General features: G+C 47.3%; 1 protein-coding gene across 1 annotated transcript; it reads right to left on the bottom strand.

The window, feature by feature from the left end:
• Positions 1-35,338: 35,338 nt before the first annotated feature.
• On the bottom strand, positions 35,339-140,917 carry LOC142772007 (uncharacterized). Its single transcript, XM_075874075.1, has 5 exons — positions 140,753-140,917; positions 102,191-102,327; positions 102,063-102,130; positions 67,459-67,542; positions 35,339-35,575 (listed from the first exon to the last, which is right to left on the bottom strand). The coding sequence occupies exons 1-5, from the start codon at positions 140,834-140,836 to the stop codon at positions 35,418-35,420; spliced, it is 531 nt and encodes a 176-aa protein (XP_075730190.1). The 5' UTR covers positions 140,837-140,917; the 3' UTR covers positions 35,339-35,417.
• Positions 140,918-144,179: the final 3,262 nt, after the last annotated feature.

Genomic DNA, 144,179 nt, shown 5'->3' with positions numbered 1-144,179 from the left:
ACTTCATACAAGCCCAAGTCACCGAAAAAAAACAGTAAAAAATGTCCGGCGACCTCTCCTCCATCGGCCGCGGCGTCTAGTTTCTCGGCGGAGGAGGAGAAGCGAGACGCCGACGACCTGGTGATGGTGACCGATGCTGGCGGGAGGAGGCTGGTGGCATCACACTCCGCACAGAAGCCGGCGAATCGCTGCGGAAGGTCTGTTGGAAGTCGGTTCGGTAGTAGCCGTTAGGTGGCCAGCGATAGTCTTTCCGAGTACTTGCGCGCCGTGGGGATGTGGGGATGTTGGGGGTCGTTGATGCTGTGGCAGAGGTGACCGATGCCACTCTTATCAGAAGCGGGCTATATGTACACAAACGCCGCAGTAAAAGCTCACAGGTGATACATGCCCCACTTGCTGCTGATAATGGGCAGCGGGATAATCTGGCTACGCTGCGCTATCGGGGGGGGCGTGACTTTCGCACAGAATTATTTCGTGGATCAGACATATAGGCATGACGGCGCATATGTACCGGCGTCCTTGAGTCGACGAAGCCCGCAGCATTGATGGACGCAGGCGGGGGGCCGCATGGCGCATAAGAACCGTGGCCATGTGCTATCGATGGCGCAGCAGCGTCCCGCCGATCCAGTTCTTTGCGCACTATTTCTCCTATTGTTGACGCCAGATCGCTGGGTGGAGAGACTACGTCGATGATTGTGATCGTTGTGACGTTGGAGAGTCTACCAAGTTCTGCCGCAATGCGCCGAACATTAAGAGCCTCAAATGTTCGGCAATGTCGGATGACGTCAGCGGCCGACTGCAAGTCATCCTTTCCTATAAGGTAGTAATGGATATCTTCTGCAGTGCCCTTAAAGAGATGCCCAAACTTATCTTCGTCAGTCATTAGTGGGTCCACACTCTTGGAAAGTTCGAGAACTTCTGCAATATACACTGTACATGTCTCCCCAGGGACTTGAACACGTTGGCTCAGAATCTGCTCAGCCCGCTTCTTTATATTGGTCGGATCTGCAAAACACTTCTTGATTTCATCCCCGAAATTCACCCACGTAGTCAAATTCTCCTCATGATTCTCGTAGCACATCAATGCGGTTCCCTCAATACAAAATGGTACGTAGTTGCGCTAGTTTGTAGCGTCCCAGTGGTTATACAGACTCACCCGCTGATAGCGCTTGAGCCATTCATCGACATCCTTTCACGGTTTTCCAGAGAACGGGCGCGGTTCTCTCTAATTGTGTCCACAGGTGTTAGGTGCATGTGGCTGGGTTTTGCCGTCAGAGTTCGTGATGACTGGTAGTGGCGGAAGTCCTGCGTGTCTTTGGCTCCGGCAAAGCTCCAAGGGTAAGTCTTCTGCCGTACTTGTCCGGTGCTCCAAGGCGTTACCCAGCACTCTCCACTAATTATGTTACGGGTGAGATGTTTATCGCAGGATGATAGATGGTTGCGGAAGTCAGGCTTGGCACAGAACACACTCAATTCCTTTTTCTCTACCCCATTTCAAAGAAAGTTCCGTATTATTATATCATCATCATCATCAGCCTGACTACGTCCACTGCAGGACAAAGGCCTCTCTCATGTTCCGCCAGTTAACCCGGTCCTGTGCTTGCTGCTGCCAATTTATACCCGCAAACTTCTTAATCTCATCTGCCCACCTAACCTTCTGCCTCCCCTTAACCCGCTTCCCTTCTCTGGGAATCTAGTTAGTTACCCTTATTGACCAGCAGTTATCCTGTCTACGCGCTACATGCCCGGCCCATGTCCATTTCCTCTTCTTTATTTCAACTATGATATCCTTAACCCCCGTTTGTCCCCAAATCCACTCTGCACTCTTCTTGTCTCTTAAGGTTACACCTACCAATTTTCTTTCCATTGCTCGCTGCGTCGTCCTCAATTTAGGCTGAACCCTCTTTGTAAGTCTCCAGATTTCTGCTCCGTAGCTAAGTACCGGCAAGATACAGCTGTTATATACCTTCCTCTTGAGGGATAGTGGCAATCTACCTGTCATAATTTGAGAGTGCTTGCCGAATGTGCTCCACCCCATTCTTATTTTTCTAGTTACTTCAATCTCGTGGTTCGGCTCTGCGGTTATTACCTGCCCTAAGTAGACATATTCTTTTACAATTTTAAGTGCACTATTACCTATCTCGAAGCGCTGCTCCTTTCCGAGGTTGTTGTACATTACTTTCGTTTTCTGCAGATTAATTTTAAGACCCACCTTTCTGCTCTCCTTGTCTAACTCCGTAATCATGAGTTGCAAATCGTCCGCTGAGTTACTCAGCAATCCAATGTCATCGGCGAAGCGCAGGTTACTAAGGTATTCTCCATTAACCCTTATCCCTAACTGTTCCAATTCTAGGCTTCTGAAAACCTCCTGTAAGCACGCAGTAAATAGCATTGGGGAGATTGTGTCCCCCTGCCTCACACCCTTCTTGATTGGTATTCTGTTGCTTTCTTTATGAAGCACTACGGTAGCAGTTGACCCTCTGTAGATTTCTTCCAGAATGTTTATATATACATCATCTACGCCCTGATTCCGCAGTGTCTGCATGACGGCTGATCTTTCTACTGAATCAAACGCCTTCTCGTAATCTATGAAGGCTATGTATACTTGTTGGTTATACTCTGAGCATATCTCTATTACCTGATTGATAGTATGAATGTGGTCAGTTGTTGAGTAGCCTGTTCTAAATCCTGCTTGTTCCTTTGGTTGATTGAATTCTAATGTTTTCTTTACTCTGTTAGCAATTACCTTTGTAAATAGCTTGTATACTACAGAGAGCAAGCTGATGGGCCTGTAATTCTTCAAGTCCTTGTCATCTCCTTTCTTATGTATTAAAATGATGTTAGCGTTCTTCCAAGACTCTGGTACTCTTCCCGTCAGAAGACACCTCGTAAACAGGGTAGCTAGTTTATCTAACACAATCTGTCCTCCATCTTTCAGCAGATCTGATGTTACCTGATCATCACCAGCAGCTTTGCCTCTTTGCATGCTCTCCAAAGCTTTTCTGACTTCTTCTATCATTACTGGTGGGGTGTCATCTGGGTTACTGCTAGTTCTTATATTATTAAGGTCTGTGTTGTCTCCGCTACTGTACAGATCTCTGTAAAACTCCTCCGCTATTTTAACTATCCTATCCATATTGGTAGTTATTTTGCCTTCTTTGTCCCTTAGTGCATACATCCGACTTTTGCCTATCCCAAGTTTTCTCTTCACTGCTTTGACGCTTCCTCCGTTTTTCAGAGCGTGTTCAATTCTCTCCATGTTATACCTTCTTACATCGCATACCTTACGTCTATTAATCAACTTCGAAAGCTCTGCCAGTTCTATTTTGTCTGTTGTACTTGACACTTTCATGACTTGACACTTTTTAATTAGGTTCTTCGTTTCCTGGGAAAGCTCGCCAGTGTCCTGTCTAGCTACCCTACCTCCAACTTCCACTGCACACTCCGTAATGATACTCGTGAGATTATCATTCATTGTATCTACGCTAAGGTTGGTTTCCTCACTAAGAGCTGAGTACCTGTTCTGCAGCGACACTATGAATTCCTGTACTTACCCTCTCAGTGCTAGCTAATTGATTGACTTCTTGCGTATCAGTTTCTGTCGTTCCTTCTTCAAGTCTAGGCGAATTTGAGACCGTACCATTCTATGGTCACTGCATCGTACCTTGCCAACCACTTCTACATCCTGCACGATTCCTGGGCGTGCACTCATTATAAAGTCTATTTCGTTCTTATATTTCCCATTTGGTCTCCTCCATGTCCACTTGCGGTTTTCTCGTTTTCAGTAGAAGGTATTCAAAATCCGTAAATTATTCCGCTCTGCGAATTCTACCAGTAGCTCTCCTCTGGCGTTTCTAGTACTGATGCCATAATCTCCTACTGCCTGGTCTCAAGCCTGCTTCTTTCCTACCTTTGCATTAAAATCTCCCATCACTATAGTATACTGTGTTTTTACCTTACTCATTGCCGATTCCACGTCTTCATAGAAGCTTTCAACTGAAGCGTCATCATGGCTGGATGTAGGCGCGCAAGCCTGTACTACCTTCATCTTGTATCTTTTATGCAGTTTAATTACGATACCTACCACCCTTTCATTATTGCTATAGTATTTCTCTATGTTGCCAGCTATGTTTCTGTGAATTAGGAGCTCCACTCTCAGTTCTCTTCTGTCTGCCAGGCCCTGATAACAAAGGACGTGCCCATTCTGTAGCACCGTATAGGCCTCATCTGTCCTCCTAACCTCACTGAGCCCTATTATATCCCATTTAACACCTTCTAGCTCCTCGAATAGTACAGCTAGACTTCCCTCACTAGATAAGGTTCTAGCGTTAAACGTTGCCAAGTTCAGGTTCCAATGGCGGCCCGTCCGAATCCAGAGATTCTTAGCACCCTCTGCTGCGTTACAGATCTGGCTGCCACCGTGGTGAGTTGCTTCGCAGCTGCTGGGGACTGAGGGCCGCGAGTTATTTGACGTATGCATGTGGGAGGTAGTGGCCAGATACTGCACCAAGGGTGGCCAATCCTTCTCTGGTGAGGGAGTGCGTTCCCGGCGGTGGTTACCGGTGAGGCCGCACCCCAGGCGTTTTAATGCAGTTAAATCAACAAGCGGATTTTTTAAAAATCTGGTTGGGAACTGCGCGGCACCGGGATTTGAACCATGGACCTCTTGCATGCGAGGCGGATGCTCTAACCACTACGCCATCTCCGCTTAAGGTAAAAGTGGTTCATTTCAATTGCATAATTGTAATTCAATAGCACAGTATAATTACTCCTCTTTGGATTCTTTTCAAAACATTTCATCAGAAACCCACACTCATCTTTTGTTGTATGCAAGTGTAGCAAACAAATGTGCAATATCAAGCACTATTTCACGCTTTCGAGTCTAACAGAAGACTCGAAATTATATATATATACATATATATATACCAGGTTCTTTGAACGTCATTCACGCTGGACCCGACGTATTGTAGGCAAAAAAGGGGCGACGAAACTTTCGTGGAAGCGTCTTTACTAAACGTTTTCAGCTGGTGGACCAGCCTTCGTCAGAGTAATGTGACAACAGTTCATACGTGGCTTTAAAAGCTCCTTTCAGTAACAGGTCAGCGCCATCTGCTCTGGTTAGCATTACAATGCGCATCATAAAATGTCAAGTACTTCAGAAAAAAAGAAAAAAAAAGAAAAAAAAGACAAAAATACGAAAACCAGAAGGGTACATACATACTAAAGACATAGTTAAAGATTTCCTTACATGTAGAATGACGTGATACCGTGCTTATACGTAGTTAAGAGATGTGTAATGACATTGCTTGGCAGCATAAGAACAATCTTAGTGATATGTCAACGTATAATAGAAGCCACTGTGAAATGATTGAAGATAATAAAAAATAAAAATAAAAAGGGCAGACATAGAAGGCATGATTTAGGTGGTACAATTTGAAACCAGTGCATCATCGCTCTTAATCTATGGAAAGACAGGTCAGTTTTCCTTTGTTTTCGTTGATTCCAGCTGAAACAGTGTTAAATTTATGAATGAGATATGATTCGCGCAGTTCACGATCATGGCTGGTGCGGAATCCCGATTCTAGTATCGTGACTTTGAGGTTACTAAATGAGTGGCCGGGCATGTTCACATGCTTTGATAATGGAAGGTTTGGTTGGGTTTTAGCATGCGATCTGTGATTGTTGAAACGTATTCTGAATGGGGTTTCAGTGTGGCCTATGTATTGCATATGGCAGGTGCCACACTCAAGTAAATACACTACATTGGATGAATCACAATTAAAGCTTCCCCTAATTGTGAAAATGAATTGGTTAGATGTGCTGGTGGCTGTTAATGACGGTTCTATATGAGGACAAACTTTACAACGGGGTTTGTTGCAGCGGCTACAACCAGTACGGTTAGTAGTAGCAATTTTAGATGACGTCAGGATGTCACCTATGTTTTTTGAGCGCCTATACACTACTCGAGGGGGTTCAGGAAAGACCGCTTTTAGTCTGTCGCTTTGGGTGAGGATGTTGTAATGGTTACGCAGTATACCTTGAACTTTGGGGATGGACGCTGAGTGTGTTAGTACTAAATTGGCTGACTGAAGCCCGTTGCTTTTTATGCTACCTTTTAAACAGTCCATTCGATCGCGTCCTCTGGCTCGGTGTATCGCGTCGTCAATAATTTTTTCTGGATATTTTCGCTTAAGAAGCTTCTTTTTCAGATCATGGCAGCAAGAATTGAAATCTTGATCTTCAGAGCATATGCGCCTAAAGCGCTGTGCCTGGCTATATGGAATTCCAGTCTTCCAATGGCGCACGTGGCTACTTTCAAAATGAAGAAACTGCTGATTATCGGTTGGCTTTTTAAAAAGCTTCGTAATTAGGCGTCCATGGGAAATGGTAATCCTGACGTCGAGAAAGGCTACAGACAAGGGTGAGTAAGTATGGGAGAATGTTATAGCGGGGTGTACCTGGTTGAATTTCGCTATAAAGTTTAGAAGTTCTGTTTCACCATGTGTCCAAATAAAAAATATGTCATCGATGTAGCGTTTGAAATGCTCAGGCTTTAGTGGCACACTCTTAAAAAACGAGTCTTCGAGCACTCCCATGAAGATGTTTGCGTATGTAGGGCCTATCTTTGTACCCATCGATGTTCCACTGATCTGTACGTAATGAGAGCCATTGAATTCGAAGTTATTCAACTCGAGAATGAGCTTCAGCAGTGTTTCGAGAGTTGACGTGTCAATTAGCTTGTCAAATTTCGAGTGGTCATATGAATCTAAAACAGCCTGTATACCGTCCTTGTGGGGTATGTTAGTGTAGAGGGAGGTGACGTCCATCGTCACCAGAAGCGAACCATCACGCACTGTTAGGTGTGATATACCATTAAGAAAATCGTTGGTATCCTTAACAAAGGAAGCGAATGTGGGCGGAAGAAATTTTATCAAACTCTCAGTGTAACGAGATATGTTTTCTGTTACTGTTCGAATGCCCGAAACAATGGGACGGCCTGGATTTCCTGACTTGTGTATCTTTGGGAGCAGGTAAAATCTTCCGGCAACAGGGCTAAGCGGAATGAGGCTGCGTGCTGTCTTATCGTCAACCCTTTTCTTTTTAACTAATGCCTTAATGGTGTCTTTTATGATGACAAGAAAGTCAATGTCCTCATATATGAGGCAGTTTGTCCTCATATAGAACCGTCATTAACAGCCACCAGCACATCTAACCAATTCATTTTCACAATTAGGGGAAGCTTTAATTGTGATTCATCCAATGTAGTGTATTTACTTGAGTGTGGCACCTGCCATATGCAATACATAGGCCACACTGAAACCCCATTCAGAATACGTTTCAACAATCACAGATCGCATGCTAAAACCCAACCAAACCTTCCATTATCAAAGCATGTGAACATGCCCGGCCACTCATTTAGTAACCTCAAAGTCACGATACTAGAATCGGGATTCCGCACCAGCCATGATCGTGAACTGCGCGAATCATATCTCATTCATAAATTTAACACTGTTTCAGCTGGAATCAACGAAAACAAAGGAAAACTGACCTGTCTTTCCATAGATTAAGAGCGATGATGCACTGGTTTCAAATTGTACCACCTAAATCATGCCTTCTATGTCTGCCCTTTTTATTTTTATTTTTTATTATCTTCAATCATTTCACAGTGGCTTCTAATTTACGTTGACATATCACTAAGATTGTTCTTATGCTGCCAAGCAATGTCATTACACATCTCTTAACTACGTATAAGCATGGTATCACGTCATTCTACATGTAAGGGAATCTTTAACTATGTCTTTAGTATGTATGTACCCTTCTGGTTTTCGTATTTTTGTCTTTTTTTTCTTTTTTTTTCTTTTTTTCTGAAGTACTTGACATTTTATGATGCGCATTGTAATGCTAACCAGAGCAGATGGCGCTGACCTGTTACTGAAAGGAGCTTTTAAAGCCACGTATGAACTGTTGTCACATTACTCTGACGAAGGCTGGTCCACCAGCTGAAAACGTTTAGTAAAGACGCTTCCACAAAAGTTTCGTCGCCCCTTTTTTGCCTACATATATATATATATATATATATATATATATATATATATATATATATATATATATATATATATATATATATATATTGACGCGTGTGTACTGGTGGACCAAAACGACGATAAGGGGATTTGGCGGACACCAGGTAGTGGAGCTCTGGCTGATTGATGATAAAGAAGGCGATCTTGCTGTTTGGCTGCTGAGAGTCCCTGTGTCAACGTTTATCTGCCTTTGGTTCACGTTGTACCATGACACTGGTGGAAGTGCTGGGACGCAACCCTACCTAATGCTCCATACTCCCACTGGGAGCCGTTCATCTAGCTCGGACGCATTGTCACCCATTGCAACTCCCGTGCACCGGTTCAGTCGGCGGCAGGTAGGCCTCGCTCCAGAGTTCACGCCTTCCACGGAACCTCGCAAGTGCCGATTACCTCTCCAAATGGCCAACGCCAGTCCGCAACCGGCGCCCCAAGGCCCCCCGCCAACACAGCCTTCACAGGTAACCATCTTTCAACCGCTGGTGCCCTATCACTTTAGTGGCGGCGCCCATGAAGACGTGGACGACTGGCTTGAGCACTATGAGCGTGTCGCCAAAATTAATCTGTGGCCTGAACAAGAAAAGCTCTCACGCACCTATTTCTACCTTGACGGCGGTGCGAAAATTTGGTATGAGAACAGAGAAGCCAGTCTGTTAACTTGAGGTGACTTCCGACAACAGCTTGTCGATACGTTCATCAATGTCGATCGACGCGACCGTGCGCAGCAGCTGTTGGAGCTACGGGTTCAAAAACCCAATGAAAGTGTTACTATGTTTGCTGAAGATATGAGTCGTCTTTTTCGTCGAGCTGACCCGAACATGAGTGAAAATAGGAAGTTGACCTACCTCATGCGTGGCGTTAAGGAGCAACTTTTCGCCGGGCTACTGCGCCACCCTCCAAGTACCGTAGTTGACTTCATCAAGGAGGCTACGGCTATGGAGCGGGCGCTCCATCAACGATGCAGGCAGTATCATCGAATGTCTAGCAGCGCCCCAATCAATGCTGCCGCCATACCTGAGGATCAAAGCTCCCTGCGAGACCTCATTAGGGAGATAGTTCGCGAAGAACTGCAAAAGTTCCGAAATCCAGTTGCTCAAACACCCGTTGCGTCCGTCGCTGAACTGGTACGTGACGAAACCCGCCACGCATTTTCTACCGCTGGCATGTTGCACATAGCTCATGGGACGGTGACGAGCACCGTCCCATGAGCTATGCCGATGCTCTGCGACGTTCACCATCTGATACATCGCCGCCATATCACCCAGTGCCGACGGCCCCTACGTCACCACGGCAAGAGCAGACCCTGAGCCGACCGCCAAGCCAACCGACGTACCACCAGGCGTCCACAGCAGCACCATGGACATCGTCGCAAGAAGGGAGGTTGAGACGTCCACCCCTCCGAAGAACAGACGCATGGCGCACAATCGATCGACGTCCACTATGCTTTAACTGCGGAGGTGCAGGTCATATTGCCCGTCATTGCTGGCACCGCAGTGATCCGTTCCGCCCTCTTCGAACTTGGTCTGACGATCGACGTGCGAACGAAGAATACATACCACGCCGGGAGGACACCTCTTTCCATGGAGCCCGTTCTCACTTTTACGAATACCGTACTTCTGACGAGGAGGCAATACCTACCCGCCAGCCAGGTTTGGGACGTCAATCCCGCTCTCCTTCTCCTGCTCATTCACCTTCGTCACACCGACGTACCTCCGCGGACCTTAACGCAAGAAGGTCGCCCAGCCCGCGACGGGGAAACTTAGGGCGGCGACCTCCGGGGGTAAGGTTGCAGGCCATGAAGTAGACGACGAAAAGCCCCCATTACACGACTCTGTGAATTCGACAAGACGTGAGAGCGACGACATTGTGACCGCTGACCTGAGTGTTTTTCTTGACGGCCAGAAAGTAACAGTCTTAGTCGACACCGGTGCCGACTTTTCTATCATCAGTCAGGACTTCGCCATCCGCCTCAAGAAAGTGAAGACGCCGTGGACAGGCCCTCAAATAAGGACGGCAGGTGGTCAGTTATTGATGCCCTCTGGAAGATGTACAGCGAGAATTGATATAGGAGGTTCTTCTTTCGTTGCGTCGTTCGTCGTTCTCGCCGCATGCTGCAAGGATCTAATTGTTGGTATGGACTTCTTACGAGAGTATGGCGCCGTTATCAATATCCCAGACAGTTTGATTACATTCCGCAACATTTCGGGCGCACCTGATTGTACACAGGCGCGACCAAACCAATTGCGTCTAACTGATGACGATGTGGTTCTCCCTCCTCGGTCATGCACGCTTGTTTCTGTGGCAGCCGCTGTCCAGTTTGACGGCGAAGGAGTAGCAGACCGAATAACCTCGCTCCTTTTCACACACGGCATTTCCATCGCAAGAGGTATCGTCAGTGTCGCCGCTGGACGCACGGACTTGCTTCTGACAAATTTTAGTGATGAGCGCCGGCACCTTCCAAAAGGCATGGCCGTCGCTTACTTCGACGATATCACAGACGCAGAAGGCTGCTTGGCAGTAGTCGACGAGGCGCCAAAACTTGATTCGACACCAGTCCTTGACGTTAGCACTGCTTTGCCTAAGAACGAGCGAAAGAGGCTTCTTGAGCTACTGGCCGAATTCAAAGACTGCTTTTCGACAACATCAAGAGTTGGCCGCACGCCTCTCACCAAGCATCGAATAATTACCGAGAACATGGCGAGACCATTTCACCAAAACCCCTATCGCGTGGCTGCGAAGGAACGCGAAGTGATACAAGAGCAAGTCGACAAAAGGCTAGAAGATGACGTCATTCAGCCCTCAAAAAGCCCCTGGGCATCACCTGTAGTCCTCGTTAAAAAAAAGATGGCAGCCTGCGCTTCTGTGTAGATTACCGAAAACTCAATCAGGTGACAAAGAGAAATGTGTATCCACTTCCTCGTATAGATGACTCTCTCGACAGACTTCGACATGCTCGTTACTTCTCATCGATGGACTTAAGGAGTGGGTATTGGCAAATCGAGGTTGACCCAAGAGACCGCGAGAAGACTGCTTTGTGACACCAGATGGCTTATATAAGTTTAAAGTCTTGCCCTTTGGTTTATGTTCAGCGCCTGCTACCTTTCAAAGACCTATGGATACCGTACTTTCTGGTTTGAAGTGGAAAACCTGCTTGGTCTACCTTGATGATGTCGTAGTTTTCGCCGCAACGTTTGACCAACACCTTAAAAGACTTGAGGCAGTTTTACAAGCCATACGGTCTGCGGGCTTGACGTTGAAGCCTGAAAAGTGCCACTTTTGCTTTGAAGAGCTGCAATTTCTTGACCACGTTGTCAGTCACGCAGGCGTTCGTCCTGATCCTGAAAAGATCGCAGCTGTTGCACAGTTTCCGGTGCCGACTGATAAGAAGGCTGTTCGACAATTCCTCGGACTATGTGCGTATTATAGACGATTCATCGCAGACTTCGCACGCATCGCATCACCGTTGACCCGCCTCACGAGAGAAGACGTTGCTTTCCAATGGAGCAAAGAAGAGGAAGCTGCTTTTAAGAACCTCCGCCAGCTACTACAGACGCCTCCAGTGCTTGCCCACTTTGATGAGAAAGCCCCAACGATGCTACACACTGATGCCAGCAATATTGGTTTGGGAGCTCTGCTTGTGCAGCTGCAAGAGGGCACAGAAAGAGTAATCGCCTATGCAAGCCGAACATTAACATGCACCGAGACCAATTACTCCACGACTGAGAAGGAATGCCTCGCCGTGGTATGGGCGGTCACAAAATTTCGTCCGTATTTATACGGCCGCCCTTTCAAAGTCATCAGCGACCACCACTTACTGTGTTGGTTCACAAATCTTAAAGATCCTACCGGGAGATTAGCGCATTGGAGTCTCAGGCTGCAGGAGTACGACATGACTGTCGTACACAAGTCAGGAAAGCGCCACATGGACGCCGACTGTCTACCCCGCTCACCCATTGAATCGGCAACTCTATCTGATGAGGAGGAAACAGCATTTCTCAGCGTTCTTGACTCAACCGCTATTGCACAGCAACAACGTGGCGACCCTGAGTTACTTGCCCTAATTAATTACCTGAAGGGAAGATCTCAGAAGGCACCAACTGTTTTCGTAAGAGTGCTGTCATCATTTTGCTTACGGAGCGGAGTACTATACAAAAGAAACTTCTCTTCGACAGGATCTGCGTATTTGCTCGTCATCCCAGCAGCCCTTCGCTCCGAATTACTTGAAGCATGCCACAACGAGGTGACTTCAGGCCACTTAGGTTACACAAGAACGTTGGCCAGAGTACGGCAGCGCTACTTCTGGCCAAGACTGACCATAGCCATAAAACACCATGTTCGTACTCGCCTCGACTGCCAGCGACGGAAGTCACCGCCGACTAAACCAGCTGGCCTCCTGGAGCCCGTGCAGGTCCCAAGAACACCATTCGACCAGATTGGCATGGATAATTTGGGCCCACTTCCTACTTCTACTGCTGGGAACCGCTGGGTTATTGTCGCGACTGATTACCTTACCCGTTATGCTGAAACAAAGGCTATCCAGAGAGGTACAGCAGCGGAGGTGGCACAATTTTTCATCGAGAACATTGTCCTGCGGCATGGTGCACCAAGCGTCGTAATCACAGACAGAGGAACCGCATTTACGGCAGCTCTTTTGGAACAAGTCCTCATGCTGAGTGGAACAACCCTTCGTAAGACCACCGCCTACCACCCGCAAACGAACGGGCTTACAGAGCGTCTGAACAAAACAATTGAAGACATGCTTTCTATGTACGTAGACGTCGAACACAAAAATTGGGACGAAATTTGGCCATATATCACGTTTGCATACAACACTGCCAAGCAAGAAACAACCCAGATGACCCCGTTCAGGCTAATTCACGGAAGGGAAGTACGAACCATGTTAGATGCGATGCTAGCGCGCGAATGCGACGACATCGAATCGGACGCCAAGATGTTTACAGAACGAGCGGAAGAAGCAAGGCAACTAGCACGCCTGCGAATCCAGCAACAACAAGAGTACGACGCGAGCCGCTAAAATTCTCGCCGCAGAATAGTCGTTTACCAGACCGGCGACAGAGTATGGGTTTGGACGCCCATACGGAAACGAGGACTCTCTGAAAAGCTCCTAAGGAGATACTTTGGGCCATATTTAGTACTGCGACGACTGAATGATGTTACCTGCGACGTCGTCCCCGACAGTTCACATAGTACGAGGCTTCGCCAGCACCGTCCTGAATTAGTTCACGTTGTGCGCATGAAGCCTTATGAAAGGTAGTGACTGTGCAAGACACTTCTTAAAGAACAGAAAAAAACTGCACTACTGCTTTAGCATCGGGGCGATGCTCATTAAAAGGGGGGGGGGGGCAAATGACGCGTGTGTACTGGTGGACCAAAACGACGATAAGGGGATTTGGCGGACACCAGGTAGTGGAGCTCTGGCTGATTGAAGATAAAGAAGGCGATCTTGCTGTTTGGCTGCTGAGAGTCCCTGTGTCAACGTTTATCTGCCTTCGGTTCACGCTGTACCGTGACAATATATATATATATATATATATATATATATATATATATATATATATATATATATATATATATATATATATATATATATATATATATATATTGTAATGGCGTTTATTAGCAGGCACACAGCGAGTGTACACAATGGCGTTAGTAACCGCCAAGCACGGACTCTCAGCGCGAGCGGCGTCCTTTTTTGGGTAGACCCACTAGAAAACACTTGAGAGTTTGACCCACTTCAGTGTTCGGCGGCTTCTCTACAATTACGCCGGGGTCGAAGAGGGAGCCGCCGGGCGACCTAACAGCTTGTCACTACGAGCGGGTCATAGTAAGTCTTCAGGCGCTCCACGTTGACTATGTCGCGCCCGCGACGGCGCATGTCCGAAGATTGTTCAATTGGCTCGACAAGATAGTTGGCTGGAGATGTGCGCTCGATCACACGGTAGGGACCTTCATATTTCGGGAGAAGTTTGGAAGAAGGCCAGCTACAGAGGTCGGGATTGAGAGCCATACAAGGGAACCAGGAAGGAATGTGGGTTCAGAAGTGGCGGAGCCATCACGAATACTCTTCTGCTGCTCTTGCTCATGCGTCGAAATGTCTTGGCCAGCTCGCGACACTCTCCAGCAAGCCTGGCTGTCTCGGAAATAGGTGCACACTCAGATGTGTCCGGTGTGTACGGGAGTATCGTGTCAATGGTGTGTCACGGGTGCCTTCCGTACAGCAAGAAGAAGGGTGAAAAACCGGTCGTGCTCTGAGGGGCGGTTTTGTAGGCGTAGGTGACGAAGGGAAGTATAGTATCCCAATTCGTATGGTTGGTGGCGACGTACATCGAAAGCATGTCGCCGAGGGTGCGGTGAAAGCATTCGGTCAGACCATTCGTCTGCGGGTGGTAAGCAGTTGTTTTGCGGTGGACAGAATGGCACTCCGTGAGAATGGCTTCGACGACTTCTGACAAGAAGACACGGCCTCGATCGCTGAGAAGCTCCTGAGGTGTACCGTGGTGCAGTATAAATCGATGCAGTAGGAAGGACGAAACATCACGCGCAGTAGCCGCAGGGATAGCGGCGGTTTCGGCGTATCGCGGTAAATGATCTACGGCGACGATAGCCCAGCGGTTACCAGCCGACGTCAGAGGAAGTGGTCCATACAAATCGATACCTATGCGCCCAAACGGACGCTCAGGGCAAGGTAACGGTTGCAGACTGGCTGGCGACTTGTGTGCTGACGGTTTGCGGCGTTGGCAAGCGAGGCAGAAGCGAACGAACTGCTGCACGTAGTGGTACATCCTGCGCCAGAACTAGCGTTGTCGAATGCGACGGTAGGTTTTGAATACCCCAGAGTGGCGCATTGCGAATCAGAATCGAAGGATTCACATATCTCTGACCGCAGACTGCGGGGTATCACGAGTAACCACTGCCGGCCATCGGCGTCGTAATTGCGTCGGTGTAGAAGGCCGTCACGGATGGCGAAATGGCGAGCTTGACGACGCCAGGCACGCGTGGATGGCGTTGCGGATGGATCAGAGAGAAAGTCGATGAGCGGGCCGATCGAATTATCTTTTCGCTGTTCGGTAGCGATGATGTCAACATCAATGGCAGAAACAGCAGCTGAGGATACTGAGCAGAGCATATCACCTTCAGGTAGAGGGGAGCGCGAGAGGGCGTCGGCGTCAGCATGCTGGCGTTCGTTGCGGTACAGCACGCGGATGTCGTAGTCTTGTAAGCGAAGAGCCCAACGGGCGAGACGGCCTGAGGGATCCTTCAATGATGAAAGCCAGCACAGTGCATGATGGTCGGTGACGACACCGAATGGGCGACCATACAAATAAGGTCGAAACTTTGTAAGGGCCCAGACGATCGCCAGGCACTCTTTCTCCGTGACTGTGTAGTTTGTCTCGGCTCTCGTGAGCGTACGGCTTGCATATGCTACGACATATTCGGGAAATCCGGGTTCGCGCTGCGCCAGGACAGCGCCGAGGCCTACACCACTGGCATCTGTGTGCACCTTCGTCGGGGCCGTAGGGTCGTAGTGGCGTAGAATGGGAGGAGACGTCAGCAAATGGCGGAGCTTCGCGAACGCGTCGTCGCGCTCAGACGACCACGAATTGAGGGGCCCGTTACTTCCAAGGAGCTTCGTCAGCGGTGATATAATTGTAGCAATGTTTCGTATGAAGCGTCGGAGGTAAGAGCACAGGCCCACGAAACTACGCAGTTCTTTGACGGACGCAGGTTTGGGGAATTCAGCCACGGCCCGAAGCTTGGCTGGGTCAGGAAAAATGCCATTCTTAGACACGACGTACCCTAGGATGGTGGGTTGCCATGCTGCAAAGCGGCACTTCTTCAGATTTAGTTGCAAGCCGGCATTGCTCACACGTGCGAAAACTTCTTTCAGACGTTGGAGATGCGTGGAGAAATCTGAGGCGAACACAACAACGTCATCGAGGTAACACTAGCACGTGTGCCATTCCAACTTGCGCAGAACGGTGTCCATCATGCGCTCAAAGGTCCCAGGTGCATTACATAGACCAAACGGCATGACGTTGAATTCGTACAAGCCGTCGGGTGTGATGAACGCAGTCTTCGGTCGAGCGTCATCAGCCTTGGGTACTTGCCAGTACCCCGAGCGCAGATCGAGCGAAGAAAAAAATTCGGCTCCGTGAAGGCTGTCAATTGCGTCATCGATGCACGGCAGTGGGTAAACATCCTTGCGAGTGATCTTAATGAGCCGTCTGTAGTCCACACAGAACCGCACATAACCATCCTTCTTCACGACAAGAACAACAGGAGACGCCCATGGACTGTCCAAGGGCCGAATAACGTCGCGTCTGAGCATATCATCAACCTGCTCGTTAATTTCCCGACGTTCAGCAGGCGACACGCGGTAGGCACGTTGCCGTAATGGTGGATGGGCACCAGTGTCGATACGATGTGTAACAGCGGACGCGCGACCGAGAGAACTTCGCCCGACATCAAAAGAAGAATGGTATTCTCGCAGCAGGTCCAGAAGCTGGGAACGCTGTACTGACGTAAGATTGTCATCAATGTAGGGGCCAAATACATCAGGAGGTGATGAATCATAAGTGAAAACAGCGCTGACGGTACACGAACAGGGAGAACGCGAATCATCAGGTACGTACAGGACTTGTGCGTTATCCAATGGTTTCACTCTGCCGAGACATTCCCCTCGAACCAAGGTAACAGTGTACGGGTATGGGTTGGTCACAAAAATAGCGGCGTTGCTCGTGGTGATTTGCATGGTCGCGAAAGGTACTAGCAACCCTTTCCTTCAGCAAGCACGGTCGGATGGGGAAACGAGTGCTATTGTGTCGGAGAGTCCAGCGCAGTAGACAGATACACCCATCGCCCAGCTTGGAGGCACTATGCTTTCGTCTTTTACGAGAATCTTACTCAGTTTCGAGAGGTTGTCTTCCGGCGTCAAATGCGAGAAGGGTGAGAGTTCAATTTCGGCAGCGACACAATGGAAGACGGCGTCGTTGCGGGAGAGAAAATCCCACCCCAGGATGACGTCATGAGAGCATGCAGGAATGATGATGAATTGGCCCTCATGCAGAACGTCCTGAACGACAACGCGAGCTGTGCACTCTGCTGAAGGATGAATACGATGTAAACCGACAGTACGAAGGGACAACCCAGAAATCGGCGCTGTCACTTTTCGAAGCAAGCGGCAAAAGTTTTCGTCCATAACGGATACTGCAGCTCCAGTGTCAATAAGAGCAGATGCATGAACACCGTCTACAAGCACGTCTATGACATTAGATGGGCGGCTCTGAGGGCTTTCACATCGCAATAGCATCGCAGTCCTTACCTCGGGGACTGCGACCACTAGTTTTCCTGCTCATGAGTAGCCAAACTTGGCCTCATAGGGGACAGGGAACGACGTCGTGGAGACGGCGACCTTCGAGGAGATGGACCTGGGCGAGACGGCGGTGGCATAGACGGTGGTTCGTCGTGATAGGGACGGCTGAGGTGGCCAGCAATAGGCGAAGAAATTGGAGCTGGCTGTACACAATGGCAATAACGGGCTACGTGACCGGCGTAACCGCAGGCAAAGCAGATGGGCCGGTTGTCGGGTGTGCGCCATCGGTTCGCTGGGGTAGCTCTTGTCCATGACGCAAGAGCCGATGGACGGAACGGTGGCTGGAAAGGCTGCAGGGGGTGCTGGAGCTGAGTCTGAGAGGTCACGTCAACATACGTAGCCGGCATAGCCGCTGCAATGGATGGAGGTCGTGCAACAGCTTCAGCGTAAGTCAGTGGGGCGGGTGGTTGAAGGACTGGAGGCGGCATGGCGACCACTTGGGCGTGACATGGGGGCGCAGGGGCCGGAAGCTGTTGTGGTTGGTACGCAGGCTTGACCTCCGCTATTTCCTGCCCAATCGCTCAGCGGATGGGTGGAAGAATGGTAGTGGCCGATTGTTGAGCAGCCGTTGGGCGGGCAAAGGACAGGAGAGAGAACTGCCGCGCGATTTCCTCACGTATGAAGGACTTGAGGTCTGCCAGCAGTGCCACCTGATCAATGCTCGCCTACAAGCCTGCAAGCCCTGCATCTCGTGGTGTGGAGCGACGGGTCATCGAACGCTGCCCGCGGAGCTCCTCGTAGCTCTGGCACAGCGTGATGACCTCAGCTACTGTGCCTGGGTTTTTGGCAAGCAGCATCGTGAAGGCATCATTGTCAATGCCCTTCATGACGTTCCAGATTTTCTCTGATTTGGACATGCTGTCGTTGGATTTCTTGCAGAGCTCCAGGACATCTTCTATGTAACTGGTGAATGATTCACCGGCCTGCTGATCGCGTTCGCGTAAGCGCTGCTCGGCTTGCAGCTTACGAACGGCAGGGCGGCCAAAAACGTTGGTGATAGCGGTCTTGAATTTGGACCAGGTTTCGGAATTGGACGCGTGGTTGTTGTACCACAAGCTTGCAACGCCCGTAAGGTAGAACACCAAGTTTGTCAACTTGCCGTCCTCGTCCCATTTGTTGTGGACGCTCACGAGCTCGTAAATAGCGAGCCAGTCCTCCACGTCAGTGCCATCGGTGCCCGTGAAAATGGGTGGATCTCGGATCCTGGGGACACCGGGACAAGGGGGTGGCATGGGAGGAGGCGTTTGCTGAGAGGCGTCGTGGGAAATGGTAGATTGCAGGGTACGTGAGCGCAGTTCCCAGGGCATCAAGGGAATCGTAGCACTCTCCACCAATTTGTTATGGCGTTTATTAGCAGGCAGACAGCGAGTATACACAATGGCGACAGTACCGGCCAAGCACGGACTCTCAGCGCGAGCGGCGTCCTTTTTTCGGTAGACCCAGTAGAGAACACTTGAGAGTTTGACCCACTTCAGTGTTCGGCGGCTTTTCTACAATACACACACATATATATATATATATTATAAGAATTTATTGAACTTCATCTTCCTCATCTGTCAATAACCATAATCAGCTTTCGCTGGGGCCCTCTTCAACATCAGCGCCATCTTGCTGTTGCTTGAATAAATCGTCAGCTGAACAGTGGTATTTCAAGGGGTGGAGGTGCTTTCTGATCTCTTCGACCTCTCTCCATCCAAGGCCAGCTCCTGGAGCTACGTTCGGGACGTCGCTTACGCCAGAAGAGCACCATGGTGCAAGAACAAGCCGAACCGAAGCACCCACCGGCGCAACCACGCGCCGCCAACCCCAGCCCAGTCAACAATCCCCCTAGGGAGCCTCCAATCTTCTCCGGTCTGCCTGGCCAAGATGTTGAAGACTGGCTCGACAACTATGACCGCGTAGGTGTCTACAACAACTGGAACGAGGCATCTAAATTAGCACGCGGCCAGTTTTTCGTCCCTCAGGTTGCCAAGACGTGGTTTTTAAATCATGAGAGCGACTTGCGCGATTGGTCTTCCTTCAAAGACCAGCTCCGACGCATTTTCGGCACACCGACCATTCGTTCAGAAGTTGCTTAGAAGAAACTGGAAAAACGCGTTCAACATTGCGATGAGTCCTACACTTCATATATTGAGGATGTGCTTGCACTTTGCCACCGTATCGATGACATCATGCCAGAAGCAGATCGTGTCCGACACCTTCTGAAGGGTATTGGACCTACCGCTTTCAACGCCCTCGCCGCACACAACCCTTCAACGGTTTCCGACGTCGTCTCTGTATGCCAGTGGCTTGATACTTGCAGTCAATCCGGCAGCGACCTCACTTCTCTGAGAAACCCCTCGCAAACAATATGGAGCTCCGATCCATCATTCGAGCCAAAATTTGGAAGGAATTACAAGCCTACTGTGTACCTCCTTCTAACAAGGTTCCCGCTCAACCTGTATCTAGCGATCTGTGAGGCATAATTAGGGAAGAAATATCAGCATTTCAAAGCACCTATCATGCTCCACCTTGCTCCTAACCCACTTCCTACGCACATATCGCTTAAATGCAACCCTCGCCATCTCAAAGCAACACCACCTATGCCTCATCATGACCATCTCGCTCTCTAGTCACCCGCGCACCGAACCCTACCTACCATTCTTCCTGGCAGGCCCCACGGCCTATTTGCTAATACTGTGGAATTCGAGGACACATTTCGCGGTTCTGCCGACGTCGGCAGCTAGGTGAACATCGTAGTTAGGCCGATTTTGAACGTGACGACACATGTGCTTGAGGTTACTACCGTTATGCCGACAGTCCTCCTAACCACTGATCCCCGTCTCCTGTGCACATTTCGAACACGACCAACAATGCAGATGCCTCCCGACCACGTTTTCCTTCGCCACTCCAACGCTCTGTTTCACCACTTCGGCCTGTCTCTCAACTGTCTGCCCACCGATTTGAAAACTAAACAGTGCAGTTTTTGGAGAAAAACTGCATCGCGGCGACATGACATGGACCAAGTCCTCCTGAACGACCGTCAAACTTGTTATTGGTTACTGTGCAAAGTGTGCGGGTGTTGGTTTTGTTGGACACGGGAGCATCAACTTCAGTTATGCGTGCCGGCTTGTGTTCTCGATTGCGGAAAGTGAAGATGCCCTACCTTGAACCATCTTTGATTGGGGCCAATGGAGCAATAATTAGACCATCGGCCCAATGTACAGCGCGTGTCTTCATTGATGGTATTCGTCATCGCATCACCTTCGCCGTCCTAATTTCGTGTGCTCATGAACTAACTTTAGGTTGAGATTTTCTCTAGTCAGCATCTGCATTAATTTCTTGCCGTCAACGTGTAGTTCAGATGACAGAGACTGATCACTGCAGCGAGCGCGTCGACGAGGAACTACTACGCTTTGTAACAGCTTCCGATTCCATACTGCTCCCGGGTCAGGAGCAACACATCACCATCACTTCTTCGAATAATGCCAATGAAGATATGCTTATCACCTCCTCCAGCCACCGTCTAGCTCGCGACGCCGTACTCCCTCTAGCTAGGTGCGGTTCAAAGACAGTGCTGCGATAATACTTGGCCAGAACCCTACCTCGGAGCCTGTCCTCATACCCCAAGGTACTGCAGTGTTGTGTTATGTGGATACCCAACCAGTGTCTTTGGTCTCTCTTGACGCCTTTCCAGCTCATCCACAACAGGGCCAGCCTGTTACTTCCGCCTCCTTTGCTTTCGGGATAAATCCTGACCTTTCTGCTTCTCATCGTGAGGCGTTGCTGAATTTGTTAACAAAACACCGGGCCTCCTTCGACGCCATTGCTTCTGCACTAGGTCAGACCACAGTTGCGCATGGTGACATCGACACTAAAGTTCAGACTGTTGTACGCCGTCGTCCCTACCGAGTCTCCATGGCCGAGTACAAAATAGTCGAGGAGAACGTGACCGATATGCTAAAAAGAAACATCGTATGACCCTGTGCCAGATCTTGGTATTCACCAGTTGTGTTGGTACAAAAGAAGGATGGATTGGTACGATTTTGTATTGATTACCGCGCGCTCAGCAATATTACCCGAAAAGATGAATATCTGATGCCCCGTATAGATGATGCACTTGACTCATTGCAAGGCACCCAATACTTCTCCACCCTGGACCTTTGGTTCAGATATTGGCAACTTCCTATAGACGAAGCAGACAAAGAAAAGACCGCTTTTTCTACGCCGGACGGTCTTTACGAGTTCAACGTATGCCATTCGCCTTATGTAATGCTCCCGCCACATTTGAAAGGATGATCGACACTTCTTGTGGCCTCAAGTAGAAAACTTGTCTATGTTACCTTGATGATATAGTCGTGTTTTCTTCCAATTTTGCTGACCATCTGCAACACCTAGATTAAGTGCTCACATGTTTTTCCAATGCTGGACTTCAACTGATCTCAAAAAAGTGCCATTTCGGCAACACAGCTATACAAGTTCTAGGACATCTCGTTAGTAAAGATGGCATCCAGCCCGATCTGGACAAAATATTCGCTGTCTCCAACTTTCCGCGCCCCTTTCGTTCAAAAGAACTACGCAGTTTCCTTGGACTCGCATCGTACTTTCGCCGATTCTTTCGCAACTTTGCCACTATCGCCGCTCCTCTCCACAGGCTCCTTGCTAGTACCGGTTTCTTCAATTGGAATGATCGATGCAAAGCCTCATTTCAAGACCTCAAGCACACACTGTCATCCCCACCAGAGCTTTGTTATTTTCATGACAAGGCACCTACGTTATTACACACTGACGCTAGTGGACAAGAATTTCGCACCGTATTCCTCCAGCGCGACCATGCCTTTCGTGAGAAAGTTGTGGCGTATGCAAGCCGCACTCTGACCTCTGCAGAGAAGAGTTACTCGATAACCGAACAAGAGTGCTTGGCTGTTGTCTGGTCCATCCTAAAATTTTGTTCATATATACATGGCCGACATTTCACTGTTGTCACAGACCACCATGCTCTTTGCTGGTGGTCCACAATCAAAAACTTGTCGGGGTGACTTGGCCACTGAATTTTCTGGTTACAATCATATGACTTTGACGTCATCTACAAGACCGGAAGACAACACTAAGATGCCGACGCTTTGTCACAATGCCCTTTGCCGCAGTCTTCAGCGCACGTCACATCCCATTGTAAAATTGGCTATGCCGAGGACGCCTCGTCGGTATCATTAATTTTTCCGTACCTTCATCCACCCGCCCGTCAGTACTTACAACTCTTCAGCGAGCCGATTTTTATTGCACTGACCTCATCGGTCGGCTTACCGGTGCTTCATCCTCCTCAAACGCCAGGCTCCGGAAACAACTCCGGCTATTCAAGTTGGAGGACGATGTGCTCTATCGATACTTTTTCCACCCCGAAGGCCATCGATGGGTTCCCGTCGTACCACGTGCACTACGCCATGAAGTTCGCCGCGCTTCACACGACGACCCGACGTCAGGCCACTTGGGTTACTACAAAACCTACGAGCGCATCCGAAGTCGATTCTTCTGGCCAGGTCTTTCCACGATGGTAGCTAAGTATATTGCCTCGTGCGCACTTTGCCAACACCGCAAGCGGCCTACTACAGCTCCAGTCGGGACCCTACAACCACTTCCTTGCCCAGCAGAGCCGTTCTCTGTCGTCGGAATTGACCTCTTCGGGCCCCTCCCAACTGCTTCAGACAGCAAGAGATGGATCGTCACTGCGGTTGATCACTTGATCCGGTACGCTAAGAAGGCATTGTTCCCTTCCGGAACTGCTTCCGAAGTAGCAACTTTCTTCTTGAATGATATTTACCCACGTCACGGAGCCCCTCGTGTTGTTTTGAGCGACCGGGGCAAGGCATTTCTTTCAAGCACGCTCAGTGAAGTTATTTAAGCATCAAAAATGGTTCATAAAACAACATCTTGCTATCGCGCACAAACCAATGGCTTAACGGAAAGATTTCATCGCACGCTGTGCGACTTGCTGTCCATGTATATTCGACCGGACCATCGCAACTGGGATGCCATTCTTTTCTTTGTCACGTATGCATATAATACGTCAGTTCAACGAACCACAGACTATTCTCCATTTTTACTAGTATACGGACGCCAACCGAAATCACTACTCGACGTTTCCTTCTTTTCTGGCCTCGTCAACGCTTCAGCACTTGTTTGCGACAAGTTTCTGTACCGTGTTGCTCAATGCCGTCGTCTTGCCCGTGTAAACACGGAAGCCAGCCAAGAAGATCGCAAACATCGTTACGATGCCACTCATTGCGTCTTTCTCTACCGCCCTGGCAACGATGTACTTCTGTGAACTACTGCACGAACGCCTGGCTTATGCGATAAGCTTGAGTCGCGCTATCTTCACCCCCAAAAAGTTGTAGAACAGACCTCACTGGTGAGCTACTGTATAATACCTGTTTATGCCCCCACTGACCAACGCTTCCGCTGGACAGAGATTTTGCACGTTTTGCGTCTCAAGCCCCATCGTATGCGTTCCACAGCGTGCTTCGCGGCCAGGCTGGCCGCTTCCGTCAACGGGGGAAATTAGTGTCAGAATTCATTGGACTTCATCTTCCTCATCTGTCAATAACCATCATCAGCCTTCTCTTGGGACCTCTTCATCACCGGCGCCATCTTGCTGTTGCTTCAATAAAGCGTCAGCTTAAAAGTTGTATTTCAATATATATATATATATATATATATAATATATATATATATATATATATATATATATATATATATATATATATATATATATATATATATATATATATATATATATGCGCACGCACGCTTTTGAAACCCTGTCAGAAGAAGTTGATGTGTAAGAACTTCCATGCCCTGACATCCTAATTTCATTTCGCTGAGCACCCTTCGCCTAGGGCACTCGTGTTGCCATGGGGTCGTAATGTGGACGAAGGCAAAAGACTGAAGGCCGAATATAAACTGTTTATTTTGGCCAAACTTTGGACAACTAATAACGAAGTCAGATTACAGCAAGACACTTAATATGACAGTGGTGAGCTGAGCTTGAGCCACCAATACACTGACAAGCGGCAAAGCGTGTAGGCATTCATGAACTTTCCATTGAAAATTGTAGCGTTATCGCTATCAGCGACGTACGTTGCTCAAAAATCTGTAATGTTCATGAAGTGAGCGTAATCTTAGCAAAGTGATATACTGCAGTCCTGAAGCTTGTAGGCGTGGTTCGCGCTGCGAATACGAAAGACAAGCTAAATTTTGCAAAGCGCCGTTCGCCGCCCTTACGTTGATGGGTTGATGGGGCAAATCTCGGGCCGCTTGCACGGTCCGCACTTGCTTGGTTTTCTCATTGCGCGTACGGAAGCCGTGTTGCGCAGGGCTGTTATGTCGCAGTTTGCACGCAACGTCACTGCTCTGTCGTCATCCTGGAAAGCAGGCACGCACTCTTGCTGCACTGTCAGACGTTCCAAAAGTTTAATCGTGTCTGAGAGGTGAAAACGACAAATGAAGTTCTACCGTGTTCTATGCAATTATTTCGAGAAGCAAAGGCGTCATGAGTGAATTATGGCAGTTCGTCGATACATGCGCGGTCTTGTCACTTTCGATAATCTTTGGCTATGTACAGTACTACTATCTGTAAACGGGGAGAAACTTGATGGCTAGACACACAAGAAGAGGAAGGGTGTTTGTAAACTGAAGCTATAGTAAATAGACAAGTGCTGTGCACTTTGAGATCGCGCACCACATTGCCACGTTTCTTTGTCTTGTTTTCTTACCACCCCGTTACGCGGTACGCGATTCACAGCGCAAACTATGCCTACAGTGTTCGAGAAGCTTCAGGACTGCCGTAGATCGTTTGCTTGAGATTACGCCCATGTCGTAAGCCTTTGAGATTATTTTGGGATTTACGTAACCGCTAGTGATATGAGTAGTATATGATACGCTGAATGTTCGATGGCGAGTGTATAAAGTGCGACCCGCTTCGCCACTTCCCTGTTGACCGACGGCCGAAAATCTGCTCGCTGCTATCAGTGCCAGTGTCTTGGGTTAAGCTGTTTTTCTTTTTACGTAGCCACAAAATGGGCTTGAATAAACAATTTAAATATTATTCCATCAGCTGTCTGTGCCCTTCGCCCACGTCACGACCCCGTGACGTCTGTTGGAGGTGCTTACCGTCTGCGCCCCCTCCAGTTGAGAGGAAATCTCCAACCGTGAAGGGCACGTCCCCACCAACCTCGACCTGCGAGCACGCCGCCGACAACATGGGATACCTCCGGAGTACGAGGTCTACTCGGTAATACTCGCAAGCCGAAGGCCGCCACCACTACAGCGACCACTATGACGGCCCCTGAACTGATGCCGGCCATGGTCGTAATGCAGCGACCAAAGAACCCACCACTTTTCCACAGATCCTTTTTGAAGAACCAGATACCTGGCTGGAAATGTACGACCGAGTGGCCGCCTTGAACCTGTGGCACTCCGAAGAAAAGTTCCGCCGCGTCTATTTCTATAATGAAGACGTGGCGAGGACCTGGTATGAATATCGGGCGAATGCATTGCGGTATTGGAATATGTTTCGCGGCGCTTTCCTGGAAACGTTTTTGAGCGTCACTCACAAAGAAAGAGCCGCTGCTCTGCTTAAGACTCGGGTGCAGCTACCGAACGAAAATGTCACCGTCTTCACAGAACAGATGACCAAACTGTTTCAACACGGCGATGCGACGATGGCTGAATTCGAAAAGCTACACTTCCTCGTGCGGAGCATGAAGCAGGAGTTGTTTGCGGGACTCGTTGACAACCCACTCAAGACAGTTGAATTCCTCACCGAAGCCTCTACAATTGAGACGGCAATTGAAATGCGCACAAGGCAGTATGACCGTCGCTCTTCAACCGCCAACTACGCCGAAGCTCACGCCCTCAGCACGGACAATCTCCTTGAGACCATCCGACAGTTCATGCGGGAGAAACCACAGAACCTGTTTCCTTCGTCACAGCCCCAAGTGGAGTCGACTGCCGACACCATCCGTGAAGGAGTTCAGCAATCGCTTGGAATGTCAGAAGCTCCGCAGCCACGGCCGCAAGCGACGAGCTACGCTGCAGCAACCCGACGCTACGCTCCCCATTCATGTCCTTCTCAGGAGGCCGCATCGTCGCTCTTTCGCCGCCAGCCACTGCCACCGCCAAAGCCATACCGTCAATTCCCCGGTCAGCGCATCGCTCTGAAGAAAACCGACGTGTAGCGTGCCCCTGACCACCGACCTGTCTACTACCACTGCGGAGAAGCTGGGCATAGCTACTGCCACTGTCAGTACCGTCAGATTAGTCTGCGTGATTTTGCCGTAGGTGCGCCACGTCCACAGCGGTTGGAAAGACCCCAATACATCGCCGACTACCTTGCAGCAGCGAAGTGAACACCCCGACAATTTTCTCGTTCGCCGTCACCTGATCACTACAAGTCGCCTTACCGCCAGCCGTACACTGGCTTAATCCGGGGCTGGTCTCCTAGCCCTTATCTGGTAAACCGAAAGGCAGCAAGCGCTGGAATGCCACTGCTGTACGATTAACTGCTTACGATTCTCCGCCAACGACGACGACCCCGCGACCAAACCTCAAGGACCCGTCGAAACATGAACGTTGCCTTGTCATGAAAACCCCCGGGTCAGGACACGACTGGATGACGGGATGACGCTTAATAAAAATAGAAGTGGCGCTCGGTGTGTGGGCACCCTCTCTCAGTTGTCGTCATCGTGCCTTACGCTTCAAATAGATTTAGGTTCACGTATAAAAAAGCTTTTATGGCCGAAATTATTATGGGTTCTCACAGGAGGTCGTGCCTCCTAATGATATTATGGTTTTTAATGTATTTGCTACAAATATTTTTTCCTGCTCTGATACTAATACCCATTTCTTGTCTACGCGTAACAAATACACCGATGTCATCACTTCTTCAATTGTCTTCGAAATTGGTTTTTATGTAGGCGTGTGGGGTCAGTTTATGTTGGCTCCTATAGATGCATTACATCCAAAGCCAAAATTTCTCTGCTTTTCCCTGCTCTGACACTAATACCTATTTCTTGTCTACGCGTAACAAATACACCGATGTCATCACTGCTTCAATTGTCTTCAAAATTGGTTTTTATGTAGGCGTGTGGGGTCAGTTTATGCTGGCTCCTATAGATGCATTACAACCAAAGCCAAAATTTCAAGACGCTTGAGCATCGCCATCAAGAGTACATCGCGATAGACTTCGAAAATTTTCATGCATCTTTGGTTTAGGGACCTGTGAGGTGAAGAATTCCGAGTCACTGTCGGCAGCGCTACCGAAGGGCGAAGTATCACCATGTAGCTAAATAACATGAACTCTGGAGCCAGAATTGAACCCAGGCTTTCTTAATTAATAGTCAATTATTGTACCACAGAAAAATGGATGAATAAACCACTTTATCAATGGTGCTGAGCAGCATGATCAACACGAAGAAAGCTGCTGCCCTGTTCTGACAGTCATACCAAGGAGGACTACCAAAGGGTACGGCAGTGCTACAAGCACCTTCGGGAAAACGAAAATATGCAAGAATTATGTGACGACCCCTCGTACTGTGGTTGAAGAGTGTGCGCTTTGATGTTATTGATGTATCATTACGAATGCTTCAGCCAAATGTTGCTGGAATACACCTACCACCGCTTCTTCTCATATGTAAATGCATATGAGAAGCAGCTGTCGTATATTTCTTAGCCTCTGCATCTTCAAGAAAAGGTACATACATATATAACATAACGCATATACTTACTTGTGTCGAGCTTCTGTTACTACGCTGGCAGCATTTTTTAATGACCAACAGCTGGCAATGTTTGTAACTTTTCTCGCTCGAACCTGTAAAACTTTCCTGGTGTCTTTTAGAAGTCCTCCCAGATGGTACAGTAAATAAGCTGCTCGGCTACCAGCCTGAAAGTCGTGGGTCGCATACTTGTGCAATTGTCAACGAAAAGGCGATAATTCAGCATACCTGATGCACTATAACAACACTCGTATATTTTATATGTGTGTCTTTATACTAGGGGAGGCATACATGAGTAATTCTAAGCACCGTAGTGTTTATCACGCTGTGCCGACAATGCAACGCCATGACCAAAAAGGCTTGTGTTTCCAACGCTTTTCTAAGACGACATGGTAGTGGCACCTGCCCGTCGCTTTGCATTATACACCTTATTGCCATCGAGAAAGACGCACGCGCCTTCTTTCGTTTTTTGAAGACAGCTGCCAGGTTGAGCTTGTGTCTAACGTGCCTCAAAGCTCTCGTGCGTTTGGCTGCACGGATCAAGACACTCTAACGCAGCACCTCCAAAGTACAGTTCACCAACTTTCTTGCGCAAACCACGACAAAAGTTTTGGCCGATCCCACGTACCTGACAATGGACGATATGCAAAGCATGCAGAGAGAAGGTGACCGTGTTGCATTTTTTGTTGAGCGACACGTCAGGAAATTACGCTAAATAAACGTACACATGTTGCACGCGCAGACATTTGTTGAAGAGCTGCAGATGTTTATATAACAAGTTGTTTGCACTTGCGCAAATATCCCAACGAGAACATGCGTTTTAGCAACACCAGAAGCTGGTAAGAAACGATGATGCTCGCGAAGACGTTGGCCCTGGAACTGCTACTTAAAGCAACTTCAGCGCACGACAACCAACCTCAGTAGACGGTAACTCGACGTGACGGCTGTATCAAAGGAGTACATACATAATATTTATTAATTGGGGTAGGCAGCACTGCAACCCCTACTGACGTTTCACGAGGGTTTGCATCTGTTTGAAAAATAGTTCTGTGACCTGGCGTTGAGCTGTGGTAGAATGCTTGACTGCCACGCAGAATGCTTTGGTTCAATTCCAGCTGAGACCCTGACGCTTATTCTTGCATTCCTTGGGTCAACGCTACTGATGTCGGGTATTTGGTACGCTTGCGCGTTAGAATTGCCCATGTGTGATCTCGTCATTCCTGGGTAGATACTTAGTGTCAATCACCTGCGACACACACCCACATACCAGCAGCACGTACCCACCCATAGGTATGTGCCACTGTCTGGCGGGAAGCGTTTGACGACGTACATGACAGGATTGTGACATTATTCTTGCCTTGAACAGCGTCTCATACTCGTCAAACCATCTTACCTTTCCATGCTGATTTTGGTTGATGTCAAGTTAAGGGGGTGACCACGAGAGCACCCAAACGTAAGCGGCTAGGGATATAGATATACAGATACGCTCAAAGTCACCTAAATTTGTTGAGAATTGCTTCGCTTTTCATAAAAGTTAAGTTTACTTTCTGCAGACGCAACACTATTGTCTTTCGATGATATTTGCAGTGAAATAATCAGATAGAGACCAATACTTCGCCCTTTAGTTTACATACCTCAGACGCCGACACCCCCATGCACATCAACACCACTGCGAGAGGTAAGTATCAGTTATAAATGGTGTGTTTTAAACAATTTGACCATGCCGCGTGCTAGTGTGCCTACACTGCGACGACATCAAATCCGATGCAGTCGTGAGGCAGCAAGTGTGACTCGTAAAATTAATCAGTTGATTTTTTTGCGCTTCAGATGCAGCTACTTTCTTGTGCCTCTCTGCTAACGTGGTGACCCCGAACCATAATATAATGCTCCTTAAGATACAATTGGATACTTCCTTCGAGCCAACCAACCTCTGGCCTGCTTATGACCATAGCGTGGCCACCAGATGAAACCGCGGTGCCCTGTAGACTCTTTCCGCTGAAGTTGCCAGAATTTTGTCGAAGAAGCCCAGTCATCTAGCTCCTCAAGATCAGATGGGTTGCTACACTCGCAGCACTCTCTCGCCGCAGGAGAGGTACGCCATCATGGTAGTCAAGCTTTCTCCTGCTCTGCGATGCGTCGTGCCTCTCTTAGGCCCCAGGCATACGACCGAATTCGAGGTTTCGGGCTAGCTCTACCATCACCAGGTGTGCCACACTACTTACTCTTTGCCGAGCTAAACGCTAGCTTGGAGCCACGGGCTGTCACAACTTCACTGCACATACAAGCCACCTTAATGTCTTCGATTCCACCAGGTATTGGTCTTATGATATCAGCCAATTCACAGGCTGCCACATCATCATTGCACTACATGGTTTTCGACGACGCACCCAAGACGAAAGTCTGTAGGTCACGTGCCACGAATGAGTGTCGCCTCAACTACCATTACTTACGACAGTGTTCCTCTACTGGCGCACCTCAGTCGACTTGCCTCGACATCACCATCTCGTGTGCGTATGCTAACAGCCGTTCAAGAACTCGCAGAAGGTTATGATATGTACTAAAAAATGTCAACAGCTCTGTTCTCATGCGCCGTTGCTACTTATGTCTTCTCGACACTCCTAGCACGCGCATTCTTGTCGAAGGGTGACAGCTACTAAAACACGCGTGCAGTGCTCCCATTATGCGCCCCCGTCACCGAACCAACGCTACGGACCACCAAAAATCATGTTCAGACGAAGTCAAGTGAGATTACTTTTTATACGCATCTCTGGCCCAGCGGTCCAGGCTCTACTTGTAAGGGGCATGCCATACAAACGCAAACGCAAACGCTGTGTACCTTTCATCAGACTCCAAATTTCTTGAGATTACCGCGTTGCCATCTTTACTGGGGATTCTAAAGAAAAAATCACACTGCGAACTTCTCCACATGCACAAAGAGCATATGAAAGAACAGGCGACAGCTATCTTCCCGTTTGGTGAACGCAACAGCTCACACAATAAACTGAAGATCTCTACCTGTCCTCTGCTCAACTTTTAGCCCCGACCCCCTAAACAAATTCAGCCCCCATCGGTCGCTCCGCATTTCTCGACTATGACTGTCGAGTGTCTAAAGTTTCACAATAACTCATTCAATACGAAGCTTTGTGGCGTGCTGGTGTGCCGAAGCAACTATACGGCAACGAAGTTCATGATGGTGCACGGCGGCCAACGCGAGCCGGTAAATAAGTCAGTTATTTAATATGCGAAGCCAGCGTTTACAGCATTTACGCCTCTATCAAAAATGCAGCCGATGCCGCCGGAATTAGATCCCACGACCTGCGGATCACCAGCCGAATACCTTAGCCACTAGACCACCACGACGAAACAATGCGTGTCACATAACAACATGACTACATGCCGCGCTTACGATGTGCTTGCGGCTGTTTCGCTACCATAACCAAATTTGGTATTACAAGACGTGAATGAATGACGAAGGTATGTGACTGGTGCAAACACAATAATCGTGAGATGCGTGTCAAGTAACAACATGGCTACATGGCATGTTCATGATGTGCTCATGGCTGTTTTGATATCTTCACATATACCAATTTTGGTGTTACGTGACATCAATGAATGACAAGGGTTGTGATGTCTCGAAATGGCGAGTGAGCGCCACGCTCTTGTAGTGAACGGACACAGCAGACGCGGTTGGACCAAACCAAGAAAACACAAATTTATTTACCTACTTTTGAACGACGATATTGTTAGCCGAATTGTTGTAACATCAATTGTGATCAACACGCTAGAATATCCTTACACAGTGCTAAGCAACACTCAACAACATTGCAAACAAGGCGGTGTCGCTAACGCCTCACTCATCACGTGGGCCCACCGCGGACCACCCGCGGTGCCGTCCATGGCAGACCCACCGCTGGAGGCGACCGTCCGCGCATACCCCACACCAGAAGAGACTCGCTCAACTCTCTCGCCTACCACCAAGGCTTGCCTTCCGCCAGGGGTCACCACCGCCATTAGCGCTGTACCAACCATGATGATGATAGTTGTGATCACCGCTCGGGAACACAATGCAACCTATCGCTCAATAGTTTTCACCACCGAATCACGGCTTCTGTGCAGAACGTTTGTGCGACACGGCGCAAACAACTTGACAGGGGGTTTCAGCACCTCCACGAAGTTTATGACACGTCCAAGCATGATAATTGTGGCATGTGTGTAATTGAAAATCATGACTACAAGCTACGCTCATGATGTGCTCACAGCTGTTTTGCTAGCTCCTTATTTACCTTCAAATTTGGTATAACATGACGTGCTTGAACGATGACAGGTAAATGACAGGTCTAAACATGACAATCTTGATATGCGTGACATGAGAAACATGTTTACATGCTACGCTGATACCGTGCTAGTGGCCGTTTCACTAGCTCCACATAATCTATACTTGGTATCATGTGACGTTGAAAGACAACGAAGGTAATTGACACGTGTAAAGAAGATAATCATGATATACGTGCCATGTAGAACACGGCTAGGTGCTACACGCATAGCGTGTTCGGGGCATTTCACCAGCTCCACTTATAAAAAATTTTCTATCACAAGACGTGAATTGACAAAGAAGGTAAATGACGCGTCTAAATATGACAATCATGATATGCGTGCCATGTGAAACAAGACTACATGCAACGCTCATAGCTTGCTCGGGGCCGTTTCGCTAGGTACACTTATGCAAAATTTTGTGTCACGTCATGTGAATAGACGAGGACATAAATGACATATCTAAACATGATAATCATGATATGCATGCCATGTGAATCCAGACTACATGCTATGTTCATAGCTTGCTCGCGGCTGTTGCACTGGCTCCAGGTATACAAAATTTATTGTCACGTGATGTGAATAGACGACGAAGGTAAATGACACGTTACAACCGATTAATCATGACGTGGCAGTTATGTATGGCGTAATTTACGTCCGCCTCGTAACTTGTGATGATATTAAAGTAACATATTGTTACGGATGTGATGGGTTTATTTACACTAAAAAATGTCAGCGCTGAAAATGTTACACTGAAAATATTCATCATTCATGCTTCGCATATATTTGATTCCCACTGTACTTGGGACCTGCCTATAATTTGTCATTTGATGTAGCAGCATACTTCCTCTGCCTCTCTCCTACAGCGCCGTACATAGCGTTACCACCGTACATAGCGTTACCACCTTATTAGAACCAAATGGGCGTGGGTTCGAGTACTTTTGGTGGAGCATTTTTCTAGGATATCTGATTGTGCAGTCGTTTGCGATGCAAGCTTTGTGCCGCTAATATGTCAACAAAACCTCGATGGAAACCGCCGTGAAGCAATTTAGTGCTAAAGGTGATCCAGAACTGCCTACTCACTACTACTCGACCTAGACTGCTCTCCACCAATGTGTAGACATGCAGGATTCTGGCGGTAATATGCTTCTACATGCAGTCCTCGTGTAAGTTGTTTACCAAAATTTGGAGTACTTGCGCGAGAAGTTAAGCACGCATGTACTTGTGTGAAAATAGCGAAAGCTTGATCTTGCTTTGACTGGTGTTGACGATGCTGTCTTTTTTTTTATCCGTCATTCCCAGTTGCATTACTTCGAAAATAAAGTCAGTGTATATTACCTAATACATGCATAATCGAGAATAGTGTAAACGTTCAAGGCAACGTTGTGATTGCGAGTGTAATCATGTGGCACCAAAAAATGAGATTGGGTGTATCTAATTATTCAATATATTGGGCTTATGAAACAGTTTTTTACGCTATTCTAAGGTGTACATCTGATCTTACTTATGGATGCAATGGTACTACGACATCGTTTATTTGGTGGCGGTTTTCTGAGGAAAATTGCTCTAAACGACTTTCCGGTGAATTCAGGCTCAAGAAAAAATCACCGAAGCAAAATTTTGCTGCAGAGGTCTCGCTAGCGTGTACTCATAAAGGGAGAGATGAAGTACCACAAGAGTATTTTCCCAAAGAGAACAGTTCTGTATACTGATGAGACCATAAAGCGCTTGGCTACTAGGAGTGGGCGCCAGGGAAGAGCAATGACGCCACCGCTCATTGATTGGTCTACAGGGACCAATAATGTGACTGTATTCTAGAATACGAAGTTCACACTGCAACCTATGTCGATGCAATTTACAATGGCTTCCTTCTGACTCTGCCTTGACTAGGCTAGAAATGTCACTTGTCGGTGCGCAATTCCACACAAGACAAAAGCCAAAGGTGAATAGCAAGTAAGAAATAACAGATGCTTTTAAACACTACAGGCACTGTAGAGTTAGGGCATGTAAAAAGAAGGTAGAGACCTGTTTCTTTGAATTTTATTGCTGGTTGAAGGAAGACTTTGCTTTCGTCGAAACAGAATGTGCCCTTCATGAGGGTTACTTGAAACGCCTAAAAATCACGAACAGAAATTGTTAAGTGACTTGGGAACCACTACTTTCAGACGCGACAGTAAATAGGATAACATAAATGAGGAAACCAACAACCACCGCAGAAATCTTGGTATTACCCAGCGTCATCAGAACAGATAGTTCCACGATAGCACGCTTCGGTTGGGTAAACATGTATGTCGTGACTTTCGGGGTTAAAAAGCCATTTTACATCACACGACAAGATCCCTGGCTGCTGCTAGATTGACTTTTCACCGGATACGATACGAGCAGGATGTGCTACGTAATCTGACCATAATCTCTTCAGCAACGTGGAAAGAGTTTATGTGATTATGCGTAAAATGTTCGTCACTTTTGACGGTGTTACTGACAGTGTGCGTTGTATTCGCACAATCTGATAAACACTGCCATGAACTGATGAGCAACTTATGTACAGATAATGCGCACGAAAATGGTGTACTTATGTGTACTTTCTAGCCAAGAGGTGCAGCTTCACTTGAGAAAAGCCTACCTAATTATTATCAACGCAACCGTACCTATTCTATGATCTTGTGCTAATACAATTGGCATGGCTTATATTCGCTAATGTGCCAATGAAGCGAAGTTTCTTAATGAAACTTTGCTATAGCGCGCATATTTTGAATTTTCACAAGGAAACGCATTGGAACAACGCAAGAAACTCCACAACATTACGGGGACGACAAATGTCAGCGTGCTTTATTTTAGGTGAAAAAACAATAAAACACTCAGGTAAAAAGTTCAATACTCCTACTTTCCTTCCCTAAGCAGCTCCTGACAATGGCGACCGTACACGGTGATAGGGCGTTGCTGTCGAACGAAACGGCGAAAGTATGCTTTACAGGCTGGATGGGTTCTTGCATGAATAGAAGAATTTCTCACACGGAGGTCAAAGTAGACATTGTCCCCTAGAAAGAAAAAGGAAGAGTCACTTACAAAATAGAATGAACAGCAATTTTCAATTTCATTTATATATATATATATATATATATATATATATATAAACTGCAACGACATCTTGCCTGCATTCAACGCGTCCATCACCACATGCACAGGGGGGCACACGCGTGCCATCTTGTGTTGCGCAGAGACAATGATGGCACGAGGAGCACCCAGCTGGACCCGGCTGATGTGCGCCACGCGCTCGGGACTTCTCTTAAGAAGGAAGAAGAAGGCGGGCATCTTTGGTGTTCGACTGACCCGTTCTACGACCATAGTCACTTTGAGTTTTGGGCTTAGGTTCACCCTTCAATATATACGTTTTATACACCCCGAGTCCTTCATCATCGCTACATTTCTGGTGGACGTGCTGGGTAACAAATCAAAGCCCTACGAACGCAAGACAGCACAGCCCCGACCACTAGCGAGTTGATCCTGTGAAGCTGACACCTGTCAGCTTCACAGGATCATCAGATGATGCATCAGATGAACATTCGCCGTCTTCGAAGCGATTCACCAGGATTCAGTCCACTCCACTTCACTCTCAAGGGAACTCAGTCAATGGACGCCACCGCCATGACAATCCAGGTAACACCGGCACACGTGGTGATCAATCAGCCTCACCAGACACCAGTATTTCATGGCGACACGTATGAAGATGTAAAAAATTGGCTGAACCTCTTTGAGAGAGTGGCGAATTCGAACGGTTGGAACGAGAAAACAAACTCCACCGCGTATATTTTGCTTTGGAGGACTTTGAAAAGGCGTGGTATGAGAACCATGAAACCTCCTATACAACCTGGGATGAATTTTGGCGACAAGCTCGGGCTACTTATGCCAACATGGATCGCAAGAAAAAGGCGCAGGTTGTGCTTGAAACCACAAACCAACTCACCTATGAAAGTGCCGCAATGTACATCGAGGACTTGATCCACCTGTTCAAGTGCGCAGATTCACATATGACTGAAGATAAGAAGCTGCGCCACCTCGCGCATGGGGTGAAGCAAGAGCTATTCGCTGTTGTCGTCCGCAACCCACCACGAACAGTTGCGGAGTTACATACGGAAGCGACAGCCATCGAGAAAACGCTAGAACAGTGGGCTCGAGAGTACAATCGGGACATAAACTACGCACCTGCCAATGTCTTCTCTGGAGACCAGCGAAGTGACATGGACGCCCTGCGAGAACTCATCAGGTCGGTGATCAGAGTAGAGCTCAGCAAGTTGCAAGCACCTCACACTACAGCAACACTGTCTGTTGTCGACGTAGTACGAGATGAACTGAGTCAGATAATACGCGAGCTGGAGCCTGATCCAAAGGCAATCTGATGCATCCCAACGTACTCTGAACTACTCAGACAACCCGCGGCGTACAGCAATGCAGCAGTTGCGATTGCCGCTGCTTAACCACAGACGGTACGCAGTGCACCTCGTCCACTGGAACCGACGGCAATCTACCTGCCACGAGCCCGTAGTGTAGCTCGCTGCGTGGATCAAATGCCCCGGAAAAAGTGACATCTGGCGTGGCCATAAGCGAAGGCCTTTGTGTTTCTATTGCGGAAAGCAGGTCACCTGTATGGGTTCTGCCCTTACCGACAGGCAGGATTAAGGGGCTTTCCGTCGTACGCACCATGTCCTCGAAACGATGAACGGCCAGCGGAGATCGAAGAGTACCTGTCCACGCGTCAGAGCCCGCTCACTTCACGCCAACATCAGCCAAGATCACCGTCCCTCAGGCGTTACCGATCACCCAGCCCACGCGCTTATTCCGCGTGGCCTGGGCACCGTCCTGCAAGCCCACACCCGGAAAACTTAAGCGAGCGACCTATGGAGGTGAGGCTGCTGATAGCTACAGTTGCGAAGATCCTCTATCATGGTTTCTGGGTGATGATGCTATGTTTACAGAGGATAAGCACACTAGTGTGAAGATTACTTCAGATTTGCGGTTAAAAATAGACGGATACGAGCTGAATGCTTTAGTTGACACCGGAGCTGATTATTCGTTAATGAGTCACAAATTGGCAAAGAAACTGAAAAAGGTTGTGAACAAATGGAGTGGGGCACAGATACACACGGCAGGTGCCCACACTATTACGCCGCTTGGCAGATGCACCTTAAGGCTCGAAAAGAGGGGCTTTACTTACGTTGCTGACTTCATCTTACTGCCGGAGTGTTCAAGGGAGCTTATGCTAGAAATGAATTTTCAGCAATCCAATGGAGCCGGAAATATTCTCCGCAGATTCAGTGTAACGTTTTCGACCGAACAAGCAATGTCGGTGGAGGAATCGGAAAAGCGACGTCTTACTGCCAAGCGCGTTGTTGATGATGACGTAACAGAAGCCGCGACGCTGTAGTGTATTAGTGCTTGTCAAAAATAAGGCATTTTGTGACCACGAAGGAATAGCGGATGGAAATGTAGGGCTGTTTTTGAACAAAGAAATTTGCGTGGCGAGGGGCCTTTTTCACTGAAGGAACGGCCGCTCAGTTGTCCTTCTTACGAATTTTGGGAATGAATGTCAGCACATCGTACAAGGTAAGGCTATCGCCTATTTCAACGAGTTCTGCATGGTGACCGAACTATGCAGTTTAGCAACAGCGTCAACCACTCCACAAGAGACCTGCAACGTCGACGCATCAGTTAACATCAACCATGGGCTCCCAGAATGTCAAAAGAAACAATTGTTTGCCCTTATAAAAATTTTTGGACTGCTTTTGAACGTCCTCTAAGGTGCGACGCACGGCTATTGCAACACACATGATTATAACAGAAGAAGGCACGAGAACGATTTGCCAGCACCCATATTGAGTATCGCAAAAGGAAAGAGTCGTCATCAAGAAACAAGTGGAGGAGATGCTTACAGATGACGTGATCCAGCCTTCCAGCAGTTCATGGGCGTCTTGTAGTGCTTGTTAAAAAGAAAATAACAGCCTTCGATTCTGCGTTGACTATCGGAAACTGTATAGCGTAACGAAACGGGATATATACCCTCTGCCACGTATCGATGATACACTCGATCGACTACGGAGTGCAAAATACTTCTCGTCCCTAGATCTCAAGAGCGGACTTTGGCGAATCGAGGTGGATGAGCGTGACCATGAAAGACAGCATTCATAACCTCAGGCGGGCTCTACGAATTTAAAGCGCTTCCATTCGGCCTGTTCACAGCGCCGGCGACGTTTTAGAGAATAATTGACGCTTTCTTCGCGGGACTGAAATGGCAGTCCTGCTTGGTGTACTTGGATGACTGTCGTATTTTACGCTACATTTGACCAACATCTAGAGCGACTCCACACAGCATTAGAAGCCATTCGTTCAGCAGACTTGAACATCAAGCCAGAAAAATGTCACTTCGGTTTTGAAGCGCTTCAATTCCTCGGACCCGTCGTCAGCTCCGAAGGCGTTCGTCCAGATTCCTGAAAGACAGCTGCTATCGTGAAGTTCCCGACACCCAAAGACAAGAAGTCAGTACGTCGCTTCCTGGGTTTATGCGCGTACTATCGGCGATTTGTGGAAAATTTTTCGAACATTCCTGAACCACTTACTAGTCTAAAAAAAGACGACGTGCCCTTTATGTGGGAAAGTGAACATCAGGAAGAATTTGATGAGTTAAGAACACGTCTGCAAGCATCTGCAATCCTCGCCCACTTCGATGAAGCTACCGAAACTAATGTTCACACCGATGCGAGTAACGTCAGCCTCGGAGCCATTCTAGTCTAGCGGCAAAACGGTCAAGAAAACGTTCTAGCGTATGCCAGCCGCAAGCTTTCGAAAGCTGAGACAAATTACTCTGCAACCGAAAGAGAGTGTCTCGTGGCCATGTGGGGCATAATTAAATTTTGACCACACCTCTGCGGTAGACCATTTCAAGCAGTCAGTGACCACCATTTCCTGTGTTGGCTGGCGAATCTTAAGGATCCCTCGGGCCGACAAGCAAGAAGGAGCCTTAGGCTACAATAGTACGATAATACTGTGGCATACAAAGCTGGAAAAAAGCACAGTGATGCGGACTGTCTGTCACGTGCACCAGTGGAGAGAAGTGAGCCGAAGGAAGAAGACTTCCCGTTTCTAGGTGTCGTCCAGGCACACAGAAATTGCTCAACAGCAACAAAATGGCCCCAATTGCCTGCCGCTTATACAGTGGCCTTAAGGATCAATGTTAAAGTCCCGTGCACTTTATCCAGAGAACTCCCTTCGTTTTATCTTCGAGAAAGGGTGCTTTACAAGAGGAACTTCAAGCCCCTTGGTAACAAGTTTTGCTCGTTGTACCTGCACCTTTAGGAAACGAGATTCTACACGCACGTCATGATCAGCCAACACCTCGACATATGGGTGTGAGCCGTCCATTCGCCAGAATTCACCTAATATACTACTGGCCAAAACAGTTACCATCAGTTCAGCACTTTGTGAAAACTTGCCGAGAGTGTCAAAGACGCAAACTCCATCCGTGAAACCTGCAGGCCTCCTCCAGCGAATAGAAACGCCGGATGCCCCATTCCAACAAGTGGGCATGGATCTCCTAGGCCCGTTTCCGAAATCGACTGCACGGAAGAAGTGCATAGTCGTAGCCACGGACTATCTCACTCGTTACGCAGAGACTGACTCGCTGTACAGTGCAACAGCTCTTGAAGTTGTCAAGTTATTCATGAAAAACCTAGTCCTCAGACATGGTGCATCCAGCGTCGTATTTACAGATTGTGGCATTAATTTTACTGCAGACCTAAAGAAATGTCTGATGCGAATGACCGATATAGACCAGAGAAGAACTATGGCATGCCATCCTCAAATGACCTAACGCAGCGCCTTAACAGAACTCTGACTGATATGCTTTCAATGTATGTCGATGTCGAACGAAAACTGTGGCAGAAAACATTGCCCTACATCCCGTTCGCATATAATACAGCCGTTCTAAAAACAATGCGAGTGACACCTTTTGAACTTGAATTCGACCGAACAGTCACAATTCCACTGGATGCCATGTTACCCCTGAATGATGAAAGCAGCAATCCACCTGACCTAGACGACTTCTTGCAGAGAACCGAGGAAGCACTTCAGATGGCGAGATACAGAATATGCCGCCGGCAGCGTATTGACTCCTACCGGTACAATCAGCGTCGTACCGAAGCGCATTATCAGCCCGGTGACAAAGTATGGATATGGACCCCAGCGCATCGCCACGGACTTTTTGAAAAACTTCTTAGCCGACACTTCGGGCCTTACGAAGTACTCCATTGTGTAAGTGATGTTACGTACCAAGTCAGATCCGCTATACACTGGAGCTCAAAACGCCGCAACCCTACAGAGGTTGTACACGTAGTCCGGATGAAGCCTTACTATGGAAGATCATCGGAAAACCAGTGACGCCTACCAGGAATTTATTCATTGCCTGACGCATCGGGACGATGCGTATGATGAGGGGATTATGCCGCGACATCTTGCCTGCATTCAAACAACACGCCCATCACCACGCGCACAGGCACACAAGTGCGCCATCTTGTGTTGCGCAGAGATGACGATGATGGCACGAGCATCCAGCTGGACCCGGCTGATGTGCGCCACACGCTCGAACGTCTCTTGAAAATGAAGAAGAAGGCAGACATTTTTGGTGTTCGACTGACACGTTCTACAGCAATAGTCAATTTGAGTTGTTGGCACAGGTTCGCCCTTTAATAAATAAGTTTTATTACATTCCCGAGTCCTTCAACATCGCTAATATATATATATATATATATATATATTTATATATATATATATATATATATATATATATATATTTCAATGGTCCAGTTAGTCTTCGTGAAGGTATGGGATATGGCACAACAGAAGCATTGTCAACAAGGATAAATATACTTATTTCCCAACAGTTTCGGGAGGGTCCTGCCTTCATCAGGGGATGAGTTATACTGGTAGGCGTCATAACTCATCCCTTGATGAAGGGAGGACCCCTCCCGAAACTGTTGGGAAATAAATATATTTATCCTTGTTGACAACGCTCCCGTTGTGCCATAACCCATATATATATATATATATATATATATATATATATATATATATATATATATATATATATATATATATATATATGTGTGTATATATATATATATAGTGAGCGTTATACGTGTACTTCAGCTTTTCATCTGTAAATACCCGTCACATTCGCTTAGGCCTTAGGAGCGGGGCTCTTGTTTCGGTGAGAATCAAAAAGTCTGGCGGTGTCGACGTCCTATCACGAATGGTAGATTGAGCTGACCGGTCGCACAGTCCTGTGGCTTTCGTCGTTCTTTCACGTCTGTAATGAAAAATTATTCTTTATCGTGGCCAAGTTTCGTCAACGCTTGTTTTGCGTGTCGTGCGAGGAGAAACGGACTTTGAGACGACCCGGTAACAACACACCCAACTTCTATGACAGAGCACGAAAGATCAAAATAGAACATAGAACCAAAAAAACTGTGAAGCCGAAAAAGTAACAAAACTGTCTCATCGAATGATAACAGAAATGAACGCGAGTTCAAGGCGCAGAGTTCCAAAACCTCACAATCAGATGCGGGCCCCGACTAACGCTGAGAAGCAGGGCAGGAGGCGGCGATAGGCGATCCGAAGCGGGGTGCGTCTCGACGTGTGACGCTATGGTGACGATGACGCTTGGCGGAGTGAAAGCGTGGATACGACTACGAAGCAGTCAACCCGCATCGGAGACGCGATGCTCCATGCGGGGAATGGCCAGCTCGTCCAGCGAACAGCTTGCATCGAGACGCGATGCTCGGCGCAACCGTGACCATTAGCCAGGCCACGTTCATCGCTGTGCCGAACGGCTGACTGTGGAGACGCCTCGCAGAGATCCGCGATGCCCTCGGCAAGGAAGAGAACAGCAGGCCAGGCCGCGCCCCGAGATGCAGTACTCGTGCCGGCAATGCCGCCCCAGCTGGTGGTTGGACGGCAGCAGCGTGGACGGCCGCGTTCCCTGGCCGGAACCAGGATCGCCTGTGTGCGACGCTTCGGCCCGCTGTCTTCCATTTGCCGTTGCTCCGGCTCGTCCCCAGCCACAAAGATTACCGCCACGTAATGATCACACGTGTCCCAATCGTGGCACGCCACTTCTATGGGCCACCGCTAGTCATCAGCTGATTGGCGCACAGTTGCCTCGTAATCGCACGTGCCTTATCCCGCACCTTCGTCGTAGTCGTTTTTCTTGAATCCTCACAAAAACCCCCCACACAAGAAAGTTGTTTCCACAAAACAACTTTTCTCACACAACAATGAACAGACGTCGCTCCTCGAGCAGGAGCCTTTCAGCTTCCATACGAGCTATTTCACGCTCATGCTCCGCCTGTGCTGCTAGACGTGCCTCCTCTCGATCTTTCGCTCTCTGGTCCCTCATTTCTTTTTCCTCAGCGCTCACCCATGCCAGCAAAGCCTCTCCACTCAGCCCCATTTCCTTCCCTAGCACAACTAGCTTTCTCTTGTCGTCCATTTTCGTCTTCCACACACAAACAAGCTGAGGCTCTCAGATGTAATGCGAGAGCTTAGTCCTGTCGTTGACGCCAGAAATTGTGATGGTTAAGGACGTTCGTCACTATGTTTGTCGATAGCGGACGAGAAAGGATTAACATGAACAATTTATTTGATGGCACGGGTGGAACGGCTGACGGCGCACGGATACGCTACCGTGTGCAGCGCCCTTGAGTCGGACGTCGCGGCCAACACAGCAGTCAGGGTCGCAACTCCGGATGTCCAGGATCAGGCCATGTCTCACGAGGACCACACCCTGTAGGTCTCGCCCACGAACCTGCTCCCGGCCACTGCACCCAGGGAGGAGCCGTTCTGCAGGCCCCGTCCTTGGACCTTGTACAGGCCGACGGACTCGACCTCGAACGGACACACCGGAGCTCGACCTGACCGACACGTACAAGTCCCACGTCCGGCTCAGGAACGCTGGCAGGAACTCGTCCTCTCGAGCGGCGCACCGCTTCGTCTGCCTTCGTGGCCTCAACCCTCGAGCTCTTTTTCCCACGTTCCTTCTTCTTGGCCAGGGCACCGCCAGGTACCCTCGGGTGCACACTGCAGCTCATGAGCTCGCGGCCCACGTCCGAGTCTTGCGCGTCGCTCGGTACGGATCGGCACCGCTCGGCGATCTTCGATTCAGCCAGAACTCCCCTGGCACCTGGATCTTCGGCCACCCTGAACCTCGCCTGGCTCCGTGGTTCTCCGAACACACGCCCGCATCTCGCCCGGCAGAACGTCTCGCTCGTCCCTTGCCGATGTGCGACGCTCTGGTGACACCAGCACTTTATGGCATGGGTGCGGCTACGGAGCAGTCAACCCGCATCGGAGACGCGATGCTCCATGCGGGGAATGGCCAGCCCGTCCAGCGAACAGCTTGCGTCGGGACGCGATGCTCGGCGCAACCATGACGATTAGCCAGGCCACGTTCATCGCTGTGCCGAACGGCTGACCGTGGAGACGCCTCGCCGAGATCTACGATGCCCTCAGCAAGAAAAAAAACAGCAGGCCAGGCCGCGCCCCGAGATGCAGTACTCGTGCCGGCAATGCCGCCCCAGCTGGTGGTTGCACGGTAGCAGCGTGGACGGCCGCGTTCCCTGGCCGGAACCTGGATCGCCTGCGTCTGACGCTTCGGCCCGCTGTGTTCCGTCTGTCATTGCTCCGGCTCATCCCCAGCCACAAAACTTACTGCCACGTAATGGTCACACGTAGCCCAATCGTGGCACGCCACCTCTATGGGCCAGCACAGGTCATCAGCTGATTCGCTGACACTCACGCGCACATTACACGCGCCTTGCCCCGCACTTCCGTCGTTGTCGTTTTCTTCACTCATTACAACGTCTTCTACTCCAATACACCCCTAGAGCTTCCTAGCGGTCGCCGTTCAGCTTAAATGCACTAAGAAATACCTCAAGGTGAGCCCTCTACTGCTAAAGCTGGCCTATCTTCGACATCTGTCCTTACAGAAGCCACTTGCTGCTTGGTCACCCCAAAGAAGATGTCCTCACCCTATCTCGCTGTGTGAACAGCTCGAGGGCGAAGGCTGACTGGTTGTGCCTTTGGTCAAAGGCATGGGTGTGATTACTATAAATGATCTTGCGGTGCAGATCGCCACTACACTATTCGGATTCATGTCTGTGTGTCAGCGCCTTCGTGAGCTACAAACGCTCTGTTTTCATCCTAACACATTCCATCTAGCGAAGCCACAGACCGCGATCTGCGCGCGTTCATTTTTCATTATAGGAGAGGAACTACAAGTGCAAGCAGTGTCTTGCTCACTTGAGCTCCGGACGACGTCTCCTGCCAGCAGTCTCCGCGATATAATCAGAGAACTTCCTGAATAAGGTGTTCTCCTGCGCTTGTTCCTGCGCCTGTTCTCATGTGCTTGTTCTCCTCCTGGGATTGTTCCAGACAATATCTTCACCTAACTTCAGCGTGTCGGCCACTTTGAACAACTTGCGAGGCTGCTCCTCGCTCTGATCGGGCTTCCTTGTAACAAACTCTGCCTCGCTGAGCGCGAGATGGTTGTCGATGCAAGTGGCCAATCAAAGCGCTTGAAGTCGCTTATGTTACTCCGACGACTCTGGGAAGAACTTGCTGATAGTGAAGGACTTGTTCATCTTTTTGAACTGATAACACGCTAAATGCGCGAGATGTGATGGGCTATGTATGCCTTAACGAGAAGATGATATTGTAGTCGGCGTAATAAAGTGCCATTGACGGAATGTTGGCTTGGTTTTTAGGAGTGGCTATCTCGCGCGCTCGCCCAATGGTTGTTGTATAGTCTCTAGGAAAGAAGTTCGGGAGGGAGGCCTGATACGGAATTCAAGATATAAGCCACAAATCCCACCTTATAGCCTGTTCTGGGCTTCCCACGTCGCGTTTCACCAAGACGTCATTAGGGGAGTTGCAAAACACAGCTGCGCTATCGTAATAATTCGCTGTGGATGCCTTGTCTAAGTGGCACTCTTCACGAGATCCGTCATTGCTAGGGGTCAATGGTGCTGATGTAGATTAGTCGGGTACCAACAAACAACATGAAAGCTCAAGCGGGAAACTGCAGCGCCCAAATGCAGCCTCTGGCTCGTAGTCTTTCCAACTTGGTCATCGGTGGCGGCAGGTTGGTGTGCGTGGCGGCAGAGAAGTGGGAGGGAGTCTGACGAAATAAACCATAGACAATCTTCCGCAAAGTAACCCTGAAGCGATGCTTAGCAGCAGCGGCGCACAAGGCATTGACCCGGTTAAAACGGACGTTGACGCGAGGGCTGCAAGAACGATTTGAAGCGAAAGTCGGTGTAGTGTTTACTCAAGTAAACGCTTTTTTAAAATTCAAAAACACCGCAGGTGGGACGCGTAGAAGACGCTTGCGCTTGCCTTCCTTGGCTCGCGTCCTATCCGTGTTACCCACGCGCCGCCTATATTTTCGAACTAGATTGCTATTTTTGGCTCGCACCTTGACGTTGTCGCTGGTCTGCCACTGCCGACGCTTGCGTTCGGCTTCCCGTGCTCGTTCATTCCCAGTGTTGACGTCACCATGCTGCGGGAGGGGGGGTTAATGATGCAAGTGGCATCATTAACCCCCCACCACCCTCAACGTCGGCAACAGCCGAGAAAGGTGCGCAAACCCAAGCGGGAAGCATGCCGAGATGGCATTCAACCATCGGCGCAATCACGCAAGAAGCAGCGCCACGCTGTCCACGTGGAGAGTTTTAGATCGGCGGCTTTACGAGCGAGCGAGCGAGCGGAGAGGGCAGCGGAGGGCGACCCGGTAAGAGATTATTGGGTCGCGCTCCACTGCCCTCTCCACTCGCCCGCTCGCCCGTACACCCACCCAGCTAAAACTCATTCTCTCATCGGGTCGCGCCCGCTATCCTCTCCACTCACCCGCTTGCTCGTAAACCGCTCAGCTAAAACTCTATTGTCGGCGCCGAGAGATTGTTGAGGCGCACACAGTGCACGCACCTTCCGTCTTGTGGCTGTTTCTCGCCGACAGAAGGAGAGATGTGACCCGGTTGAGACGATGCCTACGTGAGGAGTGGGCTCGAGGGCGGCGAATGGTGGAGAGGGTGAAGAGCGGGAAAGCTGACTGGCGGTGAGCATGAGGCAGGTGCGGGAAAGAGATGTCCCCGCACACTGCTAGGAGGGCGTGAGCTACTTGGCACCGCACCAACATCTGCGGCGAAGAGAGTGGTGCGGATGGCGGTACTGCATTGCACAGACCAGTCAAAGAGCTGCTTCGCATCTAAAACAGCAATAAGCTTTCAGCTTCAATCCGTCCTGTGCTCCTGCCGAAGGTCTCATACTGATGTCATGCCAGGGCACCATATCGAAGACGGTCTGTGGTGAGTGATCAATTCTTCCTGGCCGTCCGGGCCTCGCCAGCTTCATGAGCGTTCACGGTCGCCATCAAGTCGTCAGCGTCGACGTCCAAACCGCAGAACTCCCGGGAGTTCACAGACAGCATGCAAAGATGGGGTGGCTGACAAACACGAAGTCAGATAAAGAACAGCCGGCATAGAGTATGGCCGTAGTCCCTTGTCTCGCTCACGAAAATGGGGCTACGAACGTCAACTGAACAATCAAGCGAAATCGTCTTGTCTACGTGGGTCGTCGACGATTGGCATTTTTTCACCGACAGATTGCTGCTCATTCAGCATCCTTCGGGATGGGGTCATCAACTCGACAACAATACCGTGTTTCCATCAAACCATCAATAGACGACGTTCATGCCTCCCTTGTAATTCTAGGGCATGACCATCGGCCACCATCGACCACCATGCAACCACTTACCAGTAAGGCACACCAGCTCCTGACCTTTAGGAAAGTCGTTCACGCCTCACATGTTCTTCATTCTGTTTTCAACAATCTGCCAACACATGAGTCGCCAAGAAACGCCATCCTAGGTTCCTTCCTCGTGGGTCTCCACTGAATGAGTGATGCTCTGAGGCTGTGATTCCTGGTTTTCAGGCTTCGCACCCGACCGCGCCGAGGACCTGCAGCTTAGGAACACGCAACTCTCCGGTGAGATTAATGAACTGACAATGATGATAATCGAGCAAGTTTCTACCATCTCCAGCATTGCACGCCATCAAGGCCAAGTCAGATCCAGCTGCCTCACACACCCTCAAGTCCAGCTCACTAGACTAACGGAAGCAGTTCTGGTATACCCTCATGCAACTTTCACACCAGCTCTATAGGTTCGTGTTGGCGATCTCTGCATTTTCACCTCTCGTTTTTAGTCCCCATACTAAGTCGAACTATGCCCACTGCAGGCCAAAGTCCTTTTCTTTGGGGACTCGTTCGCTGGATTTAGGGCTGAACAGTGGGGCTCTTCGATTTTTGGATTGCTGGGTTGGTTCTGGAGACCCGCGGGCTGCCCACGAGCTCGCCGAAAGCTACCGCTGCATCCGGTTCTAATAGGAAATGACGTAAGCTGGCTGCGCACCCACCCGGCGACAGCCCGAAAGTCGCAAAATTGAACGCAGGACAGCCAGCGTAACCGTAAACTCTACCGTCATGGCAGCAAACAAAACAATGCGCCTCGTGTATATTGTTCTTTCTGCATTGTCCGCTTGGAAATACGTAGCTAAGCTCGCCAAAAACTGAAATAATATCCTCGAGCGTACGCATTTGGGGTATGACTTCGTACGCTCACATAATCACTCGCCGCGTCCGCGAATTAAACAGCCAGCTGGCGCACGCTGCCTTGAGAACGATGCGAGGTGAGCTGCCGCGACGGTGACGGCTTGACAAGCTCACGTCGTTTTTAGTACATGTATCAGTCACTGCACAACACGATGCGAAGTCACACGAAAGTGATCGTGTCCCCAAAGAGTTTGAAGATATATACCTGCTCAGCTATCGCGTATCATACGTCGCAAACACACGTTGACTAACTTACGTTTTTGTCTAAAGTTTATGATATGCGCAGGTATCGGTACCGTGAGTGCGCGTCGTATATAAAATAAACAATTGCATAACACGTTCTCGACCCATTTTTAGAACTTGCCTTGGCCTGTTTTTTAGTCCTAAGTGGCACGAATGTAGTGTATAGCAGCTTTGATTCGACCTACTAGGTCATCGTTCGTACTGCGCGGCATTATTAAGAAGAGGTGAAAACAGACAAAGCCGACGATGAAATGCGCCACGAAAGGATGTATACATTTCTGATTTCATTCTCCGTTTTTTTTTCTCGCGCCGTACGGTATATTCTCATACCACATATGCTGGGTCATCGATGGAAATGGGTTCGCACGCCGTTCGCAACCAGCGAGCATCACCCAACAGTCCCGATCTAGGGCCTTCTATCACCATCGAAGATCAATCGTGTAGTCAGGACAGAGGTTCTAAGAGGTTCATGTGCCCCGCCGCGGTGGTCTAGTGGCTAAGGCACTCGGCTGCTGACCCGCAGGGCGCGGGTTCAAATCCCGGCTGCGGCGGCTGCATTTCCGATGAAGGCGGAAATGTTGTAGGCCCGTGTGCTCAGATTTGGGTGCACGTTAAAGAACCCCAGGTGGTCTAAATTTCCGGAGCCCTCCACTACGGCGTCTCTCATAATCATATAGTGGTTTTGGGACGTTAAACCCCACATATCAATCAAGAGGTTCATGTACGCAAACATACGATGGAGCGAGCTAGTTCCATCACAATCGTCTTCGCTAAGTGCACAGAAAGCAGGCACAGCTTCACAACGACTACTGCGAAAAAACAAACTCCGAAGTTGTCTCCATGCGTGCGTATGAATGTGTACTACGTACATAACATTTAGGGCATGTGCACGACGCAGTCAACAGGCAACAGTTCACCGCGTTGTTCACAGGAGGAAGCTTCACGGGAAACATAACAAATGCGATGAACAGTAGCTTCGAACACTCGCCGCCACTCGAAATCACCTCATCTCGAAAGGCGGAACAAGCTTGAGAAGATAACGCCACGCGTAAAAACAAGCGAAGGCGCAGTAGTCAAGCGCCTACATTACAATCCATCGAGTCCTCACAAAGATGGCACCGAGCTCGCATCGTACCTTTTCGGCGTCTGCTAGCCCGAAACCTGCCCAAAACATTCTAGTAAGCTTCCATGGCTAAATTGTCCTGGAAGCGTCAGGCGACCCTCGGGGATCCGGAGGGTCGCCAGAATGTCCAACACGAGAAAAACGAACGCCAACCAGAAGTGCGCCGCGGGGGATACGGAGCAGCCCGAGAAAAACGAGCGCGCTCCGGCTGGCTCTGGCAGCCCGCGGGTTGCCAGAAGTCGAAATCGAAGAGCCCCAGTTTTGCTGAACCCACGATCTCCGATGCCAGTGTCACTCTCATCAATCGGCGTGCGGTCCGCAATCTCCTGATGCCATGTAGCCCTCGCCGATTGCAGCCCCGTCCTTGGACTTTTTCGACCGTGTCCCCTATCTCTCTTATCTCTTTTCTTTTTTCTTCACTAGTTTGCGACTAGTACTCCGTCTTTTATATCATTTTTTCTAATATTAAATGCAAAGAATTTCTTAGTGAGCGTTGCGACTTTGAGCGTATCTATCTATCTATCTATCTATCTATCTATCTATCTATCTATCTATCTATCTATCTATCTATCTATCTATCTATCTATCTATCTATCTATCTATCTAGCCGCCAACGTCTTTTAGCTCTCCTGGCCGTTTAGATAATTGTATTATTACCAAACTTGGTATGGCATACCAATACTGTATGAAAAACATATTTGACTAGTCATGACAAGAAAATCATGACATGCATGCCATGAATGTCATGATTTTCTTGTTACGAATGTCACAATTTTCATTTCATGGCCCCGCAGCTGTTGCGGTGGCTTTGTTCGCATGGCATGTCGCAAAACCGGTATGGTATGGCATGATTTCATGGCGAACACAAGCGACAGACCCAAACATAAGAATCGTGACATGCGTGTCATGTAACAACAAGACTACGTTCCACGCTCAAGATGCGCTCGCAATCATTTTGCTAGCGTCACATATGCCAAATTTGGAATTACGGTACGTGAATGAAGAACGAAGGTATGCAACTGGTGCAAACGTGATAGTCAAGAGATGCGTGTCATTTTATACCATGTCTACATTTTACGCTCATGAAGCGCTGACGGCCATTTCGCTAGCTTCACTTATACCAAATTCGGTATTACGGGAAGTGAATGAATGACGAAGGTATGATACTGGTGTAAGCATGGTAAACATGAGATGCGTGTAACGTAACAACATGACTACAAGCTACGCTCATGATGCGCTCGCGGCCGTTTCGCTAGCTTCACATGTACCAAACTCTGTATTACGCGACCCTAATCAATGACGAAGGTATGTGACTGGCGCAAGCATGATAATCATGAGATGAGTGTCATGTGAGAACATGACTACATGCCAGAGCAAAGAGTCAAGACGCCAATACATTTCGACGTGACGCGGTGCGCGTACTCACCGGCGTTCATTTCTTCGCGACACGCCGGCGTTGCCACGCCAGGCGCCGGTCCTGCCATATACTCGCAGGCGCGCGCTGCTCTGCGTTGCTTTGACGCATGCGCGTTTCAGCGCGTCCGTCATCCCATCATCACAAAAAAAGCGAGACGCAGGGTTGTCTAGGTAATGCATCGGCGTGAAATGCAAAATGTCGCATTTTGCGCTAATTGGCTTCGGACCGCGCTGATAGACGCTGGTCGCGCCTGGCGTCAGGCTATAAGTGCTCGCGTTTTGCTAACGTAGCGTCGATGTGCCCAGCCTGCGCGCGCGTCAACGCTGCATTGGAGTATAGTGGGCCTACACGATGCGCTCGTGGCCGTTTTGCCAGCTCCACATATACGAAATTTGGTATCCCGTCACGTGAATAGATGACAAGGGTAAACGACACATCCAAACATGGTAATCGTGAAAAGAAGTCACGAATGGCATCATTTACCTCAACCTCATAACGGTGTGCTTATTTTTAAGTGACATATCAAGATTTCTCATTCGTGCTTCGCATATCACCCATTCTCACTGTACGTGGGATCTGAATTTTTTTTTTCTTTTTATCTCCTTCTTCCGTCTCTTACAAGGGACTGCAATGTGTCGCCCACGAGGCAGACAGAATGAGGTGAATTTTTTCATTGGTTCAAAAATCACTCACTCTCACTCCTCTCTTTCATTGCACCAATCATCTGGTCCTCTCCATTTTTGTCCCTTGGACGGGCCTCCATATTTCCTTAACTGTGACGATTCACGAAGCTCATTGCTGAAGTGACCCAGATGACGTCATTCTTCGGTGTGGGGGTTCATCACGCAACGTGACGGCGGCGCTCAGCCATTTGTCTATTGATGAACCGAAAATGGGTGTCTGTGACGCCGCATCCGTTCTTTGAGACAGTGACAGGTCATCCACACCAAAAAAACAGAAATCAGAAGCTGACTTCATGACGCTCACATCCCGGTGGTTGAAGCGAAAAATTCCAAGGAGGTCCTCCTCTAGAAAGCCGCAACCTGTGTTTGATGACGGCAAACATTGCTTCACAACGTCATATATGCGCACCTTGTCAAAATACATTTTTAACTCAACAGACAGTAAATAACTAAATATTGTAAGCGAGTTGCATGTGCGCAAGTGAATGAAATTCGCATCGAGGGTAGGAAGTACATAATTTCTGTAGACGTCATATACAAGATTATTCTCGAGATAATAAAGGCCATCACGCGAGTGCGAAGCATCTCAGTGCGCTCATTTCTTGCCTACAGGAAAGGCATAGTGACGCCTCATAAATGACGTGGACATCGAAACCGCTGACGCTGATCTTTTTCGACTCCCAACATCGACCGTGAGAGTCGTGCGTATCGCCGCTTTGGCCTGTCTCCCTTCATCGACCTACTGTTTAAATCTGGCTTTCTGCTCAACCACGTCAAGGTGAGATGTGTCAGATATTATGTACGCCCTTGTATGCCATAGCCTTTGTGAAGTCACACATTCTGGAAGCCGCAACACGTAAGCGCGGTGTGCAGAAATAAGCTTACTTGCCAGTGGTGCGGCGAGCCTCTTAAAACAGTGAACTTCGATACTTCTGTTCCATTGAAATGCCCGACATACTCTGCTACACATGAAGCCACATAAAAGAACTGCGCAAAGCTAAAAGAGGAAATACGTGTGCAGCGAAAGTTGGTAAGGGACAGCTCGACACACAGGCAAGCTGTTTCATCCATCCACCGTTATGGACGCCGATCCAAACGCACGCGGAAACGAAACCTCAGTATTCATATAGCAGGCAGATCTTCTACAGCACAAGATGGACACAAGCTCCCGTGACAAAAGGTGACAATGCCCAACTCGAGTACACCACGCCAAAGTGATGCGCAGCATGAACCAGAACTAGGGGTGCAAGACATTGCGTGTGATGTTGAGTACGCTTCGCAACCGTCTGGAGTTCATAGCAAACAGCACATCTTGGGCTTCAAGTGCAAAGTTGGCTCATTTAAATAAGCAAAACATCAAAAAGACCCAGGCTACTCTGAATAACTTGCTGAAGTCTATTCGTGAAATTCCACGCTAACTACAGACGCCGGATGCGAATCACCAGTACAGATCATCAACGTGCTGGAACCGCTCTTGTTAGAGCTTCCGTAGCAGAACATGCCTAATTTATTCGAATAGCTAACACGTTCATCTCCTACAATGCGGTGGAATGCAATAGACTTGTGAAACCGGCTGTGTGACTTTAACCAATAATTGTTTAAATACCAATTCCCTGTGGTTGTTATATGCGAGCCAAGTAAGCAGTCTTCTTTTCGAATATCCGAAAATGTGACACTGTAGTATCAAGACGACAAAAGTGTGAGTAAAGTGTCAATCTGTATACGTCGTGACATCCTACGTGAAACAAGTCGTTGCTCCTCACGCTTCAAATAAATATATATGTCTCACTGTGAAACAGGAGGGGCATTCCCTATCGGTACTCAGTGGATATAATACCCCAAGCAGCCGCGTGAACAGCTCTCACTTTTTATCCTATTTAGGCATAGCCTGGGTCGCGCCTATTTGTTGGGGATTTTAGCGCACCCCATTCTAGGTGGGGCTCTGCTTCAATGAACGGCCATGCCGGGAACATTGCTGATTGACACTAAATCAGGGCTTGATGTCTGTAAATCTTGCCTCACCGACCTTCTTTCGTGGCACATCGTGCAGCAGATGCCAAGACGTTTGCTTGTGTCTAGGTCTCTTTTGTGGACTGCCTCTTAGCGTGTAGACATAGAAACACACAGAAGCGGTCACGTTCACACATACATACAACTGAAAGAATACTACGGTTCCCCTTCTTTTTTTGCGCTAAATCTGGACTGGCTAAAATTCTGAGTCTCACTGGGCACTGCTATTGTGGCGACATCGAATTCATTTCTGGAATAGAGAAAGTCAATGCATTAGCTAAAGTACAAATACTAGCTTGTCAATATACCAAAACTGAGATCGCAGATTGGTGTAAAATATGAACACGTCCGTGCAATCTATGGCTGTGCAGAAAAGGAGTACTAGAGGAAGAGATCACTGTCAGAATTGAGTACACCTCACCGAGCCTGGCGGCATATGCTGCAACACCTCGACGAAAAAACCAGGCAATGGTAGAGAACATTTTATAACTCTTGAGGCTTCGAAAAGCCGCTATCGTGTATACGACAGGTGGTACGGAGCCTTCAGACACCAACGCAAAATTTGTTTCTTCTCCGAGCTGCAGCACTAAAACAACGTTGCTGGTATTGGTATGCGAAAAATTATTGCAAATCGCTCATAGGCGCGTCCTGTTCCCCGGCATCACTTTCCAACTGGGCCTCCTCTCCATCTTGTGATGATTGCCTCAACTTGCCGTTCACTACGCGTGAACTCGACGCCGCTATTGTTGCCTCTTGACGCTCATCCGCGTTAGTGCCTAATGATATCACCTGCAGGGATGCCACCAACTTTCGAGAGAAATTTGTCAAATAATGAGCAAAATGTTCCCAAAAGTCGCCACTTTGAAATTGCGCAGAAACTGTCGCACAGAACCTACGCGAGGCATACCTATTATCTATAAACCCTAAATTATACTGACGTTCTTCACTGCCAGTCACAACACCCGTTTCGCCATGGGAGCACTGAGAAAGGGCATGCGTGCATTGGCCACGCTCTTGTATGTTAATGCCTCGCGACAGATATAGGTGATGGTTTCAGTTGTTGCGCATACAGGATGAAGCAGTCACGACCACTCTAGAATAACACCACACATAGCCTTCCTGCAGATTTAGAAACTGTCGCTGCAGTGAAATCGTGAGTCCGGTAATCGAAAAACTAAATTACAAACAACAGAAATAAACTAAAAAGTGCTACGTAACTGTCGCAATGCCTGCACCACACTTTTTGTGTGGTTATGCTTACGCTATACATTCGCGCCACAACAGTTTCTGAAGGCTGCCCGACAAAGTGCGAATTTTCAACCCACCCGAAAAGTATGGTAGTAACAAATTTAAACTCCGCACACCAAATTAGGGGGTACTACAGCAGTAATGTAATTCACATGCCATTCAGAACAATTGGAGCTGAGTTCGGAGCTCGCACCATCCCCTAATCACTTCAGAAGCGATACTTTCAGAAAGTTTCAAGCATCTAAAGCCCCCCTAAAACGTGGTATAATACCATTACCTCGCGAAGCTCTCCACTGACCTAAATTTTTCTGGGAGCTTGCTGACGAACGCACCAGTGCCTCCGAGATCTGGGTGAACGAGAGATACACAAGAGAAGCAGGACAAACGTACTAAATTAGCCTTCTACATGAGGGTCTAAAACTACGAAAAATAAAAACAAATATTGTCATCCATCTTTTTTAAGACACTAAGTATACAATGCATAGCTCTGCCGAGACCTAAGCCGAAATTCGCCAAACATTTGCCATGTTACCCTTAATAACTTAAGATCGCCACAGGCCTCACGAATTGGCCAGTTTATTGAAAAGTAGCCACCAGTGGCAACCCTTATCACCCAATCGGATGTGCATTATCACTTTAGTCAGAAGGCGCGTAACACTCTTTTGTGTTACTACAATTCTACGTGGGACACAGCAATTCACAGTCCCACTGCATCTACATTGTGGCAATAATGAAGCCCGGCAAGTGCTCTTACGAGCCTTCTTTGTGTAGGCTGGTTGCCCTAGCCAGTTGGGTGAGAAAAGTAATAAAAGCATTCTGCTGACAATACCAGGAAGCTTATATAAAGACTAATTCCATCTTACCGAACCTTATCAATGGTTTCTGCAAAAATAGATCCTCAGTAGACGGTGTCTTAGACCTAGTTTCATCTGTGGAAAAAAAGACAACGCGAATAATAGAGGGCACCGTCATGTTAGACATCAAATAGACCTAGAATAACCTCCTTCATGAAGCCATCCTTGATGCGATTGAAGACAGTGGCGTACGAGATCATCTTCTTGCGTAAATAGTGAATTATCTTAGCGGACGTGCCATAAACATCTCGGCGCTTGACGGTGATACGGGCTGGGACAGCGTAATTGGATAGCCTTCAGCCTAGTCAAAGTGCTTTTGGATGCGTAAGCCATGTAGTTCCGCGAAGTGCGGTCCTTAGCCCCGTACTCTTCAACATCACGCTCATTGGTTTTGCAGCTGAGCTCTTCAATGTTGTTAACATCAATGCCTACCCGGACGATATATACACATGAGCACCTGAAGCAACGCGCCTGGAACTGTTAGCAATACTATACAACTCGTGACATGAGTAACCTCAAAGTAGTAGCGCCGTGAAGCCCTGCACCTTTCAATTGCCAAGTGCGCTGCGGTTGGCGTTCCCAAAAAAATCAATCGTGCCGTACCGAATCATCGCTGACGGAACAGCGATTCCTGCTATCAAGTATTACCGGCATCTTGGTGTTGTTATTGACCGCTGCCTATCTTGGACGAAGCGTGTTGCTGCGCTACGGACCATGCTCTTGTTCTTTGGGTGACAGCAGGGGATTCTTCTGAGGATTGCCTCCAGCAGTTATACCAGGCATTCTTTCGTATTTATGGTACTGTACACCTGTGCGTTCGAGTAGGTGTCTAACGTGCATTTATACTTTTGAGGAGCCTTCAAGCATGTGCTCAAGTGACGTGGCTAGGGCCAACGAGGTGTACATCACCCTCTGGCACAATGGAGTTCATATTCCAGAGAGATTTACCTATTTTCAGAGTCTCTTTGTGTGCATCTTCATGTGCTGAGCTGACACGCGAACCCTCCCTTGTCGTTGCTACGGACAGACCAAGCAGGCTACAGCTACTCAGGATGCCCAGACACACATACTCTAGGCTTGTCATTCCTTCAGACTTTGCACTAGCCGTAATCCACAAAATGCCACCGTGGACGCTGAAGAGACCAGTAGTGTGCTGCAATGTTCCTGGGATTGACAAAAAGCCTCGTGTTAGTTTCGCTGCCCTGAAACAACTAACTTTGTTACATTTGGCTTAACAATACGACTATTTCATTCCTTTATACACTGATGAATCTGCGACTTCAGGTGCTTTGGCTGCACTTAATGTGATCTGTCATTTGGCTACATCTCAAAAGCCCAAGTAGCCTATAAGTCGTCCTCCACAGCTGCAGAACTTGTCGCAATATTGGAAGTTACGCCGTTTGCGTGCGGCCAAGAGCCACGTAAATGACTGGTACTGTCTGACCCAAATACCCGTTGCAAGCCAATTACTCCTGCTCACAGAGCAGACAAAACTTTACATCAGCTTTAAAAATCATCAAACCATTCGGCCTAACGTAAAAGAACGGCAACACAATCACATGACAAGGAATCTCTGGACTCTGTAAACTGGCAGTTAATGAGCTTTCTGATACTGCCGCAAGAGCCAGTGTTTAACGTTCTTATTCGCTTGAAAGTGCCATACTCTGGAAGTGACGCGAACTCTCTATTGAGATCGATTATGTGACAGTGCATAGCGACCTAATGGTCACAGCTTGACCATCAATACAGGCGTCTGCGAGAAGCAGAACATGAGATGACTTTTCGCCTGCTAGCTAGCATGAAACGAGGCAACTCCAGTCTGCTACACCGTACTCGCCTCGGTGTTGCATTGGCTCGCCCCTGCGCACAACTCTTCCGCCATGCAGAAAGCCCAACTTGTGAACGTTGGCAACTGTGCGAAATGACGGGGCATATTGCCGCAACACGGAAAGAACAGAACATGGGAATATAGGGCGACCAGGGAAAACAAGATCTGTATCCACAGAACAAAAGAGCAGGCGCTTGAACCTCGTCTTCCTCGCAGGAACCGTGGTTGCATTTCGTGCTCGTCACTTCGCCGTCCTCTGCCACCCTGCCCGCCTTTTATTCATGGCACTATTGTTTGTGACTGCCTCCTTGAAGTGTCGCTACAAAAGGCGCTCGCGTTAACGCTGGCAGGAATAGCTGTGGCAATGCTGAACTGGCAGGATAAAAAACTGCTATAGAAGAGTGGTAGGTTTCCTAAAAAGAACAGGACTGGACATTAGACTGTAGTGAAGCCGCAGTGCTACGTCGTTATTGTATATGTGCATAACTTTTTTATGTTGCCATCGTCACCCTTCATAGCTTTTTTTCTTTCCTGTCTGTCTTCTTCTGTGCATTGTAGGTGAGAGTGAACTAGGTCAAATCACCCTCTCTGCCTTCTGACAAATGATCTCTCTGTCTTTATGAATCTCATCTACTCGCCTAATTTAGTGTTTCGTTTCCACGTGCTTGTCTTTTCTGGAAGTCCACTCAGTTACCTTCAATCACCAGCGGTTTTCTGCCTAATCGCTGCGTGTTCTCCCCATATTAATTTCGTCTTGATTTAAATTATATGACACCCTTTGCCCTCGTTTGTTTCCTGGCCCACTCTGCTCCCTCATCACCTCTTAAGTTTACACTATCACTTTTAATTTCGTCATTTGGGGCGTCCTCAATTTATTTTTGATCCTCTTGTAAGCCTCCAGGCTTCTGCTTCGCAGGTAAGTGGCGGTAAGATGCAGCGACAATATGCGTTCTCCTTGGGTGATAGGGCTAGACTACAATTATAATTTGACAATGCTTGCCAAATGTGCTCCACCCATCCTTATCCCTTGTTATTTCAACATCTTGGTATGGCTTCGCAGTTACTGCCTTTTCTAAGTAGACATATGTGGCGGGGCTGCACCCCTAAATGTTGTGTAATTCTGCACCGTGCCCTTGCGGAATCCCAATTCTCTTTGACATACATTTTCTTAAAAGGAGTGTGCACTCCCCAACATCCAAAACATTTTCTGGGTGTTACTTTTTTATGATCCTGTGCCCGACTATGCCAGACTGTTTTCCCGTTGCTGCATAATTTACTTATTTTCGGTGGCACTGTTGTCCGACAAGTTTGTTATTGCATGAACAATTGCCCCACTTCATTCTGCTGAAGCACGTCGTGTATGAGGGTAGCGACTCTGCCTGCAGTCTCTACCATAGAATAATGAGGTGTCCTTGAGCGAAACATAAAAAGTCCTATAATCCTATAAGTCATATAAACCAAATCTTAGAGATAGTGAGGTGTTTCCACAAGACTACGTGGTTTGTCGCAAAGATCAGCCGCGCATCGCAGGGGGAATTTTTCTGCTTGTTCATACGACACTGCAGTCCCGAGCTCTAGATGTACGCCAAAAAGCTATCGAGACAGTCTGGTTCAAAATCGTGTTGCCTAATAATTCTAGTTTGATTGTTGGCTCGGTTTACTGTGCGCTGAACTCTGATCCGAGCGCAGTTTGTGCCTTGTCTGAGATTATCTCAGAAGTGTCTGCTAGAAGGATATTGTTCGGTGGTAATTTTAATCTGCCGGACTTGTGCTGACAGGATGATTTTGCGACATTGTTGTTCGTTGTGTTGTGAACTTTGAAGTGACAAAGGTTGGAGACACATATGGTCTAGTACAATACGTAAGAGAACCAACACGTGGAGGTGATATCCTAGATTTGTTGTTTTCAAGGGCATCTAATGTATTAAGCTCTATAGCAGTCCTGCTAGGAATTAGCGACCATTCGGCTGCTATTGCGACTGTCAAAACCAAAATTGCACAATTCAGTTTTTTGAAAGTAGAGACATAATCTTTTATGATAAACGGAATTATGAAGGTATCAACCAAAAACTGCTTCAATACCTACCAACGTTTGAATGCTTAGCGGGTGACTGTAAAATTAATAAACTGTGGAATACGTTTAAAGCGAAATTGGTTGAGCTTGTGAAGGAACATATACCACACGTACATTTTCCGAAGCTTAAAAAACAAAAAAAAACCTTGGGTAACATCATCTAATATACGAATTATACAAAAAAGAAAACGAATGTTTACGAAGTATGAGAAAACGAAGAGCAAAGCTCATTATGAGAGATCGGCACAAATAATGCTTGATTACAAGATCACTACTAAGATCGCAAAAGAAAATTATTTCAAGGGACTAAATGGAAGGTTGATAACCAATCCTCAGGATTTTTGGAAGTATTTAAAGGGGTGCGCATCAAGTGATTTGGGCAGTCCAGAAATCATTTGCAATAACCAAATCGTAACGAACGACGAAGCAAAGGCAACATATTTAAAGGACTTCTTTCATTCAGTATTTCTTCCAGTGAAACCCGACACTATAACGACAGCTGCTAGCAATGTGTCGCCTATGACGCAGGTGGAACTTGGCGTGTCTGGTATCAAAAAGTTATTGAAGCGATTGGACGAAACCAAGGCAGTTGGCCTTGACAGTAATTCACCTCGCGTGTTAAAGCACTGCGCTGCGACCGCGTTCCTTTATCTTTTCGTTATCTTTACGCAGTCGCTTCATGCTAGTGAATCGCCTTACGACTGGAAGATAGCCCTCGTTGCGCCCATTCATACAGGGGGCTCAGAAAAAGATGTGCAGAATTATAGGCCCGTCTCTCTGACATGTATTGTATGCAAATTAATGAAGCATATAACTTACTCAGCCATCAAGAGTCACCTCACCGAGAACAATATTTTAATTAAAGTACATCATGGTTTTCGCAAGGGCTTCTCTTGCACTACACAACATGTAAAATTCTATCATCATTTAGGAAGTGAAATTGATGCTGAGGGCCAGATATATTGTTTGTTTTTTAGATTTTCGAGAAGCTTTCGACACGGTTACGTATTCGCTTCTTATTAGCAAACTACAGCAAATAGGTATACATAGAGATGTTGTCAAACGGATTGAAAATTTCTTATCGCAGCGCAGGCAGTGTGTTTATTATTGGCAAAAAATCGAGTTACGCAAACGTCACCCCAGGAGTTCCTCAAGGTTCTGTATTGGGACCTATATTATTTTTGATATACATAAATGATATAAATTTAGGTATTACGTCCTCCTTGCGTCTGTTCGCAGATGACTGCGTGGTGTACCGAAGTATATCTTACGACGAAGATGCGACAGCATTACAGGGAGACTTGAAGAGAATATATGATTGGTGTAAACTGTAGAACATGTGTTTAAAGGCGAAAAAGTGCGTTCATATGTGTTTTACAAGAAATGAAAAAAAAAACAAATAAGAAATAACTATTCCTTAAATAAACAAGTGCTTACTACAGATAATGTTTCTAAGTACCTAGGCGCAGACTTTTCTGCTGTCAGCTCATGGAAGGAGCACATCATCGAGACAGCTGGTAAGGCTGGGCGGGCGCTAAACTTTGTTCAACGAAACCTAAGATGTCGCGAAGTTGGATTAAAACGGAGTGCATTCACTACACGTTTCACACCTATATTAGAGTAGGCCTGCGAACTATTGGATTCATGGGAAGCCAGTCTTATTTCTCAAATAGAAGGTATCCAAAACAGGGTGGCCAAGTACGTACTGGGCAGGTACCGTAGAGTGGACAGTGTCACAGGATAAAAAAAATAATAGAATTGGGAATTGTCTTCACGAAGACAGAAGTTAAGGGTAACACTGATTTTTTTTTCAAATATAAAAGAACATTGTAGGCATAAACAAAGATAACTATTTAAATACAACTTTTTATGTTTCTATGCGTAATGATCACAAACACAAAATCCATGAATACCGGCCCAGAACATGCATGTTTGCGAATTATTTTTTTCCGAAGTAAGTAGCCGAATGGAACAAGATCTCTGAAGAACAAGTCTGTTGTGTAAATGAAGATCTGCTTGTATCTCTGTTGTAAACCCCCCCTGCTGTAACGCCCAAGGGCGATGCGGGGTAATTTTTGAATAAAGAATAAAGAAAGAAATATTGTCGGGCCGATGGGCCCTCATCTGTAGCACGCACGGTGGAAACAAGGCGATAAGAGCACATGCATGAGACTAGCGTCAGCATCCAAGATAAACTACAGGGGGCGGAAAAGTGGCTAGCAGATAAAAATTGGCTCTGTATCTGCATGTAATCAGCAAATGTCGTCGAAAGACGATAGTATTGCGTGTGGAGAGTGTGAACAATTTATTTGATGTTCTGCGCAAGAAAATATGTGAATGGTATTTCGGAGGTGCTGGGTTAAAGTGCCTCGAGCGTGCAGCGGAGGCGAGCGACTGCATCAAGTCACGTCACACGTGACATGAGCGCCACCTGGCAGTGTTCTTGGAAAACGAAGCGCGTGGATATGTGATGGTTGTGCGCGCCCGTCTCAGAGGTGATAAGGTGTAGAACGCAAGGCGACGGGCAGGTGTCACCACCATGTAGTCTTAGCAAAGCGTTGAAAACACTTGCCGTTTCATGCAAGCGTTTCATGGTCAGAACAGCGTTATAAAGTCTATGATCCTTAAAAGTTCTCATGTATGCCTTTTCTAGAAAAAAATGCACATAAATAATATTGACTCGCTGTTACGGTGCCTCAGATATGCGCAATAATTGCTTTTGAATAGACAAGCGCAAAAGTATGAACGCTGAACCTTGAGCAATATTGGTGGGTACTGCGGATGGGGTCAGCTGTTGGAAGTATCGTTTGGTCACTTTGGTGCCGTTTGAGGTAACATTAAGAGTGGACAAACAGACAAATGTACAGACAGACAGACAGACAGACAGACAGACAGACAGGCAGGCAGGCAGGCAGGCAGGCATGCAGGCAGGCAGGCAGGCAGGCAGGCAGACAGACAGGCAGACAAAAATTTTTTCGTCGAAGGTCCCCAAGAAAGACTATCGTCTTTAAAAGAGGTTCAACACGAGCCCGAGGACTTTCGAGGGGCAGGTCAGCGATGGGATGCAGTGTCAGTCATGCTAGGCGCGAAGAGTCCTTTCTCCGTGCATGCTACAGAGAGGAAACCACGCTTGTTTGGGGGCGTCAGCTAGCGCCTGTCGATAGCTCGTGTTCAATGACGAGTCGCGTGTTAGTTCGACTTTCTGCTGTTATGCTTCGCGCCGGATTTCCTGCCGTTATGTTCCACGCCGTATGTTCCATTGACCGCCTGTCTGCGGGGTTTATTCGTTCTGGGTTTTTGGTCCTCCTTTGTGCGCTTGTGCTGTGTTGTACGGTCTGGAAGGTCAGTTTTGATCCTTTTATGCCACAAATTAAAGGCGGTTCTTATTCTGGCTCGGCTAATTTCCGGCAAATTTCGGCTCACTGACCAATGTGAGTGAAAGTGGGGCCTTCAATATAAATACTGTGCTTTATAAAAAGCAGCTTACCTTATGAAAAACAGCTTACATTTAAGGCAGCTTGACAATGGCCCCACAGCTGCCTTTACTGCTCACCTATTTCCCTAGCACACAACCTCTATATTTAATCAACTGTCATTGATATATGATTGATTGTTATGTGGGTTTTAACGTCCCAAAACCACCACAAGAATATGAGAGACGCCGTAGTGGAGGGCTCCAGAAATTTCGACCACCGGGTGTTCTTTAACGTGCACCCAAATCTGAGCCCACGGGCCTACAACGTATCCGCCTTCATCGAAAATGCAGACGCCACAGTGGAGATTAGATCCCGCTACCTGCGGATCAGCAGCCGAGTACCTTAGCCGCTATACCACCACGGCGGGGCTCAATCAACTGCCAATGTGATATTGATATCAAAGATAGGAAACGTTAATTTTCCAAATTGCTGCTTTCTCAGATTTCACATTCAAGCACAACACAAATCAAACCCAGCAGCACGCTTTTATAACTCTGTCTGTCTGTCTGTCTGTCTGTCTGTCTGTCTGTCTGTCTGTCAGTCAGTCTGTCTGTCTGTCTGTCCGTACGTCCGTCCGTCCGTCTGTCTGTCTTGCCACCTACGTCTGGAGGCTCGCGTAACTCGTTAATTTGGAGTTAACCATGAATTGTATGGGAGGCTAAGATGGCCGAATAATTATCACTTGCTGCTCAAGACATCAAGAATGTGACAGTACCGTCGTTTACGTCACAAACCCTTTCCAACAGACAAGAATGGCTTAATTGTTTGAAATAAGAGCATTATACGTATACGCGCACAGGATAGACAGGAAAGAGCACTTGTCTTGGTCTATCCAGTCCACGTCTACGTAGTGCGCTCTTCTCTCAAACAACCTTGAATCACCTACTCACCCAATCAACTGATTTGACATGGGGCACAGTGCAGTATGCAACGGGCTGGTATGTGATGAAATACGTGAGTGTGTGCCAGAGGTGATTGACACTTTGACACACGAGCGTTAGGAAACAGCTGACATCGGCAGCATCGACCCCACAAATTCAAAATAAAAAATTTAGGGTCCCTGCAAAAATCAAACCCCCGTAATCTGTATTCTTCGGTGCAATCGATTATTTTATTACAGAATCATTCCATGTCTTCAAACTGCATTTTAATGTGGAACCTAATGTTCGGTAAACGTCAGTCAATTGGGGTTGCAGGGCTTGCTATCAAACTCTGAATATTATGTATATACTGCTACGACAAAACCGTCACGTCTGCTTCAACTCCAATGTAGTGAAAAGCCATTCGCCAAAGTTACCGTATGTAGGAGTGTCCATTGCTATCATCCTCATGAAGATAGGCGCCTAATATCACTTTAACGCTTCTGATGTTTCTAATACCCATCTTGCTTATGACATAATTACGCAAATGTAAACAACTGGCCATAGAAACATGCGACTGTTCAACATGTATGTGTGCACTTTTTACGAATAGCCACCAGCATGTATAAGATTTAGAAAAGCGTCTCTGGCCTAAAAAAGAACAACTCGTGTGCTTTTTGTGCGTTTCAATGCCAGCAGCGAATGACGCGCTCTTCGAGAGCTGGCTACACCATGTATTAATAAAAGACCCCTGCACCTATGAAGTCTCATAGGAACCTCGTGGAGATGCTAAGTAGACTTCACGGATTTGTCAGATCTCTCTAGGAAGTCGCCAATTAAGTCCTGTCTCCGCCGTATCAGGAGATTACCTCCCGAATTACACGACGAGGATTGCGCCACTTCAACGCGTATGACGAGCGTTTGGGTTCAAACAGCTTCAGCTGGCAGAAAAACTGCGATTCCGAGTGAGTATTTAATAGAGTGTCCACGGGTTCCGATGACGTCCCACGGCATGGAGCGCGAAGACGTCGATGATTGTATGGTCGATTACAAATTCGTAGCCGCCTTTAACCGATGGGGCGGCATGACAAGGCTATGGCGTGTTTACTTCTACTTGGGCCACGGGGAGTATACCTGGCTTCAGAATCGCGAGGATCCCCTTACGTCATGGTCCGACTTTTGTCGTAGGCTTCTGGAGGCTTCACCAATACACCAGTGACGATGATCTAAAACGAGCCACATAGGCAATTAAGGCTTGTGTGTATTATAAGAGGATGAACGGCGCCTCTAAGTACATCGTGTTTCTGCAGACAGCATAACGGCTCCTCTTCGAGTAACCGTCATAGCAGGAGTCACATGCTGCAGCTTGGTCGATGACGAAGCGGTGGCCGAAACTAACTTAGAGCAACCACCTAAAATAAGGCATTTATCTAGCTAGAGGTGTGGTAAATCTTTGCTGTGGCCAATTGCCATTGCCTGTTACCAACTGTAGCAACGAGCATCGACTCCTGTTTAGCGGCATATCCACCGCTTTTGCCATGGAAGGAGAAAATCTTAGCAACTAATTTACGTTGCAAGGAGTGGAAACTACACTCAGCCATATCAACATCGATCCTGCGCTAGCTCTTGTTCAAATTCAGGTCCTGTTGTGCTACGACCTCAAGGGTGTGCCAGCCATCCGTCACTTGGCACAGTCTAATTACGTGTGACTACGCACGCCAGATCAACCAGCACTCTTACTGCGTGTAGACAAAGGAAAGCAAACCGATACGTACAGAAGTCCAACACATGCTTGACTATAGTCATCGAACCATCCAAGAGTTCGTGGTCGTATCCGGGTGTTCTTGTAGAAAGACCAAACACTATGCTTCTACGTCGACTATCGAAAGCTTAACAACCTGACTAAAGAATACATGTATCCGTTACCACGTATGATCAAATAAATAGACAAGCTTCACCATACCCACTTATTTCTCTTCGCTTGATCTGATAACAGGTACTGGTAAATTGAGGTAGATGAGCGAGACTGCGAGAAAGCAGCTTTTCCGACTCCAGATCACCTCTACCAATTTAGAGTGCTCCTTCTGAACTTTATGTTCAGCGCCGGTACCTTTACAGCAACTGTCCTCACGGGACTGGAGTTTGAACCTTCACTTGTGTACCTCGGCGATGTGGTGTTTTTTTATGCAGCATTCGAGGAACATCTTCGCCGCCTCTAGAGTGTGCTACATTGAATCCAATCGGCATACCTCACACTCAAGCCAGCGAAATGCTGCTCCAGTAATGAGGACCTTAAGTTCCTTAGGCATGATTAGACAGCCAATCTGCAGGTTGCACAATGTTCTGCAGTACCTAATGTGTCAAAAGTTTCCCTGTCTTTGTTTTTTAGCAGCACTTAAATAGTTCTAATTTGATTGCATTTATTCGGAAGACCTCTGACCATGTTTATCATTATTTGTCACAAATGCACGTAAACTATATGGCTTGGACCAAACGTAGCGAAAAAAGGCTTATCATCTGATTCATAAGACCACCACACCGGAGCAGAAAATAAGTTAGGACAAAGCAAAAGCTACAGCTGCTTTGTACTGACAAACGAAAAGAACCAAGAAAGCGAATTACTTAATAAAAAACTCCAAACTAAGTGGAATAATTTAATCGTACTATTGCGCTCACTGTCGTGAGCACTGAAACACAAGAACATTAGCACTGAAGCAGCATTTATCATGAGACGAGATGCTGAGGCACCGACACTTGCGAATGAGCGTTTTTCGCTTTATAAGCTGTAAGGCGTGCCACCGCAGTTAACATAAACACTGTAACTCGTCATACTGTGCTATGAACACTGAAACTTACTGAAGTAATTCTGCACAACAGCTTTACTGTGATGACAGAGTATGCGCCCCCATGTACCCGATAGCATGGTTTGTAATATTTGGTCACACTTTTATAAAGATACAATCCCGGCGCGTAAGACCGTGCAACGCTTGTAATCCACCCAGGTACGTATGTAGTTTAAGCTTGTGTCCTTTCAATTTCTACATACTTCTTGCGCGCTAGTTTCGGTGCACACATATCGAAACTCATAATTCATCGTTCCTATCTTTTTGATTTCGAGTTGATGTAATAATAAGGAATTTTTCTAAGGCGCTCAACTTCTGAAAAACAGAAGACACGGATGATTGATGTCTGTACGGGAACACGAACTCTATGAAACAGGTGGATAGTGAATGGCGTCACTGAGAATTTGATTGTATGGAAAGCTTATGTCAACAGTGGCGGGTTGGGGCAGTGATTGGCGGAGGCAGAGCTTCTCTTTGTTCTTAAGTTGCAACTTACTACAGTGAATAGTGACATCTCTTTTTCAGTGTAAGAGTGAACTAAGAACACTTACAATCACTTAGTGACTGGACTTTGAAAATTGCGCAGGAACGGTCAAGTGCCATGAAGAGTAAAGTTTCAGTTCTTGCGAAGGTGTCTGCAAAAGAAACAAAGGAGACGAATAACGTTTGCAGCTGTTCTAAGCGATCAGTAGAGTGCACGAATGGCATAGGAAAGTTCATCACTGTAACATCAATGCTGAATCCTTTTTTCTAAATGAAAAACTTGGAGGTTTTAAGATTCTCTCAAGCGTGAAAGCTGAGTCTTCACAAAAGCAAACTATGCAACACTGAAGTTGGAGGCTGATTCAGTTTATTGACGCTCGAGTGTTCAGCCATTGATATCTTGCTGACAATCTCTCTGCTCAAAGCATTGATCACTGATTAATACGTTTTATTTCAATAAAAGAGTCGACACCCTGAACGCATAGCTGCTGCTATTGCACCAACTATATAAATATTTTTTGAAGGAACGACTCATTGACTACGATTTACACACCTGACAATACACTTCGAGCAGAGTGACGTGTCTGAGTTTAAAACACTGCGAAAGATTCAATGGATCTATGAGGGAATGTTTGTGTACCATGTGCCGCAACGTGAAGTAAGCATGGTCGTTTTGTCAATAAACACTGCACAGGAATAGAGATCATGCAATCAGAAATCCGTAACCGAAAATTGCATTAATATACCTGACGTTTCCAAGCCGAACCAGCTTCTTCCTCGGAGTTGAGAAAGCCAGAGCTGTGCGACGCTTCTATTCGCTTGCTCGCCTAGCGTGAGAGGTTCACCGTGACCCGTAGATAAAACGTGATAGTATAGAGGGAGGGTAATGTCGCAGTGGAGCGCTTGATATTCCCAACGGAGCGCTTGATGTCCTCCGTTGTCTCCTGAATGTACCAGGAGTTGAGATGAAGTCGCAGGCGTGTGCACCTTTCTTTTTTCAGAATCACTGCGTTATCCGGGTGGATGTGGTAGTCAAAGCGCTCGCAATGTCTTGCTACGAAAAAGAAAAGAACACATGACGGTGACTCCTCCTCAAATCCTGCCACATCAAGCAGACACTGGGGAACACGAACCACTCAACTGAGGCATTAGCATCCCTTTATGACCATGGTTTGCGATGGGTCGCAGCGAACCTTTCACGCAAGGCGAGCAAGTGCATATAAGCGCCGCACATCTCTGGCTTTCTGACCCCTGAGGAAGAAGGTAGTCTGGCATCAAAACGCCGGGTTTCTGTATACAAATATAGGTTGGAGTTATCTAATTACCTCAGTCCTTTGCCGACCAGGCAGACTTCTGCGAAATGCTCACCTTTGATAGGAATGGAGATGTACGTCCAACAAGTGATTACTTTTCACTGACCAACACGTGCTCTCAGATAATGCTCGCTAGCTATCGGTAATAGAGGATAAAGTGTGTTGCCTGTTATCTCGTGTATGCTGAATATACCTATCGCAGATATGTGCTCACTCGTAATAGTTTACTCTTCCTACTGTGGTATAGTTATCGACTAATGCCTGATACTTACACCAGTGGAATCTCATATTGGCTCGTACAGGCTTAAACTTCCACGTGTTGACTTCGCGTCAGCTAGATTTGCCAAATTGTTAGTGTTCGTTCGTCCATCCTTTCGTAATATTATTGGGCGTTCGGTCTCGCCCACTAGTAGAAGCGATAATTGTGTATTCCTTGTAGGCAACCACGTATCTTCGTGATACAGTTTACGCATTTATATATGACTGTTTCGCTTCTGTACTAGGACTGTGGTGTACTCCACAGGACTTCGCAGAAGGACACTGCTCACGACACTGATGACAAGGCCCCAAAGTGCGCTATATCACTGAACAGAACAAACCCCTGCTTTTGAGCCTGTGTTCCCTAGTTTTGTCGGAATATAGCCTTAAATACTAGCAAAACAGTCAATGGGACGTTTTGTTGGTACGCAAAAGGTTCCTTTACCTCGTAACGTTTGACTCAGAACCATTTAGTGTAGAATACGAAGTCCCGCTCACTGAGTTACAAGCTGCGTATGTTATCAATGGTGCCAACACTGCTAATCGGCACCTACATCAAAAGTTTGTGAAAAAACTATGTGAGTTGGTGATGATTTCCCAACAAAGTTACCGTTTTTAGTGTCATTGTTCAGACTTCGTATCACTTTCACTGTAGCCAGCGTGTTGCAACTCACATTAAGCGCGGCTGTACGTATTCATTCCCGCCGTATGCCACCTAACATAGAATTCCGTAGTTGGCGGTTAACTGCGGGAAAATATTGAGTGTTATATTTCAAACACTTTAAAGCAAACTTCTCTAACATCACGAAGCTCGCAGCTAATATTATATTTTACCATGCACGACTTCGAACACGCATTATAAACGTGTGATGTTAATAGCGGCGTGTTTTGCTATCGCATTAGTCATTTCTCTGCCTCTTTTCTATATCAGTTTACTTGAGCACCTGTCAATAACTCAAGTGTTTTGCTGCCGAGATTGCCTAAACACGTTATAAGCTGAAACGGTCTGCTGGCACATTTTTGTTCCGAATTTGTTGGTTTGAAATGAGGCTCCTAGTGAGCACGTCAGTGTGGAGTTTCTAGCCTGTGCGAAAACTGCTCTAGTGGTGACCAGTAGTACTATGTGCTTAGTAAAAAAAATATATGTTAGCGGGTGTGATGTATTGCAGAAAAACCTATTATTTTAATGGAAAAGAACAATGCTATTGTGGAAAAAACACGTAGTTCAAGTCAGTGGGTGGGCACTAAAATGTACACAAATTGCACCACACTGAGTGGACGGAAAATTCCTTGGATCAGTCTTCGTTGACTTCAGTCAAGCCTTTGATTCTATCGATCATGCTATTCTTTTAAACAAGCTTTCTTCAGAGCGTCATTATATGGTGTCTTAACAACAAGCTTCTTATTAATCCCCATAAGACAAAATTTGTTATTTTCAGTTCTAGGTCAAAAAAGCGAGATAACGCACTCCTGGTGTATGTTAATAACCGTGAAATATTTCCTTCTGAAAAATGCACATTTCTCGGTGTAGAACTTGATTGTTTTTTTTAACTTCAGCCATCATATTGAGTTAATAAAAATAAAAACCGCCTATGGTATTGGTGTTCTGATCAGGGCCTGCCAATTTTTTGCACTTCGTACCCTATCTGCTCTCTATTTCGCCTTCCTTCATAGTCATTTCCACTACTGTATTGAATCTTGGGGACTCACATATTAAATTTGTGTAAGCCCATTAGCTCATATTCAAAATCAGGCTCTCCGCATAATAACGCACAGTGATTATCATGCCCATTCTGCTCCACTATTTTCTTCACTAAATATTCTTCCTATTGCAATTATGATCGCCTTTAACTTAGCTGTAATTCCCTACCGCCTGGTACCTAATCCGGATCTTTTATGTATTGTAGGCAATAAAATTACCACTTCCCCAAGCACTTACGTTTCTCCTCTCAAAACCATATCTTATTGCCCAAGGCGCGCACTAATTACGGACTAAAAACAGTGAGCTTCTTCGCCATCAAGATATGGAACACTCTGCCTTTAGAGACTAAAACCTCTCCCTCGTTAAATGCATTTAAACATTCAGTTCACCTTTATTTGAATCTTTCTTTATACTTCTGACTTATGTGTAGTTCCTGTCGTTGCCTTTTTTTTGTCAAGCATTTTCATGTTTTTTATCCATTTCTATTAATTTCTTCTGAAATGTTTTTTTAGTGTTATTCCTTGCGATTGCTTTGTTTGCACTGTATTAGCTTCACTTTTTTAATTCTCTTTTCTATGTACTTGAATGACAAATATTCTCTATAGTAATGCATACCATAATGCCTCTTTTACTAGATTGTACGCATATTCATGCTTCTTCTACGCGATCTTGCTCATTGTTTTTACTTTTTCTTGGTGTATTTTATAACAAGAGGTCCCGTTGCAGTGTTTACACTAAGGGACATCATTCTGTATACCTCTCCCCATATGTAACTCCCCACCCAATTACGCTCAATAAACTGAAACTGAAACTTCTCAAATTGAAGCCATCTCTGGACAGGCTATTGTCAACTGGGCGCTACTACACGTTTGTCGCATGTGTTTTCATTTAATATTTTACGGGACTTTTAACAACGAGCAAAACTATTTTATCATTCTGTGATACGCTTAAAAAACACCGGCTTGTATTCACGTGAGCAGTCAGCTTTTATATCAAAATATATGACGCTAATTATGCACGAAACCACGTTTTTTTGCATAGTAGACTTCACGCAATCAGGATTTCAAACATTTGTTGTATCCCCTGCGTGTTCTCGGCACAATATTTGGGGTCAGTTCAGCAGCAGTATTCAGTCATCTTTATGTACTTGCATTTCTTTTGTTGCGACCATTTGAGCACCGTTTTTAGCTTGCCGAAAAGCTCCAGTTCGGCATAAAAAATCTAATTTACTGAGAAATGCTTCTCTTTTGTTTGTTTACATGTCAAATAGGATTATGCTCGTTTGGCTGGAGAATATATGTTGTGGTCATTTGTTGTCTACATCTGCGTATAGGTAGGAAAATCAGAGGCTGTTCATTTCGAATTAACTATCTGCTGGAAATATTGGGAGTTCAAATAAACCGCCTTTCTATGAACTAGCTTTCGTTATAACAGTCTTCAGCAAAGTTAGGCTTACGGGTTATCGGAAAAGCATAATCACCGGTTGATTACCTTACGATACATCTACGGGAAAAGGCAGCTCTCAAATAAAGTCTGTATGCGCAGTAACAATGAATGTATATCGATGGCTTTTTAAATTTATTACTGTATGAGACTGTCAAAGTTTGCGCAATGTCAAAGTTTTTCTGATTTCGAGTGGTTGCACTCCTACTTTGACGTTTACTCTCAATCCACGAGTGGCACGCTCCTGTTTTGTGAACTAATTAGCTACTTTTATGCGTTTCTTACGTTGAGTATATACGTCGCTGGTGGTTCGAGAGCACAAAAAGTCAAGTGAAAAGTTTTTAACGGCTAAATATTAGATTGACGCCTCATTAAAACTATGGGTAATAGTTATAGGTCCTCAGTAGAGAGTCAGATATATGTACTAGTAGTTACTTACACGACTAGCCTAATAGCGTTGAATAGTGGGTAAAATGGTAAGGAGCGAATTATTTCTTATACTAAAAGTGGCAAAAGGCAATAAAATTTGTGCAAACACAATAACGTGTTTGCATCACTCATCGTTAAGCGTCAGCTTGAATTGAGAAATATCCGCACACAAGAACATGTCCACGTGACACACTCAACTTCGAGCGAGACAGGAGGAAGTTAGGAGAGAATAAACGCGTGAGAAGTACAGTTGTCCAGAGCACTAAGCCGCCCTAAGCTTGCCGGATCAAATGTTTGAAACCACGCTGGTTTAATTTTTTTCTGTTTCTTAACCAAAAACGAACGTTTACCCTATTGCAAAAACCAGCGCCACTGGGTACCAGCGTCCAGTGCCATGCCTGATTATGGGCCCAGTATGGCGCTGGTACCACTGCCTCCCAGCACAGGTACTGGGACGCTGCCACTCCAGCGTCCCAGTACTCTGCGCAAAATGGCTTCACAGGGTTGAAACATGGATGTCCAATTGCCCTAAATAAATAAATAAATATATAAATGAAACAACGCGCAATCAAAAATTCACAACAAAAATAAAAAAATAAAATTAGAAAAATAAAACTCCGCTTGACGGGATTTAAACTCGGTACCTTCTGATCTCCAACTGAGTACGCTACCACTACGCCACGCCAGAACGTGCTTGTGGGGTTGTAAAACGACTATTTATCCGAAGAACCCGCCGTTCTACTTTATGTTTACAAGTCGCACAGTCAACACTGACACGATATTCCTTTCCAAATAGCAATTGCGTCTTGATTCGACAGTGACAACCGCCATCCGGGCCCCGAATGACGTGCAGATAATAGCAAGAGCGAAAGGTTTCCGAAGCATCTACATCTTAACTCTGAAAAATCTCAAATCGACTAGAGGAGCAGCCACAGATTGTCAGCTGTTGCTGCCGATAGTTTTTTTTTCTTTTGGCAGTCAATTCTAGCCCTTGCTACTGGTCAACAAGTACAGATGATTTACATATCTTGCTTGGTAGATATCTACGCACACTAGATAATATTGAGTATTTTTTTTCGCGCAACGACCATGTAGCACTACACATCTGGCGTGCCAGATTACATATTTGCAGTTATGTCGATACCTGCAACTAAAAAACCGCCAAAGAAATCGACTAATGCAATCCGCTAAAAAAGTATGCCAATATGTTAGCTCACTAACAGGTACGAAATTATGAACTCAAAATTATGAACTCAAAAGTCAGAGAAGTACCGGCTCCTGCACTCAGAAGGAAGCTTTCGGTGACAGCCTACGTTGTTGAAAGCACGACACTTCGATCATTGCCGCTCTTTGTGCGGGCAACGCACACGCAGATAAATGGTTGATTAGGCTCAGGAATCTCTGAACTGTTCTTCACAGTCATTCTTTTTAGAATTGTGCATTTTTATGTAAAAAGCGGCCGCAGTAGGTACACCAACGCGGGCGGCACGATAGTCCTCACTGGGACGGGGCACTAGGTAAGGCTGCTTTCGAAGCAGCTGAGTTGCGATGCTTGAAGTTTTTCTATTTGAGCTTCGCAATGTTTCCAACTGTTACCTAAACTGTACCTGAAGTAAGTGGAAGGTCAATCGATGCAAGAAATGAATTTACGGAGTGGCGATGGCGAGCGACAGCCGTTTTTTAGGCCTCTGCTGGCAGTATACAGCGGGCGTGCCAGTGTACAGATATATGCAGTTATATCAATACCAACAATTAAAAAATAACACCCATAGAAATACTAATGCAATTCGCTGAAAACGTATGCCAGGGAGTCAGTTCACGAAGGCGTACCAAATTACCAACTGAAAATTGCGTGTTGTTAGATATCAGTCGGTGAAGTACCGGCTAAGTGCGGCCGGCAGTTTTCGGTGACGGCCTGCGTAGCTGAAAGCGCGACGTTCGATCGTCAGCGCTCCTCGTGCGAACATCGACACAAGACAAAATAGTGATTTATGTTCATGGATGTCTAAACTATACTTTACAGTTATTCCCACACTTTAATGTTGTGTGCACACGAAGCGACAAGCGCCGGTATATATATACCAACGCGGCTGGCCCGACAGGTTTAATGCTCGCTGGGCCGGACACTAAGTAAGACCACTCTCGACGCGTTGAGTTGGTATGGTTGAAGATTCTGCACTTGAGCTTCGGAACATTTTCAAATCTTACCTGAAGTAAGTAGAAGGATAAGCATGGCCAGACATACATTTATGCGGTGTGGCGCAAATCGAACGACAGCTTTCTTTTTCTCGCGTCCGCTGGGAAACCTTGCGAAGCAATAGAGAGAGCTCATTTACGTTTCGTCAACTTTGTGGCAAAAACAATTTTCTATTTCTGTTAGGAGTGGCGTGCAGCTCCAGGCTTACAAACACTGCAACTTGGAATTGTTACAGCAATACACGGATGATACGATTATGGCCAGTTTACGCGCGGACAGATGCAAAAATGGTGCATTATAATTGCTGCGATACGTACGTTCACCGCAAAAATTACGTATGTTTGGTATCTGTTAGGGTAGCATTTCTCCCTGCCGTCGAATCAAGCGTTTTATATTCAACGACACCGAAACAAAGCACGGCACACTCTATATGCACGCTGCAGCTTCGCTGGTAGAAACAGTGTGTGCTCCAGTATTCACCAGCGCTTGCCAGTGAAAGTTCCAGCGCTTCCAGCACTTCGCAGTGCGCACCAGCATCACAGATGTTGAGCTAGCGCCCCTACCAGTGTTACACAGCTTTTTCCCAGTGCGCCCCGCGAAGTGCCAGTGATTACAAGCGTGTACTAGTGTCTCCAGCGTGCACCAGTGTCAAAAAACGTACTGGCATCACGCTGCTTTTGCATTAGGGTAGGCAGTTAAGAAAAAGCTATGCGAACCATGATTCATGCAAAGTTGAGAGCTCCTAGGCTGCCAGACGGTATTCTACAGTGCTAAAAAACTGCCACAGAACTATCTACTAGGAGATTGTGTAGTAGCCTAGCATACAAAGACGACGTTTGGTTCGAACGCAGAAGCCCGATTCTTCTCAATTGCATATTAACATAAAAGGCGTGATGGAGGAATCGTTAAAAAAAGAACTCAGGGGTGCGGCCTCAATGGTGACCAACTGCCGGTAATGCCCTTTCTCACCAGAGCAGATTTGGTCCCCTCGGCGCAGTCCTTGGCCAATACATCAAATGACCACAACAATTACCCTTTGCTCGCAGTCGCCAGTGGCTGCTAAGCGACTATCGAAGGTGGCGGTCGGACTGGTGACACAATGGAGGGTGCGAAGAATTTCTGGATCTGGACAGGCCGCCATTGGAATCTGAATTTGACTGCATTCAACGCTAGAACGCAATCTAGTGAGGCTGAACTTGCTGTGCTATTTGAGGAATATAGGGTGTCAATTGGGATGTAGTACGGCTCCTTGAAGTATATGTGAGGCATATAGACTGCTGAATAACAGACACGTCCGATGCTACCATGGATTAGGTGGCAGAAAATCACTAGGGGTGGATGTTCTATCCACAAAATTATCGGTGGCAACATAGGGGAATACTGTACCAGTGTAAGTGTGGCAAGTATCATATTGCCACAGGCATGGAACGAGGTTGAGCCATGACAATGCGAGTATGTGCCATTTTGTGCAAAAGAAGAGGACTGTGGGTTGTGCTCGTGGTCTGACGTCCAGTGCTGCTGCTTCTGTGAACAGACGTTTCGGTCGTTCTGTAACCACGTGATATTTTCTGGTGCAGGTTTCGGGTAGTGTTGTATGCACTGCAATCAGCAGCAAGATCCCGACAGTAGTCGCGACTTAGAAGAACCAGCCGACCTACGGCGTAGCAGGCAACAACTGGGTCTGCCAACTGAATTTGGACCGGTTGCACAACTCGGCAATGCTATGGCTAGTGCAGGAACGCATACTTAAGAGACAACGATGCGGCCTCCTCCACGGTTCTTCAACGCCCCGCGAACCCCGTAGCCGTTCCACGGTGACCCTTACGAGGATGTCGACTACTGGCTTGACGACTACAACTGTTGCGCCAGCGTCAACGAGTGGAACGAGCAGCGAAAGCTTTGACATGTCTACTTTTTCTTCGAGGACTCGGCGTTCACTTGGTTTGAAAACCACGACGCCGCTATGACAAGCTGACCAAAGTTTTGCAACCAGTTGCGGAATACCTTCCGAAGCTCTGACCGAAAGGAGCAAGCGGAACAGCTCCTCAATTCCCGAATTCAGCGTCCGAACGAGAGAGTTGCCGTGTTCGTTGAGGACATGTGGCGGCTGTTCAGGCAATGTGACTACTCAATGACGAAAGAAAAGAAACTGCGTCTCCTTATGCGGGGAGTGAAAGAGCAGTTGTTAGCTGGAGTAGTGCGCAACTCTCCAAGCACTGTAGAGAATTTACTCTGCGTAGCCACGACGATGTGCAGAATGCTAAGGCAGCGTTAGTATCAGTATTGAGGGTCCTGGCAGTCTTTCGTTAGTGTCATCGGCCCTGCCAACACCTGACGTCATGGCTATAGGAGATTTGACAGAGCTCGTGCGCAGTATTGTGCACGAGGAGCTGCAAAAGCTGCACGCGGTGTCTTCTCAGCCCCATGTTGCTGCTCTAACGGATGTCATCCGCGAAGTGGTCTGGCAGCTGGTCTGGCCGCATTTGAGCAACATTTACAACGACTTCAGTTTGTCTTCGTCTCTATTCGATCCGCAGGCCTATCGCTAAAACCGGAGAAGTGTCATTTCGGTTACGAAGAACAAAAGTTCCTCGGCCACCTTGTCAGACACAATGGCATTCAACCAGACCCAGAAAAGACCATGGCTGTTGCTCTATTTCCTCCACCTACGAAGAAATGGGATTTAAGCCGATGTTTTGGTCTCTGCGCCTACTACAGGCACTTTATGCAGAGCTTCGCTAACATCTCTGAATCCCTTATGCGCTTAACGAAGTAGGATACTCCTTTTGTATGGGGTCCAGAGCAGAGAGCCACTTTTTTCAAGCTTCAACAGCAGCCTTCAGAGTGAACACTTACTAGGGCACTTCGATGAAGACGCCGCCACCGAACTTCACAGCGACGCAAGCAACATAAGTCTTGGTGCAGTGCTCGTCCAGTGGCAAGAGGGCGCCGACCGTTCCATTGCTGAGGCGCATTCTGTGATCTGCGGAAACTAACTACTCGACCCCAGAGAAGGTGCAAAAGAAAACTACCGATCGGCGAAGAATCCAGACCGAACGCCGTTTCTTGTTTCCAACTTCTTCTTCTTCTCTTGCAGTACTAGCCTGCACACGTTTATTTCTTTTCTTTTCCTACATACTCCCGCCCCCCCCCCCCCCTGTAGCGTCGCTCAATTCTAGCCTGTACAATTTCTGCACTGGTTTTCTGAAAAACTTCTCGTCTTGAGCTTTCACTCGACAAGCTCGTTATACCATCTTGTCCAGGGTAAACGTCTGTGATTCGCCCAAGGGGCCAAATTCCTCTGGAAATGCCAGGCTCTTTGATTTTAATCACGTCATTTACTCGGAGGCAGCTGCTGGACTGAGCTGGGTATAAGTGAATTGCCCGTAGTTCTAATAAATACTCTGTTTTCCATCGCATCCACATATGATCCATCATCTTCTGTCGGTATCTCAACTTTTTGCTGATGTCTCTTCTATTAGCTTGAGCACTGATGGCATCATAGTTATTCTTGCTCTCATCCGGAGGCGCTAACAATGACCGTCCAACAACAAAATGCGCTGGACATATCGGAGAGGGCTCTTTGACGTCTGTATACGTGAAGGTCAGCGGTCTTCAATTAACAACCGCTTCTACCTCAAGTAGCATTGTCTCAGCTTGTTCGCTGCTGAGCTTGCTCTTTCCCATCACCTTGCGCAACGATGACTTGACACATCCGGACAAGCCTCTCTCACCAAGCGCCCCACCACGGTGCACCGCGCACGATAAACTACCACTCTATGTGGTAGGTGAGCAGAAAAGATGCGAATGGAGAGCTGCGAAGGGAGAAAGATGCGAATGGAGATAAAAGATGTGAATGGAGTTCCCAAGGTGCCGTGACGCTCTCTTGAAGGCGAGAGCGTTATCCGAGTACATTGTTGCGGGTACTCCTCTGCGAGCAAGAAACCTCCGCAACGCTAGCAAGAAGGCGCTGGTCGAGATAGCACTCGCCAGTTAAAGGTGTACTGCTCTCGTCGTCGCACAGGTGAACAGCAAGATATAAGCTTTTGATTTTTCACCATGTAGCTTATGTTGTTTTTTATGTAGTTGACCTGCACAGTCCAATCCTACTACATCGAATGGTCGTAACGATAAAACACGGTCTTCAGGCATCGGCGCATATTGCACGTTCTCAGTTCCACATTGTATCTTCGGCAGAGAAAGCATTTGTTGATTCTTCGCTTGACTTCTTGTCGAGCTTGGATGATTCAATACCGCTGTCATATTTGCATCATAGTGCTTGCCACACCAGTATGCAAAGCTCTGCAGTGAGCCTCCATCACTACCAGAGACGTGAAAGGATGTCTCTGTGGCAGTATGACCGCATGTTTTTCGTCATATGTCGCATCCATTCTCTCGAGTCATCCGCCAAGCCGAAGCTGTCTGTTTTGGTCCAAGAAAGGGTGAAGATCGATCAGCATAGATTGTTTGGGGAGAGTGTGTCTAAGCTGCAGTCGTTCGACGTCATTCGCGAATACTTCCAGCTGAACATAATGGACCCAAAACGTTTCATACTTGCTTAGCTACCGTGCCGAAATTGGTTCGCTGAGTGAAGTTTGAAGTCCACGGCATCGATCGACAAAGCGAAAGATCCAAGTAGGGACGCGCAGGAGCCTCTGGAGGTCGCTATGCTTCCTTATATTGATCGCAGGGTGTAAGCTCCTGGATGACACTTGTAGAAATACATGTTGCATCTCAATCTCTGCCTCTTCGTTTATCGGTTTGTACTGGTTAGGTTCTGAAGGTCAGCTTGATTTTGGCCAGGACAACCAGTCAGGTCCATACCACGAATAGCGACATGCACGTAGAGTCCTTATCGGCATGCCTCTAGTCAGTACATCTGCCCAGTTGTCTTCACCCGGGCAGTAGCACCATAACGCTGTTTCTGTAACTTGCTTTATTTCAGTCACTCTGTGCTTTACAAATTGACTCCACTTGCTATAGTTTCCGCGGATCAAGCTCAGTGTGATCATGGAGTCAGTCGACATGACGCAATGAAAATGCTTGAAACCCTACGAGGAGCAAATGTAGTTTAGCAATGTGGCTCCCACTACCACGGCCATAAGCTCGAGGTTTGAAAGTGTTATTGTCTTAATAGGTGCCACTCTTGACTTTGCTACTATCAGAGAGGTAGCTTAGTTCCCATCTTCATCAAATGCTCACAAATTGGCACATGCTCCATAAGCCTCCAGGCTGGCACCGACGAAAATATGCGGATCAGCCTCTTCATGTGCTCCATGCAGTCCGTCTCACGCAATGCGGAATCTTTATGTGGCCGAGCTGTATTACAACTACACACCAGGCTGCCCACTGCTTCTTGATCTCTGTGGGCAATTTTTTATCCCAGCAATGACCTAAAACCAAAAGGCGTTGAAACAAAAGCTTCGCATTGATGGTGAATAGCGATAGAATGCCAAGCGGGTCATAAATTCGAGAAGCAACTTTAGTAGGGTACGTCTCGTGTCAAGCTGGCCAGCCACTAAATGCTGGGCTACAGACTTGGAAGCAAATTTGATGTAATCATTTTCTATATCCCATTGCATTTCCTAGACCGCAGCTGCTTCTGCGGATGCTCCTTCTACTTGCTTCTCCTGGTTGTCAAAATGTTCTTCAGCTGATGGTCATTGGTCTTCCACTTTCTGAGCTTCATGCCAGCATCTTTGATAAGTGCTTTCGACTGCTCATAGATGCGCCTACCTTCATGGAATGTGTCCGGACCCATCAATAACTCATCTACATAAAATGCCTTCTTTATAGTAAAAGCGAGCTCTTTCTCTTCACATCCGTTATCTAAGTGGTAGTGAATAGTTGCCATGAGAAAGAAAGAGCTTGACGTTGATCCACATGGTACCCGTGGCATGCGGCATTCGACGAGCTTACGGTGTTGGCTTACGGAAATAGAGTCAAACCAGAAAAACCGCAAAGCATTTCGGTCAGTATCCTGTATCTCAAATATTAAGAATGCCTTTTCGATGTCGGAATTGATGGCGACAGGGTACCACCGAAAACGAAGAAGGACTTGCAGCAATTCTCGATTGAGGTTCACTCCTTCATCGAAGCAGTTTTTAAAGGATGGTACACCTTGGGTGTGTAACAATGCGTCGAACACTACACGCAGTTTGGTAGTTAACATTTTCTCTATTATAACTTCCCTATGTGGCATATAATATATCGTGTAATCTCAATCCCGAGGAGCATCTTTAGGCACCACTTCCGCGTGACCCAACTCCAGATATTGCCGGATTACTGGGTCAAATCGCTGCAACATTTCTTCCATCGTTGATAGCCTTCATGTTATTCTTTGTAGAAGTGATAGTGTGATTTCCCGATTGTTCCCCAGAAGCGGATTCTTATCTTCCTTCCAAAGCAACGCCACAGTGTATCTGTCACTTTTCTTGCTAATGGTTTCATGGAATAGCGCAACGGACTCGTGGGAGGAAGGTTCCGTTGAATCTGCGATGCCCAATGCTTCTAGTTGCCAAAACGATTGCAAGATCTGCGAGGTTGATTTGTCATCACCAATTGCTTGCACTTTCAGAATGCAGACCTTTAAACTAGAGCTTTTTGGTGACTGGGTCCTTGTATCGTCCATTCAAAAGCCGTATCGATTGCTACCAGTCCTAGAACTTCTGCACTTTTGATGAGACATCCCGACATGAATTGCCAGAGGTGGTCAGCACCGATCAACAAGCTGAGGCTATTTTCCGTTTCCGCATCAAACCTCTTTTCGTTCGCAATGACTTTGCCTTCAAAACTCAGGTTCTGAAGGAAATGTCTGACAACTTTCGGTGAAGCAGTATCGAGACAGATAATTGGAACAATGATTGCGTGCAACGTGCAGGTGTCAGAACCATGTTGGCTACGCAGAGTGATTCTACCACTTGCCATCTTTCCACAGTACTTAGTGATGAACAGCCAAACGTATTCAGCGCGATTTGTGTTTCTCGCAGCACCTCTACGTGTAATGTCTTGGCGAGATCTTCCGTGACGTAGGATCACTGGCTCCTTCCGTCGAGAATCCATCGGACATACCTTGTGTTGCCGCTTTCATGACAAAGGCCGAAACGTTTGTATATATACTTCACTGTGAGTTGTTGTGCCCCCACTCAGTGAATCCTTGTCACACAGCATAAGTGATTGGGGCAACATCATTTCGACTGTGCTGCCGGAAGCGTCAACTGGACGAGAAGGGTCGTTGGTTGGTTCGATGTGTAGTGCGGGTCGCACATACTTGATGCGTGCCTCCCGTATAAACTCGAGCAGGCGAACTTGACGCGGCACGAACGTGCCTGAAGTCCTCGGGACGTGCATCGATAACAGTGGTTGTCTTTCGCAAGCATTCCTTTCTTCGAATCAATGGCAAGGTGTGCGTCGCAAGTGCGGGTGCCGTGTTTCTTCGACTTGCAGAAAAAGCACTCACCCCACCTTCTCGATGTGTTGTGTAGCACGGAAGCCGTGCTGGTGCTGCCGCTTTCAGTCCTCTGTGCACGGTCATCCAGCAGTTGGTCATTAAAGGGCTTGCAATGCTCCCCAATTTCTAGCTCTATACGTGTATAGGTGTGCAGCTCTTTTAACTCCGCATCAGATGTAGCATCTGCCACTCTTGGCTCAAAGACATTGGCGGCAGACCCGATTTCTCTTAGTGCCTGACTCCGCTTTGCACGTGTGTAGGCCGAAATGATGTCGTTCTGTAGATCTTTCTGTAACATGTCCGTCAGCATAGCGGAAAAGCTAAGCGTAGGAACAGTTAGCGCAGTTAGACAACGGTTATTCAGCTGCACAGCATCGAAAAGTCGCCTAAGGCCACAGACGTCACTTCCCGACTTGATGTGAGGTAGATAGCGAAGCGCTGATAGGTGGCGTTGCTCGATCCGTTTTCGATCTCCGAAGCGTTCTTTCAATAACTCGATGGCGTCTGCATAACAGGCTTCGGAAGTCAGAAAACCACATATCGCAGCTGCCGCTTCATCCGCAAGATAATGACGTAGATAGAAGAACTTCGTCGTTGTTGACAAAGCGTTGTTCAGGTGGACAGTTTGCTCAAACTGCGCCCAGATAGCCGACCATTCATGTATATCACCTCTAACTGTTGGCCTGCCAAGGTTCGGCAGCCTTCGGCAAATTGCGGTCAGCACGTCAGAAGGTGATGGGCTTGCATTTTGAGAAGCAGGCGCTACTGTACTGTCTCCATGTTGCAATTTGTCTATCTTGCATCGAATCTCGGCGAGCATGCTTGTAGCTTTGTCCTTATACTATGCTGCTGCGACATACTGCGCTTCGAGGTCCTCGTCTTCTACGTGCTCCTCGAGCGCATCATTGATCTTCGAGAGCTCATTTTTGCTCGCTGACAAACGGTCATAAATACCTATGGGCTTGGGCTTCTCCGCGGTAGGGTCACTTAGCCATGAACTTGCTTCTTGCAGAAGCTTGGTGTTCTGAGCTCGTCGAGTGGAGCGCTTTGTCTTGAGGCGATCCATCGAATTCGTTGTTGAAGTTTAGTCTGGCCTACGCCGATCAGGAATGACCCGTTGCAGTTCTCGCCACCCGCGAAACGACGCGGCCGAGTAGAAGGTCCCCTCAAGTCGTGCGATCAAGGAGACGTGTCCTCACGAGGGGTTTCGGCACCACGATGTAAAGGAAAACTAGCGATCGCGAAGAATCCAGACAGAACGCCATTTCGTTTCCAAATTCGTCTTCTTCTTTTGCAGTACTAGCCTGCACACGTTTATTTGTTTTCTTTCCAACAGAAGGAATGCCGTGCTGTTATTTGGGCGATATCAAAGTTCCCATAGTATCCGTATGGCCATTCATTCAGAGTAGATACGGATCATCATGCCCTCTATTGGCTGGCCAATCTCAAGCACCCTTCAGGGCGCCTCGTGAGGTGGAGCTTGTGCCTTCATGAATTTGAGGTTGCAGTCGTCAACAAATCGGGCCGCCGGCACACTGATGCTGATTGGCTTTAGCGCGCTCCCCTCGCAACGGTATCAAGCGATGATGATACCGATGGCCATTTTCTTTGTTCAGTCAGTGAATCTGACTTGGCCCAACAACAGTGGAAAAAATTCAAAGATCCTACAACTTATCAAATACCTTCAAAGTCACAGCTCGAGTCCACCATCGGCATCCGCACGTTCAGGGTCATTTTGTCTTCACAACGACATCGTCTACAAAAATAACTTCGAATCTTATGCGGCTGAATACATCCTTGTTGTTACAGCAGGGCTACGTGCTGACATTATTATATCTGCTTGCCCTGACGAGCCTTCCTCCGGCCACCTAGCAATCGCACTAACCTTGCCCGGATTTGGACTCGCTACTACTGGCCAAAGGTCACCCAGGATGCGAAGCATTACGTTAAAATGTGTAATCATGGCCAGCGCCGTAAAGCCCCACCTAAGCGCCCTGCTAGTTCATTGCAGCATGTTTCACCCCCGTCAAAACCATTTGAACGAATCGGCAAGAACTTGCTTGGGCCCTTCCCGAAGTCAGAAGACGGCAACTGCTGGATCGTATTCAGTACCGATTATTTAACAAGGTACTGCGAAATGAAATCCCTACAACTAGGCACTGTCAATGAGGTTGCGTGTGTTTTCATCAACAGCATCGTCCTGCACCATGGAGCGCCAACAGTTCTTATCACTGACCATGGAATAGCCTTTGCAGCCCACGTCGGGGAAACTAAGAACAGCGACCTCTGGAGTGAGGCTGCCGTTGGTCGACCGTTACAACATCCTCCCCCGAACTGCCTGCCGACATCCAATGACATCCTTTTCCTGATGTGTGCCATCGACGCCAGAGGGGTCTCCGCTCGCATCTGCGTCGTTTTTGACAACCACCCGCTAACTACTCTGGTACATATGGGTGCCGATTATTCCGTGATAAGCGCTGACCTCGCTGCGCAGCAAAGAAAGGTAACGACACCCTGAGGACATGGACCCGACCTCCGGACTTGCGGATGTCACCTATTGAAGCCACTGGGAAAATGCATTGCCCGGCTCCGAATTTGTGAGTCGCCATACATTGCTTCCTTCGTCGTATTGCGCGAATGCTCCCAAAACCTAATTCTCCGAATGGATTTCCTCCGTGAGCACGAAGCCGTTATTAACCTTCGCGACCTGCTCATAACGTTTACTAATGACCATACAGCCAGACAAAAGGATGCAGTTGCGCAGACCACAACAGTTCGAATTGCTGACGACACCATTGCACTTTCACCGCGAGCCAGTATGTTGGTAACTGCGGCGAGCGACTGTGACAACAAGAGTAGTGGCATCACGGAAACTAACCTCTCGGTGCTCTTGGCTCAGCAGATTTGTGTCGCGCGCGCTATCGTCCAACTGAAACATCGGAGGACTCAGTTTCTGATCACGAATTTCGGCGGCCCGTACCAACACTTGGCAAAGCGAACAGCGATCACGAACCTTGAAGCCATTGATAACGAAAAATGTTCCACTATCGCTCCGACTGCCACTGCTGCCAAAGGTGACAATGCAATAGCCAGTACAGTTGATGTGAATTGCCAGATATTCCCTGCGCAGCAGCAGCCAATACGCATGAATTTACGTATGTATAGTGACTGCTTTGCGTCCACCTCCAAAATCAAGCAGACCCCAACCATGAAGCACCGCATTATAACGCTCCTTACCGAACTGCCTGTACGAGAGCGCGCCTACCGCCTGTCGCAAAAAAAGCAAGAAGAAATGCGTTTTGAGGTGAAACAGGTGCTCGACGATGACTTCATCCAACCCTCCAACAGTCCATGGGCGTCACCTGTCGTACTTGTTAAAAAGAAAGCCAGCACTCTTCTATTTTGCGTCGATTACCGGAAACTCAACAATGTGAAAAAGAGAGACGTCTACCCTCTCCTCCAACGCATGAATGACTGACTGGATCGGCTCCGACACGCCCGATATTTATCATCAATAGATTTACGCAGCGGCTACTGGCAGATCGAGGTCGATGAACGTGATGTGACAGGTTCAGTAAATAAAGCCAGTCGAGCTAGCTGTGAAACGTTATTCTCTCACGAGAAAAGGAAGTGAGCGTTTGATTTGCAAAAAAAATTGTACTTTCACAAACACACAAAAAAACACAAAAAGGAAAATACCAAGATCAGAAAAATGTTAACTAATTAGCACTGTCAGTTTCGTTAGCGAGCGGAAACCTCTAAGAGTCTAAACAGTCCTTTTCGTTAAAGTCCTCGTGTTTGAGTCCGGACGCGAAAGAAGACGGATACGGCTCACCAGCGGTTCACGCCCTTCAATAGTCCATTGGGGAAGTTGCCGTGGTGAGAGTGCATAAGCTCGGGCCCGTAGCCCGACGGCTTGCTCCCGCTCCCGGTAGACGTCATCTGCTGCGCTGTCTTCCGCTCGAACATCAGACCAAGGTCTTGCCAAGGATTCGCCAATAGCCGCTGCGGTTGAATGGTCACCAGGACCCCGTGGAAACAGTCGCCAGCTAGGTGGATGCCCTGACGCCCAGGAGGTACTCGCACCCGACGAGGTCGCACGCCGCACCCTAGCCTTCTTCTTCCAAGCACGAGCCCGAATCTCTTCTTCCTCGTTCTTCGATGCCCTGGCTCTGGATTTTTCTCCCATTCCCTTGAATTTTCTTCTTTTTCCAATCGCCAGTGTTCGCCGCACTGGCGCAATACGCCATCTTGCACACATTGTCAGTAGTTCATCTTACGCGCCAAATTTGAAAGTCACTTGACTCGCGCACTTCACTCACAACAAGAGTCCCCCCTTTGAAAAGTTTCTTTTGCGAAGAAAAATAAACTGCAGTTCAGTGCGCGAGAAGTCACCACGCGTCGTCCATTCACAAGATGTCCTTAACAAACAAACAACTTGAAGTAGTCGCTTGTCTCGAGAAAATGTAAAAATTCACAACCGGCTCATATAATCTGCGCCGACATTTTCAGAGCCTCTAATGTGCTCGACTCGGAATGAATATTCTTGTAACGCGAGGCTCCACCGTAATACCCTACTGTTCAGGTGTTTTGCCCTTAAGAGATACTGCAGTGGTTGGTGATCGGTCTGTACGACAAATGACGTTCCGTACAGAAAAACATGATACTTTTCTATCGCCCAGACCAACGCTAAGCATTCCCTCTCGATTGCTGAGTATCTCTTTTCGCGAGGCTGAAGTTGACGACTGGCATATGACACAGGGTGGAGGATGCCATCATGCTCTTGCATAAGGATAGCGCCTATACAAGAATCAGAGGCGTCAGACCGAAGCACGAATTCTCTTTTCAGATCGGGTGCTTTGACGATTGGCCCAGAAGACAAAGCCTTTTTGAGTGACTCAAACGCTTCTTCTCTATCCGTGGTCCACGTAGTCTTGTTTTTCTCCCTCTTCCTCGTCATCTCAGTGAGCGGCTGTGCTTTCTCGGCGTACCGAGGTATCAGGTCACGGTAGTAGCCAGCCAGTCCAAGGAATGACCGGAGTTGCTTCTTTGTTTCAGGCTTAGAAGCACAGGTGATCTTCTGTATCGTGCTTTCGACTGGCCGTATGTTGCCATCTCCCAATCGATGTCCCAAAAAGGTGACTGTGCTCATAGCCACTTCACATTTCTGTGGCTTGATCCTTAGTCCGGCTTGTCGTATCCTGGTAAAAAATTGCTTCAAAGTTGTTAGATGTTCTTCCCACGTAGTGGTAGCCACCAGTACGTCGTCTATGTAATGAACGACGTTGGGTATTCCACGCAATAACTTTCTCATCAGACGAGTGAAGACCGCGGATGCGGTCTTGATGCCAAAAGGCATATACAGGAAATGATAATGCCCTGATTGGCTTGAAAAGGCGGTCTTCTGCTGCGAGTCTTTTGCGAGAGGAACCTGCCAATATCCTTTAGTTAAATCAAACTTCGAGAACCATTTCTTTGTTCCCACTTCGGCAAACAAGTGATCAGTTCTGGGTATAGGTTCTGCATCAGATACCAGAACATTGTTTATACGGCGAAAGTCTATACAGGCCCTGTAGCCATTGTCTGGCTTTTTGACTAGTACCAAAGGAGAATTATATGGTGACTCTGAAGGTTCTATAATGCCAAGTTGCAACATGTCTTGCACTTCCTTTTCAACGACTTCCTTCATAGAGAATGGCAATGGGTATTGTGGGGTGTTAACTGGTTCTGAACTGGTCGTTTGTAACCGACACTCCACAAGGTTTGTTTTACCTGGGATCTCCGAGAACGTCTTCGTAGGTACTTAAGATGTCCCGTATCTCCACCCGCTGTCGCTCCCCGATTTCATCTCCAAGCTTTATGGAGTCAATACCGCAGCTATCCTGTACTTTGAAAGTTGGTAGTGGTTTCTCAGACTCCTCTTCCTCCAGAACGACAAAAGATGATGTCTGAGGAAGCTGTTCTTCACGGCGTTCTTCATACTTTTTCAGCATGTTTATGTGGAAAAGTTTTTTGCTGTGTCCAAGGTCCAGCCAGTAGTCATAGTCGTTTTTCTTTTCTACGACTGGAAACGGCCCTTTCCAATGCATCAATAACTTGTTGTTGCTTGTGGGAAGCAAGATCAATGCACGGTCACCTGCTTTCAGGTCCCGTTGCTTGCTGTGGCGGTCGTAATACCTTTTCTGCGACACCTGTGCTCGGCTCAGGTTTTGTCGTACCAGCTCCAGTGTCTTCTCAATTCGCTCTCTTAAATCCAGGACATATCCGTACGTCGTCTTAAGTTCTTCGTTCTCCTGATCATGAGTCCATAGCTCTTTCAGGATGCTCAGAGGTCCTCGAATATGTCGGCCATAAATAAGTTCAAATGGTGAGAACCCGGAGCTTGCTTGTGGGGCTTCACGATAAGCAAACAAAAGAGGTGCTAGCAAGCGATCCCAACATTTAGGCTGTTCTTGAACCATTTTGCGGAGCATTTGCTTGAGTGTTCCATTAAACCTCTCTACCATCCCGTTGCACATAGGATGGTATGGAGTGCAGCTAAGATGCTTGACTGCCAGTAGTTCATTCACCTCCTTCATTAAATCTGAGGTAAAGCACGATGCCTGATCAGCCAAGACTTCTCGTGGAAAACCAATGCGAGAAAACATCTCGACAAGTCCCTCGGCCACTGTAGCTGAGTCAATTGCTGTCAAAGGCACTGCATCAGGGTAGCGAGTGGCGAAATCCACAAGAGTCAAAATATACCGATGGCCTTTTGCCGAGGCTGGAGTTATCGGTCCAATGATGTCGACCGCCACACGTTCAAAAGGGGTGTCGATCAACGGCATACGCCCTAGAGGCACCTTGCCCACCTTGCCTTTCGGTAAAGTCCTTTGACAGGCGTCACATGATCGGACATATCTGCGGATATCTTCTTGTACCCCGGGCCAGTAGAAGGCGTCCAGAACTCGATCTATTGTTTTTTTTACACCCTGATGACCTGACATGACATTTTCATGAGCCAAACGTAACACTTGGCCTCTCAGGGACTTCGGGACTATGGCTTGTTCGATGATCTTACCAGGGGACAGGAAGTATTGTCGGTAAAGAATACCATTCTTGGCTACGAAAGAAAAAGATGTCGAGCCCTTTCTAACAAACTTCTTACCCACTCTGGCTCTGCAGATGTCAAGCGTCTGGTCTTTTTCTTGTTCTTCGCGAAACATTTTGCGAGACATCTGGCCAGGGAGCCCAACAGAGGTGGCCCTTCGCGAACTATTGAGACGTGCGGCACCAACCAGTTGAGAATTTGGGTGGTTACCTTCGTCCGCAGAATGAACTTTTTTCTTAATGAATTGATCTTGAGAAAGTTTCCGCGAAACGTCGGGGTCATTGGCGTCACGGGCCCCCGGTACGTTCCCAACTATGACGTCATACAGTGGCGACGGCATACACTTGACGATGGCCATGCCGGAAAAGTATGGAGATCTGATACGTATCTCCGCCTCAGGGGTTACGATGGTGCTGCCATCAGCCAACCACAACGTCGCGGTAGTGCCAGTTAGTGCTTCATCAGGTACTAATGACCGGCGTACTACCAACGTGTTGCTTCCGGTGTCCCTTAGGACTCGAACAATTTGTCCATTCACTTCCCCTGGTAACACTGGCATGGGACGTTTCTTACATTGCGCTTGCGTCCTCACCGTGCCCATAACATTGTCGTCTCGGTCCGAGTCGTCGCCATCAATCATGGATTGTTGTGGACCGGTCTCTTCTTTGGGTAGCATTAAACAAGATGTAGTTGATTTCGAAGTGCCAGTCATTTTCTGACAGCCCTTCACATCATGCCCCCACTTACGGCAGTTTGTACAAAATACTTGTTTAGGTTTACTTCGACAGTCAGAAGCCTTGTGCCCCTTACGGCCACAAACAAAACATTGCATCTCTGCTCTTGGGCTTGAAATCAATTTAGCCTTCCCAGTTGTGTCCTCACTCTTATTCTGAACTATTAATAAGTTCTTCAATCTCTTTGCCTCTATATATATATCAGCTGCCTCTGCCATGGCTTCCAGAGTCTTGCAGTTCTTCTCCCGTAAGAAGAGCGCCAGCTGACTACTGCAGTTCGCCATGAATTGTTCGGCTACAATCAAGTCACGGACTGAATCGAAATTCCTCTCTGTCTGAGACATTTCTATCCACCTGTCAAAGAAACTTTGGAGTCTCGTGGCATACTGTTTTCCAGTTTCGCCGTCTTCAGGCTTGCTTTTCCGGAATTTCTCACGGTAGCCATCAGCCGTGAAGCGAAAACGCTGGAGCAGTGCCAATTTGACTTCGTCGTATGACAGGGAATCGTTCGGTGACAACCGTCCAAATACCTTCAGAGCCTCTCCGCCAAGGCACAAACTAAGAGCCGTGGCCCACTTTTCCCGTGGCCAATCTTGACCTGTCGCCACTCTCTCAAACCTTTTCAGGTAGGCGTCAAGGTCGTCTCTGTCCTCGTTGAAAACGGGTATAAAGTTATGCGGGTTCACTACCATAGGCGCGTTCCTTTGGTTGCCCGTGTCAGCCACCGTAGGCTGACCGACACCGGCCTCAGCTACTCTCAGGCGCAGTTGCAGCGTCCTCTCTTCTACTTCCAAGTGTCGCTGGCTTGCTTCTCGGGCTTGGTTCTCCGTTTTTGCTACTTCAAGACGTAGCTGTAAATTGCGGCCTTCCAGCTCCAACTGTTCTTTCTTCGCGTCTCTCTCCGCGGCTCGTTCATCGCGCTCACGCGCTTCTCGTGCGTCAAACCAAGCCTGCAATTCTGCTCCCTCCAACCCCATGCGTTCTGCCAGCGCCATCAACTCTCGCGAGCCCATTTTACTTTTTTAGTTAGCCTTACTCAAATCTACTTTTTAGTGGCAAACACTCACGTCCTGTCGTAGCGGACGCCAATTTGTGACAGGTTCAGTAAATAAAGCCAGTCGAGCTAGCTGTGAAACGTTATTCTCTCACGAGAAAAGGAAGTGAGCGTTTGATTTGCAAAAAAAAATTGTACTTTCACAAACACACAAAAAAAACACAAAAAGGAAAATACCAAGATCAGAAAAATGTTAACTAATTAGCACTGTCAGTTTCGTTAGCGAGCGGAAACCTCTAAGAGTCTAAACAGTCCTTTTCGTTAAAGTCCTCGTGTTTGAGTCCGGACGCGAAAGAAGACGGATACGGCTCACCAGCGGTTCACGCCCTTCAATAGTCCATTGGGGAAGTTGCCGTGGTGAGAGTGCATAAGCTCGGGCCCGTAGCCCGACGGCTTGCTCCCGCTCCCGGTAGACGTCATCTGCTGCGCTGTCTTCCGCTCGAACATCAGACCAAGGTCTTGCCAAGGATTCGCCAATAGCCGCTGCGGTTGAATGGTCACCAGGACCCCGTGGAAACAGTCGCCAGCTAGGTGGATGCCCTGACGCCCAGGAGGTACTCGCACCCGACGAGGTCGCACGCCGCACCCTAGCCTTCTTCTTCCAAGCACGAGCCCGAATCTCTTCTTCCTCGTTCTTCGATGCCCTGGCTCTGGATTTTTCTCCCATTCCCTTGAATTTTCTTCTTTTTCCAATCGCCAGTGTTCGCCGCACTGGCGCAATACGCCATCTTGCACACATTGTCAGTAGTTCATCTTACGCGCCAAATTTGAAAGTCACTTGACTCGCGCACTTCACTCACAACACGTGACAAAAAAAACAGCGTTCATAACTACCGGTGGCCTCTAGAATTCCAAGTGTTACCGTTGGGACTGTCCTCTGCACCGGCAACGTTCCAGAGGATGATGGACACCATCCTGTCTGGTCTGAAGTGGGAACGCTGTTTCGTCTATTTAGATGACGTCATTGTTTTTTCCTAAACATCTGAGCAGCACTGGACGTCGAGCCAAACCGAACATTAGACCACGAGCACAGCCAACAGTCCTCTTTTTTTTCACAAAATGGCACATACTCGCTTTGGCATAGCTCAGCCTCGTTCCATGCCTGTGGCAATACTTAGGTTAAGAAATATATTAGCTGAATGCGGTACAGGCTTATGCGTAAGCATCGAGCCATGATGAAACGTTTGTTGAACGCTTATATTAATACCTAGTGTCAGCCAGTATAATGTAAAGGGACTGTATGCTATCATAATGAGTGACTTTAATGGAAACGTAGGCAATAAACAGTCCGTATACTATGCTGTGGGGGAATATGGCATCGGTTCTCGAAATACCAGAGGGTAGTTATAAGTAGAGTTGACAGAACGCAATAACATAGTGATCTTGAATACCTTCTTCAAAAAATGGACTAACCATAAGTGGTCGATTTGAAGTCCTAATGGCGAAACTAAAAATGAAATTGACTTCATTGTGTGGGCATATGCAGGCATTGTACAGGGTTTAGAATAGTCGGCAAGATCTGATGCAGCGACCATAATATGGTAACGGGTCGTAGTCAGCTAGATTTGAAAAAGCAAAGGCACAAACTGATACACAAGAAGCCAATTATTGAGCTAGCAGTGAAAACGAAATCACACAAATTTAGAGTTGCGCTTCAAAATATATTCGAAGCTCTAAACAAGCTAACCGACGTTAGCGTTGACAATATGAAGGTTAATATTACTGGTATCTTTAATGAGTGTGCAATGTAAGATTGAGGTACAGTCAGTAGACATGGCACTGGCCAAATACGTTAGCATACGAAATATCTCATTAAATGAAGGCAAACCATAATAGCCTCGAATGCCTTTATATGTAGAATTTAACGTCTCAAAACCACCACACGAATACGAGAGAAGCCGCAGAGGAGGGCTCCAGAAATTTTGACCACCTTGGGTTCTTTAACGTGAACCTGAATCTGAGCACATGGGCCTACAGCATTTCCGCCTCCAGCGAAAATCCAGCCACCACAGCTGGGATTCAATCCCGCGACCTGCGGGTCAGCAGCCGAGTACCTTAGCCACTAGACCACCACGAGGTGGCAAAGTCTCAAATGCAACCTACAGTATACAGCTAATGGAGCTTTCGAGGTTAATGATTAGGCGTAAGGTATCCGACCTCAAAACTTACCACCTAGAGAAAGTTGAACAGGCTGTAAAAAGCAGCAAATGCCTAAAATCTGCGAAGGGAAACAGCTGCACAGCAAAAATCAGATGTGTCCTCTAAGGGACATAAAAGGCAAATTCATAACCAATAAGGACAGGATGGTTGATACGGCGGAGTAGTTCTACAGAGCCGAAACAACCAGGATGATATCGTAGGAAGCAATAACAGCCCAGAGGAGCTCGCATCCTTCAAATAACGACAGGCAAAAAAAGGAAAGCCCTAGAAGAAATACAAAGAGCCAAAGCCTCTGGCGAGGATAAGGTACGATGGAACTGCTGAAATGTGCGGGAGAAAATTTGGTTAAAAAGGCCACCTTATATAAGAAGTGTCTCTTGACGGGAATGGCAGAAGAGTCTTGGAAGAACGCCAAGATCACTTTATTCCAGAAGAAAGTAGACGACAAGGACTTGCAAAATTAGAAGCGTAATTGCTTACTGTCCATTCTCTACAAACTATTAACAAATTATTAGTTTCAAGAACTAAGGCGAAACTATAGTTAAATCAATCAGAGCAATAAGCAGGATTTCATACAGACTGCTGTGCAATAGACCATAATTCTACTATCAATCAGGTAATAAAGAAATGCGTACAATGCAACCAACCCCTATAAATAACATTCATAGATAACGATAAAGCGTTTGACTTTGTCGATACATCATCAGTAATGCAGCCAATACAAAATCAGGGCATGGATGAAGCATACATTATATACTAGAAGAAACCTATAGTTGATCCACGTCTACTATAGTTCTTCATGAAGAAAGCGACAGAATTCCAATAAAGAACGGTGTAAGGCAAGGAGGCACAATCTCTCCAACGCTTGTGACCGCGCATTTACCGGAGGTTTTCGGAAGCTTTGATTGGGAATAGTCAGGGTTAAGAATTAATGCAGAGTATCTTAGTAACCTGCGTCAGGGGACAAATTGCAACTTATGAGTACTGAACTGGACACGGCAGGAGAAGAATAGGTCTGAAAATAATTATGCAGAAAAATAAAGTAATGTGCAGCAGTCTCAGCGAAACACAGCAATTTGCGAAAGGCGGAGAGACGCTGGAAGTTGTAAACGAATAAGTCTACTTTAGTACAAGTAGTAACCGTGGATCGGAACCAGTAGAGTGAAATAACTAGAAGAATAAAAATGGGGTAGCTCACGTTTGGCAAGCATTTTCAAATATTGATTGGTAATCTGCCCCTAACCCACAAGAGAAAGGTACATAACAGCGGCATCTAGCGTGTACTGAACAAGACCCCTGGAGGCTCACAAAGAGGGTTCTGTTAAAATTGACGACGACACAGTGAGCAATGGAAAGGAAAATGACATGTGTAGCCTTAAGAGACACAAAGAGATTAGAGTGGGTAGGGAAACAAACCGGGGTTCACAATATCATAGTTGAAATCAAGAAGAAGAAATGAACAAGGGCCGGGCACATAGTGCGTGGTCATGATAACAGCAGGTCATTAAGTTTAACTGACTCAATTTCCAGAGAAGGTAAATGCTCGAAGGGGAGACAAAGTTAGTTGAACCGATGCGTGTGAAAAGTCCATAGGCATAACGCGGCAGCAGAAAGCACAAAACCGCGTTAATTGATGGACGATGGGAGAGACCTTTGCACTGTAGCGGGCGTAGTCAGGCTGATTATGATTATGATCGTGATAAGACTGTTGTTTTTGGTTGCACATGCATGCTTGGTGGACGTTTGGAGGTCAGTAAAAGATCAAACACATTTGACTGCACGTTCTCAGCGCTTTATAAGCCACGTCACAAGTACAAAAGTACCTTAGTACTATGGTATGTAAAGTTGTAAAATGCCTTGAGAATATGTAAATCGAGAAGTTGCTGAAATCATTGTAAACTACAATTGCTGAATATTGCCGCGAACCATGCATTGGGTTCGTTTATTTGTGTTTTGTTTTTTTCGGCCTGGCTGCGCCGGCCTGTGCTATCGCTGTTTTCACAGCGTTTCGAACAAACGCTGCCACCGCGTTTCGAACAAACGCTATCGAACAACGCTTCAAGCGTTGTTTGTTGGAAGTGCTGTTCGAACGAACAGCGTTTCTAACAAACGCTATCACGGCGTTCTCGATACAATTCGACTATTCGAGAAACCCTCGCGCCGAGGGATATAAATTCCCACACAGCCGATGCCGCGTCATTCGATCGCCGACGCTCACTAGCGTGCCCGTCGTTTTGCTGGCCGCTGCTTCGCCGCCTGTGTATTTTTTTCAGTTGTTAGGGGAGCACAGGTTCGCTCCAATAAACTTGTTTTTCTCATAGACAACTGCGTTGTCCTTTGCTGCGTGACATCTGGTGGAGGTGCGGGGTACATGAACCCTAAGCCATTGCCAAGCCGACAAGCACGCCCAACTCGTGTCAGCCGCCGACAGCAACGCCTTCAGCCAGAGTTCGGACTGCTCCCAGATAAAAAAAGGAAAGAAGACGTAAAAACCACGATGATCAACGCAGGCACCATGACCAGCGCTACCAACCCTCCCGTCGTTCTGCAACAACCTCGTGAGCCCCCATCATTCCGAGGATCTCCTGGTGAAGACCCGGAAGAGTGGCTGGAGAAGCTGGAGTGCGTACGCATCTTTAACAGGTGGGATGACGAAGAAACGTTTCGTCATGTCTTCTTCTATTTGGAGGATGCAGCTCAAACGTGGTTTGAGAACCATGAAGGCTCCTTAACCGACTGGACTGTCTTTAAGAGCGAATTCCTCAAAACATTCGCTACGGTTGTGCGGAAAGAACGAGCCGCCCTTTTGTTGGAGACGCGAATGCAACACCCTAACGAAGGTGTTGTACTGTTCGCTGAGGAGATGAAGATGCTGTTCCGGAGAGCTGACCCCGAAATGGCAGAAGAGAAGAAGGTGCACTTTCTGATGCGGAGAGTTAAACAAGAGCTCTTCACTGGACTCATCCGCAACCCCCCAAGGACCGTCGTTGAGTTCGTCACCGAGGCTTCGATAATCGAGAGGACCTTGGATATGCGTTCGCGGAAATACGATAGACCAATCAACACCCTTTCGGTGAACCCGGTAAACGCCCCTGGATTGGCGACGGAAGACTTGCGGGAGACCATCCGCGCCGTCGTTCGCGAGGAACTGAGGAAATTGTTCCCAGCAGCGCCGCAGCCCCAAGTCGCCTCCCTCACTGACGTCGTCCGCGAGGAGGTTCAGCAAGCACTGGGGAATTCCACGCCGTCGGAAGCATCTTGCGAACCACAAGCGATTACCTACTCTGCTGCTGCTCGTCGACCCCGACCCGTCCCAACCCGTTATCAAGAGGCCCCGGCATACCGCCGCCCAATGTCGCTCGCCCGACCCCCTGTAACCCCCCGAAACCAGGCGCCCAGGAAGACCGCGGTGTGGCGAACGCCAGATAATCGTCCACTGTGCTACCACTGTGGAGAGGCCGACCACGTCTACCGCCGCTGCCCGTACAAGAGGCTGGGTTTGCGTGGGTTCTCCGTCGACGCACCCCGCCCGCGAGCCGGCCAGCGCCCATTTGAGATCGAAGAATACCTGTCGAACACCAGCCGTGGACCATCCCGTTTCAACTGTTCACCGTCGCCCTACCCGTACCAATCCCCCAACCGTCGCAGCCATGCTGACTTCGCCCGTGGAAGGTCCCCCAGCCCACAAGGGTGAACTAAAAGCAGCAACTCCTGGAGGTGAAGTTGCACAACGGCGAGAAAATGAAAACCGTCCAACGACGCAAGACCGTGACTCACGACATGCCCTCATCCCCACGACCCGACGACACCCTGACGAGACCCCCGAAAACGACGACAGCTACGCTGCACGACGCGTACCCGAAATGACGAAGCCTGCCGCTGAGAAGACGACGATGAAGACGCATAGTGCCCGACCATCAACACGTGCAAGCCGCGATACGACGCCCCGACGCGCCCGAAATTCGAGGAAAGCGGCATCCGACGTCCAGTCGTCCATCGACGGCCTTGACGTAGTCGCCCTCATCGACACGGGAGCCGACTACTCGGTCATGAGCGGGTCATTCGCGTCCAAGCTAAAGAAAGTTACGACCACATGGGACGGTCCGAAAATACGCACAGCTGGAGGCCACCTCGTGACCCCAAGTGGAATGTGCACATCGCGCGTCACCATAGACGGCACTTCGGAGTTCGTCATTTTGCCTAACTGGTCCCGGGACGTGATTCTCGGAATAGACTTTTTGACGGACAATGGCGCAATAATTGATCTTCAGACCAAGTCGATAACGTTTTCTTCCGATCACTCCACGACGCCGCCGCCGAACCTCGGACACCGTGCTGCTGTAAGGATCGCCGACGATCATGTCACCCTGCCACCCCGCTCATGCTTGATGATCGCCGTCTGTTGTGAAGGTGCTGCTCCTGACGTCGACGCTATCGTGGAGACTGACCAAAGGTTGCTTCTAGACCGCGGTGTGTCTGTCGCAAGAGGCATTGCGCGGATTAAGCAACGCTGATCCCACGTTTTGGTCACCAATTTCACCGAGTAGTACCAGCATCTAAACAAGGGCGCTGCAATTGCGTTCCTCGAAGAAACGCAAAAAGCGAGTCAAGTGATCGCGGTCGCCACCTTTGAACGCGCACGCGCAGATGCTTCCAGGCTGCCACATACTTTCGACGTGAACCCGGCGCTGTCGCAAGAAAATCGGGACAGATTACTGGAGTTGCTCCGTCACTACAGCGAGTGTTTTTCCTCGAACACGAAGTTACGTCAGACACCTTTGGCGAAGCACCGAATAATAACCGAAGATAGAGCCCGACCTACCAGACAGTCACCGTACCGTGTTTCTTCACACGAGCGCGAAGCCATCCGGACTCAAGTAGATGACATGCTCAGCGACGACATAATACAGCCACCAAAAAGTCCATGGGCTGCGCCGGTTGTACTCGTGAAGAAAAAAGATGGCACTTTAAGATTCTGCGTTGACTACCGGAGACTAAACAAAATCACCAAAAAGGACGTGTACCCCCTGCCACGAATCGACGACGCCCTCGACCACCTCTGCCACGCCAAGTTCTTCTCTTCCATGTATCTGAAGACCGGCTACTGCAAGTTGAAGTGGACGAAAGAGACCGAGAGAAGACTGCATTTATAACCCCGGACGGTCTATACGAGTTCAAGGTGATGCCGTTTGGGCTGTGCACGGCGACCGCAACGTTTCAGAGAGTCATGGACACTGTGCTAGCAGGCCTGAAGTGGCACACTTGCCTCGTATACCTCAACGACGTTGTCGTGTTCGCCCGGACTTTCGACGAACACCTCACAAGGTTGGAATCTGTACTCGAGGCCATTCGTACGTTGGGGTTAACGCTGAAGCCTGAGAAGTGCCGTTTCGCGTACGAGGAACTCAAGTTCTTGGGTCACGTCGTGAACGCCGCGGGAGTCTTACCTGACCCGGCAAAAACATCAGCCATTGCGAACTTTCCAAGGCAGAAAGATAACAAGAGTGTGCGAAGGTTTCTCGGACTGTGCGCATACTACCGGCGCTTCGTCGCAAACTTCGCACGCTTTGCAGAGCCACTCACGTGCCTGACGAAAGAAAGCACCCCTTTCAGCTGGGAAAACGACCAAGAAAAGGCATTCTGCGAGCTGCAACAACGCCTGCAAAACCCGCCCGTGCTCGCTCATTTCGACGAAAACACCGAAACGGAAATGCACACGGACGCCAGTGATATCGGTTTGGGTGCCGTCCTCGTCCAAAAGCAAAGCGGTCACGAAAACGTAATCGCCTATGCAAGCCGTGGTCTGTCGAAGGAGGAGAGAAACTACTCTGCGTCCGAGAAAGGGTGCCTGGCTATCATAAGGGCCATTTCAAAATTTCGCCCATACGTCTATGGTAGACTGTTTAAGGTTGTGACAGACCATCATGCGCTGTGTTGGCTCGCCAATTTGAAGGACCCCTCTGGGCGTCTTGGGTGGTGGAGCTTGCGCCTGCAAGAGTTTGACGTTACAATATTCTACAAATCCGGCAGGAAACACTCCGACGCCGACTGCTTGTCCCGCGCCCCCGTCGACCCACCACCACAGGACTCCGATGAAGACAGCGCGTTCTTCGGAGTCGTGACAGAGAGCGACCTAGCCGCCCAGCAGCGTGCCGACCCTGACCTCCGCGCCATGATAGACTACCTCGAAGGACGCAACGTCGCCGTGCCTAGAGCGTTCAAGCGCAACTTACCAGCATTCAGCCTCAAAAACTCCATCCTAGTGAAGAAGAATTTCAACCACGGAACGAGAACGAATTATCTACTTGTCGTCCCCGCAGACCCTCGTGACGAAATTTCGGAAGCGTGCCACGACGACCCGTCTTCCCGACATCTCGGAACAGCTCGCACGATTACAAAAATCAAGGCGAAATACTTCTGGCCCCACCTTACATCCGATGTCACCCACTACTTCCGGAGCTGCCGTGACTGCCAGCGACGAAATGCACCACCGACGAGACCAGCCGGACTTCTGCAGCCGATTGCCGTCCCAACGAGGCCCTTCCCACAGATCGGAGTAGACCTTTTGGGCCCGTTCCCTACATCTCGATCCGCGAACAAATGGATTGTCGTAGCGACAGACTACATGACGCGCTACGCAGAGACCACCGCTCTTCCAAGGGGAACTGCACAAGAAGTTGCAAAGTTCTTTATTAACCAAATTGTGCTGCGACATGGAGCCCCTGAGGTCTTAATCACGGACCGTGGAACGACCTTCACTGCGGAGCTCATGCAAGGAATCTTACGCTACAGCAACACAGATCACCAAAGAACGACGGCGTACCACCCCCAAACGAATGGACTAATGAAACGGCTCAATAAGACAATCGCGGATATGCTGTCTATGTACGTCGACGTTGAACATAAGACGTGGGACGAAGTCCTCCCGTACGTCACGTTTGCGTACAACACGGCTATTCAAGAAACCACGCAGATGACACCGTTCGAGCTCGTCTACGAAAGACGGCCGACTACGATGCTCGACGCCATGCTTCCGCGCGTAGAAGACGACGACCTCAACGCCGACGTCCAAGGATACCTCCAACGTGCGGAGGAGGCCCGCCAGCTCGCTCGAGCTCGTATAACGGACCAGCAACTGGTGGATGCCGGACGATACAATCTCCGACGCCGAGACGCCGAGTACCATCCTGGAGATCGTGTGTGGGTTTGGACTCCCATTCGACGACGTGGACTCAGTGAGAAACTTCTATGACGCTATTTCGGACCCTACCAGATTCTACGACGTGTTGGCGAACTAACGTAAGAAGTGATCACCGATGGGGACTCCCGTACATCACGACGACGCACGCGGCCTGAAGTCGTCCATGTGGTTCGCTTAAAACCTTTCTACGGACGATGACGAACTTTTAATTTGTGTGGACTGTCCCTTATGTTAGCATCGGGTCGATGCACTCTTAGAGGGAGGGTAATGCCGCGAACCATGCATTGGGTTTGTTTATTTGTGTTTTGTTTTTTTCGGCCTGGCTGCGCCGGCCTGTGCTATCGCTGTTTTCACAGCGTTTCGAACAAACTCTGCCACAGCGTTTCGAACAAACGCTATCGAACAACGCTTCAAGCGTTGTTCGATAGAAACAACGCTTCAAGCGTTGTTTGTTGGAAGCGCTGTTCGAACGAACAGCGTTTCTAACAAACGCTATCACGGCGTTCTCGATACAATTCGACTATTCGAGAAACCCTCGCGCCGAGGGATATAAATTCCCGCACAGCCGATGCCGCGTCATTCGATCGCCGACGCTCACTAGCGTGCCCGTCGTTTTGCTGGCCGCTGCTTCGCCGCCTGTGTATTTTAGATGCGGAGCATCTAATACTCGAGGCTTGTAGTGCGGCGCCGTCCGCAAGCTTCCTCCTCCTTCTTCCACCATCTGTGCATCCCTTCCTCCTCTACACACCGCGCGCGCTTCACTCCTCCACCATCTGTGCACCCTTCCTCCTCTACACACTGCGTGCGCTTCTCCTCTTCACGAACATTCGCTAGCTGTATAATGTAGCGCGCATGCGCCGTCACGCTTCGAGAACATCGGCAGCTGACGCGCGCGCATGCGCCGTCGCGCTTCGAGAACATCGGCAGCTGACGCGCGCGCATGCGCCGTTGCGCTTCTCCCCCTTCTCGAACATTCGACAGCTGACAGTGCATGCGCCGTCGCGCTGTATATATACTCAAGGTCGGTGCTCGCTCGCTCAGTTGCCGCTCGTCGGTTGGTTTGTACGGCGCGTCGACGTCCGAGGTCGCAATGATCGACGTCTCTTCGACCAGCGCCGGCCAAAGTGGCATCTAAAAGCCATCGTGCTCAAAGTTCGTCGCAATAAATAAACACCGCCCTTTCGCATACGTGTCGTACGTGTTCACTCATTTAACACCCCTCCTACAACAACGTTAACCAATTTAGCCAGCGACCCAAGTAAGTCGCAATTTAACACCCCATTTCACAACCACGTTAACCAATTTAGCCATCGACCCAAGTAAGTCGCACTTTAACACCCCGTTAACCAATTATATGCTCCGCATCCTCCTCAGTGTTCCCCCGAGGGAAGCTGCGGGCAATTTTTTTTTCAGTTGTTAGGGGAGCACAGGTTCGCTCCAATAAACTTGTTTTCCTCATAGACAACTGCGTCGTCCTTTGCTGCGTGACAATATATAATGACGGTATCAGTTGCTGAAGCTAAAATGCGAATTTTCTTACGTAGTTTCAGGTCCTAGTGTATATACACAAACTATCAGTAACATAGTGCTTGCGCAATACAGACTCTTATTCATTTGAACAAGGGCATACTTTATCCTCACCTCTGTAAAATACCGTCATCCGCTGTTTCTGCTCTGTATCAAGCACTCCAAGTATTCGCACTTCACATCTGCGAATAAGAAACACACCACTTGAGCAGAAAGAAGGAAGCGGGAACACAAATACTCACCTTCGTCGTTCGAGCACCACACATCTAGTTAATGAAAGGGACAATGGTGAAGCATCCTCAACTTGATCTACTTCGCATCGAATATATCCTCTGCGAGTTGACTGGTACGTCCATATTGGCTGCCTCTGGTTGAGGAACTGAAAGAATAAAAAATATCAATACTCAAATATTCTTGTAAATAACTAGTTTTCTTTAACTTGAGGCCATGCGAGGCTGCTAGGATCTCTTCTCACGTACGCGTTGACAGCCCTGATATTCTAAAGAAAACAGAAGTGCTACTACAATACCTAATAGTTGTTGTCGCTTAATGTCTCACAGCCACCTTATGATCATAAGAGACGCCGTATTAGAAGGCTCTGAAAATTTCGACCACGTGGTGTTTTTAACGTGCACCTAAATCTAGGCACACGGGCCTAAAGCATATACGCCTGAATCGAAAATGCAGCCCCAGCGTCTGGGATTCGATTCCGTGGAGTGTGGGTCAGCAGCTTAGTGCCTTAGCCCCAAATTCATCGCGGCGGGTTCCAAAACACTGCTACAACTGTCATTTTCAATATTACAAAAGTCCTTGCACGTGTGGCATTTTATCGATTAGCCTATATTAATGTATCACCACCAATCTAGCTTATAAATACTGCACACGCAATGCCGCAGTCGCTAATAAACTGAAACTGAAAATAACTGGTAATAAAATGCCAATACTATATGAGAATATTATTTTAATGCACTTTGATAATACTTAGTTTCCCTTGGCGCACAATTAATGCGTACTGTGATTAGTTCAACCAGACTAAACAGATTTATGATGACAGACGAACACTCTAAACATTGCTTCCCCGTAGAATACAAGTTCAACTCACCAATCTTAACTAAAAACAGTCTCGTGTAGCTACTCGTATATTTCTGAGGCATTTTTAATACGGCTCTACGTTTGTAAAAGCTAAAATGCGTTGCATGTACACTCAGTGATTCCTGTTTGCCGATTTCCCACTGCTTCCTTTACGAAACCATCGATGTCGTCAATGTTCGAAGTAAGCATGTAGGGTTTCCGCCACATAATTTGATTCTGATAGTGAGATAGGAAGGGCTGGTGTGCTACTCACTTGCTACTTTTTACTTTGTTTATGAAACAGCATGCTTGATGTGGCATTTGGTACACGCGTCATCTGCTAAGAGATTTTCATTCTTTTCCCTCTGTGAAAATTTATTCATCAATTACGCCAAGGAGCTTAAATGAAGTGAAGTAAGCGTGACATTATTTCAACTATTCAATTGTAGCTTTGAATTTACTGTATAAATTTATAAGGGTGAGTGTAAATGAAAAATTCAGTTTTCATACGTAGGAATCAAACCTACAACCTTGAGTTGTCATGCAAGGGCTTGATTTCTCGGCTCCCAGTTTGTGAAAAACTTCATGCGCTATGTGATGCCATCTATCAACACTTAGCTTTCCACACTCTTTGTCGAGGCTGCGAGCATCGCAGATGAACTATCGCACAATCGCAGAAACACAAATACCCCAAAAACTGAATAGACAAGCCGTCACTGTTGCGAAACACCATTGTTATAGCATCGGCAATGTTTACTTAGTGCCACAGCTTCGCTCGATACCTGAGACAATTACACTACTCATCTACCTTAACTCGTTTTTCTTTATTTCCTCATTATTACACTATGGTTGCCGATTACATATTGCACCTATATTTAAACAACTTATCTGCAGAGTTTGTTTTGTTTTTTCTTGTCTGTATAATTCAAGGTCTTTCTGATCACAGTATTTTTGAGTCCCGTAGAGTCTTTAAGAAATAACAATAATATCACTAATATTATTAAAAATTATAATAATATTAATAATAATAATGAAGGAATGATGACAACTAAAGGGAACACAAAGCATCATCGCAAAGTAAGGCACCACGAGATCGGCGCTTGAGCTCCTCCATCTTCGTCGTCCTGTCGCTGTCTCGAATATTCCACCTGCCCGTTTGGTTCGCCCAATAAACCTCTTTACTTGTGATGGAAGTGCTGGGTAACCACATCGCCTACAACCTGGAACTCCGATCCCGCACCCAGCCGTCGACCATGCAAGTTGACGCTGCTCAACAAATAATACCTCTGGCGGCCGCTAGTTGCCCCGGCCCGGTTCATCAGCGAGACCCCCCGTTCTTTGCTGGCACCGAAGACCAGGACGTCGAGGACTGGCTGTCTTCATACGAGAAAGTCATACGAAAGATGGGATGACGCTGCTAAGTTGGGCACCGTCAAGTTTTACCTCACCGACGTGGCCAAGCTGTGGTATACGAACCACGAAACCGAGTTCGCGAATTGGTCCGCCTTCAAGGAGGCGATATGTGCCGTTTTTGGTCGTCCTGCCTTACGAAAGCTACGCGCCGAACAACGTCTGTGCACACGGGCACAGAAGCCAGGTGAAACGTTCACATCATATATAGAAAATGTGATCGATCTCTGCCGGCGCGTCGATGCTTCCGTGAGCAAGAGTGCGTAGATACAGCACATTATGAAGGGCGTCGACGATGACGTTTTGCAGATGCTTCTCGCGAAGTCTTCTAGCACTGTGGCAGAAGTAGTGACTTTGTGCCAAAGCTATGATGCATTGCGGAGGCAACGAGCTCAGACGTGACGCTCATTCCAGACGATCTAACCAGTGACCGCACTGGACGTTATGACTGACCAGACAAACCTTCTCGCACAAATGAAAGACTTCGTGCGGGAGGAAGTGACTCGGCAGCTTTCTCTGCTGTTTTTTGCTCAACTCCAGGAGCTCTCGCAGCAACAGCCACTGCGACACCCACCATCATTGGCTCCCATGCTCCGACATGTGGTCTAGGAGAAGATTTACGAGGCTATGCCGGTGCCCTTGCAGCAGCCCCCCGTCACCACGCCTCTTACTTACGCTGAGGTACTAAAGCGGCGGCAGCCACACCACACCCCGTTGTTCCAGGGACTGCCGTATACCTCAGCCCCATTTCAGCCGTCCACCGCCTGGATTTCTCCCATTGCCACCACAGCCTCAACTCACCCATCTGCTGCATGGGCTGCTCCCCTCGTCGCAAATACTTGGAGAATGCGGGATAACCGGGCCATCTGTTTTGCATGCGGCGGTCCTGGCCATATCGCCCATTACTGCCGTCGTCGCGTCCCGGGATACACAGACGCCCGGACACAGAAGAGCTTCATGGACCTTCGTTTATCTCGTCTGGAAAATTCTGGCCCTCAGTCAAGCTCGTCTTCACGGGAATGTCCGCGTACTATGTCTTGTCGCTCACCCTCACCCCGTCGTCGCTCCCTGTCACCCATGCGTCGTCGGCCAGCTCCTGAACACGAGGGAAACTAACCGCCGCAGTTCAGGAGGCAAGAACTGTGCTGTCGAAATGCTCAAGTCCTTGCACGTTGCCGTCGAATATTGTCGAAGTTTTTGTAGAAGGTACTCGAGCATATGCTCTAGTGGATACCGGTGCTGCCGTTTCCGTGATAGACGCTAAACTTTGCCACAAGCTCCGAAAAGTGACGACGCCTCTTAATATGATGTCCTTGCAAACAGCGAATGGGGACCCAGTTCAGCTTGTAGCCGCCTGTATTGTCCGACTGATGATCGCGAAGGACCACTACACTGTTGAGTTTATTGTCCTTTCGTCATGCTCACACGACATCATACTCGGATGGGATTTTTTGTCGCGTAACCATGCCGTTATTGCTTGTGCAAGATCGGAGCTGGAACTTTTCCCGTTTTACGACCAACCAACCAGCCACATTCAGCCCGCCGAGCACAAACTCGTCGTCAAAGAAGGCACTGAAATTCCCCCGACAGCAGCTGTGTTGCTCCCCGTGTTCTGTGACAGCATTAAGAACGAAGCTGTATTCTTTGAGCCATCAAGCCTCTTCCTTAGTCGAAGATCACTTCTTGTGCCTTATTCAACCCTCATTATTTCTGAAGGAAACAGTGCTCTTTGCCTCATCAATCCCCTCCCGTATCCCGTCGAACTGTTTCAAGGTGAATCTCTTGGACACGTGCATGCCATTTATAAAGAACAAATTTTTACCATGCCGCCATTTTGTTCCGGTGACTACGACGCCATCATGCCCTCAACCCTTCCAATATACCACCTTGCGAGCTTTTCGAATCATTGATTGCCGACGGACTATTGCCATCTGAACGCTCTGAGCTCCTTCAGCTGCTCTACCAGATTCGTGAATCCTTTGACGTAATAATAATAATATCCTTTGACAAATAATAATAAATTATTATTATTATTATTATTATTATTATTATTATTGATAGTCCCATGGCGCCAATCTCCCCACATGTTTTCAAAGACGAAATGTTGAGATATTATACTGTGACCTCAGCGAAACTTTTGATGTGGTCTGCCACTCACTGTTTCTCTTTAAACTCACTAACTTTGATGTTGAATTGTGGTTGTGAATCTGCTGCAGAGCTATCTGCTTACTAGATCAAGTTATGTTGCCTTGAGTGCTCAAATGTCTTCTTTGGTCAAGGTCACCAGTGGGCTTCTGAAGGGTCGGTATTATGCCCACTGTTATTTTTCATTTACGTTAACGATGGTATTTCTTGCACTTCGCTTTTCTTTTTCCCTTTCGCCTGCTAATGACAATGGTATTTAGGAAAATCTATTCAGTGAAGGACTGTTGCATGCTGCTGTCACATTTGCGTTATTTTTCCGAATCGAGTGACAACAATAACTCTCCCACAATACCTCGAAGACCAAAACGATGAGGACTTCTTGCAAAACAACCCTCGTGTCATTTTTATTTTCTGTAAGTATGGTATCGTTATGCAAGGCTTATGAGTTCAGTCATCCAAATTTTTTATAGAATGCTGGTATTTTCTACTACAATAAACATGCTGCCATGTGAGGTCTTCGTTCTCTTGGCTGTATTTGCAGAATCTCTCGTGACTTCAGTTCTCTAACAGCCGTCCAGAAATTGTACACCGTAATATGTCGTCACCAACCTGAGCATGCATCTTAGACAGGAAATGACATTCGTCACCCGGCGATAATGCTAGTGAACAAGTCCAGAAAAATGCATAAGCGTCTATAACCACTGTTTCGCTAGAAGTGATTCTGAGTTTTGTTCTAACACTGTAAGAATATTGTCAATGAAATAACTTAGAGCCCACAAAGTTACGCTGGCCTGTTATTTTTTTACAACCTAGTTCACATTATGACATCCTGTCCTTTACTCAGTTGCATAAATGTTCGGATGCTGCGTAAGCTAACAAGAGAAAATCGACCGCTTCATGTCCCTCCCAACTCCTTCCAACACTCTACCGCTCACAGAATACAAAGCTTTATTATAGCTAACTTTGGTGAGTCAGAAGTCCTTTTTATATTTTACTGTGATTGACATCCTTTTACCAGATTTTTGCATTATGGTGACATTGTTTTTCACAATTTATACTTTTTTCTCTTTTTGGTGTTTGAGAAAGCGGTAGGTTTTCTCATTCTGCGGTAGGTTTTCTTGTCTTCTGCGTCCGTTTTCATATCTTGTCATCAGCGCCTCCTGCATCTAAATGCCACTGACTTTTCTCCGCGTGAACACGATGGACGCACCCGCCTTGTCACCACGTCAGATTATGTACTTCGGTCGTACATACGAAGAAAGTACCAGTGTTATTTGTCCCGACATTGTGGGTGGTGACGTACTAATTCTCCCTCACGGCCATACCCTTCATAAGGGCAATGTGATCACACCAGGGCTTATTCGCTTCTTCGATGGGTCTACGTACCTAACCACCACAAATCAAACGCCCGAGTGTGTACTGCTTCCCTGTGGCTCAACAGTATTTTGCGTGGTCGACAGTGAGCCTGTTGCAATTGTTACTTTTCTGAACAACAAACACGACGATGTCCCAAACTCACAATCACTACCAATCAATGCCTCCTCCACACCTGTGTCGGCAACTATAAGCACTTACTTAACACCAGATCAAACTGAAGATTTGCTCGCCCTGTTGAATAGACACCGTTTTATATTTGACGTCAACTCGCCCGCCCTCAGCATGACTACCACCGCTACTAACAGCATCCAGACTGACGGCTCTCGTATCGTATATCCGCGTTCATATCACGTGTCTCTGGCAGAACGCAAGATCATCGAGGTAAACGTCTCAGACATGCTACGACGCAACATCATACGTTCTTGCTCGAGTTCCTGGTCATCTCCAGTTGTTCTCGTTCAAAAGAAAGATGGGACAATGCGTTTCTGCGGCGATTATCGTGCGCTAAACTAATGCGCAATGATGTTTATCCCCTCTCTCGGACCGACGATGGACTGGATTCATTACAGGGGGCAGAGTATTTTTCTATCCTCGACCTTAGGTCAGGTTAATGGCAGATACCAATGTCGGAGTATGACAAAGAGAAGACCACTTTTTCAACGCCAGATGGGTTGTAGGAGTTTAATGTGATGCCTTTTGGTCTCTGTAATGCGCCCGCCACCTTCGAATGCATGATAGACGGCGTATTGCGTGGTTTGAAATGGAAAACGTGTCTGTGCTATCTCGATGACATAGTAGTGTTTTCATCCACGTTCTCACAGCATCTACAATGTCTTGACGAAGTCCTCAAATGCCTTACAAAAGTCAGTCTGTAGCTTAACACCAAGAATTGTACTTTTGCTAGCAAGACAATCAAGGTTCTAGGCCACCTCGTCAGCAAGGATGGAATTCGGCTGTACCCCGAGAAGCTTGCCGCCGTCTTCAATTTTCCTCGTTCACTAGGTCAAAAGAACCTGCGCAGCTTCTTTGGTTATCTTCTTACTTCCGGCGCTTCCGTGGCTTCGCGGAATTTGCGTCTTCGCTCCATCAACTTCTCGCAACGAACGTCCCCTTCGTTTGGTGCGAAGACTGCGAAAGAGCTTTCACGGCATTGAAACAAGCCCTCACGTCAGATCCGGTACTGTGCCACTTCGATTCCACCGCACCCACCATCCTTTACACCGACGCAAGTAGTCATGGTCTAGCTGCGGTTCTCTTGCAGCGTGACAAAAACTCACGCGCACGCGTCGTTGATTACGCAAGTCGCGCTCTTACCAATCCAGAAAAGAACTACAGTGTCACCGTGCAGGAGTGCCTTTCTGTTGTTTGGGCAGTGCAAAGATTCTGACCATATCTTCACGGCCGTCATTTTACCGTCGTTCCTACCATAACGCCCTATGCTGGCTTTCATCACTGAATATATTATCGGGTCACCTAGGTCGCTGAGCGCTTCGCTTGCAGGAGTATGATTTCGATGTCTCTTACAGGCCTGGGAAGAAGCATCCTGATGCTGATGCTCTATCGCGCTGTGCTTTGCCCAGCGGAAGCCACTCACCATCGATACTCCAAAACGACAGCACCTCTCCAATCGCAGCGCTAAGTTCATCACATGCCACCCTATCAGTCTTTGTTTCACAAGAACGTGTCAACCCATACTGCCGGACCACTGTTGACCACATGAGCGGCTCTACTACTCCTCCAACTGCCAGACTCCGTCGACAACTCAAAAAATTTAAGCTTGTCGATGGTGCTTTATACCGCTACATTTACCACATCGATGGCAACAAACGGGTACCCATCATCTCACGTCCTGTGCAACGTGAAGTTCTGAAAGCATTTCATCATGATCCAACCACCACTAATGTAGGCTATCACAAGGCTTACGACAAAATACGATGTCGTTGTTTTTGGCCTGGCCTCTTTTCAGCCGTCACTATGTACGTTGCCTCATGTGTTCATTGCCAACGGTGAAAACGACCGTCAACTGCTCCGGTGGGCTTAATGCAACCTCTTCCTTGTCCTGTCTCGCCTTTTGAATTCGTTGGAATCGACTTGTATGGCCCTCTTCCTATATCATCCAATGGGAAACGCTGGATTGTCATGGCCGTCGACCACCTTACCCGCTACGCAGAAACAGCTTTTATACAATCTGGGACTGCCACTGAGGTCGCCGATTTCTTTCTCCGCCACATCTTTTTGCGTCATGGAGCTCCACGCAATCTCCTGGGTGATCGTGGCAAAGTCTTTCTCTCTTCCATTGTCGAGCAAGTTTTGCGTGCCTCGAACACTGTTCACAAGATCCCTTCTAGCTACCACCCACAGACCAACATATTGACTGAACGGTTTCATCGGACCCTATCGGACATGATCACCATGTACATGAACCCCAACCATACGAACGGAGATGCACTTCTACTCTTTGTGACATTCACCTCTAATACGGCTGCTGAACGCACTACCGGCTTTTGTCCATTTTTTGTCGTCCATAGTCGCTCGCCTAGTTTTGCTCTGGATCTCTCTTTCCTTTCGGCTCCTGCACCCCCGACGGCTCCTTTCCCTGAAGAATTTTTATCTCGGCTCGCACACTGCCGTCACCAGGCCACGTGTTAACACCGGCCTCTCTCAAGACACTGGAAAATCTCGCTACGACTCGTCCCGCCGTGTTGTGAGTTTTTCTCCTGGTGACGAAGCTCTCCTATGGACTCCAGTACGCGTCCCCGGCTTATGCGACAAATTCATCAGTCGCTTCATTGGGCCGTAGACGGTGGTCGAACAGACATCTCCAACAAATTACCGCGTTTCTCCACTTACCGCTAATCCTGATCATCGTTGCCGAGGAACAGAGACAGTGCACGCATCTCGTTTAAAGCCTTATGCGCAACGCATTTCATAATACTGTCAAGCGACCAGGCGGCCGCTTTGCCCGCGCGGGGGAATTGGTGTGAGCGCGACAAGCGAATGACTCTTCATTCTCTTTAGATATCATCATCACCTGTACATCTTCATCATCTGTAAATATCATCACCAGTGTGATTTAGCTCGAGCCCGGCTCAATAAACCGGTTCATCACAATATATATATATATATATATATATATATATATATATATATATATATATATATATATATATATATATATATATATATATATATATATATATATATATATATATATATATTCTAATAATCAGCTGCCCGCTCGTAATACGTTCACGTGCTACGTGACGCCACATATGCGCATAAAAGAGTGTTTCACACTCGTCGCTTGGCTTATAGATGGCGCTGACTGACACTCCTACTTTTAAATTCACATATAAATCCGAAAAAACTGGATGCAGGGAAGGCTGCTGTGGTGGCTCAGTGGTTAGAGCATCGAATGCGTTATTCGAAGGTCGTAGGTTCGATTCCTGGTCACGACTGGTTATTATTTTTTCACCCACTTTTCTTTCTTATTTACATTCCATTGGTTCTAACAGCTTCCCCTGTACATTCCTTGGCATTACTGTCTGTTAGATCTCATTATTATTGTGTCAAAAACCCGGAAAAACGGGCCCTTAGGTATACACTTCTTTCCCTTATTCAATAACGAGGGTCTCATACTGGCAGACTTGGTGTCATTATATTGTATACGAGGGACTAATAATCAGCTGCCCGCTCGTAATAAGTTCACGTGCTACGTGACGCCACATATGCGCGTAAAAGAGTGTTTCACACTCGTCACTTGGCTTATAGATGGCGCTAACTGACACTCCTACTTCTAAATTCACATATAAACCCCCAAAAAGTGGATGGAGGGAAGGCAGCTGTGGTAGCTCAGTGGTTAGAGCATCTAACGCGTTATTAGAAGGTCGTAGGTTCGATTCCTGCTCACGGCTGGTTAATTTTTCACCCACTTTTCTTTCTTATTTACATTCCATTGGTTGTAATAACTTCCCCTGTACATTCCTTGGCGTTACTGTCTGTAGATCTCATTATTATTGTGTCAAAAACACGAAAAAACAAGTCCTTAGGTATACACTTCTTTCCCTTATTCATTAACGAGGGTCTGGTACTGGTAGACTTGGTGTCATTAGGTTGTATACGAGGGACTATTAATCAGCTGCCCGCTCGTAATAAGTTCCCGTGCTACGTGACGCCACATATGCGCATAAAAGAGTGTTTCGCCCTCGTCGCTTGGCTTATAGATGGCGCTGACTGACACTCCTACTTCAAAATTCACATATAAACCCCAAAAAAGTGGATGGAGGGAAGGCCGCTGTGGTAGCTCGGTGGTTAGAGCTTCGAAGGCGTTATTCGAAGGTCGTAGGTTCGATTCGTGCTCACGCCTGGTTATTTTATCACCCACTTTTCTTTCTAATTTACATTCCATTGGTTCTAATAACTTCCCCTGTACATTCCTTGGCATTACTGTCAGTTAGATCTCATAAATATATATATATATATATATATATATATATATATATATATATATATATATATATATATATATATATATATATATATATATATATATATATACAAAAAAGCTTAAACACTTCAGACAGTGGCTCTAGTCTCTCAATTTGCGCTCATGTTCTCAGGAGAAGATTTTAGGAGAAGCCGACATAGAAGAAGTGTGCGTTGTTTAATATAAACGCATGTCATCTGGACGATGACGCGTCTCCATTTAGTAGCGTCACACAAACACAAGTCGAAAGGATTGACTCGATCAACCTGCCATGGCTAGACCAAAGCTTCCGCTAAACACTCAGAAGTTCAAAGGAACACCAGAAGATGTCCCCATCGACAAGTGGCTTCTTCTTTTCTGATATGAAGGCGGCCGAGCCATCATAGACTCACCACAATCGGGTCAGTCACTTCAGCAAACACCTTGAAGGGGAAGCGTTCAAGTGGTACCTGACAGAATTTCGGCAACGGTGTCAAAACTTGGGACGATATAAAGCGCGATGTGCAATCCCGTTTTACTACGACTGACGGGGATGCCTTTCGTCTCTTCATCAACTACCGACTGAAAGGTTGGCCGACCATCAAGGATTACTACGACAAGAAAAAATGACTGGGTTCCTTTGCTGACCTGAAAGAGTGGCACATCATTTTTGGACTGACTGATGGTGGTGGTGGTGGTAAAAACATTTATTCCAGAAAAAGTCTACTAGAGAGTGCCGACGTGGCCTATCGGCGTGCTAGAGTGGCAAGACCCTATTCCGGGACGCCAGTGGAGCTGGAAGCTGCCCGTGCGCGCTCCACCAAGGAGCGTTGTGCAGCCAAGGTAGAGCAGCCGAGCAGATGCTCCTCCCAAGCCTCTCTAATTGGGATAGAAAAAGGGGGTGAGAAAGGGACGGAATTAACTGGGCACAATGCTACGACGTGATATTTGTCGGCGAGGACATGACAGGTCGAGCAGGCGCCATCGATTTCCGGCAAAGAGTGCCGGGCGACCGCCGGACTGATAAAGGTGTTCGTCTGCAGGCGGCGTAGCAGTCGTTCGTCCGCTTTCTCCAAACCGCGTGCGGGGTCCGGGTAGAGGCGGCACGAAGCCCGGTAATAAGCCAAAATTTCGCGAAAGCGCGTCAGGTTGGTATTGCCAGATTCCGTCTCGGGACATGGAGGGGCAACGGCCCGGACAGGAGAAGCGCGGGCAGCGCCATTTGCCGCCTCGTTTCCGGGCAGGCTCGAGTGGCCTGGGATCCAGACTATACGAATGGGATGAGGGTTAAAGTGCCAAGAGGCTGCCTGTAGCAGGCTAGCCGCCAGCGGGGCAATGGAACCCTGAAGGTACTGAGAGCAGGCTGAGCGCGAGTCCGTCAGCATGGTGCGTGAGGCAGGGTGAGAGGCGGCCAAAGCTATGGCAACCTCTTCAGCGTGCGTTATTGTGTCTCCTCGAAAGGAGAGGCCATCTACGTGTTTGCCCTCTGTAATCACGGCAGCCGTGAAGTGACCCGAGGGGGAGGGACCCGAGACGTCCACGTAGAAAACACCAGGACGATCGGAGTGTCGCGTATGAAGGGCCGCGGCGCGTGCTTGTCTACGGCCAGGATGGAGGTCGGGGTTCATATTACGGGGTAGAGGTTCAACCCATAGCTTTTGACGCCAGGGCTCTGGTACCGGCTGCAGAGGGTCTTGGTCAAATATCGGGTTAAGGCCAAGTCTGTGTAGAAGACGGCGCCCTGAAGGCGTCTGTGACAGTCGATTGATTTGGTTAACGCGATGAGCTTCGCGCATCTCTGCAAAGGTGTTGTGTACTCCCAGAGCCGCGAATCGGCTGTTGGAAGTTGCAATAGGTAGGTCAAGAGCGCGTTTGTATACTGAACGAAGAAGGACGTCCAGCTGGTGCCCGTGTCGACGACGCAGGCGAAGGTGAGGCAAGGCGTAGAGGACGCGACTGGTCACAATCGCGTGGGACAATCGGAGGGACTGAGACGCGCGGAGGCCGCTGCGCTTGCTAGAAACTCGCCGTATCATGCGGCTCACCTGTTCGCTGGTGCGTCTGAGGCCTGCTGTTGTGCCCTTTCGATCCAAAGACGATGTGAGGTGAAGGCCAAGAACCCGAATATTTTGCACTGACGGGACGGGCCCGGACGGAAGAAAAATTTGAGGCGGCGGTAGCGGAGAGACTGAAAGAAGAGCCGATTTAGCTGGAGAGCACTCCAGGCCGCATGAACCTGCGTAGGTGTCCACCAGAAGGGCAGCCTTTTGCAGGCGTTCTTCGATTTGCGCTAAGGAGCCGGTGTTGGTCCAGATTGTGATATCGTCCGCATATAGTGCGTGTTGTATTCCCTCGACCTCGCTTAGAAGAGAGGAGAGGTTCATCATCGCCAGGTTAAAAAGCAGAGGAGACAGGACTGCCCCTTGAGGTGTATCCTGCGTGCCTAAGTAGTACGGGCCGTGTTCGGTAGAATTAAGGCGAATGAAGGAGGTGCGATGTAATAGAAAGGCGCGAATGTAGTTGAAAGTCTTCTGCCCGCAGTTTGTGGTAGACAGGTTAGTGAGTATAGATCTGTGTTTGACGTTGTCGAACGCCCCGCGTAGATCGAGAGCGAGCACGGCTTTATCGTTATGGCGCGTAGTAGTCGGCTCTACGATATCTTGTTGAAGCTGGAGCAGAACGTCCTGCGCCGACAGATGCGGGCGAAAGCCAAACATCGTGTCGGCAAAGGTCCTCCTGGCCTCCAAGTAGGCGAAAAGGCGTTCGCGAACCATGGTTTCCATGAGTTTGCCTGCGCAAGACGTAAGTGAGATGGGTCTCAGTGCCTCAATACTAACGGACTTTGCCGATTTGGGAATTAATGTCACGACCGATTTGGTCCATTGCGTTGGAAGCGGAGAGCCGTCCCTTATCGAATTTATAAGGTGGAGTAGCGAGAGGTGAGCTTGGTCGGGGAGATTTGCCAGGAGCGATACTGTGATTCCTTCGCGTCAAGGGGCCGTGCCCCGTCGCATTTTCGTGAGTGCAAATCGTAAATCAGAAAGCGTGTATGGGGCGTCGAGGTCGGTGTTAGGGGCGCCGGAATACGTATATGCTGGGCCTGCGGGATCAATTGTGCGGCAGATGTAGCGGTCACAAAGTTCTCGCGCGAGTTCATCCGCAGTGCCCTGAAAGGCATGCAGAACACGGTGGAGCTGGCGTTGCATTTCTCCCCTTTTGGTGGAGGGATCGAGAAGGCTTCTAAAGAGTCGCCACGCACTCTTAGAGCTTATCTGGTTTGCAGCCTTCGAACAGGTGTCTGCCTAGTTAGCATCGGAAAGTTGTGCGGAGTATGCGGCCGCCTCTGCAGTGAGCGCTTCAATGCGAGCGCGAAGTTTCCGATTAAGTTTGTTGCGTTTCCAGCGCCTTATGAGCCCGCGGCGAGCGTGCCAAAGATGTAGGAGGTGTGTATCGATTGCAGGAGTCGAATTAGATTTTGCAACGGTGCGAGTGTTCGCTTGTTTTATATGGAGAGCGTATGATGCCCGCGCTGCATATTCGGTCGACGAGAGGCCGGCGGGGAATGGTTGCATTCTGAACTGAGTCCAATCGGTCAGTCGGGCTTGGCCCCAGTGTTGGCGCATTTTCTGCCGCGGTCTGAACGAAATGCGGAGTAAAAAGTGATCTCTGCCTAGGGTTTCGCCTAAATTTTCCCATGTAGCATCGCGGATGTGACGGGTGAGGGAGAGGTCGGGGCATGTGTCTCGCGTGACCGAGTTGCCGGAACGTGTGGGTTGTGCCGGATCGGTAAGAAGAGTCGGGCTCAGCGAGGAAATGAGCTCCTTGAGCTCTCTGCCCCGGGCCTTCTCGTAGTGGTAACCCCAGTGAGGGCTGGGGGCATTAAAGTCCCCGACAATCACCAGTGGTTGTCGGGCCGCTATACGCAGCGCCTGATGGAAGAGATGCGCAAACGAAGCCCTCGCAAGGCGAGGGGGACAGTACACGTTTAAGATATGTATTGATGGTTGGCCCCTCCGCTGAGACAGCACTGATATCATGCAGTAGTCGTAAGGAAGATCCAGATCGAGGTCAATCTGTATCGCCGTGTAAGCTTTATGCACGAGGAGGCATGTGGTGGTGCCGCCTACATAGGAGCAGTATCCAGAAAGGGATGGAGCAGGGTCAGATTCTTGGAGCGCCAAGACGGCCGGCTGAGAGCCAAGTGAGCTGAGAAAAAGGGAAAGATGTGAACGCTTTCACCTGTTGCCGAATCCTCCAGGGTTCCACTGTATGATCTCGAATTTAGACGCCATGTTTGAACGGGACGTACGATTGGTAGCCATCGTGACTGTCTTAGGTTTTATATTTGGTCCTCCATGTCCCGCTCGGAATCCTCAGAGGCAGAGAGGGGCACAGAGGCCGGATTGTCCGATGGCGGGGTGGTGGTAGCCACCTTACGACGACGCCGTGGAGCTGTACTCTCACTGCTCACCGAGCAGGAGCGGGAACGCGATGCCTTGGGTTGAAACTGGCTGATTACCCAGGCTTGAATAGCCTGGGTAACCTCTACTACTAAGCGTTGGACCGAGAAGCTGGTGAGGAGGTGATTAATCGAAGCTTCGACACGCGTGAGGCGTTCCTCTACGCGCGGGGTGCGCTCTTCGCTAGAAGAGTTTGGTTAGCGGGCAAGAGAGCCTGAGGTGCCCCAGGAGCCTCAAGAGATCTGGAGTAGATGTGGCACCGGTTCCGAGTGCTGGAGTACACATGGTTGCTTGAACCGGTGGTTTAATGGGAGTGGACTTAGCGCGAGGACTAAGCTTGGACGTAGCTGGCGTAGCCGCCTGGACAGAGGAGGCAATACCGGATGGCCTTGCAGTACACTGTTGTTGGGGTTGAAGTCGCTTATTTAAGAGTTCAAGTTGTTTAGTTAAAAGAGAATTTTGCTTTTGAAGGGCCGCAACTTGCTGGCGAAGGTCCGCAAGTTCGGGAGAAGGAAGATCGACAGAAGGGGGTGAGAGAGGCTTAGAATCAGCTTTCCCTGCCCAACTGCTCACCTGAGGTACCGCCGCTGGTGCTTCGAGCGGTGGGAATGCTTGAGTGTCGGCGTGGAGTGGTGGAGCCGAATGATGCAGGTTGGTGCTGCTGTCTGGCTGTGACGAACATGAGGTGGTCCCTCGAGGAGATGTTGAGGGCTGTTTGCGTTTCCGATATTTTCGATATTTTGCCGTGCAGCCAGTGGCCCCAGTCTCAAGGAGGCACTTGGGGTGGCAGTCGTGGGCATAGAGACCTGCAGGTGCGGGGGTTCCACATTTGGAACACTGGGTTGGAGCGGGGTGAGGACACTGAGGTGGTCGATGACCGATGGTACCGCACTTGGTGCAAACAGGGATCATTTTCTTGTAGGCGCGGATATACGTCGCCGCGCAGTGGTAGAAGAGGAAGCGGGGTAACTTCGTGCCCTCGAAAGTCACCACCGCCGCCGCGGAATCTCCGAGTTTGTGGACCGCGAGGATAGTACTTCGTGGCCAATGGAGTTCTGACTTTATCTTCTCCGGGCTTTCAGCAGGGTTTATGTTGATGACGCCCTTGTGACTGATAGTGTTGCTCCTGATGTGGAACTAGTGTTCGCCGGGCTGTCTTTGAACTTGTCATTACAGTTGCACACCACTGCTCAAAAGGTCAAGATGTCTTTAAACGAGTGAGAGGCGTATCCTTTACTTGTAACGCTAGTACTTCATCAAGAGCTCACGTCTCTTCAGCAGACCGCAGCAGCCAACATTGACTGCTCGACCGTTTGCCCAGTAAAACGAATGTAGATACTGCCCAGCTGCTGCTTTCCCGCGACAGTTTCATTGGGACAATGAATTCCCACGCCACGGCAATGTGTCCGCTATTGATACTGAACGGGGAAACGAGGAGGGCGACCAAGAATTTCATTATTACACTTTCGTGCACTCATCAACGGAAAGCCAGTAACTGCAATTCTCGATACAGGAGCAACAATTACTTGTACCAGCGTGGGTGTGAACAAACAGCTAAAACTTCAGTTGATGAGAGCCTTCAGCATCATTGTCGAGCAAGTTGCTTCAAGCGTTGGAACTTTGGTTTGCGTAAACATTCAGTTGAAAGTTGGGAACGCCTCAAATAATGTTTCTGTAAACGTTTTGCGAGTCATAAAAACGCAATTATTTCTTGGCCTTGACAGCGCTTCGTACTTCAATATTTCTGTTAATCTGTACAGCAAGTCAGTTATACAAGCATGTGAAAATTTCAACCTTCTACATCACAATCTAAAGAAAACAACTTAAGGCCCACTGATGTGAGCCCTGACGTCAGAAAACGTGTCGGAGCATAAGTCTGCGGCGCTCGACTCTAGTTTAGGCATGTATGACGAGATCTTTTCAAAATACCAGACAGATATTGGGTGCATCACTAATGCGCAACATAGAATCATACTTACCAATGCTGTCTCCATTCATCGAGCACCATACCAATTTTCACAGGCAGACAGAGCCCAGATCAACAAACAAGTTGATGCCCTCTATGAGCGAATTGTGAGACTTTCATTGTCGCCCCAAGCCTCACCTGTCAATTTACCGGAAAACAAAGGTAAAGGACGTACCCGTCTATGTAATCACTACCGGAAAGGAAACGTTGTAACGGTATTCGACTTTCAACCAATTCTACGTATAGATGGTATCCTTGACCACTTGGAAGAGGCAAACTTCGTCACTTCATTGAACGTAACGTCGGTATAGTGGCATGTCCAAGTGCGTCCCGACGACGTTCAGAAAACTATATTTGTCATGCCTGATTGTTATTTTAAGTAGCTGGTAATGCCGATGGGTTGAAGAACGCTCTGGCTACGTTTGAAAGAGCCATGAAATCAATAACTGCAAAACATCAGCTCACCAATGTTAGTTATTAGTTTGACAATGTGGTCGTATACTGAGAGTAATTTGAAGTTTGAAGTTTGAAGTTTATTTTTGCTTCCATTACAGAAACAAGGAGCAGGAGCAAAAGGCTACAAAGGCCTGACAAAGGGCTCCCACTCCTGTTGGCACTCAGCATCAGCGGTACATATGGCAATACAAAATTCATCACAGAAATTCATATCAAATTAAAGATCATATAAGCAGTATACAGACCATCTGATGAATAATACATGATAAAAAGATAACATGTAGGTTAAATCAAATCAATCCGGATAAGCAGCCCGGAATACCAAAGAAATATGCACAATAAACAGTCGCAAAATACATAAGATTATTATTATACAGAATAAAATATACTGACTTCAGTAAAATATAACATAGGCAACGAGTGTGAATGGCATTATTCATTTGTGAAAAAAACAAAAAACATAACAGTATGACACGAAAAAGATACGCATCATACATATTCCAATTGATGATTTATAATATACAGTTTCATAGATTTTTTCGACATAGTATTAAAATCAAGGGGGCTTAGGTGATTTATTAAATGCGGAACCTGGTAGCCTATATGCTGCCGGCCATAAGCTGTTCGGAACTTCGGTATTACCCTAGTTTCATTGCGTAGAGAATAACGACATTTTGATTGGGGTGATTTAGCTGTGTAGAGCTTGTTCTTTTTTATATGCTGAAATATTCTATAATAGTACATTTGGTTAGCTTTTAGCAAATTGTGTTTAATAAACAAATCATGCGTTCGCAAATCTCGAAGCCTACCTGTGTAGTTTTCAAAGCATCTAAGGACTCTCTTTTGCAATATTATCAATTTCTGATAATTTTTTGAGTATGTTGTACCCCAGACTAGCATGCAATATGTAAGGCGAGAGTAGAACATGGAGTAATATAATACTTTTTTAAGCCAGAGCGGTATCAGATCCCGGATTTTATTAAAGCATCCCGTGATTTTACTCAGTTCAGCGGACAATTTTTCCACATGTGTCGTCCAGGACATATCGCCTCTAAACCATATGCCCAGGAATTTATGAGCCTCTACTTGTTCTATTTGCACATTTTGAAACAGTATTGCTAGCTTAAAATTGATCGGCTTGTTAATAGGGGCAAAAATAATGTATTTTGTTTTATTGATATTGAGTTGCAATTGGTTGCTGTGCAACCACGACATAAGTAGTTTTAAGTAATTATTTATTGAAATTTGTAGCATTTGCAGCGACTTTCCAGCAAAAAATACATTTGTATCATCAGCATACATAATTACACTTTGGGAATATGGTATATAAGCAAGATCGTTTATGTACAAGTTAAACAACAAGGGTCCAAGTATAGATCCCTGCGGGACGCCTTGTAGTATCTTTAATTTCGTAGATTTGGAATTGTTAATAGATACATACTGATACCTGTTTTGTAGATAACTTCGAATCAAGTCATGTGCTATCCCTCTTATCCCACAATCATATATCTTAGTCAACAAAATGGCGTGGCTCACAGAATCAAAAGCTTTTCTTAAATCTAGAAAAAGACCAATGGTGTATAATCTTTGTTCAATGTTATTTATTATTTCATGTTTTATAGAAAGTAATGCTTCTTCACAGGATCTTTTTTTTCGAAACCCATATTGCACGTCAGACATAATAGAGTACTTTTGAACAAAACCATCAACGCGAACGTTTATGACTGTCTCAAAAATCTTTGACATGACTGGTAATACCGATATAGGGCGGTAATTATTAAAAGTGTAGTCTGTGCCACCTTTGTGCACCGGGCACACTCTAGCCAGCTTGAGTGCTTCTGGGAACACACCCTGTTCGAGCATGCAGTTAATGACGTGGGTTAAAGGACTGCAAATTATATCCATTACATATTTCACGGCAGCTGGTTTGATATCGTCGTAGCCTGCAGCTGCATTGTTTTTTAGGTTACGCATGATGTTTGACAGTTCGTGCTCCGTAGCTGGTGCCAGTACAATAGAATTACTTGAACTGGTTTTTTTTTATACGCATCTACACTTGGATGTTCATAGCGCACAGTCGAACTGTACTCTCCACTACGAATGAATTGGTGGTTTAACATATTAGCGGCTTCGTCATCATTTAGGATGCCTTGATTTGTAGTTACAACTATTGGCGCTGCGTCATTCCTTCTTTGAGCAAGATTGTTAACCGCCTGCCAGAACTTCTTTTTGTCATTTGCTACTTGGGAGAACAAATTCTCATAATAACAGATTTTAGCATATCTAAGTTCTGCATTGAGCTTATTTCGATATTTTTTGTACTCAGCAAACTTTTGTGGGTCACGCGTCTTAACGAAAGAATGATACATGTTATTTTTAGCGGCAATCTTATTTAAAAGTGCCCGCGTAATCCATGGCTTTCTAATCTTTTTCTTCCGGGTACGCTTAGTTGTCTTAATAGGAAAGGCTAGCTCGTAGCATGACATGAAACTGGCATAGAAATTGTTATATGCTTTATTTACATCACTTTGCTGGAAAATCGGTTCCCAGTTTGTCTTTTGGATCAGAGAGCGGAAATGAGCTAAAGAATTCGGGTTTATATTCCGATATGTGCAAACGCCCATTTTTATGCTTTTATCATTTGTCATTGGCAAGAAACAAAATATCGGCAAATGATCACTTATGTCCACTGATAAGAGGCCAGCATAGCTACTTGTGCCAGGTGCATTTGTAATGGCGACATCTAGCAACGTCGCGCTATCCGCTGTAATACGAGTGGCTAGATTGATAAAATTTTCACAGCCATAAGCATATAGAGTTCGCTTAAGTTCACGCGCATTAGTGTCATTTCCCAGCATGTTGATATTCAAGTCACCCATTATCAGAAACTTTGAACCAGTGTTAGTTAGATAGTTTAATAGTTCATCAGTGAATTCAAAGAATGGCGTCTTATTTCCGTTTGGGGGCCGATATATGACACATACATAAAAAGATTTAAAACATACCGTAAGACATTCTATATGTTCGTTAGTAGTGGTGAAACTTGAAATCACTTCGTATTGCAGATGTTCTCTAAGATACATAGCCACGCCGCCACCACGCCCATTAGTACGTGTGATGCCTTGGTATGTGTACCCTTCTAATTGAGGCGGCTTTTCACTTTGCGTTAGCCATGTCTCAGTAAACATCAACACATTGAAGCTAATGTCCATATTTTCAAGAAATTCTCGCAGGTCATCTCCTTTGTCTCTAATACTTCGTAGGTTTAAATGCAAGGCTGCCATGAACTTATTTGGATTTAACTTAGAAACAGAAATATTAAACGAGTCATAATCGTGATAAGTACAGCAGTTGAGACCGGAATTAGCCATGTATGTCAGTAATTAGTGCACAAAATTGTGTTCAGCTAGACTGTGGCATTCACTCGACCATTTTATCAACATCATCCAAACAGATTAGGCGAAGCACAGGTGCGGTTTCATTTCGCCGTGCGAAAATCTTTCCGCCAGCTGTCCACACAAATTTCCAGTTAACAGCTCTTTTCTTTCTGATGGCAGCTCCGAGCAGCTGCTTAGCTTCTTTCGTCAAATGCTCATTGATGAACACTGGATTCTGCTTGTCGAATCCAAGCATTTTTGTGTCTAGTCTCGTCTTCTTTGATTTAGCAAGAATTGCATTCCTTTTGTCTCGGCGGACAAAACGAACAATAATGTTGGACTGGTCATGCCTAGCAGTAGGAACTCTGTGGCAGACGTCTATGTCATGCTTTTCAATGTCCTCTTTTATCAGTTCGCCAATTTTTGTTACCACTGATATTGGTTCACTGTCAAGAGGTATGCCCTTGATTTCTAGATTGTTTGATCGCTGGTATTGCTCTAGCTCCTCCAGCCTGCGCGTCAGCTTTGCATTTTGTGACTTCAGTTCCTTGTTTTCAAGCAGAATTTTTTGCAAATCCTCTCTTATAAGCTTGAGTTCCTGAATATCAGGCCTCAGTCCTTTAAGTTCATTCAATGTATCCTTAATTTCATGTAACTCAGCGGCTAATTCACTCCGCAGATCGTCAACCTGCTTTTTAGTCATAATATCTAAAAACGTACACTATTCACAATAAACAACAGATCCAAAGTCTGGGCAGGGCAGTTTTCACTCGGCAGCAGTGCACACGTTTCACGTTTGGCAACACAAACAGAAAAACAGCAAGCCTCACCTGGAAAGACAGATATCTTTTAGTTACGTGTGCAATGTGCACCGCCGCCGAACTGCAAACGCCGGTAGGTCCGGGGGCGCTTTTTGAAGCCAGCCGTAGTGTCCACCGCCACCAAGCGGACGATGCCGATCGCCTTGTTATCACCGGGGGTGTAGCCGATCAAACCCGCCCGAAGATAGAGGGTCCGCCGGCTGGAAGTATCTTGGAAAAATTATCCCTTGGTCCACGTCTCGCAGCTTGAAACTTTCAAAGTCTGGAAAGACAGATATCTTTTAGTTACGTGTGCAATGTGCACCGCCGCCGAACTGCAAACGCCGGTAGGTCCGGGGGCGCTTTTTGAAGCCAGCCGTAGTGTCCACCGCCACCAAGCGGACGATGCCGATCGCCTTGTTATCACCGGGGGTGTAGCCGATCAAACCCGCCCGAAGATAGAGGGTCCGCCGGCTGGAAGTATCTTGGAAAAATTATCCCTTGGTCCACGTCTCGCAGCTTGAAACTTTCAAAGTCTGGAAAGACAGATATCTTTTAGTTACGTGTGCAATGTGCACCGCCGCCGAACTGCAAACGCCGGTAGGTCCGGGGGCGCTTTTTGAAGCCAGCCGTAGTGTCCACCGCCACCAAGCGGACGATGCCGATCGCCTTTGATGATCATATATTTGATGATCATATATGACATCTCGGGGTGCTATTGAAAGCTTTCAAAACCGAGAACGTAAGACTCGATCAACCGAAGAAGTGCCATTTTGCCCGCTGAAGCATTGAATACCTGGACAATAAAATTTCGCAAGGCACAGTGATACCTAAGCAAAGTAATGTGGCTGCCATACTGAAATTTCCGACACCCACACGAGAAGAAGATCTCCAGCGTTTTCTGTGCACTGTGAACACCTACTTAGAGTATATCCCCCTCTTCAGCGATATTGCTTTTCCAGTCACAACACTACTTCACAAAAGCAGCAAGTGGACGTGGACAAAACCATGCGAGCATGCCTTTCGGGAACTGATGCAGCGGTCAACTGAAGAACCAGTGCTTCGCATAATTATTTATTTTATTTATTTATTTCGCGATACTGCCAGCCAGCATGACCCAGGCAAGAGTGGCTTTACAAAATTAAGGAGACCAGTACAAAAATATTTCATTAACAATACTATAACCTTATGCACAACTTAAGCTTTGCTATTAAGTGATGTGAAACAGACAAATAAAAACAGCACCATTACAATAACACTCTCACAATATATCAAACAACAGTCACAGCAATTCATTGACAGAGGTTGTTCAAGAGCTTCGTCAAAATTGTCGGCCTCACAAATAAACTCGGGCCGACCATTCCAATGCGATACACTGCCGGCAAATAAACTCTACCTCTGTTTCGGCAAAAATGTATTGAAGGGTGTGTTTGCGAGTAATGCACGTGGTTCTCACTGTAGTGACTGTCAAATATGAGGGTGCAGACATACTAAGCTTACCGTTTAAATATTATGCAAGAATTTAGGTCGACTGACTTTTCTGCGGACACCTAGGGCGGGATATTATAGGCTTTCATAAGTTGAGTTGGGGAATCTAACCTTTTGTATTTATAAATATAAATCTGATGGCTTTCTTTGTAGCGCTTTTAGGCTCTGTTTATCCTTTTTTGTGTACAGAACCCATAACACGGATGCATACTCCTATTTAGGTCTGATAATAGCATTATACGCTTGAAGCTTAACACTCACAGTGGACTTTGTGAGCTTTCTCTTTAACAAACACACTTTCTGAAACACAGGATTTCAAATTGATGAAATATGTGCCCGCCACGTCATGCCACTTGAAATGGTGATTGCCAAATACTTGTACCGCGTGACTGATTTAACGGCAGAACTATGTATACTAAAGGTAAATACACTTGGGTTTTTTTTCGGGTTACATTCATGAGCAATGTTTTAACAACGTTTCATTTCATGCCCCGCGTTGTGCACTAAGAGTCGATGTCGCGAGAGTTTGCTCTAAAAGGTTATGGTCTTGAGAGCAGGTTAATTCTTTAAAAACAACACTCATCTGGGAAAAGTTTGATTGACACTGAGGCAGGAATTTTTCGCACTAAGTCATTAAATATATAAGAAATAATAGTGGCCCCAACACTTTTTCCTGCGGCACACCAGAAGTAACACTAAGCCTCCTAGACACACTGAATTAACCTTAAACGAACTGCTTTCTGTCGCCTAAATAAACTTCAACCCATTCAATAAGATAAAGTGGCTGTCCTATGGTATGTATTTCAGAAGTAATTTACTATGAGGAACTAATCAAACACCTTGGATAAATCAAGTAATAGTAAATCAGCCTGCCCTGATCGATCCAGTACCGTGATGAGTTCGTGGATGGTTCTGGCTAATTGCGTTGTCGTGGACAATTCCTTCTGGAATCCATGTTGGCTCTTCGAAAAAATGTAATCTGTATTGTGACGCGTCTGCCGAAGGCATTGGCGCAGTGCTGAAACAACTTGACGACAAAGGCAAAGAACATCCTGTTGCCTATTATTGCCGCAAACTACTTAAGCCTGAGGCGAACTATTCTAATACAGAAAGAGAATGTCTTGCCATTGTAAATTGTATTGATAAATGGCATTACAACCTTCATGAAAAGCCATTCACTGTTGTAACAGATCACTCTGCAGTCCAGTGGCTGAAGAATGTCAAAAATCCTGAAGGTCATATCTTCTGGTGGTCTTTGAAACTGTCAATGTATGATGTGAACATGAAACACCAAAGGGGCGCAAGTAACGTCGAAGCATATGTGCTCTGCAGAGCCCTAATAGTTATCGAACTTCAACGACGCAACAATGTGCGTCCACAAGAAACGCATTCATCGGAAAACAATATCAATGTTAAAAGCAAAGGACTATGGAAGATATACGTGCTCCATGAACTACATCCAACCATTCTTACGAATGCACATCAACATTTTGGTCATGTCGAAGTGAAGAAGACGCTGTCATTGCTGTCTCCTCAATATTATTGGCCGGATATTGTAATCGATGTTTCCACCTGCATTCAGTATTGTGATACATGCCAGAGATGCAAGATGATGAAAACAAAAAAGCTTCATACACTTGAATCACTGCCTCCAGCTGAAGAGCGCTTTGACCTCTTTGCGATGGACACCATTGAAGGATTTTTTGGATACGGCTCATCAAAAAGGTTTATTCACTTGATGATTCATCATGCGACCCACTACGTATGGGCGTTTGATCATAAAAGTGAGAAGAGCGACGCATACATCTCTTGCTTAAAAACATTTTTTTCTTCTAAAAACACACGGAAATTCTTTTGAGATTCTGGAACATGAACAACTGCAGGAAAATTTAAGAAGTTTTTAAAATATAACCGTATACACAAACTATTCACCTCATCTCATCATCCGCAATGCAACGGCATGAACGAGCGGACAAACCAGACCATTGTGCCAGACTTAAATTGAAGATCAATGACACACGTCGTCAGGAAGGCACACGCTGAATGTACTAAAAGACGAAGTCATTATTCCTCCTCGTTCCAGTGTCAGCATTTCCGTCGGCACTCAAGAATCGACAGATATGCAAGGTGTCGTTGAAGGCGACCAACACCTTTTGATCGAACGCTAAATTTGCTTCGCCGGAGCAATAGCTGAAGTCCGAGAAAGAAACGCAAGAAGGATGCTCACGAACTTCAGCAACGAGTACAAGCAGGTGAGCAAAAGCACAGCGGTTGCCTACATCGAAGAGATACTCGAAGCCAGTGACGCTTTCGCCCTCGTTGATTCCACCGAATCTACTCCGACGACTGGAACCCTTCAACCATCATTCTACGTTAATCCAAGCATTCCGACACATAAACAAGAGCAGCTCAAAAACCTGCTCCTGAAATAAAAGAACTTCGTTTCGTCGTCATCGGGAATTGTACAGATCCCTGTCACAAAACATCGAATTCTAATAGGAAAAATTGCCAAGCCACACCGTCAGAGTCCGTACACAGTTTCGACGCCTGTATGCGAAGCCACAAAGAAACAAGTCGACAAAATGATCCACGACGACATTATCTAGCCTTGAAAGAGTCCATGGACGTTACCGGTGGTGCTAGTTAAGAAAAAAGATGAAGCACTATGCTTTTGCGTTAACTATTGCCGACTCAGCAATATAACAAAAAAGGACGTATACCCTCTCCTCCGAATAGACCATGTCCTCGATCGACTCCACAGCGTCAAATAGTTTTCATCGATGGACCTCAAGACAGGCTATTGGTAGATCAATGCAGACAAGAGAGACCGAGAAAACACTGCGTTTATAACACCAGATGATCTTTTTGAGCTCAAGGTCATACACTTTGGTCTTTGCTCCGCACCTGCGACTTTTCAACGCGTTTTGGACACAGTGCTGCCAGGATTGAAGTAGCAAACTTGTCCCGTTTGCTTGGACGACGTCGTCGTGTTTTTTTTCAAGCTTCGACGAGCATCTTCAGCATTTTGAAGCTGTACTTCAAGCCACTAGGTCTTCCGGACTCACCCTGAAGCCAGTAAAGTGCCGCTTTGCGCACGAGGAACTCTTGTTCTTGGGCCACGTGATAAACAAGTCCAGAGTAAGATCTTATCCGCAAAATACAGCCGATACCGCTGCATTTCCTGCACCCACCGAAAAGAAGGCCGAGCGTAAATTTCTTGGCCTGTGTGCGTATTACAAACGCTTCGTCAAAAGCTTTATCCGCATCGCCGAGCCGCTCACTAACCTTAAGATAACCGACGTCGAGTTCGAGTGGGAAACCCCACAGAAGCAAACATTTGGGGAACTAAGGCGACGCTTGCAGGTGCTTGTGATGATGATGATGTTTCGTGCTTTGTGGCGCAAGAGCCATTTGAAGGCCAAAGAGCACAAGATCATAGGATGAAAGATGTGGACAATGATTGTGATTAGCGGCTGTACAAGGGCCTTAGAATTTCTCGCGCTAAGGCGAGTAAAAAGATAGAACTAACAAAATCATAACCATGCCATGAAAAGTGTGTGGTGTTAATGAATGACGAAAGTTTGTACAATAAAAACCAAGGTGGACATGTATGGCATTAGCACAAGTGACTCGATCGTACACACCTTTGCGTCCAAGGGCCACGAGGCAAGTGCTTTGCTCAGTGTAGCCTCCGCAGCGGAGACCTCTCTGGAGAGGTCATGTTACGGAATGCTCGGGTATATCTCATGAAAGGTACGGAGTTCTCTCAAAAAAAGCCAACATCGATTTATATGTGAAAAGTGGTTTCCTACCGACGAACATTGCAGGATAGAGTGGTATCTGTATTCGATTGGGTAATGGAAAGTGTTGTCTTCTCAGCGTGTCTAATTGTTTTTACTGGACTAAAATTTGAAGTACATTGAGTGCTTCTCCACATCTAACACAAACGGTGGGTCGCCACCAGATGAAAGAAATTATTGTGTTGTGTTTGTATGTCCTGTTCTTAATTTTGTAAGTATAACTTTTGCGAGGCGTGATTTTGATACTAGCAGCGAATGGCCAAGTTGCGGCTTGATAACATGCAATGTATTACCTGTGTGTGTGTCCCATGTGCTCTGCCAATAATCTTTGAGCTTTCATTTTAGAGAAGGTTTCAAGTCGAGTGCAGGAATTGGTATCGGTGTATTTGTAGCAGTTTTGTTGAGGGATCGAGCTAGTTGATTCACCAGAACTTTGCCGTGTATTTCGCGGTGACCCAGCAGAAAACCACCAGCTGCTTGGATGAGTATACTGTGCGCAAGAGCAATTAAAGTCAGACAAGGGCTTGTTTTTCTGCTTTTTATGAGTTTTCAGACCTTTTACTACGCTTAGTGATATTATTGCCTTCTGTAGTTTTATTTGTTTGATGTGTTTAACGGCCACAAGTATCGCATAGGCTTCGCCGGTAAAAAGGCTTGTATCAGCATGCCGAGCGCCGACTTCCGAAAAGGATGGGCTGACGGCTGCGTATGAGACAGAGGTGTTGGACGTTGAAGCATCCGTAAAGAACTCAAGAGACGTGTATTGCTACTGTAGTTCTAGGAAGTGTGTGTCAGTATGTGCAATTGGTTCGTGCTTCGTAACCTCCAAGAAAGACACGTCGAAATCTAATGCCTGCCACTTGCGCGGTGGCAGGCAAACTGCGGGAGCCATCAAACGGTGTTCAAGTGGCACACCGGTTTCCTTCGCTAGGCCACTCAAACGAAGTAAGTTGGGCTATCTCAAAGAAGGCCGTTTCTCAAACACGGCAAGGCTTGCAATGTCAATATTTGTGGAATGCGAAGGGTGTTCCTTGTCTGAGTTCACTTTAAGATAACACTTAAAAGACATGTAACATCTCTGTAGGTGGAGCGACCATTCGTTCGATTCCACGTATAGGCTTTTCTGCAGGCTAATGCGAAAATCACCCGTAGCGAGACGGATGCATAGACGATGACCAGAGCCAAGCATCTAAACGGCAGAAGGTGTTGCAGACTGATATACTACTTCCCCATAGTCTAGGCGAGTACATATGAGGCTTTTACACGAGTTGATCAGATACTTCATGTCACTTTAAAAACTTTCAAGGCTTTTATGCATTTGTTTTTAGATACTTGATGTGTGGGATGAAAGTTAGCTTGGCGTACAACATTAAGCCTCAGAATTTGTGTTCAGTATTAACAGAAAGACATTGTCCATGCAGTTGAATATCGGGTTCCCAATGAATGCCTCTCTTCCTGGAGAACAAAACAAAATTCTGCACATTCAGTCAAAACCCGTTTTCTTCTGCACAATTCACCTTCAAATACACCTTTTTTCCTCGATGTATTGAAATGTGGAACCTCATACCAGGTCACATTCGGTCTTTGCAGAAAGATGAAGTTTTGAAGGCATTAAAAGACGGTGTGTTGCAAACCTTTCATTGTTTGTATAACTCTGTTCGTAAACTTTTTGTATTTCTATGATCTGCCAATGTACTGGTGTATTCAGCTGTTTTGTTTTGTACCTTTTTATTATTCCTTGCTCTGTACCCACTCCTGCGATAGCCCCATAACAGGGCTGCAGTATTTGAAAATAAATAAATAAATAAATAAATTGCAGACTTTGTTCCAACCAAACTCAACCTGCCACTCAACCATGGCTAGTTTACAACACTTAAAACCAAGATGAACTTTGTCGACTTATATGCAGAAAAACATATTTAGAGGGATAGCCAAGCGCAACGAATTCATTTTAATAATTTAAAGTATGCAGCTAAGTACACCACCCTGAGGCACTCCTGTTTCTTGCGCAATTGTTTGAAAAAGAACGCTACCCACTTGGCCACGGAGGGTCCAATTTGACAAATAACTTTCGATTATGGTAAACATTCTTGCACGCCTGCCAAGTTGGGACAGGTCTTTAATATTACAAAGCGCGATGTTTTATCGTAGGTGTTTTCGATATGAAGGAACGCAGAAAAAATATTGTTTGTGAAGGAAAGCGTCTCTCAGTTTTGCCTCGATATGAACAAGGTGGTCAGTGTTGGATCTACCTTCTAGAAACTCGCACTGAAATGGGTCCAATATTTTGTTTGTTTCAAGGAAATGTACAAGTCGGAAGTGTATCATTTTTTAGGCGTTTGCACAAGCAGCTTGTAAGTGCAATAGGCCTATAACTCGAAACTAAAGAAGATTGTTGAGAGCAGAGGGCCCTGGAGTCTGCGGTCTCGATTCGCTAGGAGCGGAGTATGACTGAACTACTGCCACCTTGAAGGCAGGCGCCACAGCCGACGGCTCGTACTGCGCTGACCGAAGGAGTAAGGAGGGCTGGTGCAGGCGTGCCCCCTGACGACGCGCTGCATGAGTATATGTGGGGCCATAAAATGGCGACACTCTTCGCTTCTTTGGATGTGATGTTTTCTTTTATCTTCAATGCGATGATCTCTTTTTCTTTTTTTTCCCAAAATGAAGAGGACCGTGAGTATGCGGCATTATTTCCGCCACAATTCACACAGTGTGATGGTTTTTTGCAGTTGTCGAAATTGTGGCCTGACACTGCACATTGTGCACAAGTTTGGTGAACAAGACAGCTTTGGGAGCTGGGGCCATACCTCTGGCATTTAAAACAACGACGTGGGTTAGGTATGTATAGCCTGATCGAAGTGTTCGTGCACCCAGTTTGAATAGTTTCTGGCTGGTCGAAGTGAACGTGAGTTTTAGGTGTTTCGTTGGTGTTTACTTGTTGTGTCTTCTGATGATGATCCTTTGTACATTAGTCTCATTTTGACTCTTCCGCCCCTCCAGAAGTTCCCATTCGGTCAGGCCAAGCAAATCAATGTCAGATACCACTCTACTAGTTATGCCCATTGATCTGTGTAGTGTTACAGTGATCGGAGTATCACCAAACGTTGAAAGATTGTGTAGCTTCTCAAACTGTTCTTTTTCTCGAACTTCGAGGAGGAGGTCTCCGCTGGCCAACTTGGTAAACTTGTACCCGGCGCCAAGAGTTTCTGTAGGACACCTGGCTACTACAAAGGGGGATACAGTTCTGGCTTGCTTGCCACTTTTCTTCCTATGTATTACAATAAAATAGGGGACGTTTTCATTTGAACGGTTGAAAAAGCCAAAGTATTCGGTTTCAGCTGTCGCTCAAGAAGACGCAGAACAGAACATGCATGCGTCTTCTATCTCACTTTGTTCCCTCTTCGTCACTTTCCCCTCTTTCATGATATAAGTTTGAAGTGGTCAATAAACGCTGCCTTCTGCCTGGTGACACCGAGTAGTTCATGTCTCCCACGGCGTCTCTGCCGCCAACGTAACACTGGCGATGACTTTATGAGACCCAACGACAACGCTTATGCTGACGCTAGCCTGGCGTCGCTGGCCCTTCAGCGCTGACTATACGACAGGAGCTCTGCAACGCTGACTCAGCGCGGAACCCAATGACGACCATGGCACACAAGCTCCCGGAGTTCTACCAGTAAACAGATAAGTGGAATGGTTATCTTGTAAAAGTTGAGGCGTATTTTGAAACCAATGAAGTTACCGAGGAAGCTAAACAGAGGGCGTTGCTTGTTGCTGCGTAGGGGTCACAGGCGGTAGAACTCCTATGCGGAAAAGTGGTGCCCCTTCGGAAAAACGCTCTCAGCTACAGGGAAGTGGTAGCAACGCTGAATGACTTTTATGCCCCAATGCCTGATGAGATCTCGGAGAGCTTCAAGCTTTTTTACCGTAAGCAAGAGGAAGGGGAGTCTGTAAAAGCGTTCATTGTTGATATTAGAAAGATTGCCTACAATTGCAATTTGTCGTTTATGTTAGACAGAATGCTGAGAGACAGTATTGTATGTGGTGTTCGCTAGAAAAATTTGCAAAAACAGTTGCTAGAAAAAAGCGGCTTCACTCTTGAAGATGGAGAAACCCTTTTTTTTGCTGCGGAAAGCGCAGAAGACGGTTCACAGCAGATAGGTAAGCACTTGAATATTTTAACAGTTTTGAACGTTAGCCGACGGCGCGCGTCTGATACCATAACAAAGGAGCAAAGAAACGCGCTGCGGCAATGCAAATGCTGCTGCAAGCATGGTTACAAAGCTGCTACATGTTTTCAAAAGAGGCGTCGATTCTACACTTGTGGTAGGCAAGGGCACCTTGTTCGCCTATGTTCAAGGACAGGTGGCACCGGAAAAACGCTAGCTCTAACTGCAGGAAATACAGACCAAATGAATGACAGTTACTCAAGCGCATTGCAAATCTGGTGCTTCACTGGTACTGAGCCCCTGGTTCCAACCATAAGGAAGTTTATCACACGGAATGGTGCTACTTGAAAGATGAACGTGGACACAGGTTCTCCTCTCTGCCTAGTTTCTAAAAGAACGTATGAGCCACATCGCAATAGTTGCCCCCAGCTGCATAATGCCCATTTGAAGCTTTCTTGTTACCTGGGCAAACTACTTGTGTCAGGCACATTGGTAATGAAGGCAAATTATATGTCGGCGGAGGTCGACTCTAACCTTATCGCGTTCGATTGTTAATTTCCCAGACTGTGCGGACGAGACTTATTGGAGAAGCCTGCAGCAGAAGAAACGCCGGTTCTGCACGTCACTACGCCTCCCAACGTGGCAAGCCAACAGAAGGCAGCAGGAACTGGTGCATAATGGCCGAATATGCAGACGTATTCATGGAAAGTCTTGGTTTTAGTCAAGGGCCCACCAGCTAAACTTTACATCAAGGACCCCACAGTCCCAAAATTTTGCAAGGCTTGAAAGGTTTCTTCGGCACTGCTAGATAAGGTATCTGCTGAGATATATAAACTAGTAGAATATGGTATAATATCTCTGGTACCATTTGCAGAATAGACAACACTAATAGTACCAGTATTGAAGAGCAATAGCGCTGTGCGAATTTGTGGAGATTTTAAGCTGACATTAAACCCTGTGTGCGAAATGGAGCGATACCCTTTGCCAGTCATTGAGTACATCTTCGCGAATTTGCGAGGCGGAGAAAAATTCAGTATCTTGGATCTGCGAGACGCTTACAACAAGATTGCATTGTACGAGAACTCGCGAAGGCTGGCTGCCATAAACACACATAAAGGGTTGCTTTCCTACAACCGGTTGCCCTTCGGAATCGCTTTAGCACCATGAACATTCCAGAGAACAATCGAGTCCATTCTACAAGGAATACCTGAGGTGCAAGCATACTTGGACGATGTATTGATTGTGGAGACGGCAGACAAGCCCTATATAGCTTCGACAGGTTTTGGAACGATTCATAAAACACGGCATTAAACCTGACGCCGACAATTGCCATGAATGAGGCCTCTGTGGTTCATCTAGATCACCAAATCGACGCCGCAGGGTTGCACCCAACAGAAAAGAACGTGGAGGCCGTCAGACATGCTCCCGCCCTCGGAATGTTACAAAGCTGCGATCATTTTTGGGAATGCTAACTTTTTACAAGTTCTTGCCGAACCTGTGAACTCTACTGGCCCCACTATACCGACTTTTGGAAACAACAACCTGATGGTCATGTTTGGCCACAGAAAAGAATGCTTTTGAAAAAGCTAAAGAAACGTTGTGTGCCGCTCCTCTGCTGACTCATTTTGACCCGTCAAAAGAGCTGTTCTTATAATGCAATGCTTCACTATTTTGTGTAGGAGCTGCTCTTTTTCATTGAGTAGATGGGCAGTATAGGCCGATCGGGTTTCGGTCACGAACATTGACCTCGGCCGAGAAGAATTATTCCCAGATTGAGCGAGAGGCACTGGCTTTCCTCTATGGTGTCACACGGTTTCGCGACTACCTACTTCCAAGAAAGTTTACTCTATTGACCGATCATCAACCTTTGCTGGGTCTTTTGAGGGTGGACAAGCCAACCTCTACCATGGCAGCATCTCGAATACAGAGTTGGGCTATCACTCTAGGCCACTATAGGTACCGTTTGCAGCATAAGTCTCGGAGACTTTTGTACAACGCCGACGCACTAAGCCGCTTACTTATAACATCACAGAATGCATTGGAATCGGAGGACATCACGTCAGTTGTTCTATTCTTAGATCAGCAGGACATCGATGCTATGCCAACGAAAGAATTGCGAGCATCAACGGTTACAGACGACCTCCTTTTTCAAGTATGCGAATACACCCGAAGTGGTTGGCCACGGAGTGTGAAAGGAGATGACGAACTCTCAGAATATTATAAGAAGCGGTATTAGCTGTCTGTGGAAAACGAACTGCTGTACTGGGGTCATCGCGTGGTGATACCTACGGCCACCCGCAAGAATTCTCATGCTACTGCATGACTCCCCTTCGGGAGTGTCTTCAATGAAGGCCAGAAAAAGATCGACATTTTGGTGGCCTTGGTTGGATCAAGACATACAACGCGTAGCCGGCAACTGTAACAACTGCGTTCAAGCACTGCCTATGCCACCTGCTCAAAGTCCTGTAAACTGGCCAGACTGGTGAAAGGTAATCGCGGCTTAATATTCACTATGTGGGACCACTTCGTGGCACGAAGTGTTGATTGTGGCTGATTCATATAGTAAATCAATTGAGGCTGTGCCGGTAGCACTTGCCAATTCCAACAGTACCATCGAAACCCTGAGAACAATGTTTGCCCAGTTTGAGATACCACGTACGGTGGTGTTAGATAATGAAACACCTTTCACGGTTTTCCAATTTCGTCAATTCATGCAGCGCAATAGCATTGTTCACATTAGAATATCTCCACATCATCCACAGAGCAATGGGCTCGCTGAGCGTGCTGTGCGGACTGTGAAGGACGCGTTAAAGAAAATTGGAAACGCCAAGTTGACGACCTCTCTGGCCCGTGTGCTTTGCAACTATACAAATACTCCTCAACAATTCGGCCTTTCGCCTTTGAAAAGACTTTTGGGCTACCGATTGCGCACAAGGCTGGACTTATTTTTTTCCAGCACGGAACCATCGCAGCGTCTCGGCCAGGCCGACGGAATTGATTGGAATTATCACCAGGGCAATTCGTCTATGTGCCAAATTACGGGACGGGCGACAAATGGACGCCGGGGACGGTCAAGGCCACGACTAGTGCTCGAGTTTTGGAAGTGGAGACTGAGGCAGGAATTGTTCATTGCCATATGGACCAAGTACGAAAGTGCGATAATGAATTGTTCTTCGAGAGCAATGACACTCAGAAATTGGTGCTACCCGGCAACGAAGCGACGATCAAAGACGCCAAGAACGTGTCTTCAGAATCACCACCAATACCACGGTCAACGAGAAGAAACCGGTGGAACATCATGGTTACTAAGGTGGAAGAAGTGTTGCAACGCCAGCGGTAGCCGAAGTTGACACAGAACAGCACGTGCAAGCGTCTTCTCTCTCACTTCGTTTGCTCTTCGCCCCTTTCCTCTCTTTTATGATATAAGTGTCAAGCGGTCAATAAACGCTACGTTCTGCCCGGTGACACCGACTAGTTCATGTCTCCGGCGGCGTCTCTGCCGGCAACGTAACGCAGTTCTGGCCTGCTTGCCACTTTTCTCACTGTGTATGACATGAAAATGGCGGAATTTTTCATTTGAACAGTTGAAAAAGCCGAAGTCTTTGGTTGATACCTGCTTCAAGGTGGTACAATCACTTAACAGAGGGAAAGCTCTATGCATGCCTGTTTATTTTCTTCAAAAGCGTTGGCGGCCACCCACCACGGAGCCCAACTAGGGGACGCTACAAGTTTGCGGATGCTGAAAGCTCCAGACGCCAGCCGTACAACGCTACTATAACGCAATGCGCCTAGACTAAGGTAGGCTATTTGCACAGGGTTAACCCTAGCCGCCAGGAAAATCGGAGGTAAGCGGAAAAGAGTAGAAGACAGGACAGATAAAACTGAAAGATAAAGACGAAGATGAAGCTAGAGAGATAGGAAAAGGCGACTGCCGATTTCTTCAGGGTGAGTTAGCCCAGCGGTGCCCTCTTAGTGAAGCCGGGGCCACAGGGGTGTGTTGGGTCTGGCGGGCGGCCTTAAAGGTCCAGTCACCCAGTGGTGGCTCAACCCCCAGAATCCCCTTTTCCCTGGACACAGCTCAGCCACGCTCAGCTAGGCGTCGGAGAGGTTGAATCCCCCGTTAGCTCGGGTCCGTGGTGTCGCTACACACTAAACGCCTGCTTTCACCGACGCCCCTGCGGGGACATGCTTCTGATACTCGCGATTTGACGAAAACGCCCAAACACAGGTGCAGACTGACGCAAGTAGCCTAGAACTCGGCGCCGTCCTTGTGCAGAAAACTGATGGACTGGAAAGGGTTAATAGTTATGCTGGCCGGTCGCCATCCAAGGCAGAAAGCAAATATTCTACAACAGAAAAAGAGTGCTTTGCCATAATCTGGGCGACGCAAATTTTCGTGCTTACCTCTATGGCAGGCCCTTCAAAGTTGTGAGCGAACACCATGCCTTCTGTTGGCTAGCTAACTTGAAGGACCCCTCTGGTCGCCTTCCTCTATGGAGCCTAAGACTTCAAGAATACGACATTAACGTCATTTGTATGTCCGGCAAAAAACACTCCGACGCCGACTGCCTCACGCGAGGCCCCGTCTACCCACACCGCCCGAAGACCTGAACGACGACTTCGCTGAACGGTAGCGGGCCGACCCGGAACTTTGGAACCTAATCGAATACCTCGAGGGCAGGACCTCCATGGTTCCAAAGGTATTCAAACCGGCGCTTACGTTGTTTTCGCTGACAAACTGCCTCCTTTAAAGAAAGTTCTCGTTTCTTTGAGCCAAGTACCCTCTTGTGGTGCCTTCAGCTCTGTGACCAGAACTCCTCCATGCCCTGCACGATGATGCAATGGCAGGACACCTTGGTGTTTCCCGCACGCTCGTGAGGATACAAGAAATGAACTACTGGCCGCGCCTTAAACGCGACGTCGCTCGTTACGCGGGGACATGTCGAGGCTTTCAGCGACGCAACACACCACCGACAAAGCCAGCAGACGTACTTTAGCCGATCAACCTATCTCGCCGATCGTTCCAACAGATCGGGATGGAATTCAGGAAAAAAAATGAATCATCGTAGCTACTGACTACATCACCCGCGACGCCGAATCAAAGACCCAACTTAAAGGTAGCGCCGAAGAGGTAGCCAAGTTCTTCATTGAGAACATCGTCCTTCGTCGTGGTAACCCAGAGGTAGTCATCACAGATAGAAGTGCGGCCTTTACTGCTGGTTTGACTCAAGCAATCTTGAGACATAGCCGGACAAGCCACCGCCGCACCACAGCCTACCACATACAGACAAGTGGTCTCACCGAGCGGCTAAAGAAGAGAATCACTGACATGCTGGACATGTACGTCGACGTCGAACACAAGACGTTGGACGCAATCCTTTCGTACGTGACCTTCGCGTACAACACGGCCGTGCAGGAGTTGACCCAGATGCAACCATACAAGTTGGTACACGGAAGAAACCAGGCAACGACGCTAGACGCAATGCTGCCTAACGTTGCTGACGAAGAAAACGCCGACGTCACCCTCTATCTTCAGCACGCTGAAGAAGCTTGTCGACTCTCCCGCCTGCGCATAACGAATCAGTAGTTGACCTACCGCCTTCATTACAATCTTCAGCGGCGCTTCGTGAAATACCAGCCCTGCGAACGTTTTTTTTTTTTTTTTGGTATGAACGCCGATACGCCGACGTGGACTCAGTGAAAAACTTCCACGACGGTACTTCGGACCATAGAGGTATTACGACGCCTCGGCCCACTCAACTACCAGGTTATTCATGACAGCATTACAAACACTCAACGGCGCCTATCGCGACCCGAAGTCGTCCATGTCGCGCGCATAAAGCCGTTTCATGAACGTAATGAACTCAAGAGTGTATTTTGTTGTTAATAATATTGCTGTATCGTACTTTGATAATTGTACTTTCTCACATCATTGTTGCACTTTCATCTTCTGTTAAATTAACGGGACGATGCGTTTATCATCGGGGGGCAATGCCACGTTCCTTCAAGTGTTATTACCCAATTACGCTGTACGCGATTCTCAGCGCAAAGCGCACCAACAATGTTCGAGAAGCTTCAGGGCTGCCATAGAACATTTTGTTGAGATTACACCCTTGTCATGAGCATTTCAGTTTATTCTGGAATATATGTCGCTGCTAGCCATAAGGCTTTATTCGACGGCGTGCGTATGAATGTCTACATGCTTCGCCGCTTGTCAGTTGATGGATGGCCGACGATGCATTCACCACTATTAGTGCAAAAATGCTACTGTATCTGGACTTTCGCTTTATCGGGCGCAGGTTCGCCCAAACAAACAGTGTGATCTGACCATCTAGTCTCCTGCCTTCAGCCACGTCGCGGCCTCATGACCATATAAATATGAGGGGTTATATAGCGGGGCCTGGGAAAGTTCGACCATTAGGTGCTCAGCAAACTTCACAACAACAACGCGTATTTTTCGTTGTTTTGGACAATGTGTGACAAACTAGCACTAATCATTTCGCGTTAGCTAAGAATGGTCAATAGGGCACCCGCAGACAGCAATTTTTGGGTAACACTGTTAAAGCGTCCACCGAAGGGTGAAGCCTGGCTGTTGATACAAAAATGAATAGAAATGGGGCCCAGCTAGACCCACGTGTTTTACCTATCAAACAAAAAATATAGTGCCTTCAAACTTTTTCAAAGCCCACTTCAAGGCAATCTATCTGGCACCTTTTTAAAAGACGATAGTCTTAGAATACTTTAACGCAGAAATTTCGGTCTCTCTCTCTCTCTGTCTGTCACATAATTCAGCAAACCAGGCACTGTTTAGGCACTTGCTGAACGCCCAGCCGTGTTGAAACGGTGTTAGCGTTGATATTTTCAAACATTGTATATGAACAGGATGAATTGTACGCATAAGCCAGGTGCCAAACCAGTACGCAAGGATTAGGTGCAGTGCTCATTTACTAGGAAATTAATACATACGTAATTTTAAAGACTCAGGATTCTGAGATGAAATTGCAACCTATGCACAAAAAATGTTCTGCCAAGGATATGGTGCTTTATACCAGGCTGTGGCCCTAGTCTCACTAAAAGCTCGTGTTCCCAGGAAGCACTGTCACTGACATGACCAGGACACTCAGTTATCTAGCACCTAACTGTGTTTCCGTTTGTCACCGTTGATGATGATAATGATGATCATTCTCAGCCTGACTACGTCCACTGCAAGAAAAAGACCTCTCCCATGTTCCGCCAGACCTCCCCATGTTCCGCCACATGCATACGGACACGATAATAGATACTGCAAATTGTTAAAATGTCCTAAACGGCCACAACAAGCATGATGTCACAACGAGAAGCATGCATAGTAGGCGAACCGCTTCATTATTTAAGATTTACACAAATTCGGAAAACTTTCTAATGTTCACTAGCATACGGTGAATATTCCTAACTATTACTGTATCACATGTGGCAGTCATTGGTTAATGTAATCAGATTCATTTTATATCCACTAATTTCACTGAAACGTTCATAGCTTGGCTTATTCCTAATACGTATAATACCTGAGAGAATGAAACGTCAGTTTCACGAGGTTTCAGCATCCGTGTGTCATGTCTGCTGGCAAACTTTTTCTTGTATTTGACGATTTGTGTAAATTATGTCCAATTTTCATGGCCTACTGGTGAAAGCCTTTGAATTTCTACCTATAAAGCCGATAGTGATTGGCAAAACTGAAATAAGCGCATATACTGAAGAACATACTTAGGATATAATTTATGAGTATTCATGCGTCAAAGATTTAGAAGACAGCAAAACGTACTTCAACAATAACTAACCTCCGTGACGTCCCTTCCAGCCGTGAATATCATAATATCAGCGGAAATAAGGACGAGCATGGCTGCGAGCACCTCTGTTTGCATGGCGTTCTAGTTCAGTGTTCGTACTGCGTCTGGGCGCCCAACGTGAACCTGAAGCCTGATGAAGAGTTTCTTTAGAGGTGGTAACGCCACATGTCTGTCTTTTATACAACGTCATGACGTGAATGTATCACATTGTTGCAGTCATTGTGTTCTCTTCAATTATGGCAAATCGTTACTCGCAGTATATGTATCTATTATTGTCTCGACTGCGGAATCAGTTGCACGTCACCAAATACTTCTCATCATCATATATTTAGAACATTTCAACTAAAAGTGAACACAATCTGCTTGCAGCACAATGCAGCAGCAATTTACAGGATTTTTCAAAACGTGAAAGCTTGAGCGACGGCTCATGAAAGTCATTGGTCTACTCTTTGATCCGAGAAGAAGAGCATATTTTCTTTATTTAAGAAGCTCACGCTTCGTTGAGGCACGTGTAGAATGCATGAAACGCTCTATGTCATATTTCATAACTCGCTCACAATAGAAATAATTTCTTGCATGACGCAAGTCCTTGTGAAATTAACCTCCTCTTGGGGACAATTGTTTGCCTTTGGAATACGAATACCGTGATGGACGCGTGAACTTCGCGAATTGGCATGTCAAATGCATGCTATACTTAGGCCTACTTGCACTGAGGGCCGTACTGATGAGTTACTTCAGAGGCATTTGGCATCATAAATTCTACAATAGAAAACGAGACAAAAAAGCGTAGCAAAAGGTATTTCCCTGAAGTCTTGAAAAAGTGAAACTGGCCGATTCTGACGTCTGACCTGGCATTTTGTGGGTTATTAACGCAATAGCGGGAAAGGGACATTAAATGAATGAATAGACTTTATTGAAAGTCCGGCAGTTTTACCGGGTGAGGTGGGGGAAGAGGGTATAAACCCCTGTATTTTGCCACTCTCCGTAGATTATGATGGCGGTACCCCTGGTGACCGTTCGAAGTGCTTGCACCCGGGCGGCATCTTCAGCTTGCCGGACGGCCCAAAGCTGGTCGACCAGCTCGCCGCTTTTGAGTGCTGCCTCCCACCTGCAGCGCAGCTGACGCCACCGATCGGAAACAGTAACCGCAGCCGTGGCGGAGGCCGGCCCCTGCCCTCGCGCGGTGGTGGCAGCAGCGATTGGCCTCGGATTTCGTCCGTGCTCAACATGCGTCGCGAAGGGAGCGGCGGCAGTGACGTTAACTTTTTCAGCACACTCCCAAAGCATGCGCCGCAGTGTGGCCCTGTTTCCGAACGCTTCACACGCATACGACGGTTATAGATGAGGATAACACGGGCGTAAAATCACCGGGCTGGGGTATGTATTAGTTTGTAATAGCCTCAGAGCTACTGCCTGCTTTTTGTCCAGCTTGTTGAGTGGTGGTAGGTATTTGCGCCTGTCTATAGTCTGTAATGTTGTGTAATGTCATTGATTGTGGTCAGGTGATCACCCCACGACCGTTCCGGTTGTTGTGTGGATAAAGCCATCACCCTGCTTTCGGAGGTGAAGGCGGCTACCGAATCGGCCAAGGCTCGGTGAGTGAGATCTCTAGCCGTGGTGTGGGCCACCTGGTTACCTGTGAGTGGGAAGCTGGTGTGAGCCGAGGTCCACAGAAGGAAGACATTCGCAGTTTCAGTTTTGAGACACGAGGACGAGGACGCCGAGGCCATCGTTCCTCGAAGCTCGCCGTCGTCTTTGATGCCATTACTTGATGGTAGTATCCGGGCCGCCAGACACGAGATGTGACCGCGCGCGAAACCACAGACGGCAGCTTGCAAGTCACTGATTACGACCAGAGCCTCCGGTGCTGCGACCAGTGCAAGAACAATCGCCGCCTCTTCGGCCGCCTCTGTGTGTTCCGTACGCACCGTGGCGCTCGCGAGGCATTTTCCTGTGCGATTCACAGCGGCGATAACATGAGGACGCCTTCCTTCTGGGTATCGCGCAGGGTCCACGTACACCGCTTCGTCGCTGTTGCCATTCATCATTTCGAGGTCACTCGCTCTTTCGTTGTGGCGCCTGACGTGGTGTGTCGGGTGCATCTTCCTGGGAAGCGGTGAGACGATGAGACGGTCGCCAACCACGATATGAACTATAGTCTTCTCCCCGCATTGCGTGTGGTATGTTATACCTAGAAATTCGAGGATGTGCCTGCCCGTCCGGTACTAGGACAATCGCTCGTATTGCGAAACGTTCTGCGCCTCGTTTGGTTCGTCCAGGGTGTTGGGCAGGCCCATCTTCAAGAGAATGTCGGTGCTCGTGTTGACAGGTATGCCGACCGCCCTCTTCAACGCCTTGCGAATCATGCAGTTGACCTTGTTCTGTTCGGGCGGCAGCCATTTTAGATAAGGGGTGACGAACGTTATGCGACTGATCGCGTACGCCTGTACGAGGCGAATCGCACAGCTTTCCCGCATACCGCTGCGTCTGTTTGTTATGCGGCGTAAGTCTAATCGTGTCATCTACCGAACGTCTGAGTCTTCGAACTGTCTCACCGTTGAGACATTAAAGTGAAATTTATGTCAGAGTGAAAGCTCGATGTATGACAGCGGATAAAAACATAATATCAACTGCTTGGCCTTAATTACCGAAATATTAAGGGGAATGCGCGAGATTACATGAGCTACCCTAGGGCATTCTCAAAATGATCCGACTTACGTCAAAAGTGCTGCCTACAAATACTCACTAGTGATTACACTAGCTGCACTAAATAGAGAACCTACCACTCATTAAAAGACGTAATAATTGCTGCTTGTTCGTTTCTGTTTGATTCGTAGAAAAAAGAACCACCCGACGTGTTGTTAATAGTTCGAAAGTTCAATTTTCACCTAGTTAGACAGGTCGTGACGTCTAGCGGGACCCAGTTGAACAAAGCACTCTTGCCATCTTGCAGGCCGTGGCAGGAAATTGTTCAATAGTAGTTCTTACAGCTGTGGCTCGCGCTGCTATTCGACTACTAGTGTAGGTGGCCGCACAGTAAAGCCAGGCAACGTTGTGCACTGCAACAGTGACGTCACACGTTCCGCTTGAGGCACGTAATTTGAAGTGTGCTATCCCGAAGTGGACCAATAAAAGGTGATTTTATTTAAAAATAAGCACTTCCTTCCCATAATAGTAACACTAATAGGGTTCTGGAGCGCTATTTCAAAGATCAACGTCGACCAAACTGTTGACTTTAGCACCCCCTTATAAAGAGCTTGTTACGCAGCTATTTCTCTGTCCATGCCGGCGTTGGCGTTGGAATGGGTGGTTTGTCAGTGCAGAACCGAGAAATCGAGACAGATGCAAAAACAAGGTTGCTTCCTCTCTCAGAATAATTGGATTTGCACGAAAGTAAAATGTGTCCTTCAAGACGTCG

Source organism: Rhipicephalus microplus, chromosome 9, assembly GCF_043290135.1.
Source record: "Rhipicephalus microplus isolate Deutch F79 chromosome 9, USDA_Rmic, whole genome shotgun sequence".
NCBI lineage: Eukaryota > Metazoa > Arthropoda > Arachnida > Ixodida > Ixodidae > Rhipicephalus > Rhipicephalus microplus.
This window is presented reverse-complemented; position numbering and strand designations above follow the sequence as displayed.

Excerpts from the sequence above, each read along its gene's own strand:
- LOC142772007 (XM_075874075.1), bottom strand. The coding sequence starts at position 140,836 with ATGCAAACAGAGGTGCTCGCAGCCATGCTCGTCCTTATTTCCGCTGAT. Across the intron at positions 67,543-102,062 it reads GATGACGGTATTTTACAGAG|ACACCTTCGCAAGAACTGAA; the intron begins GTGAGGATAAAG and ends TTTCTTTTGCAG. Across the intron at positions 35,576-67,458 it reads AGTCCAGTCACTAAGTGATT|GGGACAATGTCTACTTTGAC; the intron begins GTAAGTGTTCTT and ends TTTTCTTTCTAG.